This window comes from Bos grunniens, chromosome 17, assembly GCF_055505025.1.
Source record: "Bos grunniens cultivar Pamir isolate PY7600 chromosome 17, Bosgru_T2T1.0, whole genome shotgun sequence".
Lineage (NCBI taxonomy): Eukaryota > Metazoa > Chordata > Mammalia > Artiodactyla > Bovidae > Bos > Bos grunniens.
In genome coordinates this window covers 70,074,448-70,189,148 of record NC_141181.1, presented here as the reverse complement: position 1 = coordinate 70,189,148, position 114,701 = coordinate 70,074,448, and the positions used below count along the sequence as shown (strand labels likewise).

Below are 114,701 nucleotides of genomic sequence, written 5' to 3'. Positions count from 1 at the left end.
AAATGGTAACCCAATGAGTCTTTACTGATATAAATAAAGAAGTGATCAAATAAATGGGGGAAGAGGGAAAATTCTTTTTAGTAGACTGTGTGTGTGAGAGAGAGAGCGCACGCCATGTTGGACTCTTTGTGAACCCATGAACTGTAGCCCACCAGGCTCCTCTGTCCATGGAATTTTTCAAGACATAAATACTGGAGCGGGCTTGCTATTTCCTACTCCACAGGATCTTCCCGACCCCAGGGATGGAACCTATGTCTCTTGCCTCTGCTGCATTGGGAGGTGGATTCTTTACCACTGCGCCACCTGGGAAACCCTTTAGTAGAATGCTGACTAACAAATATGATGGAGTTAGAAAACCAGTTCAGTTTAGTTCAGTCGCTCAGTCGTGTCCGACTCTTTGTGACCCCATGAATCGCAGCACGCCAGGCCTCCCTGTCCATCACCAACTCCCGGAGTTCACTCAGACTCAAGTCCATTGAGTCAGTGATGCCATCCAGCCATCTCAACCTCTGTCGTCCCCTTCTCCTCCTGCCCCCAATCCCTCCCAGCATCAGAGTCTTTTCCAATGAGTCAACTCTTTGCATGAGGTGGCCAAAGTACTGGAGTTTCAGCTTTAGCATCATTCCTTCCAAAGAAATCCCAGGGCTGATCTCCTTCAGAATGGACTGGTTGGATCTCCTTGCAGTCCAAGGGACTCTCAAGAGTCTTCTCCAACACCACAGTTCAAAAGCATCAATTCTTCGGTGCTCAGCCTTCTTCACAGTCCAACTCTCACATCCATACATGACCACTGGAAAAACCATAGCCTTGACTAGATGGGCCTTTGTTGGCAAAGTAATGTCTCTGCTTTTGAATATGCTATCTAGGTTGGTCATAAGTTTCCTTCCAATGAGTAAACGTCTTTTAATTTCATGGCTGCAATCACCATCTGCAGTGATTTTGGAGCCAAAAAATAAAGTCTGCCACTGTTTCCACTGTTTCCCCATCTATTTCCCATGAAGTGATGGGACCGGATGCCATGATCTTCGTTTTCTGAATGTTGAGCTTTAAGCCAACTTTTTCACTCTCCACTTTCACTTTCATCAAAAGGCTTTTGAGTTCATCTTCACTTTCTGCCATAAGGGTGGTGTCATCTGCATATCTGAGGTTATTGATATTTGTCCCGGCAATCTTGATTCCAGCTTGTGTTTCTTCCAGTAATGGATGGTAAACCTGGAGGAACAGGATGGTTACACAGTAAAGGGTCTCCCATAAATTACTTATTGACTACAAAGGGAAAATAAGAATTTTACAGAGGTTAGCCTTGCAGGTGGAGAAGGCAATGGCAACCCACTCCAGTACTCTTGCCTGGAAAATCCCACGGGCAGAGGGGCCTCACAGGCTGCAGCCCGTGGGGTCACGAAGAGTCGGACATGGCTGAGCAACTTCACTTTCACTTTTCACTTTCATGCATCGGAGAAGGAAATGGCAACCCACTCCAGTGTTCTTGCCTGGAGAAGCCCAGGGACGGAGGAGCCTAGTAGGCTGCCGTCTCTGGGGTCGCACAGAGTCAGACATGACTGAAGCAACTTAGCAGCAGCAGCAGCCTTGCAGGACAAGTGAATCAAAATGATCAGAGTTAACATCACCAGTTATAGGTCAAGTAAAGATCATGTGTTTCCTGGAAGAGATCAAATTTGAATATGGATGTGGTTTTGCTGTTATTACAAATTGTATCAGTGTTAAAATTTCTACATTTGGTAATTGTATTGCTGTTATAAGTTAAGAGAACTCCCCTTTTCTTAGGAAATACTCACTGAATTATTAGGGATAAAAGGGCACAATGTCTCCAACTTAATTTAAAATGATTTAGGAAAAAATGTATAAAATTGAGAGAATAAGCAAATGAGGCAAAATGTAAACAAGTGGTGAATCTAGGTGAAGGGTATGTGGAAATTCCTTACATAATTTTTGCAACTTTTCTTTTAGTTTTAAATATCAACTGAAGAAAGTCTCTTGACACCTGGTTCTATGAGGATTGAGTCATTAGCCACTGTAGTCTCTGACCTCCAACACACAAAGAAAGGAGTTTGGGGGTGGAGATCAGAAAAAAGGCACTCTGCACTGGGAAAACTGGCAGAACAGGCCTTCAGATGGTTATGTATTTTCAGGAGAAAATTTTAGGAGCCCAACTTCTTGCATATTATTATAGCTAGGAAAATATTTGTCATTAACTGACTTGTATGTTTTTCTTGACTTTCAGCAAACTTCTATCAAGATGTGTACTTGATTGCATGTAAGTGTGTCCGACTCTTTGTGGACTGTAGCCCACCAGGCTTCTCTGTCCATGAGATTTCCCAGGCAAGAATACTGGAGTGAGTTGCCATTTCCTTCTCCAGGGAATCTTCCTGACCCAGGGATTGAACCTGCATCTCTCGTATCAGCAGGCAGATTCTTTACCACGGAAACCACCAGGGAAGTCCTGACTGCACACACAATTTTAGATTTATACAATTTTACAATTTATATATGTGATTTTAGATATAAAGTCACATATATAGCAACCTCCACTATCATTTGGGAGCAGTTCCTCAGAGAAGTTCCTCTAAGAAGCTATCTCCTCCTGGGCTATAGTCCTCAGTAAGTCCTCAATAAAATTGAAACTGACTGCTCCCATACTGTGTGTTTTTATTTCATTTGACAGAAATTATATAAAAATTAAAATTTACCCTCAAAATGAGGGGAGAGCCTGGGTCCTACTAGCCAATTTACTTATTTACGTATCAAACATTTGTGTGCTTGGCATGGTGAAGCAGTAGAAAAGAAGACAAGATCTTTGCTTTCATGCCTAGCAGGTAAAATATTAAACATACAATAACAAAACTAATGGGCTACTTAGCTTCAAAATATTAATAGCAAACATTTACCGAGCTTGCCTAAGCACATTGCACACAATGGTTCATTTGATCCTCACAGCAGTCTTGTGACTGGTTTTGGTCATTACTTCTGCTTTACAAATGGTAAAGAAAAGCTTTTAAAAGCTTATGCAATTTTGTCATTTAATTAACAGTTTTTAGATGACATACTGAAAGATGATAGAGCTGCAGTTTGCACCCAGACATTGCTCTCTGGAGTTTTTAACACCCATCTTCATTGTTCCATTAATTCAACAAGTATTTATTTATTAAGTGCCTACTGTTATCCCAGGGACTGTCTTAGCGGTTTGAGTCTGACTAGGAGGTGAAGGCAGTAGATGAAATAAACTCATAAATGAAATTCCTTATCTGCCATCCTTCAAGTTCCTGCGGACACAGGAGATGTTTCTAGTCACATGAACCTGGATTTGAGTTCAGGCTCTAAGAAACAGAAAAGTAGCCCCTGATATCCAGGAGCTAGGCTGACACTCACAGGGAGCCCTTGGTGTTCTCCTGTTCAGCATAAAAGCAAAGCACAGAACATCAACATCAGACAAGGCCACTCCATGACTGTGATGGATCAAGACATGAACAAGACCTTTCCATAATCATGTCTGAATCAGACAAAATGAAGAACATTGTCCAAAGCACAAAAATGACCAAGTATTTCCCTAGCATGGCTTATATAGAGATTGCTATTTCTTCATCAATTACAGCTTTAGTCCCTGTCTAGTTCCTTGTTCTAGATAAGATTTACCAAGATACCCAGTCATACACAGCATCTGATCCAAATTAAAACCCTGCTTCCTTATTTAACTATAGTGGATTTACAATATTGTGTTCGTTTAAAATGTACAGTTTTGGATTCTTTTCCATTATAGGTTATTACAAGGTGTTGAATATAGTTCCATGTGCTAAACAGTACATCCTTGTTGTTTATTTTAATTTTTAAATTTTATTTATTTTTTAGCCACACCAAGCAGCTTGTGGGATTTTAGCTCCCCCCTCCACCCCCACAGGAGTCAAGCCTGGTCCCTTGGAAGTGAGAGCACAGATCCTCTATCTATGTTATATATAGTTGTGTCTATCTGTTGATCCCATCCTCCTGATTTATCCCTCTTCCTCCCCTTTCCCCTTTGATAACCATAAGTTTGTTTTCTTCATTTCTAAGTCTGTTTCCATTTTGTTATTAAATGAATCTGTATTATTTGTTTGGATGCTACAAATAAGTGATACCATATAATATTTGTCTTTCTCTCCCTGACTTACTTCATTTAGTATCACAACCTCTAGGTCCATCCATGTTGCTGAAAAATAGCAATGTTTCATTCTTTTTAAAGTCTGAGAGTCCCTTGGACTGCAAGGAGATCCAACCAGTTGATCCTAAAGGAAATCAGTCCTGAATGTTCCTTGGAAGGACTGATGCTGAACCTGAAACTCCAAATACTTTGGCCACCTAATGCAAAGAACTGACTCATTGGAAAAGACCCTGATGCTGGGAAAGATTGAAGGCAGGAGGAGAAGGGGACGACAGAGGATGAGATGGTTGGATGGCATCACCAACTTGACGGACATGAGTTTGAGCAAGCTCCAGGAGTTGGTAATGGACAGTGAGGCCTGGTGTGCTGCAGTCCATGGAGTTGCAAAGAGTCAGACACAACTGAGCAGCTGAACTGAACTGAGCTGAAAGTCTGAATAATATTCCATTTTGTATATGTATGTATATGTATATATGTACATGTCTTTATCCATTCATCTGTTGATGGACATTTAGACTGCTTCCACGTCTTGGCTATTGTAAATAGTGCTACACTGGGGTGTATGTATCTTTTTAAATTAGACTTTATATCTTTTTCAGATACATGTCCAGGAGTGGGATTGATGGATTATGTGGTAATTCCATTTTTAGATTTTTGAGGAATCTCCAAATGGCTTTAAACAGTGGCTGCACCAACTTACATTCCCACCAACAGTGTAAGAGGGTTCCTTTTTCTTCACACCCTCTCCAACATGTATTATTTGTAGTCATTTTTATGATGGCCATTCTGAGTGATGTGATGTCATAATTTATTGCAGTTTTGATTGACATTTCTCTAATAATTAGTGATGTGAAGCAGCTTTCCATGTGTCCATTGGCCATCTGTATGTCTTCTTTGGAGAAATGTCTGTTCAGGTCTCCTATCCATTCCTTGATTGGAAGCCCTGCTTCCTAAAGCCTATCCTCGAGTTATCTCTCACAAGCCCAAATCCTAAATGACCTTCCTAAGACTGTGTTACTGAGATGCCCTAGTGTTTCTCAGAGTTCACATCCCCTGCTTTGCTGTAACAAATAATAAACCCAACTTGTTCAGCCAGGGGCGTGTTTCTGCTAATCTCTGATGGGAGAGTGTTCAAAGGTCCCATGCTTACTAGCTGTGTGACTTCAGACAGAAGTGTCACCTACAGAAGCCTCCATTTCCTCACCTTTTGAAATGGAAAGATTTAGTCCTACCTCTGGAGAAGGAAATGGCAACCCACTCCAGTGTTCTTGCCTGGAGAATCCCAGGGACGGGAGAGCCTGGTGGGCTGCCGTCTCTGGGGTCGCACAGAGTCGGACACGACTGACGCGACTTAGCAGCAGCAGCAGCAGTCCTACCTCAGAATGTTGTTGTGAGGATACGGAACAGGCTTAGAACTGAGTGACCTCTCAGTGTACTTTAAAAAAATTCCTGTTTGAGAGGCAAACTATTACATATACAATGGATAAACAAAGAAGTCCTATTGTTTTGCACAGGGAACTGTATTCAATATCCTGTTCTAAACTAAAATGGAAAAGAATATGAAAAATATATCATGTGTGTAATTGAATCGCTTTGCTGCACCGCAGAAATTAACACAACACTGTAAACCAACTACACAAGAATCAAAATAAAATGAAGTAAATTCTTGCTTGAGCTGCTACCTCCTTTGAAAAGTCACAGAACCCCATCATTATGAAAAGATACTGAAGCCAACAGCTCCATTTAAGACAAACTTGCTGATTGTATTCCCATTTGTCCTTTCCTTGGGTTCTTGAGTCAGACTGAAGGTGAGAGTTCAACTTTTCCTTTGTCAGAAATGAGGTCATTCTCACGGTCTTGTCTGGAAACATTCCCAAAACTTTAACATTGGGGAAATAGCACTGTTTATTTCTTCATGTTCTTGCTACTAGAAACGTTCCCAAGACATAACAGGATTGGAACTACCAAACTTGGAAGCACTTCAGCTTCAAAAATATATCAAGTAATAGCTTTTCTGCCTAGCACGTGGAGGTACATACAACCCCCAGAAGCCCCAGTGGTGATGTTTGCATTTATGTTGCTAGGACCTAGCATGGATTTAATAGTATTTGATGTCTACCACAAGCTGTGCTAAGTGAAAAATATTCATTTTAGTGGGGAATAATACAATAAATAAAAATGTTCTGGTTTCTTCTTCTGCTTGCTCTGAGCATCCCCAGAGTTCTTTTTTTTTTTTTTAATGTTTATTTATTTGGTTGTGTCAGGTCTTAGCCATGCAGATCTTTCATTGCAGGGCTCAATAGTTGTTGAGGTGGGGGTGGAGGCGGGGTTCAGTTGCCCCGGAAAATCTTAATTCCCTCACCAGGGTTCCAACCTTCATCCTCTTCATTGAAAAACATATTTTTTACCACTAGACCACCAGGGAAGTCCCCAGAGTTCTTATTTTAATAGCCCTAACCTTCCTCCTTGCCCCACATCTCCTCTCCTCTTGCTCCTCTAAGACAAATACTAACACTCCTATTAATAATGGGTGAAAGCCTTCCTCAGCGATCAATGCAAAGAAATAAAAGAAAACAACAGAATGGGAAAGACTAGAGATCTCTTCAAGAAAATTAGAGATTCCAAGGGGATATTTCATGCAAAGATGGGCTCTATAAAGGACAGAAATGGTATGGACATAACAGAAGCAGAAGATATTAAGAAGAGGTGGCAAGAATACACAGAAGAACTGTACATAAAAGATCTTCATGACCCAGATAATCACGATGGCGTGTTCACTCATCTAGAGCCAGACATCCTGGAATGTGAAGTCAAGTGGGCCTTAGAAAGTATCACTAGGAACAAAGCTAGTGGAGGTGATGGAATTCCGGTTGAGCTATTTCAAATCCTGAAAGATGATGCTGTGAAAGTGCTGCACTCATTATGCCAGCAAATTTGGAAAACTCAGCACTGGCCACAGGACTGGAAAAGGTCAGTTTTCATTCCAATCCCAAAGAAGGGCAATGCTCAACCTACCGCACAATTGCACTCATCTCACGCGCTAGTAAAGTAATGCTCAAAATTCTCCAAGCCAGGCTTCAGCAATACGTGAACCGTGAACTTCCTGATGTTCAAGCTGGTTTTAGAAAAGGCAGAGGAACCAGAGATCAAATTGCCAACATCCACTGGATCATGGCAAAAGCAAGAAAGTTCCAGAAAAACATCTATTTCTGCTTTATTGACTATGCCAAAGCCTTTGACTGTGTGGATCACAATAAACTGTGGAAAATTTTGAAAGAGATGGGAATACCAGACCACCTGACCTGCCTCTTGAGAAATTTGTATGCAGGTCAGGAAGCAACAGTTAGAACTGGACATGGAACAACAGACTGGTTCCAAATAGGAAAGGGAGTATGTCAAGGCTGTATATTGTCACCCTGCTTATTTAACTTACATGCAGAATACATCATGAGAAACGCTGGACTGGAAGAAATACAAGCTGGAATCAAGATTGCCGGGAGAAATATCAATAACCTCAGATATGCAGATGACACCATCCTTATGGCAGAAAGTGAAGAGGAACTAACAAGCCTCTTGATGAAGGTGAAAGAGGAGAGTGAAAAAGTTGGCTTAAAGCTCAACATTCAGAAAACGAAGATCATGGCATCTGGTCCCATGAATGAATTAATCATGGCATTCATGGGGTCGAGAAGAGTCGGACACAACTGAGCGACTGAACTGAATGTTTATTAGCCAACATCCAACTTTGCCAACATCCGCTGGATGATCGAAGAAGCAAGAGAGTTCCAGAAAAACATCTATTTCTGCTTTATTGACTATGCCAAAGCCTTTGACTATGTGAAAGTGAAGTCTTTCAGTCGTGTCCAACTCTTTGCGACCCCGTGGACTGTAGCCCACCAGGCTCCTCCGTCCATGGGATTCTCCAGGCAAGAATACTGGAGTGGGTTGCCACTTCCTTCTCCAGGGGATCTTCCCAACCCAGGGATCGAACCCAGGTCTCCCGCATTGGAGGCAGACACTTTAACCTCTGAGCCACCAAGGAAGCCCTTGGATTACAGTAAACTGTGGAAAATTCTGAAAGAGATGGGAATACCAGACCACCTGACCTGCCTCTTGAGAAATTTGTATGCAGGTCAGGAAGCAACAGTTAGAACTGGACATGGAACAACAGACTGGTTCCAAATAGGAAAAAGAGTACGTCAATGCTGTATATTGTCACCCTGCTTATTTAACTTATGTGCAGAATACATCATGAGAAACGCTGGGCTGGAAGAAGCACAAGCTGGAATCAAGATTGCCGGGAGAAATATCAATAACCTCAGATATGCAGATGACACATCACCCTTGTGGCAGAAAGTGAAGAGGAACTAACAAACCTCTTGATGAAGGTGAAAGAGGAGAGTGAAAAAGTTGGCTTAAAGCTCAACATTCAGAAAACGAAGATCATGGCATCTGGTCCCATCACTTCATGGGAAATAGATGGGGAAACAGTGGAAACAGTGGCAGACTTTATTTTTTTGGGCTCCCAAATCACTGCACGTGGTGACTGCAGCCATGAAATTAAAAGACGCTTATTCCTTGGAAGGAAAGTTATGACCAACCTAGATAGCATATTCAAAAGCAGAGACATTACTTTGCCAACAAAGGTCTGTCTAGTCAAGGCTATGGTTTTTCCTGTGGTCATGTATGGATGTGAGAGTTGGACTGTGAAGAAAGCTGAGCACCGAAGAATTGATGCCTTTGAACTGTGTTGTTGGAGAAGACTCTTGAGAGTCCCTTGGACTGCAAGGAGATCCAACCAGTCCATTCTGAAGGAGATCAGCTCTGGGATTTCTTTGGAAGGAATGATGCTAAAGCTGAAACTCCAGTATTTTGGCCACCTCATGCAAAGAGTTGACTCATTGGAAAAGACTCTGATGCTGGGAGGGATTGGGGGCAGGAGGAGAAGGGGACGACAGAGGATGAGATGGCTGGATGTCATCACTGACTCGATGGACGTGAGTCTGAGTGAACTCCGGGAGTTGGTGATGGACAGGGAGGCCTGGCGTGCTGCGATTCATGGGGTCACAAAGAGTTGGACACGATTGAGCAACTGAACTGAACTGAACTGAATGTTTATTAATGAGTCACACACCATGCTAAGGTCTTTATGAAAGTTAATCCTTCATAAAGGATTAACTTTATGAAAAAAAATCCTTCATAAACCCCCTTTTTTTTAGGCTTCACAGCTCGGCCTGTAGGATCCTAGTTTCCACCCAGGGATCGCAGCCACACCCCCCACAGTGAAAGCACTGAGCCCTAACTACTGGGCCATCAGGGGAGCCCCATCTCAGTGAGTCCTCCTAACAGTTCATAGAGGAAAGGATTATCAGCCATACATTATACAGGCTTCAGCTGTACATGAACCGTGAACTTTCAGGTGTTCAAGCTGGATTTAGAAAAGGCAGAGGAACTGGAGATCAAATTGCCACCATCCATTGGATCATCAAAGAAGCAAGAGAGTTCCAGAAAAACATCTGCTTTATTGACTACGCCAGAGCCTTTGACTATGTGGATCAGAACAAACTGTGGAAAATTCTTAAAGACATGGGAATATCAGACCACCTTCCATGCTTCTCGAAAAATCTGTATGCAGGTCAAGAAGCAACAGTTAGAACTGGACACGGAAAAACAGACTGGTTCCGAATAGGAAAAGGAGTATGTCAAGGCTGTATATTGTCACCCTGCTTATTTAACTTATATGCAGAGTACATCATGAGAAACGCTGGACTGGATGGAATCAAGATTGCTGGCAGAAATGTCAATAACCTCAGATACACAGATGCCACCTGACCCTTATGGCAGAAAACGAAGAAGAACTAAAAAGCCTCTTGATGAAAGTAAAAGAGGAGAGTGAAAAAGTTGGCTTAAAGCTCAACATTCAGAAAACGAAGATCATGGCATCTGGTCCCATCATTTCATGGCAAATAGATGGAGAAACAATGGAAACAGTGAGACACTTTATTTTCTTGGGCTCCAGAATCACTGCACATGGTGACTGCAGCCATGAAATTAAAAAACGCTTGCTCCTTGGAATAAAAGCTAGGACCAACCTAGACAGCATATTAAAAAGTAGAGATATTACTTTCCCAATAAAGGTCCATCTAGTCAAAGCTGTGGTTTTTCCAGTAGTCATGTATGGATGTGAGAGCTGGACTACAAAGAAAGCTGAGGGCCGAAGAATTGATGCTTTTGAACTGTGGTGTTGGAGAAGACTCTTGAGAGTCCCTTGGACTGCAAGGAGGTCCAACCAGTCCATCCTAAAGGAGATCAGTCCTGGGTGTTCACTGGGAGGACTGATTCTGAAGCTGAAACTCCAATACTTTGGCCACCTGACGTGAAGAACCAACTCATTGGAAAAGGCCCTGATGCTGGGAAAGACTGAGGGCAGGAGGAGAAGGGGACAACAGAGGATGAGATGGTTGGATGGCATCACCGACTCAATGGACATGAGTTTGAGTAATCTCCGGGAGTTGGTGATGGACAGGGAGGCCTGGCATGCTGCAGTCCATGGAGTTGCGAAGAGCTGGACACGACTGAGCAACTGAACTGCTATATGGCCACCAGGGGGCAGCTGAAGTTTGCACAGCTCCTGGTCGGGGGTGTGGGGTGACTGGAAACTTGCCCAGGTCCTGGGAGCAACAAACCCCTAAAGGGATCAAGATTTCAGACTATTTTCCCCTATCCTGCTCCCCATCTGTTCACCTTCAGTCTTCTCCACCCCCAGGAAATTGCCTCACCCATTTTCCACCCAGGATCAGGCCAGAAACCTGGGAATATTTTTTTTTCTCAAGACTAGAGATAATTTGTATACATAAAAAGGCCAAAGTCTTAAGTATTCGGGTCCATGGATTTTTACATCTAAATACACTGTGTAATCACCACACAGATCAAGACACAGAGCCATGCCGTACAATTCAGTAGCCTGTAGAGTCATGTTGCTACTGAGTGCTTGAAATGTGAAATCCAAATTCAGAGCCACCATGCTTTTGAACTGTGGTGTTGGAGAAGACTCTTGAGAGTCCCTTGGACTGCAAGAAGATCCAACCAGTCCATCCTGAAGAAAAGAAGTCCTGAATATTCATTGGAAGGACTGATGCTGAAGATGAAACTCCAATACTTTGGCTACCTGATGTGAAGAACTGACTCATTGGAAAAGACCCTGATGCTGGGAAAGATTGAGGGCAGGAGAAGGGGACAACAGAGGATGAGATGGTTGGATGGCATCACTGACTCAATGGACATGAGTTTGAGTAAGCTCTGGGAGTTGGTGATGAAGCCTGGGAATGCCAGGGAAGCCTGGCATGCTGCAGTCCATGGGGTCTCAAAGAGTTGAACACGACTGAGCAACTGATCTGAACTGAACTGATAAGTATGAAACGGGCTTCCCAGGTGGCTCAGTGGGTAAAGAATCCAGCTGCCAATGCAGGATATGCAGGTTCAATCTTTGGTTGGGAAGATCCCCTGGAGGAGGGCATGGCAACCCACTCCAGTATTCTTATAGGAGATTCCCATGGCCAGAGGAGACTGGTGGGGCTACTATCCACAGGGTCACAAAGAGTCAGACATGACTGAAGAGACTTCACACATGCACGTAAATATAAAATACACAAAGATTTCAAGGACTTAGTATGAAAAAAGAATGCAAAATAGTTCATTAATAATTTAAGTGTTGATTACACACTGAAATAATATTTTGCACGTGGTTTACATAAAATGTATCATTAAAATTAATCTCACCTGTTTCTCATTTTTTTCAACTGTGGCTAGGAAATTTTAAATTACATTCATGGCTTGCACTAGACTTTTATTGTTCAGCACTGGTGTGGACAGAACGGATTTATTTACTTGTACAACAGGGACTCAGAAAAGTGGCTTTACACTGACCAGCTATGACAGAGTAGGATGGGAAACAGGGTCCATTTGAACCCTGAATCTATGACACCCACAATGCCTCCCTCCTCCAGTCCCCTGTCCTAAATGAGGGTGCTGCTGCTGAGTGTTGAACCGTGTCCTGGGTGCCCCTGATGCCAGCAGCAACTGCCAGCCCCTCGGTGAGCCCATCCTGGGTTAGGGTAGTCAGGGAGGAGGAATTCCTGGAGGAGGTGATTAAACCAACACTTGAAAGATGAGCAGAAACAAGCCCAGGAAAAGCAGAGGGAAGTATTTTAGGTAAAGGGAACAGCACGTACAAAGGCCCTAACAGGGCCTAGTTATTATAGAAATGAAAGTAGTCCTGTGTGGCTGGAACAGAGAAGCGGGGAGCTGGTGAGTTCAGCCAGGCCCAGATCCTGCAAGTCATGGCAGGCTTCAGCCTGAAGGTCAGAGATGGTCAGGGGACAAACCTAGCCAGGCTTGTGTGTGATCTGATAAGATCACTAAGTGTGGTCACTAAGATCTGCTGCAGGCTCTTAGTTCCCTGACCAGGGATTGAACCCAGGGCCCTAGAAGTGAACGTGCGGAATCCCAACCACTGGACCACCAGGGAACTCCCTCCCGTGGAGGCAGCTTCCTAGAAGACACAGCCCAGGCCCCAGCTGCTCCGGGTTGCCCGACCCCTGACCCCCCAAGGATGCCTCCCACCTCCATCCCCCAACTCAAGCATCCTTGACCGCCCTCCCCTCCTCTCTCTGTGCATGGCTCTGCCCGTGCCTGACACAAAGTAGACTCTCAGTAACTATTTTAGGTTTTGAATGAATGCAGAATGCTCTGGAGCTAGGCACCGCCTGCACCACTGTCCTGGCGCAGAGAGCTGCAGAGAGCCCTCGGGTGGGGCCGGGAGGCCAGCTCCACGGGGCAGAGGGAGGAAGGCCCTCGGCAGGAAGGTTCTCAAGGAGCTGAGAGTCTCCCAGGGCCAGGGGAGGCCCTCTCCACAGCCTAGGGGACGTCTAACCTGGCTTCTCCCTTATGCACTGTGTGACTCCTGGCAAATCACCTCCATCCATCTTGACAATGGGATGAGAAACCCTGCCCTGCCTGTCTTCCCAGGGAAGGGCAGGGGTTGTGAGCATCAGATGAGGTCACGGCTGGGAAAATATGAGCAGGAAAGGGCTGGGTTAAGCTGGGCCCTGGACCTGGGTTCAGGGTGTGGAGGGGGGAGAGGGACAAAGAAAGGAGGAAAAGAATTAGAAGAGAGAGAGACACACACATACACACACGCACACACATACACGCATGCACGAAAGAAACAGAACAGAAACATTTGAGAGATGGAGAAAGAAGGAATGAAGGAGAGAGACAACAAAAAAGAAGGGCTTCGGTGAAAAAAATGTAGAGACAGAGGAGAGAAAGACGGAGAGAGAAATGGAGAGAGGAAAGAAGATGGGAAGTTAGAGGCAGAAAGATGGAGGTGGAGGGACGGAAGAGACAGAAATTACGAGAATCAGAGTCAGGGCAGGAAAGAGACAGACAGAGAGGGATGGGAGAGGGGCCAGAAGAGACAGAGGATGACGGGGATGGGGAGACAGAGACAAACGGTGGGACGGGAGGGAGGGGGACTCCTTCTCCCAAGGACCCCCGTCCGGCACTCACACCGTCACCGACTCTGCACCCTGCCACGCCCCGGACGGGCGGGGCTCCTCCTGTCTGTGGGCCCCACTGGTCCGGTCCTGTCCCGCTGGTTTGGCTCCCGGCACCCTCTGCTCCGAGGCTGCTGAGGGGCGCCCCCGGGGGAAGCACGGCCCCAGAGCCTGTCCAGCTGACGTGGCTGCCGGTTAATCTAAAGGGAAAAGCCAGTGACCCCTCCCTCAAGGCCCTGGGCAGGCCCCAGCCTACCTCCCTTTGGGAACCAGGCAGGAAGAGACCTCAAAGGTCAGTTCCACTGCACCCCGTACTGAACAGAGCAGGAAGCTGAGACCCCGAGAGAGGCAGAGACGAACCTGCAGTCACATCGCCAGGCAGGGGCCTAACCAGGACTCCCCGCCACAGATGCTGTGGCCCTGAAACCTCGTGGATGTGCCTTCTTCTGGGTAAACTGCTTCCTGCCCAGGGGTGTCCTGAGCCTTCAGTGATAGCATTTCAGATGCCAGGCACTGTGCCCAGGGTCCTGTGAAGTGTGCACTGTGAGTATGCCTGTCACATAGATGAGAAGACAGAGGCTCAGGGAAACTGAGACTTCCAAGCTTGAAGTCACACTGTGCCAGGACCCAAGCTTGGTCTGTCCCACCTTGAAAGTCTGGTTCCTGCCCAGGCACCTCCCAGACTCCCTGGGTTGTGACCAGCACGAAAAGTTTCTGTAATATAAAAAAGGAGGGCAAGGTATGTGACAGGGTCTTACACTGGGAAAGTTCCCAGACGCTGGGAACATCAGACTTCTTCCCAGAGGGACCCCCTCTGTGTTCAGTCCCTGCCTTTGGGAACCCCAGGCATCCCTATCCTTCCAGCCACCACTTGTTCTACCCTACACCCACTTTCCCAGCCTCTGGAGAGAAGGAGTTTGGATGCTGTGCTCCCCTCCCCCTCTCCCCCTCCTCCTCACTGTCCCCAGCTATGACCTTTTGAGCTACAGACCCAGGCTGGTGCTGAAGCCAGAGATGCGTTTGCATAGCCTGTAGCTTCCTTCTCCCTCCTCTGCCCCGGGGAGCTCCCCTTCCCCACCTCTGCCCCCACTGGGGCCCGTCCTCCTGGAAGAGACCCAGGTGGAGATTGAGGGGATGTTACGGGAGCAGTAGGCTGACGGGCAGAACAGAAGAGACACTGTCCCAGCTGGCTCTGACCTCCCAGCAAAGCCCCCAAGAGCTGCACTCCCAGCTTCTAACCCGTCCCGAGCTGGGCTCTGACTGTCAGCTGAGGTTTCCTCACCCTCACTGATTCTCAGTTTCTTCATCTGCATGTGGGTTGTAAGTACCCAGCTTTCCCAGTTGGTTGGAAGTTGAATAACACATCAGCTTTGAGATATAGGAACATGCACTGGGTGTAGCCCCTCCCTGATGGAGAGACCGCCCGGGTCTCTTGCAGGACACAGGATGGGCTGCCGTGTCCCCAGGTGACTGCAGTCCAAGCATGGAGGCGCTTGCAGACCCAGCCCCCGAGTCCACCTCTGCTTCTCTGGGGACGTCCATCTCTTCAAGCCCAAAGTATCAGCCCAGCCCAGAGTTGCTTTCAAAGTCTGCGGTGGCTGTGTCTACACCATCAATCAGACCAGGAGGGCTGCTACTGGGCCACGCTTGTGCTTGGAGTCCAGGAAGCAGGGAGGCCTGGGACTCTGTTCCCTGAGTGTGCTGAGTGCCTTTCCTAGAACCAGGACTGGGCAGGGGGAGCACCCCAACCGCCCCGGGGATGGATGCTCCCATTCCCAGAAGCCTCAGAGCTCCCGGATGAGGGGGGACCACAGAGCCCCAGCCCTGCCCTCGTCTTCTTTACCCAGCTTTGGCAGAGCCTCATGGCCTTCCGCCAGCTTTGCAGAGGTAGGCGTGGGAGCCATCCCTGAGGCGGGGTGATGAGGCCAAGTTCAGGAGCCTCCTCTGAGCCCCTGGACACCCCTTCAGCACCCAGGGAGACGCAGACACTCCTCCTGTCCCCCGCCCCAGGTCCCAGGGCTTTGGCTCCTACCGTCCCCATCCAGGAGGGCTGGGCCGGCGGCAGGTGACTGAAAGGCGTGGAGGAGAAAGGCCAGCTGCGTGGGGGCGTGGGCCCCGGCAAGTGCACTCCTCAGCCAATCAGCGGCCTGCCTAGCCGGTGGATTCGGTTACAAGCCCCGGATCACCCCATACTCCAGCCTCCTTCCTACTCCTCCCAAAGCTCCATTCATTGGCGCCGCAGCACCGGCTCGGCTGGGCACCGCTTCCGCTCCGCGGCCGCAGAGTTGCTGCCTCGTGGGCCCACCGGGGTAGGCTTCCCGAGGGCTTTGTCTGGCTGCGCCAGGGCAGGATGGGGGTTCTGGTGGCACTGTTGGGGGTGCTGAGCTTCCTGGGGGAGGTTCCGGGAGGCTCCCCTACCCTCCACTTGCACAGCACCTCCTGCCACTTGGCCAGGCCCACCGCCAGCATCCCTTTGGGGTCCCTGAGCTTCCTGGGCAAGGATGTCCAGGGACTAGCTCTGTTCCATGCCCGCTGGGATGGGCACGGGAGATTGCAGGTGTGCAGCCGGCAGGATGAGCCAGAGCTCACTGCAGCCTTCCGTGCACTCTGTGCTGGTGAGCTCACCCGGGGCTCCTTCATCCACACCCCTGGACCTGAGCTGCAGAGAGCCCTGGCCATCCTTCAGAGGCAGTGGGAGGCCTGCCAAGGGCCTGCTGAGAGTCCAGCAGGGACCAGGGAGAAGCGAGCAGCAGGGCAGAGTGGAGCGCCTGGCATCCGGCACCAGCGGGTGAAGAGGGGCTGGACTATGCCTGGCACGCTGTGGTGTGGAGTCGGGGACTCTGCCGGGAACTCCACGGAGCTGGGTGAGACCTCGGGGTGTGGACTGCGGGGCTGGTGGGGGAGGAAGCGCAGGCTTTAGCCCTGGCATCCACTCTCCCAGGCTGCGTGTCCTGAGGGAGCGACTTAGCTTCTCTGAATCTCAGTTTCCTTATCTGGAAAATGTGCGCGCATGCTCAATCATGTCCGACTCTTTGCAACCCCATAGACTAGCCCGCCAGGCTCCTCTGTCCCGCCAGGTTCCTCTGTCCATGGGATTCTCCTGGCAAGAATATTGGAGTGGGTTGCTGTTTCCTCCTCCAGGGGATTTTCCCGACCCAGGGATCGAACCCGTGTCTACCTCATGGCAAGCTGATTCCTTACTGCTGAGCCACCAGGGAAACCTTCTGTAAAATGGGGTGACCATAAACCTCATCGTGGGGTGCTCAAATGAGGTTATAGATGGGAAATGTCCTACTCACATCTGGGAGCCATCATCAATCACCATCTGAGGGTGGGGGTTGGCTGGGGCTGGCTGTCCAGGTTGCTGCTGCTGCTGCTGCTAAGTCGCTTTAGTCGTGTCCGACTCTGTGCAACCCCATAGATGGCAGTCCACCAGGCTCCCCCGTCCCTGGGATTCTCCAGGCAAGAACACTGGAATGAGTTGACATTTCCTTCTCCAATGCATGAAAGTGAAAAGTGAAAGTGAAGTCACTCAGTCGTGTCCGACTCTTAGCGACCCCATGGACTGCGCCCATGGGTTGGGCTGAACCAAAAAGCCATTACCCAAGAGGAGGATTTATGGTCTCAGAATGCCCAGCCAACTGCACGAGGAGACCCAAAGGCTTCGGTTCAAATCCCAGCTCAGCCCTTCCAAGCTGAATGAGTCACTTCCCCTCTCTGAACCTGGACAGTAAAAGTGACAGCTCCCTCCCAGGCCTGCTGTGTGCTGGGGTGGGAAGTGCCAGACGTTTGGAAGATGCTCAGCAAAGGGCGTTATAGCTCGGGAGGTGGAAAGCATGCATGGCTTTTTTGCACTTCTCGGTACAGCTGTCTGCGCTTACGTGCAGAGGACTTGGGGGAGGACTTGGCGCTTACACTGGAGCAGGTTGGCATCCTGACAATGCCTCACTGCGCCAGCAAGGTTGCACCCTACTGTTTGCCTTCCCATCTCACACACATTCGGAACTTTGGAGTTTCACTTGGGGTGCGAGCCTGAGAACTCTAGAGGCAGACACCTGTTCACCTGAGGAAGATTTTTCCATGGACAAGGGCTCCTGGGTGGGCTGCCTGGCACTTGGCATTGCCCAGCATAGGCTGTACCTGGGTGTTCTCTTCAAGTGTTGGAACCGTGAGTCCCACAGAGGCTGACACAGAGGTGTCTCTGCTCCCGACACCACGTGGGCAGAGCTGGCATGTGGTGCCCAGGGTCCTGGGACCGCTGAGCCAGTGCCCCCTTTGCTCCCTGCAGGGGTCTTCCAGGGCCCTGATCTCTGCTGCCAGGAACATGACCACTGCCCCCAGACGGTCTCGCCCTTCCAGTACAACTACGGCATCCGGAACTACCGATTCCACACCATCTCCCACTGCAGCTGTGATGCCAGGTTAGTTAGCGGTGGGCAGGGAGGGCTGGGAGCTCGGGGTGGGGTTACCCAGTTACTGGGTGCAGAGTCTGGGCTCCAGAGGGTCCCAAAGGATCAGCCAGCCAGACTCCCCTGTGCAGTAGGAAAGCTGAGGTTTAACAGGATGTGGGATTCTTGGACCTCACGTCGCCTGGCTGGTAGTGGTGGCTGGGTGGCCTGGGAGAGGAGCCAGGTAGCCCTCTCAGGTCCGGGGACTGAGCGCCGGCTCTGGGGCAGGTTCCAGCAGTGCCTGCAGAACCAGTGGGACTCCGTCTCCGACATCGTGGGCGTGGTCTTCTTCAACGTGCTAGCAATCCCCTGCTTTGTGCTGGAGGAGCAGGAGGCCTGTGTGGAGTGGTACTGGTGGGGCGGGTATGTTGGTTCCCCTTTTGACCCCCTTCACAGCCAGGGTTGGGGAGCTGGGGCTCCAAGGCTGGGGGGGAGGCCTGTCTGTATGTCCGTCCTCCAGGGAACCATGTCTCGTCCTGTCCTCCCTGTCCTCTCCTCGGGGAGGGGGTGGGGGCCCCAGGACACAGACATTCCCTGGTGCCCCGTACAACCCAGTGGGCTATGGGCTGAGGGAATGGGACTGGCAGAGCCCCGATCTCCATGGAGATGAGCCTGGGGCCCTCTGGGAGGGATGATTCTGGGTGACCAATGCCACCATGTGCTGCCTCCCAGGTGTAGAAGGTACGGCTCTGTGTCCCTCGCTCGTCTCCAGCCCAGGACACTCTACAATGCCTCTTGGAGCTCCCCTGCCACCCCGTCAAGTCCCAGCCCCCAGAACACAGCCCCCAGCCAGCCTCGGCTGATGCAGCATCCTCAGAAGTGGCCATCACAGCAGAAAGAGTCTAGGCACCCCAGTCAAGCCAAGGCCACAGCCCTCCAGGCGCCTGCGGCCTTCCCTGGGCCTGCCATGCTCCCCAGAGTCCAGCTGGAGGTCACCGATCCAGGTCTCCAGGGGCCTCAGGGTGGCTTAAAACCTCAGGGTGAGTGCAGAACCTAACCTAGCTTTGGGGGTGCCTGAGGTAAAGAGGAGCCTCTGTGTGGGGTTGGGGAGACCCTGTGTTATTTCCTTTCCTGCTCTGAACTTCCAGCAACTCCCAACTTCACCCATCAAATCACACTACAGCCAGAGGGATTTTCATAAGCTGCAATCTTGACCAGGGGATTCCCCACTGAGCCCCCTCCACGGTGTTCCAGCACCCAGGGGTCTTTGGGTGCTGGTCTTGCAAACCCTACTCCCCAGTCAAAATTCCACCTGCACAAACTGGATTTGTTTCCTCTGAAGCCACTTGCTCTCTCCCGCCACTGGGCCTTTGCTTATGTCACTCCTGTTCCCTGGGGCATTCTCCCTGAGTCTTCCTCCTTCAGCGTCAGCTTAGCAGCCTCTGCCTCCAGGAAACCTTTTCTGAGCACTCTTACCTTTCTGGGCTTCCCCCATGGCAGCACTGCTGTGTGTGTGTGTGTGTGTGTGTGTGTGTGTGTGTGTGTGTCTCCTCTACGTATGAAGCACTCTGAGAGCACAGAGGACAGATGAAGGGACACTGTATGTGTGGGACTGAGCCTGTGCCAGAGGGCAGCGGGCACCAGTGAGACCTCGATGTGGGGCGGGGCTCCCCTCACCACTGCCCCTGCCCCCAGGCGTCCGCCAGGCCTGCCGCAGCTTCCGCCGCCTGGACCGGTGTGAGTATCAGATCGGGCCCCAGGAGACTAAGTTCCAGCTGTTCAACAGCGCCCGGGACCCCCTCTTCCACTGCAATTGCACACGCCGGTGAGGCCTGCTCGCACCCCTAGGGGATGGGCTGCCTGTTGCCAGCCACTGGGAAGGGACTCCAGGCTGGAAAGGCCCTGCCCTAGTCTGAACCTGCCTCTGCCCTCAGGCTGGCCCGCTTCCTGAGGCTCCACAACCCACCTGTGGGCGCCATCATGCATCGGGAGCTGCTGGGCATGACCTGCTTCAAACTGGCCCCTCCGCTGGACTGTGCTGAGGTCAAAGAGTAGGTGATGGCAGGGCCAGGAGGGACGGGGGTCTTCTCCAAGGGGGTGGGTTGCCTCTCCCCTTTTTATGCACCTGGGCTGAGAGGGCGATGGAGCGGGTCAAGGGCCCACATAGGTTGCATCTCAGCTCCGTCTTCTACTTCCTGTGTGATCTTGCCAGCTGAATCCCCTGTCCATACCTCCATTTTGTTACCTGTGAAATGGAGGTAGACACCAGGGCGTGTTGTGTGTGATGTATGTAGGCAAGGCCTGCAGAACAGCTAGTGAAGCACCTCCTGAACTCTTCCTCCTAAGCCACAGTATCATTTCGATTCTGATCCTCAAAACCAACTCCTTGTTTCTTTTCCTATTTCATATGTAGGGAAACTAAGGCTCAGTGGCCCAGGTTTCTGCAGTCATCTAGGGTAGAACCCCGGCCTCTAGGTACCAGATTAGGTTTATTCTGCCCCCTGCTAAGTATAACCACTCCCCACCCCAGCCCCATCCTTGCTCCTCTCTGGGCCTTGGTTGCCCTGTGTGCAGAGCAGGGTGGGTTTCTTGCCAGCTATGACCCCCTGTCCTCCTCTTCTGTCCCCACAGCTGTTCCAGTGACCCCAGGGCCATCAGAGTGGCAGCTCAGCACCTGCGGCGACTTCAGCAGAGGCGACGCCAGCTCCAGGGGTCGGGCACACACCACAGGCAGGCAAGGCCTTCAGAGCACCCAAAGGCCCCCACATCATTCTACGACCGGTGCCTGCAGCTGACCCAGGGAGCCAGAGGACCCAAAGGGCAGCAGAAACCCTGGAACCAGTGACCTCACTTCTTGTTCTCCTGGGCACTAGATCGGACCCAGGGCTTTGCTGGGCCCTGGGAAGGGGGCAGGTCTCAGCTTTCCCTCCATTGTGAGACTGAAGCATGGACAGGCTCTTGTGGACAGACAGAGGGCCCCATGGGTAGGGTTGGGGGGGGCCAAGGCCCAAATGCTGGACCATGTCTCCTGCTGTGCTGGGTGATCTTGGGCTGGTGACACAACCTCTCTGTGCTTGGATGTGGTATTCAGGAGGCTCATTCTGCTGCCCCAGGCTTGGGCCTTCTCAGGACTTAACAACCAGATGGGAAAGAGGAGACGGTAATATTGCAGAAGCCCCAGGAGGTACCAGGAGGAGGTACACATATGTCCATGTTGTGAAATTAACACACGTCTCAAAAGAGTTGTCCAGGAAAACCCCAGAGCCTGCCTGCTGAGGTCTGGGGGCAGAGGGTGGTGAAGGAGGGATGTCACAGAAGTGCCTGTGTCTGAATACAGGATGGGGGAGCTAGAGAGGGGCTTCTTAACTCCCCTCTTCCTCAAGGGACCCCTTCTATTAACAGCTGCTATGCCCTTCCCAGCCCAACCCTGGCCCATTCTTTCTGCCCTAAACCTAAATTCAGATCTTCCTTATGCCCTTGGGCAAGAGACCTCCTTCACTCTGAGCCTTAGTTTCCTCCTCTGAGAAAGAGGGATGTAGACAGGAGCTACCTCATAGGGTTGTTGAGGATTAAGTGAACCAACTCCCAGACAGCACTCAGCACCCAGTAAATGTTCTCTCTCTCCAACACCCAGCCAAACTGCACTTAAGACAACTGATTTGCAAAGGTTCATAGCACCTCTTGAAGGCTTCAGTTTGCTCATCTGTGAAATGGGGCTAAGAACTGCACTGAACTCAGTGCCACAACTCAGGCTTATGGTGCCGATTAAAGGAGATGGCATGTGTAACGTATACAGCTGGTGCCTAGTCATTGTCAGACCTGTCATCCTCTTGCCTCTGTAGTCCTTTCCTCCGACCACCTGCTCCCCACCCCAGACTGCTAGCAAGTTAGGAAGGAGTCGGGAGTGAAGCTGGAGAATTTAATTCCTAAACAATGACCTCTGGGTTTGCTCCGCCCCCCATCCCAGATGGGGGCCAGGATAGGGCTTTGCTGATTGTCACAGTTGAGGTGCCAGGACTGAGTTTGAGGGACCACCCCTGGCCAGAACAGAGTGGCAGGTGCAGATCAAGCTGGAGCAGCAGCCGGTGGGAGGCAGGTGGGTTTGCAGAAGACTGAGGCAGAGTGGGGGACCCCTGGGCCCGCCCGCCCACCCCACCCTCAGGGCCCCAGGCCCCCCTCCTCTAGCCCCTGCCGACCCTGGGGGCTGGGAGACAGGCTGCCGGAGGAGGCCAGGGCCTCCCGATCAGGTCCCCAGCAGCCACCCCCACCGGGGTCTACAGTCTCTAGGCGCAAGGCAGGCAGCAAGCCCAGGCTTCGAGGCACAGATGGCGGGAAGGCCCAGGCCCCCGGCAGCCCAGGAGGCCCCTCCTCACTGTTGCCCAGCTGCCACCTAGTCATTGTCAGACCTGTCATCCTCTTGCCTCTGTAGTCCTTTCCTCCGACCACCTGCTCCCCACCCCAGACTGCTAGCAAGTTAGGAAGGAGTCGGGAGTGAAGCTGGAGAATTTAATTCCTAAACAATGACCTCTGGGTTTGCTCCGCCCCCCATCCCAGATGGGGGCCAGGATAGGGCTTTGCTGATTGTCACAGTTGAGGTGCCAGGACTGAGTTTGAGGGACCACCCCTGGCCAGAACAGAGTGGCAGGTGCAGATCAAGCTGGAGCAGCAGCCGGTGGGAGGCAGGTGGGTTTGCAGAAGACTGAGGCAGAGTGGGGGACCCCTGGGCCCGCCCGCCCACCCCACCCTCAGGGCCCCAGGCCCCCCTCCTCTAGCCCCTGCCGACCCTGGGGGCTGGGAGACAGGCTGCCGGAGGAGGCCAGGGCCTCCCGATCAGGTCCCCAGCAGCCACCCCCACCGGGGTCTACAGTCTCTAGGCGCAAGGCAGGCAGCAAGCCCAGGCTTCGAGGCACAGATGGCGGGAAGGCCCAGGCCCCCGGCAGCCCAGGAGGCCCCTCCTCACTGCTGCCCCGGCTGCCACCGTTGCCGGCCCCGTCGGGGGCTGCCCGGGGCAGGCGGCGGCTCTGGGGCGAGGGGCTTCGGCTGGTGCCCCGGCGCTCCCGGGACGAGGGCCGCAGGGCAAGGGTGGGGAAGCGAGCCAGGCCTGGGCTCCTGCTGCGGTGCCGCTTGGACTTGCCGGGGCTGGGGCTGCGGGACTTGGGTGCCAGCAGCTCCAGGGTGCTGTCATCCTCATCCTCCGAGCTGGCGCCTGAGCTGTCTGTGCTGCTGCTGGTCGGCTCCGAGGTAGGCAGCGAGATCTGGGGGCGGGGAGCAAGGCTGCTCACTGGGGTGCCCCTCTCCCTAACAGGCTGTGGAGGCCTCTGGGAACCCCTCCCGCCCTCCCCGTTGGCAGGCCCAGGAAGGTCAGGCTACTGAAGAGCTCACAGAGAACGCAGAGGCGCTAGAGGATCTGAACAGTCTTCTGGCGCCACCTCCCCACCCCCAGCCTCAAACCCTGCAGCCAGGACCACTCACCTGGAAGGGCTCAGTGACACCGATGAGGATGCCGTGGATGTGGCTGTAATAACCTAGAATGAAGTCTCCGTGGCCTTTGGGCAGTGACTCCTCACTGAAGGTCACCTGGTGGGTCGGGAGGTTTAGGTCCAGGTTGGGGTGAGGGAGGCAGCCTCAGGACCCCTGAAACGGAATCCTGAGCCCCCAAGGGCAATGAGGGCTTCCTCCCACTCTCCCTCCCCTTAAATACCTGGTAGGAAAAAAAAAAAAAAAAACCTGGTAGGCGCTCCCGTCCACATCCTCGTGTTTGGCCCAGACATAAGCCACGTAGTCCTTGCAGTGACGGAAACCCACCTGGGGCGAGAGCAATCAGGATCGTGACCCGTAACGGTGACCCTAGCAGCCTCCCTGGGTGACATAAAACTCTGGAGAAGCCCTGTATGGGTCCCTGGCTGCCCCTTCAGGCCCCAAGTTCCCTCCCCGATCTGCTGACCGCCCCTGCCCTTCTCACCCGGTACAAGCCAATCCAGTCCCAGGAGCTGCGGGCGAACACCGTCTCTATGCGGTACCTCACCACGGCTTGCTCCGGCCGCGCCCACTCGTCTGCCACCTCCAGCCGCACCAGAGGCACGTCGTCTCTGAAAGCAAACTGCCCAGGGGCAGGGGGCAACATCAGGGGAGACCCTCCAGCATTCTCTGCACCTAGAGCCCTTGGGCCTCAGTCGGCACAGTTAGGCTGAGATGAAGGGCCTTTGAGGCCGCTGCACCAACTGGGAAACAGGAGGAGGAGCAGGTCCAGGATAAATGCTAGGCCTCCTGCCTCCCAGCTTAGGCTCCCTGCCTCCCAGCTTAGGGCTCCTTTTGTCCTTAGCCTCCGTGAGGAGTGAATGAGAACACAATTTTGACCCTTGGTAGACTGTGGGTTTGGCCCTGGCTCTGCCACAGGCATGCAGTGTGACCTGGGGTAAATTTCTTGACCTCTCTGAATACCTGGGCTCCTGTCTGTAAACTCTGATGGATCACATTTAACTCTTGGGGTTGCTCTGCAGATTCAGAGAGATACCATGTAAAGCATCCTATAAACGTCTCAATATACAGTAGGTGCTCAATGAATGACTCACTTATACGCTAACAAGAGACAGGTAAAGTCCCATGATGCCCTGGATATCCTGGGGTAAACTGAACACCCCTGAGCCGGCAAGTAGAGCTCTGGGGAGAAGCCTGAAGACCTTCTGGGCTCTGCTACTAACCTGCTCATGACCTCAGGTAAGTCCCAAGACACCCTAAGTGAGACTCAGCTTCCCCACCTGTACTAAGGGACCATTATGAACCTTGTTTGTTACCAGTCCGTGGAGACAAATGATAACCATGAGTCTCCTCTTCCAAGGGTCACCCCGGGTTGATCGGGGGGTCACCATGGGGATGAGGCTGCTGGGGTGGTAGGCGGCCAGGGTGCTGGCTCCATCTCTGTCCCTCGGGGAAGGACTCAGGGGGTGCCAGCCTCAGGCTTTCGTTGGCTCCCCTGTTTATCTGGTCTCCACTTTCTTCCCCACCTTATCTTCTAAGCCAAGCTGCTTCAGAAGAAACCAGCACCTCCTCTCCCTGCCCCTGGGTTCCTGACAGCAGGAACCAGGCTGGGTGGCCAGGCTGGGGTCTTGGAAACACCCTCCAGGGCCTTGCGGGGTCAAAACTCTTGCTGAGCTCTGTTCTGTGCTGCTTTGGGTAAGAGACTGAAGTTCTCTGGGGCTCTGTTTCCCTCATCAGTGAAACCAGGAGGAGAATGTGGACATCCTTGGGGCTTACCAGTACATTCAAAAGGATGACACATTGACGTATCCTACACAGCTCAGGCGCAAAGCCAGAGGAGGAGGTGAGGAGGCACTCAACAGGCAATGTTTTATAAGGGAGAGTTCTAGATAAAGAATGCAGGATAGAGCACCCACAAGGAGTGGTTCTCAAGGTGAGGTCCCTAACTGGGGATTAAACCTCACATTCAAGGCTTTTACCAAAGGTCACGGGAGGCCAGACATAGGCAGATTTCCATTCCTAGCTGAGGACACTGGCTGCTGTCCAGCCGACTGATCATATGACAAAGTTAGCTGGGAAAATATTCTCTGGCTTGTTGGGCTCCATCTTATCAGATCAAGAGAATCGGAGAGCCCAGAGTTGGGTTTCAGGGCTGGAAAGTGGGCTCCACCCTACTGTGCCGCTGAGCCTGTGTGCAACTTGGGGCTCGTGCCTACCCAACTAAGGGCCTCCGTTTTCCTGAAAAAACAAAAACAAAAACAAAAAACAGAGAGTTGGATCACATGATCTCTATGATCCAGTTCTGACATTTTGGATTTTCCCTTTTTACTGTCGCAAGTAGGGGCCTCAATCCAAACACAAAGCTAAATTTTATAGTAACTATTCAGAGTCTAGCTGTGTATTGTTTTATATCTCTACTCCCTCTCCCCACCACATATGGAAAGATGGTAAATAAATAATAAGTGAATGTGAATGAACACTACATGGCATTTGAGTATATATTTTGAGTTTGCTCGTCTTACTGTATATGTGAATTTTAACACAATTGCCCTAACCATTTCTTGGAAAAGGAGAGCTAGAAATGAATGGAGAAGATACACTCTTTGAAATCAGCCTAGCCTGGGTTCAAATCCTAACTCTTCCCTTTGTTAACCATGTGATCCTAGGAAACGGATGCTGTGTCTCTGAGCTTCAGGGTTTTTTCATCTAAAAATGGAGACCATAATCCCACTCCCAGTCTGTTATAATAAGTGGATGGTGGTGAGGGCCTGGGGTTACCCATGGGCAGTGGGATGCTGAGCTGGGCTTGGGGATGTCATGAGGGGAGGCCAGGACTCACGTGCAGGACGAACTGTGCAGCCACAGGCTTGTGGTCACTGACGGTATATTCCATGTGGCTGCGGTAGCTGTGCTGGGTCACCTGGAGCCGGTGGCTCTCCCTTCCTGAGGGGCTGGGACCTCCACCTGGAGCCTTGACCTTCCACAGGATACGGTCTGTCCAGGCTGGCTTCCGCTTCTTCGCACTGCGATGGGCAGGAGTAGCCTGAGAATCAGGGGCTGCGATTCGAGCCCCCCTGTTCCCCTTTCCTCTCCTTTATCCTTATTCCTTTATCCCCTTTATCCTGTCTCAGCCCACATCCCCACCTCTCATCCTGGGGCTGAGCTCACCTGGTATCATATTTGTTAGTACCCACGTCAAACTTGAAGGTGGGTGCAAAGTTGAGGGGCCCCTCCTGGAAGCCCTTCAGGATGGGCCAGGTGTTCTTGGCCATGTTGAGCTGCGAGGGTCCAGAAGCAGAGAATTGGACAAGAGCTTGTTCAGAGCAGGTGAGGGCAAGGACCATCGTCTAGGGTACAGGTGGTCCTAGGGCGTGTTCTGTGTGCTTGGGGTTTGGGGTGCAGGTTGCAATCCCCCACCTGGTCTTTCTCCCAGAGCTGGTGGAGCTGCTCACTATCGATGGCAAACTTGACAAAGTGCAGGTCGTAGCTCTCGATGCGGAAGTTCAGGTCTCCGAACCAGAACACGAGGCTGTTCCAGGAAGGGAAGAGGGGTGCTCAGCAGGGTCCATGGGAAGAAGAGCCCAATTCCATCTTCTCTGCCCCCATCCAACCTGACAGCGCTGGCTGCTCCCAGTGATGACATAGGGGGGTGGGTGGGTGGGTTGTCAGGTTCTGACTCCCAGCAAGGTCCTGCCCCTCAGCAAATATCCATCCTGCAGGATCCATCCACTTCCCGATCAAAGTGAAGGTCACTCAGTCGTGTCCGACTCTTTGTGACCCCATGGACTATACAGTCCATGGAATTTTCCAGGCCAGAATACTGGAGTGGGTAGCCTTTCCCTCCTCCAGGGGATCTTCCCAGCCTAGGGATCGAACTCAGTTCTCCTGCATTGCAGGCGAATTCTTTACCAGCTGAGCCACAAGGGAAGCCCAAGAATATTAGAGTGGGTAGCCTATCCTTTCTCCAGAGGATCTTCCCGACCCAGGAATCAAACCGGGGTCTCCTGCATTGCAGGCGGATAAGGGACGCCCTCCCGCATTCCGGTTCCTAGACATCGTGTCTCCGCCCCCACAGGCCCCGCCTCTCCCTACAGGGCCTTTCTACCATTCCCCTTCCACTGCTGCTGCTGCTAAGTCACTTCAGTCGACTCTGTGCGACCCTATGGACAGCGGCCCAGCAGGCTCCTCTGTCCACGGGATTCTCTAGGCAAGAATACTGGAGTGGGCTGCCACTTCCTTCTCCAGCCTCTTCCCCTAGCCCCACCCAAGCTCCAAGAGGCCCATACTCGTGATCCAGGATGCCTTGAGCGCCAGGCCCCTGGAACTGCTGGAGGCTGAGGATGGTCTGGAAGTTGTCCTTGCGCTGCTCCGCTTTATCCATGTGGGCCGGCAGGTGGCAGTTCAGGAAGCACAGCATGTGCCCAAAGGCAGCCAGTCGCACACTCACTCCACCCTTGTTGCCCTGGGGAGACAGGTTGGGCGGGTCGTGGGCGGGGCTTAGGCAGGGAGGTGAGCCCTGGGGCGGGGTTTGGGGTGGGCGTGGTCAGCGGGTGTGGCTCAGGACTGGTGCAGGCTTGGAGAGGGGTGGGTTCTAAGGAAAGGAATGGAACACTAGGAAGTGGTGGGAATAGAAAGGGGCCACTCTTTGCAACCCCACGGACCGAAGCCCGCCAAGCTCCTCTGTCCATGAAAATTTCTAGGCAAGATTACTGGAGTGGGTTGATATGTCCTACTCCAGGGGATCTTCCCGACCCAGGGATTGAACCCTCATCTCCTGTGTCTCCTGCATTGGCAGGCGGATTCTTGACCACTTCGCCACCTAGGAAAGTTTTATAGAAAGGGGCGGGGTCTAGAAAAGGAGAGGTAGCAGGGGGTGGGGAGAGGCAGGTCTCAGAGTAAGGGGTGGAGTTTGGGGAGGGGATGTTGCCACTGCTTGGGGGCGGGGACTAATCTACAGACCCCTTAGGTCCCTGGTCTCTCCCATGTCCCTTCCACGCTCACCCAGTAGCCTCCCAGGCCAGTGCGCGTGCAGTCAGTCTGCACGTCCCTCAGGAAGGGCAGATGGTAGTACTTGGCAAACAGCAGCAAGATGACGCCCTGCATCCGCACGGTGCTCACCTGCCGCAGAGGCGAGAGGAGGCTGAGCGGCGGGACACGGCTCCCACCCCGCCCTCGCCTTTTCCGGTCCTTAAAGGTCTGCTCCTCCATCCTCCTATTTCAGGAACCCAGCCACAGAGGCTCAGCGGGCCCCACAGTGAGTCATGGCAGAGCTAGTACTGGGAAGCCAGGGGTCTCCACCTCCCAGGGGGGCAGCTGAGGGAGGCGTTACCAGCACAAAGTTGAAGGGCCCTAGAGCGTCCATGAAGAGCTCGCTCCACTGGTCCGTAAAGAGCGCGTCCTTGAGCCGCTTGTTGATCATGGAGTTCACTTCCTGCAACCTGGGGGGGGGGGGGGGGCGGAGTGGGGGGCGGATGGCGAGGCGGCGTTCGGATTGGGGGGTGCCCTAGGAACCCCTCCCACGGGCAAGGGACTGGGAGGCCCCAGGGGCTCAGGGGGGGGGGTCCGCTCGCCCTGCCCCCTCACCCTATGGCGATCATGTCTGCCCTGTCACTGTCATCGCTGGTGCTGCCCAGGTGGAGAAGGGACGTGACATCGTCGGGAGGCATGGCGGTGCCCACGTTCCACGTGACCACAGTGATCCTGGGGATGGGGGTACGGGAGGGGTTACTACTGGGCACCACCCCTTACCCTCAAGCTCCCTCCCACAGGGCTCTTAATGGGGAGACAAGCTGTGGGTGAATGCCCTCAGAAGGACCCACCGTGGGCCCAGGACCCCTCCCACCAGACTCTCCAGAGGAGATCAACTGAGGCAGGGGTGGGCAAGTCCCTTCCGAGGGGACTGCTGTCTTCTGAGGGTCCCAGAGTGGGTCTAACAACCCCAGGGACTCTTCCTCAGGGGGGTCAGCTGGGGCAGAGTAGGGCCCACCACCAGAGGATTGCTTGTCTCAGGGCTCAAGCCCTGGCAGCCAGCCTCTCGGGAGAAGGCCCTCACCAGAAGCCAGGGTCGCTCTTGCAGGTGGGCTGGGCTGACCAAGAGGAGGATGACGAGGTGGGTGTAGAAGAGGAGGTGGTCACCGGGACCGGAGTTTCTCTGGGCTGAAGGCTGGGACTCAGACGCTCACCAGGCCCGGCACCCTGGCTGCTAGGCCTGGGGAGGGCCATCTCAGGAGCTGGGGGGACACCTGGGGAACGGTTGGGGGAGCGGCTGGGGGAGCGGCTGGGAGACCGAGGTGGCTTGGGCAGAGGTGGGGGCCCGGTCTGGGCTAAGGCGGCACCTGGCCGAAAGGTGGGGGACAGAAGTCCCGGGGAGCGAGTGCTAGGCTCTGGAGGACCCTGGCCCACATCCAGGGGCAGGGTCTGGGGTGGCCGGGGCAAGACAGGATCCTCAGGGCTGCTGCGGGGGACCTCGGGCCGGGCTCTGAAGGACGGGGAGACCCGAGGATCTGGCGGGGCTTGGATAAAGGATGGGGAGCTCACAGCACCAGATGCCTGAGCTGGGGCCGGGAGATGCCCTTCAGATTGAGGGGGAGGTCTAGGGGCTGGAGCGTCCCTCCGTTTAGCTGGTGTCCATCCTGTGGAGGCCAGGGCTGGTGTCACGGATGCTGGAGCCAGGACCTGTTCCTGAGATGGCGACAGAACTGGACTGGGCCCTGGGGAAGGGCTGGAGGGGGGCTGTGGGGGCTGTTTCTCAGATGTCACGGCCAGGCTCAGGCCTGAAGCAGCCAGTGCTGGCTTGGGTCCCATGGAGGCAGGTGGCACCTGCTTCTGGTCCCTGGACAATGGAGCCAGCCTAGGCACTGGGGTAGCTGAGGGAGGCCTTGGCCCAGCTGAGGCAGGCATCAGGAGCTGCCCCAGGGACATCGGAGCCAGGACTGAGCCTGAGGTTGCAGGGGGAGGCTTCGGCCCAGCCGAGGCAGACATCACCAACTGGCCCACGGATGTTGGAGCTAGGCCGGAGCGGCGGTGGGCAGGAGCTGTTTTCTTCCCTCCAGGGGTGGACGCTGCCAAGATGGGTCGGGGAGACACCAGAGCCAGCCTTGGACCCTCTGAGGAAGGTGGAACTGCTGCTCGTGGCCCCACAGGCGTCAGAGCCAACCGCGGTTCCAAGGGCACTGGGGCTGACTTCTTCGCTGGGAGCTGAAAACGTGAGTCCATCTTGTACGCGTGCGTGCTAAGTCACTCAGTCGTGTCTGACTCTTTGCGACCCCATGGACTGTAGCCCACCAGGCTCCTCTGTCCATGGAATTCTCCAGGCAAGAAACTGGAATGGGTTGCCATGCCCTCCCACAGGGGACCTTCCCGACCCAGGGATCGAACCCGCGTCTCAACATCTCCTGCACTGGCAGGTGGCTTCTTTATCACTAGTACCACCTGGGAAACCCCCATCTTGTAGGAGCAGGCAGAGACTCAGGGTCAACCGACCCTAAGCAGTCCTCCACTCCATAGAGATCATAGCAGACTCTGTCTAGCTAGAAAAGGCATATATTTCTGAGGAAGTTCTTCCTAATTTCTCACCTCAGTCGATTCTGCTGTGAATCAGTTTCTCTTTTAAAGGAAACAGGACACGGAAACCTATCCCCTCCCTCACCTGTGATACCTCTTTCATAGATGCAGAGTTTAAAATCCCCGACTTACAGGAAGCAGAGTGTTAGCCTGGGCCTGTGGGCTCCCCTTAACCTCCTGGCTGGCATCTGCTCCCTCGCCACCCTGGAATGTTGGGGGGCTGGAGCCAGCTTCCCTGAGCACTGCCCCACTCTCCCTACAGTCCGTGCTGCTTGCCTGGCCAAGGGCTACTGATCTGACCCCCCAGGTCTGCCCACTCTGGACATCCTGGGTCCAGCCTGTTAAACAGCCCCCCTTCCTCCACTGTACCCAGGAACCCTCATGTTCTCCCCTGGCAAACATCCCCAACTCCTTGGTCATGGTCCCCTCTGTCCTCTTTACCTGTACCCAGATCCCCTGCAGGAGCAAGAGCCCTGCTGGGACTGGCTGATCCCAAGCCCAGCTCTGTGTGACCGTAGGCTAGCATTTCCCTGACTAGGGCCTCTGTCTCCCTGTCTGTAAAGTGAAGGAACCTCGTGAAGGGTCTGTGGCCACACTGATCCTGGGGAGCCCGGTCTCACCTCTCTGCATTTCTGAGCTCATTTGCTAGGATCGCATTTGAGCTCCAGGGAATTGTCCATCCTCCCAAGTGTGATTTCAACATCCAGAGCAAGTCCAGGGTTCTGTTGATCCCGGTGCCACACGTCTGTGCACAAGTTGTACCCTCTTACCCTCGTCACTTCTCCTGGGAGAGCAGGCCAGCATGTACCCTCTTCCTGTCTGGCAGTGGAGTTGGGGGCATTGGGCCCAGCAGGGAGGCCCTCTCCCTTTCCCATCTGTCCTGTTTCTGATGCCCCTGTCTCCAGAAGTCAGGATGAAGTGTCCTTTGCCAGGGAGGGCAGATGAAGGTTTGCACTCACCCTGGGGCGGCCCCATCCCTGCCTCCAGAGATGCAGTCCTGCCTGTATCCCGCGTCCTTTTCAGTTCAGAGAACCTGAAACTGTCTCCACTTCTGTCCCCAAACTCAGCTCTTTGAGGCTTGCATTTTGGGCATCTTCCTTGGTTTCTAGTGTCCCACTCCACACCCCCCCCCCCAAACACTACACCGCCTCCAGTACTAACAAGTTAGACATCCCAGATGTCACAGTTTCAGTCTTCAGGGACAAGCCTCCTCATTTTGCATTGGCTCAGAGAAGACAAGCAACTTGCCCAAGGTCACACAGCAAAGCTGAAGCATGGCTGGGTCCCCTGATACCCAGTTCAGGGCTCTTCCGTAGGGTCCTGGAGATGGCTAACTCCATCTCTCTCTGGGCGTCTCATCGCTACCTCCTCAGACCCTAGGGTACCCTGTTTGCCCAGTCCCTGCTTGGTGGGCAGAGGAGAATGCCAGCCCCTCAGTTGGGGGCACCAAGGTGCCTGCAATGTGTGTGGGGTATAGGACCAAGGATCAGGAATGGGGGAGACTAGCTTTAGGGGTCTTACCTTGGAAGGTGCCCCAGTTTGTGAAATCCCATGGGGCATGGGCAGGGGGCCCAAGCCAGCCCGGGTCCCTGGCCTCCTGCTGCCACCGTCGCCCCGGCCCTCCATGTCTGCAGCCCAGGCAGCCCCAGGTTCCCTCCCGGCTCCAGCTCCAGCTCCTCCGCTCCCGGGAACCAGTGATGTCATCAGTCGGTTCAACCTGCTGAGAATTTAAAGGCACAGGCACCCACTTTCCAATCTAGAGGTGGTCGGGCAAGGTGGCCTACCCCCTGGGGACTGGCTGCTGAACCTGGAATGGTCTTGGTAGGAGAGGAAAGGGTGGGGAGTGGGCCCATGGGCCTGGCACAGGTCCCAGCATAGTGGAAGCTCTCTTCTTGTTTTCACCCTCCTTCCAGTAGGCCTGGCCAGCCCTTGCTCAAGGGAGGGGCGCTGACATACCTGAGGGTAAGGTAACTCAAAGGTCAGCCCCCTCTCCAGGGCCTCGGAGACACCGGGGGTCCTGGCCCTGATCCTGTGGCCTTCCTGACTCCCTGCCAACTCAGGGCTTGCCTTGGCCCCCACCTTTGCCCCATTTTCAGGCCCTGGTGCCTGGCCCCCTTCCTGGTTCTATCTTTCCCATCCCAGAGCCAGACACTCAGGCTCCAGCAACTGGAGCCCTTTTGCCATCTCAGCCTCAACACCGGCCCCTCCTCTTCTGTAGACACTTTCCCACCTGTCCCCACAGCTCCTCTCAGCTTTCCTTCTCCAGGACTCACTGGGTGTGGCTTGGGAGAGGGACTTTCTCAAGGTCATCTGGTGAGCTGGGGAGGTCCTCTGAGTCTCAGAGAGGACAGAGAGCTGCCTCTGTGACCCACAAGAGCCAGTTGGGGTTTCTGGGGGAAGGGGACTAGGGTGGAGAACGGCCAAGCGGTGGGAAACAGATGGTGAGAGGGTCAAAAACAGGCCTGGGAACTTCTTTGGCCAGGACCCAGCACAGGGCCTTGTCTCTCCCACACCTAGGGAAGTGTTGGCTGTGTGCATGGACCAATCAATCAATGAGAAGTGTGAACGAGTGACAAGCTTCAGATCTGGGTGGATATGGCTGTGGGCTCTGCTTCTGCCTCTTCCCTACTCTCCCTCTTGTCTGCTAAGCAGTCCCTGAAATCTCAGTTCCTCCAGAACTGCTAGCTTGCTTAGAAAGGAGTGCTCTCCCTCCGTTTAGGCAGAAAATGCTCGGTTTTGCACCCAGAGCTCCTTGCTGGCCACCAGTGCCCTCTGTGTCCTCATGGGCCCTTGCGGCCCCCTGCAAAAAGGTCATGTGGACAGATGCCCCCTTCCCCTCTCCTGGATGGGCTTCCCATCTGTGCTTAACTGTCTCTGGTCTAGTCTGAGTTTGGGCCCAGTGTCTTCGTGAGGCTGGAATTTGAAGAGGCAGAGACCCAGGCTGCAGTAGGGTCCTGGGGTAGAAAGGTTGTCTTTGGATGGTGATGAGGGAGGTGACGACAGTGGTGACTGCAGGGGTGGAGAGGAAACTGCACATAATTATGATGATGGAAGGGGAGGACCGGCAGTGATGGGGTGGATAATGTGATAGAAGGGATAGTGGAGGTGATGGTCATGGCAACGGTAGAGGTAACAGCAAAGGTGGGCGATGGTGGAGGTGGCAGAAGGAAGAGATGCTGATAAGGGTGATGGTAAAAGTGGAGGAGAGACGTGGGCAGGAGAGGCGTTGGGGGTGTTATGCTGACGGAAGACGAGGCGATGGTGGAGTTGGAGGTGAAGGTGGGGTGGCAATGAGGGAAGAGGTGAGTGTGGAGATGGTGGTGGTGATGCTCAGGCCGCTAGAAATGGAAAGGAATTTGGAACCGACCCTGCCTAGCCCTCTGACTTCTATTTTACAGATGAGAAAACTTAGGCCCTCAGGAGTAGTTGGCTTCTGCTGCAACCCTGGAAGTGATAGAGGACAGATCCGGGTCCCAGGAACCAGTCCTAAGGCTCAGCCACCAGGGCTGATACAGGAACATCAATGCCTTTGAAAAGCCAGGCAAATGTCAGGCAAATAAGCATGCACAGGGGTCCTCTGCAGGGTCTCCACCATCTCTCAGATCATGCAGAGGACTCTGTTTCTGGCTCTGCCACTGACCGACCTGGAGAGTCGCTCAGATTCTGAGTATAATGCAGACTCAAAGCAGGAGCTACCTGCTAAGGTTGCTGTGAGAATTCAACCGTATAATACATATGAAGGGTTTAGCACAGAGCCTGGCACAGGTAGGGCTTGCCAGGTGGCTCAATGGTGAAGAACCCGCCTGCAGTGCAGGAGAAGCAGGCTCAGTCCCTGGGCTGGGAAGATGCCCTGGAGGAGGGAACAGCAGCCCACTCCAGTATTCTTGCTTGTAATATCCCATGGAAAGAGGACCCAGGCGGGCTACAGTTCACAGGGTAACAAAGAGTCAGAAATGACCGAGTGACAAAATAGCAGCAGCAACAGCCGGCACGAGCAAGCTCTCAGTGAAGGTAGCTGCCCTGGAGTTAGCATCGCCACCACCACCACCATCTCTTCTAACCTGCACATTTGGTGGATGACGAAACAGACCCCGCATAGTTGTCTCCCTGGGGAGGGGAAGGAAAAGAGGCTCTGAGACCCAGACATGGCCTTGCCATGGGAAGGGGGCGGGGGGCGGACCCCGGCTGAGAAAGGAACAGGGTAAAAGCTATATTTGAGCTCCTGGCGTGATGACTAAGGAGGTTGATAACAGGCTCCGGGGCTCAGGGCGGCAGGCTGGGGGCAGCTGCCAGGGAGAACCGCCCCCCTGGAGACGGCTGTCTCCCGAGGCACCTCGTGGCTCCCAGCTCCCATCCTTCACTCCTGGGGGTAGGGGGCGGTGTTCCAAGGCAGAGAGTACATCTCGTCCCGCCCCCCTGGGAATCTTAGTGTTCCCCTCTAGGCTGTTTGGGTCAGGGACAGGAAAGGAGGTGGCTGATGCATTAGCTCAGTCACTCCATAGTAACCCTGTGAGATTGGTAATCAGATCCCCATTTGACAGAGGAAGAAGTCCCCCTAGGGATTACCCAGCCAGGAGGGGACAGGGCATGCGGTTCTCAGGTAGATGGTGGACAATTCTCCCCTACACAGGTTCCCATTGAACCCTTTCATTTTTTAGAAAAAAAAAAAAAGATTCAGCCATATTAGTTGTAAAAATTTGTTTGTTATTCATTTTGGCTGTGCTGAGTGTTGCTGCACGGGCTTCTCTATAGTTGTGGTGGGCTCTAGAACACACAGGTTTCAGTAGTTGTGGCTCCCAGGCCTAGTTCGCCCCTCCCCACCACACCCATCCCCTCATCCTGGCATGTGGGATCTTCCCTGACCAGGGATCGAACTGTGTCTGCTGACCTGGCAGGCAGATCCTTTATCACTGAGCCACCAGGGAAGCCGTGAACCCATTCTTTGGAGGAGAATCTGTGTTGCCAAACTGAAAAGGGAAGAAACGCCCTGGGAAGCAGAGAGAGAAGCAGGTGCAAAGATAGAGTGTGCCAGGCTCTGGCTGGGAAAGGATGGACATGTGCCCGCATGGCCCTTTGGCTCAGAGTAAATCCCCCGGAAGCAGGGAAGGGAGGGAGAGACTTTCTTCTTCCTCTTCCTCAATCCACCTCCCAGGGAACCTGAGGATGGTAATGGTACAGAAGAGTCTGTCCACCTTTGGTTCGCTCCCTGGTCACCTGACCCAGGCCCACTGTGAGGAAGGCCACTAGCTGAGAAATTATTTGAGATGTAGAGGATGCTACAGAGTACGGTGGGAAGGTGGACAAGGTAAGCATCAGGGAGGGCTTCCTGGAGGAGGAAGCATACTGGGCTTGGAGCATTTCTCCTCCCAAGGCTTCACTCCTGAGTTACCTACTGGTACCGAGTACCACATGTTATATTACTGTCCCCTCTGGGGGGAGGTGGCATCCTCACTTCCCACCCTGGCCCTCAAAAAGGGGTTCTAGGAGGAAGAGTGACTTTCCCAAGGTCACACAGCTGGGGCCCAGCTCAAGCATCCATCCTCTCTCTCCTCAATTCCCCCTCCTCCCAGGCAGCCTGGCACTGCTGTCAGCTGCTTTGAAGTGAGCGGCTATTTTTATTCTGGTGCGAGGGGATCTCGGGCAGCAAAGCCATGTAGGTTAGAAGGCTCTAGGACAACCGGCTTCAGCAGGCAAGGAGAGGTTTAATGCAGCAGCAGAAGATTGCCCGGGGGCCCTTCTTTCCTGCAATGCTGACCTGCCCTTGGCTCCCAGGTCTCCGGAAACGTCTTTATCAGAGCTCAGAACAGAGCACAGAGCCAGACTAAATCCTAGCCCTGATCCCAGGTCCAGCTTGAGCCCAATCTGGTGTTAACTGAGCCCCGATCCCACACTAAGAATGAGCCTCTGCCCCATCTCTAGATTGAGCCCTGACTGTGTCTGGTCAAGTACTGAGCCTGATCCAAGCCTGATTAAGCCTGATTCCAACTTGAGGCCTCTATTCTGGACCCAGATCCAGCCCTGATCCTAGCTTAAGACTGAGCCACAGTCACAGACTGAGCTCTAACCTTGGTCCAGGCTAACCTTTGGTTTTAGACTGAGTCCCAAGTCCAGGTGTAGATTGAGGTCCGAGTCTGGTCATTAACTGAACCTGGTGGCAGGCTGAGTCTTGAACCCGGTCACACGCTGAACCCCGGTCTCAGACTGAGCCCTGACCCTTGGTCACACAGCTCCGGTCACACAACTTTGTACTGAACTTAGTGCACAAAGGCTGACCGCTGAACTTAGTCACTGAGACCAAATCCCCATCACTGACTGAGCCTGGACTCCAGCCCCAGCCTCAGTTCTGAATGTGGCCATAGGCTAAGAACTGACCCAGACCTTGTCTGAGCCTGGCATTGTCACAGTCTAAACCCCAGCACCGGCCCCACCTGAGGAAGCCTGCTGGCCTAGATTCCAAACTGCCACACGGGGTGTGGATTACGAGCAGAGATCTGTTCTGGGAGAACCTGGGCCTCCTGTGGCTGCCGATGCCAGAATGTTCCCGGCACTGTTGTGGCCAGCGTCTCTACCATTGGTTCCACTAGCTGGCTAGTCAACGCTCAGCGGCTCAGGCTCTGGCCCCTCCAGAGACCACAGTGTCCAGGTTAATGCAACGAGAGTGGTTTGGTGGCACCTGTCCAGTGAACAGTGTGGGCCCACGAGGCACCGAGCTTTGGCTCTGTCAGCGGAAAAGCCACAGGCTCCATGGGGCCTCTGGCTTCAGCCAGTCTGGGGCCCTTGCTGTGGTATGGTGTGGGGTAGTGGGAACCCAAGGCTGTGACCCATTAATTTTGTAAACAAAGATTACTGTTTCTGTTCAGGTGATACATACCCACTACAGAAAAAATACTGTAAAGGAGGGAAAAAGATTCGTCTATAGATTCAAGTACCGAGAGATGACCGTTCTGATTTCCTAGGCTGCTTCCTTCCAGACTTTATGTTTTGGTCTAGGCATATATATTTATATACACATATTTCATATAATTTTTTGGCTACTCTGTTGCTACCACAACATCCTTTGCAGCTCATATCCTTGACGGCTTTCAGGAATGGATCCCAAACAGTGAAGTCAGGGAGCATTCCCATTCTCCAGCTACTTGATTGGACCATGGATGGACCTAGTGAACATTGAGGAGACTTTTGCTGAGGGCTTTTGGGAAAGAAAGTTTGTTTTTTCTCCTGAGGAGTTTACAAAAAAAAAAAAAAAAGATTTCCCCTTGATTAGATAGAAGTGAAGAAGTCTGTAGTGGTGGTGATTACTGCTGGCAGTCATCTTGACACCATGCAGATAACTCTGCTAAGGACAAACTGATGTTATGGAAAGCAGAATGGAAAGAGATCAGGCCTTGGTGACTTTATCAACCAGATCAAACTTCATGTGAAGCCCTCCCTCCCTGAACTATTTTGTTATTTGAACCAACAGATTCCGTTTATTGTTTAAGCCCATTTAACTTGCGGTTTCTGTGACTTGCAACCTGGAACATCACAATTCCCAACTGATATTACTGTTTTAGAGCTTAAAAAAAAAATTAACACCATAACTGTGAACACTCTACATGTCATTCAACACCATGCCACATCATTTTAAACAACTGCTTGATTCTTCTTTGCGACCCTATGGACTATATAGTTCATGGAATTCTCCAGGCCAGAATAGTGGAGTGGGTAGCCTTTCCCTTCTCCAGGGGATTTTCCCAACCCAGGGATTGAACCCAGGTCTTCTGCATTGCAGGAGAATTCTTTACCAGCTGAGCCACCAGGGAAGCCCAAGAATACTGGAGTGGGTAGCATCTCCCTTCTCCGGGGGATCTTCCCTGCATTGAACCAGGGTCTCCTGCATTGCAGGCAGATTCTTTACCAACTGAGCTATCAGGGAATCCCAACCTAAGCAAGTACCAGCATTTACTTTTCTCATCCCCTGCTGTGACATGCTTCTGTCCAAGCTCATTTTTCACCATTGTAAACAGTGTCTTGATAAATATCTTAACCTAACCATTGATTCCCTCTCTCAAGATTACTTTGGGTCAAATTCTGAGACGTGTAATACTGGGTAGAAAAAATATTTTTAAGGTTTTGATTTAATGTGTCAAGTTGCCTTTCAGAAAGCTTGGATGAATTCCCACTTTCACAGCAGTAAACAGAGTGTTAGGCATAGCCTATCATTTCAATAATCTGGATAGAGCCAATTATATTTACTGTGTCCTCATGTATTTATAGATAATGAATATTAAATAACAGCCCTAAGCCTGTTATATCTTCACAATCAAGTCAGTGAATGGGAGGTAACGATATGAGGTTCAGTGTCTATGGCCCACCATACTTTTAGGGGCCCACAAAAATGTTTTAATTTTAATTTTTGTTTTAAGTCGGAAGAAAAAAAATGAATAAATAATAATGAACCTAGCCTGGATTATATTCATTTCTTTTAAAATCAAAGCAGTTGTAAAATTCAATTAAAAAATATTTATCTAGCTGTATCACGTGGCATCTTCCTTGCAATCACATGGGAACTCTCCTTGGGGCAGCAGGCTCTCTAGTGGTTTAGGGTTTAGTTGTCAGGATTGAACTTGTTCTGTCTTTAATTACAAAGCAGATTCTTAACCAACGGACCACCAGGGAAGTCCCTCCAATTTCTAATATAAGATATTTTAATAAAGGAAGGGGCCCAGGAAGGCAAAACTACCTAGCATCCGTGAAAGCCATAATGCAGCCTTGGCTGGATGTTGAGGAGAATTCTGAGTTCCAGTCCAGATTCGGTGGGAAAAAGCACTGCGACCAGTGTACAATGTCTGCCTTAGGCTTGAAGAGGGGAAGTCACATCCTGATCGAGTCGTCTTTGTCTTGGTGACATGAACACGGGAATGTTTTGGGTTCAAATCCACGATCTACAACTTAATCGGTTTACCTTTCTGAGCCTGTTTCCTAACTTGTAGAAAGGAGATCATTGGGCCTTTTTGAGGTGCTGTGCCGGTACTGTTCTAAAGAGCTCTCTCATGTGTTGCTGCTGCTGCTAAGTCGCTTCAGTTCAGTCCGACTCTGTGCGACCCCATAGACGGCAGCCCACCAGGCTCCCCCATCCCTGGGATTCTCCAGGCAAGAACACTGGAGTGGGTTGCCATTTCCTTCTCTAATGCATGAGAATGAAAAGTGAAAGTGAAGTCGCTAAGTCGTGTCCGACTCTTAGCGACCCCATGGACGGCAGCCCACCAGGCTCCTCCGTCCATGGGATTTTCTAGGCAAGAGTACTGGAGTGGGGTGCCATCGCCTTCTCAGCTCTCATGTGTATCAACCCCTTTATCCTCCCAGCTCCGACGTAATATTCCCATCGCCATAATGTTTGCTAAGGAAATTGAAATCCAGATCGGAATCTCATCTAGAGAAGTAAAAAACAAAACAAAACAAAACACAAAAACAACACACAAGCAAGGATTCTCCAGGCCTTAGTTTCCCCATCTTCCAGTCGGGTGCCTGACCCAGAAACTCCGGTGCCCGTGCGCATCCCGCCTGCGCCCTCTGCCGGCGTGCTGGGGCACTGTCTGGACGCATCCAGTCGGAGCATCCATCCTGTGGGTCAGCAGAGGGAGGGTGGACATTGTTGGGACCCGGAAAGTAAAGGGCTGCGGGCCAGAGAGGAGCCCAAACCCCGCCGGGAGCGCGCGGGCTGCCCCCACGCAGGTCCTGGGCGGAGACCGAGAGCAGGAGGCGTGGTCCCTAACGGGGCGGGACCTCCAGCGGAGACCCGGCCAGCTCTCCGGGCCAGACGTGGCGCAGTGGCCGGGCGGTTCACCTCCAGCTTGCGGATCATCTTCGGCCGGGTTTCAATGCACCTCCCGCTGCCTCCGCCGCCGCTGCTGCTCCTCCTCGCGGCAGTCGCGGCCGCCACCACCACCTTCCGGCCCGACTGGAACCGTCTACAAGGCCTGGCCCGAGCCCGGGTAGAGGTGAGTGCGGCGGCCCCCCAGCCTAGGGACCACCGCCCCTAAACCCCGTGACTCCTTAACTTTGCAATCACTGCCCGTTCTGGCACAGGACTTTCCCGACTCCCTCGTTCCCCTCGGAGCCGGGACTGTCCCTCCCACTTCCCAGACCCAGAACGCCCCAGCACCCACCGTGGAAGCCCCAGACACCCGATCTTGCGGCCTGGAAATCTGAACCCCTCCCTAGCGCCCCATCTGGCCGGACAATGGGCCCCCGACACATTGGCTGTGTCCCCTAACTTCTGGCTAGTGACTCTCCCAAATCTGCCTTCTGGAGCCCAACTTCCCACCCCCCCACCCCCCCATTCCTCTTTTTTCCTGGAATTCCTCCCCACCCCAGTTCCGGTTGGTCTCTCTCCCTTTCCCCGGAAGGGAGGGATGACCTTCTGGGAGCCTCCCTGCCACGCGGGGCAGGGGGCTGGGAACTGCCTCGCTGCCTTACCAACACTTGTTCCTCAGGAATCCCTCCACCCTCCCCTGCCAGGGAATGCCCCGCCAAAGTCCCTGTCTGGTGTGTGACTTGGATGGTCACAGACCCTCTCTGGGCTTTAGGTTTCTCCCTGAAAAAAAAAAGGGGGGGGCAGTGGGGGGTGGAGGGGGAGGAAAAAGAAGGACTGAGAACAAGAATGGTAGTCCTAGGGTCTGGACTCCCATTGGGAGCTAGCTCCCCTTCAGGGAGTATGGGGAGGGGCCTCTCGGGGAAGCAACCAGAAGGTCTGCAGGGCTAGGCCGCAGGTGGCAGGGAGGGCCGGCTCTGCGTGGGCTGAGGCAGGGACCAGATGGTAGGCGTCTCTAATGGGGCCTCCCAGGGAAGTTCTGAGATGTTTCCTTCTGGTCGGCCTCCACCCTGAGATTCTTGGGGCCACAGGGGAGTAGGGTGATCATTTCTCTTGTGTCAACCTGGCACTAGTGGTAAAGAATCCACCTGCCAATGCAGGAGACGCAAGAGATGAGGGTTCGATCCCTGGGTTGGGAGGATCCCCTGGAGAAGGGAATGGCAACCCACTCCAGTATTCTTGCCTGGAGAATCCTATGGACAGAGAAGCCTGGCGGGCTACAGTCCACAGGGTTGCAAAGAGCCGGGCATGACTGAAGTGACTTTAGCACAAAGGCACAACCGTCAGTAAGATGTGCAGGCAAGAGCTCCAAGGCTGGTAAGTGCCCTCAGGCCTCTGGCTTTGCTCCTCCTGTCCTCTGGTGTGGTTAGGCCTCAGCTTCCCTATCTGCACAGAGTTCCCCTTCTGCCTCCATCTCCACATCTTCCAAACCTCTGTTCCAGGGAGTAATCCACAGCCTGACCCAGCCCAGCTGGGGGATGAGGGTGAAATGGGGGTGAGGGTAGATGTGAGAGGCTCCTGACCTATCCCATTTTGTCCCCCTCCAGACATGTGGAGGATGACAGCTTAATCGCCTGAAGGAGGTGAGTTTGAAGGAAGGGGTCCTCAGCTCTGTCCTCCCTGAGTCTTCTGAGGGGTGGGCAGCATGGTCCCAGTGACTGGATGGGGGAGGGTCCCTGGGCTGGGAGTCACAAGCCTGCGCCTGACTTGCTCTGTGACCCTGGGCTTCAGTGTTGGTACCTGGAAGGGGTTGGGGCCTGATGCTCTGGTTCCTCCACAGGTGAAGGCCTTCGTCACCCAGGACATCCCACTCTAGTATCCTCCTTCTGTTCTGGGGGAGGGAGGAGAGGGAGGGGATCTTCCAGAATCTCCTTCTGCTTGACTTCACCGAGAGAGATGATGAATGGTTTTCATCTGACAAGTGGGGCTGATTGAGAGTGAGCTGCCCCGTGAATTCCGAGGTGGTCTTGGGGTTGGCAAGAGAAAATGATTAGGTATGACCGGCACAGACCCAAGAACAGAGAGGAGGCCCTCTTTTTTGAACCCTAATTTCCTCATGTGTAAATGAGGATCCTGCCCTACCTGGGCAGACCAAGTAGTGTCCACATCGACAAGGCCCCCGGGAGATCCCACCTGCCTCTGCCCATCACTATCCGCCTTAACACGGTCTGCAGCCACAACCTGGTGATGAAACACCTGCCGGGGGCCGACCCAGAGCTCGTGTTGCTGGGCCACCGCTTTGAGGAACTGGAGGTGAGGCCTGGGGAGGCGGGAGGGGGGCGGGGGAGGCGGGGCGGGGGCGGGGCCCGGAGCCCTGACCCCGCCCCTCTCCGGCTTCAGCGAATTCCACTCAGCGACATGACCCGCGAGGAGATCAACGCGCTGGTGCAGGAGCTCGGCTTCTACCGAAAGGCGTCGCCCGACGAGCCTGTGCCCCCGGAGTACCTTCGGGCGCCCGCTAGGTCCGCCGGAGACGCTCCTGACCACGCAGACCTTTAGGTCTGGGAGCGCCACTCCCCCACCTCCCGCCTGAGCCCTGGGGACAGAATGAAGCGCTCAGCGGCCCGGGAGCACCTCCCTCGTTGAGGGCCGACGCCCCGTCCCCGAGCCGGCAGGGATGGAATTGGGGGGGGTCCCTCCTAACCCCTCTCTCTTCCCTCCCCAGCTCCACTAAATTCCCTTCCGCCTTAACTGAGACTCGATTCTTTCTTTGCTGTGGCGGGGGAAGAATAAGAGCTCCCCGAATACCCTCTGGGAGACCCCGCATTCCCAGCTGCCTGAGTAGGGACGTGGGCACACCTTGCCCGGCCGCCCTCCATCCAACCCCCCAAGGGAGGCAGAGAGAAATCCGGGTCGTTGAAAACCAATAATTTATCAAAACGCTGCGTGTTTGCGTGGGAAGGTGCCGCGACAGACAGGGCAGCGGTGGGCAGGCGCAGAGGGAGGGGATGGTGCCTGGGTGGTGGGCGCTGCTTGCCGCGGGCGGCCGTGCGGGCGGCGGAGGGGAAGCTAGACATTCTTGCCGCGCAGGCGCAGCTCGTGGCGCCGCAGGTGGTTGTAGAGCGATTGCACGTAGGTGAAAACGCACTTGGGGTCGGGCTTCTTGCCCATGATCATCATGTCCTCCACCTCCACCAGGGGTACGCAGTCCACCAGCATCCTGCCGGGAGGGGGCACAGGAGTGATTGTCAGCGCCGGCCCCACCTCCTGCGGCGACCCCTCTACTCGAAGGTCTTTCCAGTGCCGCAGCCTGCGGGTCTTGCATAAACTCGACTCCAGATCGATTGACCGGGGGAAAAGCCTTCTAGGAAGGCTGAAACCCCAGGCCCTACCCACCCACGCCTGGAGGCACCCTGGTGGGGAGCAAGGCCAGGCAAATGAAGGCGAAAGAGGAGATCCCTGCCCCATCCCTTGTGTCCAGGCCCGTGGACCTACTGCAGGGTCGAGGTCTCAACCCCTAATCCTGGGGAAGTCCTGACTTCAGACCCCGTCCACTCATCTCTGGAGGGCCGCCTCCTTCTCACTCCCAAAGGTACACTCTAGCTGGCAAAGCCTTTCATTTGGACCGTTGTACCCAAGGGGCCTCAAATCCTTCTCTGCATCCAGGACCACTTCAGTGACCTGAACCCTGGATTATCTGCCAGCTCCCTGGCCTGGGACCTGCTGTAGAGCAGCTTGGGAACCCCCATCTACCTCAAGGGACATCCCTGCTGTGTGAGACGGAGGCCAGGGAGGTGTATGTATGTGTGGGAGGCAGTTCTTTAACGGGGGTGCAGATGAGCGTCCCAGTCAGTACACACTGGACCATTAGCATCACACTCGGGGCCAGGACACCCTGCTGACCATCCTCCAGGGGATCTTCCCAACCCAGGGATTGAACCCAGGTCTCCCTCACTGCAGGCGGATTCTTTACCAGCTGAACCACCAGGGAAGCCCAAGAATACTGGAGTGGGTAGCCTATCCCTTCTCCAGCGGATCTTCCTGACCCAGGAATCGAACCAGGGTCTGCTGCATTGCAGGCAGATTCTTTACCAGCTGAGCTATCAGGGAAGCTCACAGAACAGAAGAGGCATTCATTTCCAGCTCCACCACTTAGTAGGTGCAGGTCTGGGCCTGAGGCGATCCAGGCCCCCAGCCCTGGACGTTGGCACCTGCCTGGGGCCCCCTTCCTTCCATATTGCAGGAGCCCTCGCCCCACTCTGAGGGGAGTGGGCTGCGGCTACTAAATAACTGACAGCCCCAGGGCTCAGAGACAGAGCGCGCTCCCTGGCTCCATTTCCCTTCCTGGAGCCAGACCTCTCCTGCCTCCCATGCGCCACGCCTGGCATACAGTTAACACTGTCACTGTTGTTAAGTGAGTTTCCTTTGGCAGGGGGGGCATGAGGAAAGGAATTGTTCCTGTTCCCAAGACACCCAAGGGCCCAGGACTACCTGCCATCTTGCGCCTTCAAGGTCAGACCCTCAAGGTCAAACCATGTAAGGGCCAGGGCCCACTTTCCTTTCTCCAGGACTCCTTCAGGGAAGAAGCCAGGAAAGCAGGGGACCCGTTTCAGTGTAGGCTCTACTCCTGGCCAGCTGTGGAAGCTAGAGCAAACCCTGCCCTGTGACTCAGTTTCCCCATCTTTACAACAACAGCATAGTCATTCTTTGCCTCATTTGAGTCCTTGGAAGCGCCGAGAATGAGTAAGAGGTTCCTGACCCTGTTGCTGACGTGCTGTGTGCCCTGGGGGTCGTCTCTGCCCCAGACTGGGCCTGTTCCAGCTGTACTGTGGTGAAGAGGCAGCCTCTCTCTGTAGCTTCTTCCAGCTGCGGCTATCTCCCGGGGTATCCTGGCCTTTCCCATCGTGGGGCTCCCTCCCACCTCTGGTGTCTTCCCTGGAGACCTTATAAAGCCATTGTTTACACCGGGGCTCACGGCACAGGGCTCTGGCTGCCCCAGTGACAGGCCAAACACCAGGCAATCCGAACAACAGCACGGCTGAGTCACACTTTCCAGCTGGAACGGGGCGGACTGGGCCCCTCTCCCTCCAGGCTGGCCTGCTGGGCAGCAGCTCCCAAGTCCATATATGACCTGGAGACAGCGCCATGCCCATCCTCCCCTCACCTGCACGGCTTCTCTGAATCTATGTGTGCATGTGGGGGTGGCCCCTCACAATGGCTCCAGGCCCTGAGGGGCATCTGGGTGCATTGCAAGCTCTGTCCCTGATTCACATTACTTTAGGCAATCCCTTTTCTCCTTCTGGGCCTTTTGTCTTTTCTTCTCTCTATGAAATGGGTGGGAAAAGGGATGGGGCCAGGAAAAGAGCCACAAGGTGGGGAGTTTGAAGTTCCCGTTTCCAGCCCCGGCTCTGACCTACCACCCCCTGGCACACGATGAGTCCGCCACTCTCTTCTCTCCTCTGAGCTCCTGGTATGTAATGGGCAGTAAGCTCAAGATATGAATTCTCTACTGTGACCCTGATGTGAGATGACCAGACAGGAAATGCCACGGCTGGTTTGGGGATCCAGGACCTCCACCAGAAACATCTTCCTGTTAAACTGGTCTTGTTCCTGAGCCTTTCACCTTAGAGCATGGCACAGCCAACCCCCCAGTGCACCAACTGGAGGCCTGGGACCCTCCTCCCTCCCCAGTGGATCCATCAGAACTCCTATCTCTCTAGTTAAGGTTCTCTAGCTGGCTAGTCCATCCCCTCCCTCCCTGTCCTTCATCCAGGCCTCACCCAAGGATTGTTCTAAAATGCTACCTACATCCCTTCTCTGTTTGGAAAACTTTTATGACTCTTGTCTTCAGAAGGAAGTTCGGACTCCTGAATATGACCCCTTCCTCCCCCTCACACCCAGACTAAACAAACATCCTCCCCTGCCTGGGTGTGCCATGCCCTCCACGTCCCTCAGCCCCACCCCGGTGCACTTGGCTGATCCCTCTGCCCGGGATTTCCTCTCCCTCCTTTAGCCTGAACTTGGTATTCAGATGCCAGCTTAGTGTGCACTTTTTTCAGCGAGCTGTCCTAGACCCGCTGGCTGGGTCGGGTGCCTCCCCCGCAACCCCGGGATCCCATGGCCTCCTGGGCTTCCTCCAGCTCTGTCCTGCCCATCTTGGTCATCACTGCCCATTGAGAAGAATGGTCTCATCTGCAAGGTACTGAGCAGCCAGAAGATCAGGCTGTGTCTGGCTCCTTCTGGCTCTTCTCAGGGGGCCCCTCTGCTTCCCCCTCCCTGCTCCGACCTCCCCGGCTTCTCTCTGAGCCCCCATCGAGCAGATCCAGCGCAACAGGGCAGGCGAGCAAGGCGGCGTTCCTCACCGTGGGGCCCCGAGCGGGGGTTAGGACTTTTTGGTTTTTACCAGCCCCTTCTGGACCAGACAGCGGTAGAACTCCTGGATGTACGTGTACACGCACTTCCAGTCAGGCTCTCGAAGCCGGACCATGTCCTCTGTGTCCAGGAGCTGCGGGCAGTCCGCATGGGTCCTGGGGAGGGTAGGGGGCCGGGGAGGGGCGGGGTGGGCCGGGCCCGAGTGGGGCAGCGGGGTGGGGGAAAGAGGCAGAGAAGAGAGAGGGGAGGAGAACAGAGAGAGACACACACACACACACACATACAGAGACATGAGTTCAGTTACGTTCTCAGTGCCGCAGTCTGCCAGCCTCCCGCATGCCCCCTCCCCACCGTGGACGTGCCGCTCAACTACCCATCACTAATGGTGTGCGATGCAGACAGGGGTGGGGGCCAGATCAGTCACAGGTGCAGAGAACTCTCGGGGCAAGCGGGAGGGAACGAGGGGTGGGGGGCGATGGCATTGGCGCCGGGGTTGGAGAGGAGGGCTGTGCCCCAGGGAGCGGGGGTGAGGAAGGCGTGAGAGGAGGTGGAGGGGGGAGGAGGAAGAAGAAATCTGGGGGGAACCAGAAAGAGAGAAGGAGAGGAGGAGAGACAGGTGGAGGAGGGTGCTGAGAGTGAGGTGTGCAGACGGGGCAATGATTCCAAAGTGGAGGGCTTGCGGAAGTCCTATATAAGCCTCTGGCAACACCTATATAGGCTGGGCGGGCACGGTGCCCGGGCCAGGAGCCTCCTTTTGGAATCTCCAGCCGGGATCCCGTGGGAGCAGGAAGCTCTGGTGATAGTGGGAGGAAAGCAGGACAGAGAAAGGGCAGAGAGAGAGGGAGAAGGGGGCAGACGGAGGATGGAGGGGATACGGACAGGGCCACCTGGTGGGCCTTGGCCCGGGCTGGTAGGTGGGCCTCCGGCTCCTTCGTTCCGGCGGGCACCTGGCACGCTCAGCAGCAGGTGGGTGGGGTGGAAGAGGACGGGGGCTTTCTGGGGAAGGTGGGGGGTGGGTCTCAGCTGCTGAATGACAGTGGGGCTGGCCGGCTCCACGGAGCCTCGAAGCGGCTGGGCCTGGCGCAGATCGCCCAGCCCCAGACGCCCGGCCGACACCAGCAAGGAGCCGACAACCACACTTACTCGGCGGACGAGAAGGCCACCTCGAAGTTCTGACGCCGGTTCTGTGGGCTGAGCTGCCCGTAGTCGAAGGCCTCGGGGAAGAAGTTGTGCACCAGGGCACAGAAGGCCATCCCGTCACTCCAACTCGAGGAGAAGTTCTGGATGTCCACATGCTATGGGCAGTGGGAGGACTGGTCAGCGCCCCCATGCCCTCCACCCTCTGTGTTTTGGCATTCCAGATCTAGGGCAGCCGAGCTCAGAGAGGCCCTGTAGCTTGCTCAAGGTTGCACGGTAGGTGGGCAGTGCCTTCTCCCACTGTTTGTTAACTCCTGTATCTGCTACTTAATGGGCCAGAGTGACCAAGAGGCCCAGCACCACCCCGCTAAGGCCATGGTCATGCCCTCATCACTCTTTCTCTTACGTATAGATAGTCACCCAGTGCATTGAGAGAGCAATGAGGGGGAAGACTCCAAGAGTGGGGTCTGGTCCTGAACCCTGCCCACCATCCAAGGGCCCTCTCTAGGCCCTGCAACTTTATCACTTATTCAGGAATCTAGGGCATGTTATGAGGCTTCTCTGGTGGCTCAGATAAAGAATTTGCCTGCAATGCGGGAGACACGGGTTCAATCCCTGGGTCAGAAAGAGCCCCTAGAGAAGGGAATGGCAACCCCCTCCAGTGTTCTTGCCTGGGAAATCCCATGGACAGAGGAACCCGGAGGGCTATAGTCCTTGGGATTGCAAAGAGTCAGACGTGACTGAACGACTAACACACACACACACACACACACAGCCTGTTATGTGTCACAGAAGAGGAATTCCCATCGTCCCTGCCAGACACAGTGGCTATGAAGGGTACAGCTGCAGCTGGGGGACATATGGGGGTGGGGAGGCCCTCACCGGGCCTCCTGGGGCTCACCTCGTAGCCACGTGTCTTGGCTCGGCACCAGTCTAGCAACATCTGCTTGATGCTGTTGGCGTTGGGGACCCCGAAGCTGGTGGAGCGCTGCACAGCCATGCGGGGTCCGCCCGGGCTGCTGCGGGAGTCATGTAGAGAGCCGGGTTACAATGGGCACTTTCTCCACCTGCCCACCCAGTAGGCCAGATCTCCACGCCCCCGCCCACCAGAGCCCAGACCCCGCCCCGTGTGGTCATTAGGCCCCCCGCCCACCAGAGCCCAGACCCCGCCCCATGTAGTCACTAGGCCCCGCCCTGCCCACTGCAACTCACCCTGCCGCGCCTTCCTTCTCCAACTTCTCAATCATAGCCTTGCGCGCCTGGGACGCTGAGGTTTTGGGCAGGCTCTGCGCCTTCATCAGCTCTTTCTTCTTCTCTGCCTGGCGTTTTTCCAGGGCCGCTAGGCTGCCAGACCGTGGGCTGGCCTCATCTTCCCGGTCGAAGATACTGAGGGGTGGGTAAGCGACCGGTAGGGCCCCGGGAGCGGCTCCTGTGCCTCGACCCCGACTCGCCAAGGGCTAGTCACGCTCCAGACCTTACACTCTTCCCGTATCTCCACCACCGGCAATGCCGGCCAGCAACGGAGGGGCTCCCATCACACACGTTTTACAGAGTAGACTGAGGCTCAAAGGAATAGAAAGTAGGAGCCAAGCTCTTTTCAACAGACTTGCCCGTGGGGAGTTCTCTTCCAAGGCTCATTATATGCCCAGGTTACAGGTGTGTTCCCATTCCAGGCACTGTCAACTAATAATGACCACCGATGTGCTAACAGCAATGGTAACAATAATAACAGCTCGTGTCTCTTGAGCCCTTTCTATATGTCATTTTAAATTGCACAAGGATTAGGGCTGAGCTTACCACTTCCACTGGAGATGAGGAAATGGAGGCCGGTGGCCTCAGATTTCAGAGGGCACGGGGAGGGGGACCAGTGCAAGGACTTGAACACAAGTCTCTGATGCAGAGTCTCTGGACCCCTGCAGTACCCAGCCTGAATTCTTGACCCTACCTACCCCAACGTCCTCTGTAACATAGGCGTACCCCTCCACCACGGGGTTAAGATGTAAAGATGCTCTCTGTGACATGGGACGTGGTCTGCAGACACTGGAAAGTGGCAGTGCCATCAGGTAGCTCAGTGTGGTGGGGAGGCCTCGCTAAGACCCCAAGCAAATCGTTGGCCTCCCCCAACGACTTGGCATAGTTGAGAATTACATGAAATGGCAAGGCAAGCAGGAGTGTTCTGACTCCCACTCTACCTCTCTCTGGCTGTGTGCCCAACATCTCCCAACACCTTGCTCTACCCATCTGTAGAATGGGCATGCAATGAGGTCTCCTGCGGCACTGACTCCTCCGTGGTCTGGGAGAAGGTACCTGTGCTCACCTGCCCATCTTCTTGGATGATGAAGAGGAGAAGGTCTTAGTTTGCATCATGGTGCTGCCACCACCATCTGCAAGAGAGGGAAAGGGGAGCACAGTGAGGTCCCGGGCTGGGAGACGGGGCGGGAGGGCTGGCGGAGGGATGGAGGGAGCCACAGGCAGAGAAGAGAAAGTGATGGCTGGACAGAGAGACACACAGACGAAAGTTTGGAGTGACAGTTCGAGGAAGAGCCTGAGGAGGTGGGCTGGCAGGCAGGCACGCGGAGACGCCCGGTGGCCTTACTCTCTGAGCGCCTCACAAAACTCGACTCCACTGTGGTGGTGCGGGCCGTCCGTGTGCCGTCATCTGCATGGGCAGGGGTGAGAGGAAGGGTGTGAGCGGCGGGATGGAGGGGCCGTGGTCCCGTCCTGAGCCCAGCTTGGCCCCTTACTGGATTGGACGAGCCGCTCGGTCTTGGTGACCGTGCTGACGGCTGAGCCGTCAGCCGTCTGTTGGCTGTGCCTCGTGCTGGTCTTGGTTGTCGTGTTGCCGCGGCCCTCCCCTGGCCGGGCCCGGGCCTCTTGCAGCCGCCGTTCTCGTTCCTTGTCCCGCTGGTCTGGGTGGGGGATGGTCCCACGCATGCCCAGAAAGGTCACCATCGCCCACACAGCACATATGCACGGGCACACGGGGCACACAGATGGGGTGGAGGGCAACTCGTTAGCAACACTGAAGACACGGGGGCAAGGGCCCTCTCTGGGAGTAGCTGGGGGGGAGGGGGGAGCTATAACCTGGGAGGGAACGGGGGCATGTGGTGCACTCGGAAATAAGCAACAGCTGAACTTGAAGGGGGAGAGTATGTGGATCCAAGAAGGGAGTGTCTGTGCGAATGAGTAGCTGAGTCTGGGAGGGAGTATCTCCAGTTAGGGAGGGAGTAGCAGGATCCAGGGAGGAGAAGCTGAGAGAGGGCAGCAGCTGCAGGGGCCTTCAGATAGGTCTTAGCAGGGAGAAGAGCAGCTAGAAGTCCACGGACGGAGTCCTTGGAGGTAGCTGAGAAGCCATTTGATCCAGGGACGGGGTAGTTGGGAGAGAAGCTGGCAAAGGGGGTAACTGCCCCAACATCCTCTGTAACACAGGCGTACCCCTGCCTAGAGAAGCAGCAGGTGGGTGGGCATAGAGGCTGGCCAGCCATCCGTGGGCCCTGCAGGAAGCAGCTAGATCCAGAGAGGGAGTAATTGAGAGAATCTGGAGATGCAAACGGGACTAGAAGCTGGAAGAAAGAATAGCTGGGTCCGGGGGTGGGAAGTAGCCGTGCCTGGGGAAGGAGGCAGAGCCCAAGGTGGTCATCGGTGGACCTTGAGGAGAGAAAAGCAGCTGGGAGGAGGAGTATCTGGATTCAGGGAAGGAGCAGTTGACAGAACTTGGAGAAGCAACCGGATGGAAGCAGGAGTTTCTGGGGGAGAGAGTAACCGGGGTCTAGGAGGGAGAAGAGAAGTTGGTTTTGGGTCTGGGAAGCAGGAGAGAAGCATCTAGAAAATGGAAGCGCTGGATCCAGAGGAAGGAGGCCAGGCAAGAGCCTCCAGAAAAGGCAAAGCTGAGTCTAGAGAATACACTGGGGAGGGCGTTACTGAGCTGGAGTGTCCATGAATAGACCCCAGAGAAGGGGGCAGCTGGGCCTGGGGGCGGGGTGGGGGCATTGGGCTCTCTACCTCTCTTCCTTTGCCGGAGCTCACGCAGTGCAGCCCGGATGAGCTTCCGCTCCTCAAAGTCCGTAGTCTGATCCAGCTGCAGACAGAGCCCCCATCATTTCCCACCTGGTGCCTGCCCGCCCGGGCCCCCGCCCACCCCAAGTCCACCAGATGCGGCCATACCATCTTGTCCAGGACGCTCTCATCCTCGATGGCCATCAGCTCCTCGGCACTCAGCGGGCTCCGGCTCCCTGGTGCTTTGTCCACTCGGGTCTGCTCGGCACCATTGGCCACCTCCACTGCGGCAGAGGGGGGCTCTGCGGGCTCTGGCTCCATCTGCAGAGAGGGGAAAGGGCATGGGTTATAAGCAGGGCTGTAGATGAAACCAACCGTGCCTCCAAAGGACAGGAGACCAGGCCCTGGGGCTACTGGCACAGGCTTTGAGATACCACTAGCCAGCTGGACTGTCTGCCCAGGCATGGCCACGCTGGTGTGAGGCTCAGGGAAGAGGCACTGAGAGCTTTGTTGCTGGGCTTCCCATGTACCCAGAACTGTCTTGATGCAACTAAGGGTGGCGATAATGGTGATTTCCATTCAGTAGTGAGCACTGTGTGAACACTGAGTATTCCTAACAGATGGGAAAGCTGAGGCTCAGGGCAGCTGTGGGACTTGTCCCCAGTCCTTCTAGAAGTGTGACACGGCCCCGCGTCTGCGCTGAAGCCTAACCCCTGAACCCGAGTTCCTTCTGCCACTTCGTTCCCAGCCCCCTCCCAGGCAGGCTGTGCCCTGTCCTGCCCGTTCCCAAAGCCTGGGTCCTCCTGGGCCAGTGCCCAGGCAGCATGTGTCCCCCTTCCACACGGTGAGGGAGCTGGACCAAGGCCCACAGGCTCCTGACCAGGTGTCTGACCAGGGCTGCCCAGAGCCAAGTCCTCTCTGGAGCTCGCCCCTGCTCCCCACTCCCAGCACGTCACCCCCTAAGGGGCCCCTCTAGCCTCAACCTAGCCTCCTACCCATCCCAGGGCATCTCCCCAGACCCCATGCAGACAAGCCCCCAGCCCAGCTATCACAGCCCCATCCCCTCCTGGCAGGGCCCCTTGGTCTGCTGTAAGGGTAAGGAGAGACGAGGTGGCAGCTGCTTCGGGGAGGCTCGGCCTGGCTGGGGCAGGGAGTGGGGGTGGGGCTGGGGGCTGGGCCCCGGCCAGGGGCTGCCAGGGCAGCCGCCACGCGTGCCTCAGGGCCAGGGGCATGGCACCATCTCGCCTTAGCCTGGGAGCACCGGCGCCCCAGTCCCCTGTACAGACAGGAAAACTGAGGCTCAGAACGGGTGGTGGCACCCCTAAGGTCCTCCGGCAGAGGCCGAGCCTGGCTCCAAACCAGCCCCCCCAGCAGCCCACAGGGACTTACGAGACTGGCGCTGTGGGCAGGGCCGGCAGAGGAGCGGCGGCGGGTGCTGAAGGCAGGTGGGTGGGCCACGGGGGTCCCGGCATCCTCGGCCGCCTGGAACAGGGCCTCGGGGTCTGCGGCGGCCAGGAGCAGCTCACTGGGCTCCAGCTCAGGCTCAAGGTCAGGCACAAGCGGGACCCCCATCCGCAGGCTCAGCACCTCCACCTGCCTGCCCAGTGCATCCAGCCGCCGGCTCAGAGCGGCCGTCTCCACCCGCAGCTCTTCGGCTGCCCGGGCCACCGGCTCCACGGCCGAGGCTGCTGCTTCAGCGGCCTGGGTCACCGCCGCCCGGCCCGCCTCAGCCACCGCCCGCAGCTCCTCCAAGGCCCGGCCCAGTCGCTCCTCTAGGGCTGCGGCCAGCTCCGAGCCCGGCCCCGGGACCCCCGGCATGGTGCTGGTGGGGGGCTGTGCGGTGGGATGACGCCAGGGACTGTGCTGGGGACTGCTGCTCCTGGCTGGCCGACTCGGGCTTTGCAGCTGGTCCTGAGGGCGCAGGCAAGGGCAGCGGGCCTGCCCCGCCCCTGCTGGCCTCCCGGCCCGCCGCCCGCCAGCTGGGGCTGTAGCCCAAATAGAAACCTATTCTGGGCTCCCTCTGGAAGGGGGCCGTGGGGGGAGGGGCAGCCTGCCCAAGCAGGCGGACCGCCAGGCCTGGCCCTGGCCCTGCAGAGATCGCAGACCAGCAGCACAGCGAGGCTGCCCAGGTGCTGAAGCACTGCCTATTCCCCGTGGGTGGGGAGACTGAGGGAGGGGGCAAGGAACGGGCCTGTCAGGGCCCCCGTGTGCATGAGGGGAGAGGACCCAGCCTGCCAGGCTCCAGACGCCTGCATCCTCTGCTCTGCCCTCACGCCATGCTGTTTTAGAAAGCCTCGAGCAGGTTGGGGGCAGGACTTCGCGCAACCTGCTGTGGCGAGTGCCTGGTCCCTGAGATAGACGTCCTCTGCCAGCCTCTGTGCTCAGATCCAACCACAGCTTTGAGCAGGTGCATCCCAGGCACACCATCTGCCTCCCTTTGCTTCTGGAGGGGGACGCTGAGGCCAGTTGGTGATCTCAGATCCCCAGGCCCCCGGTGGTGTCTCCCATCACCCCCAGAGCCTCAGCCACCCTGTCCTTACCTCCTTGGCAGAGAGTGCTTTAAGTGCCGACCTGGGAGGGGAAGGGTGCTTCCTGCCCCCGCCCTCTCCCTGTCACCCCTAAAGCTGGCTCTATTCTCTCTCACTTCGAAGCCCCACTCAGCCCCTGGAGCAGCACTGAGGCCATTACCTGGGCAGCCGGGTGGCTCACTGGGGATTCCCTCCCCTGCAGAGCGTCCAGCCAGCTGATGCTGGGCTCCAGGATGAATAATGGAGGGCTGCAGCGGATTCAGTTCCCACGGCACCTGCCGGGCTGCTGCCCCACCTGACTGGCGCCCCCCTGCCTGTGCCCCCATCGGTGCTTCAGCCCAGTATCCCCTCCCCCGAGATGCTGACGCAGATGGCAATCGCTAATCTCCAGTCTCCCAACGGGCCAGGCTGATCTCGGATGAGCAGATGAGCGGCTCTGCACCTCAGGGCTGAGGTCCAGCGCAGGGTCGGAGCAGGGCCCCTGTGGCCACTACAGGATGGGGGGTGGGTGTGGCGGGACAAGCCCTCACCACCCTCCCTGACCTCACTTTTCCCATCCGTTCATGAGGAATGCACTGGCCAATTCTGGAGTAGGGGCCGGAAATCATCACATGGGAAGCTTAAGGCCGGTACGCAGTGAGCTTCCGACACGCCTAGTGGCTGATTGGCGAGGTCTGGCCTTAGCTCTGCCACCAACTGGTTGTGGGCTGGGGGCACCTCCCCTGTCTGGGCCTCGTTTTCCCGTGTGTGTAGTAGGAGAGGATCCTGGCGAGCCCTAACACCCTGAAGCCGTCCACGTGAGGCCGATGATGGGGAGGCTGACGGGGTGAGGAGCAAGGGCTCACCTTTATGCTGCAGCCTCCTCGGCTACCCAGGGAGGCAGGGCTGAAGCTGGTGACGTGAGTGACACTGCCCAGCCGGGCTAGGTTCCCAGGGCTGCTGATGTGGGTGATGGTGCTCTTGCCCCCACTGCTGGTGCTAATGAGGGTGGGGGGCGCCCGCAGCCCCAGCGTCAGTTCTGGAGGGGGAGAAGGACGACCGTCAGGATCAGAGGTGGGGGCATTGCCAGTCCAGGCTGATGGCGCCCCTCGTTTCCAGCACACCCTCTGGAGACACCCTGAGCCCTGGCCACGGCACGTGTCCTGTGTGCGGAGCTGGACGGCCATAGGCACGCAACCCCCAGCAGTGGGGAGGCAGAGGGGAGGCCTACCTGCCCTCTGGTTGCCCGTGGGCAGCAGCACCCGGCCTGTGGAGGCCTGGCCCCGGCCATCCTTGATCTCGATGGTGAATGTGGTCTTCATACTGGCCCCTGGCTCGGCGGCGCCCACGGCCACAGGCAGCGGGGCGCTGGGCTCCTCTGAGCCGGCCACGGGCCCCCCTGCTCTGTTTTCAAGGGACCTGACGGCCAAGCCCCACCCCCTGGGGCCCTCCTCCCGAGGGCAGCTCTGAAGCTGGGCCAGGGGCCGGGCTGTTCCCCGCGAGGAGGGGCCACTGGAGGAGGAGGAGGAGGCGGCAGGGGTGGTGCTGGTGTGGGAGGGGCCTGGGAGCCTGGCAGGGGTCGAGGGGCCGAGGGCCGCGCGGGGTGGGCCTTCCTGGAGCCCAGCAGCCATAGGAGAGTCCGATGTGAACTTGCGCACGCGGTCCCGGACGGAGCCGGCCCGCTGGAACGGGGAAGGTCCGCTGGCGAGGGGGGTGGGCTCTAGACGGGACGGGGCAGGCCGTCAATGGTTGGCTGGGACAGGCACTGCCCAGAGCCCAGGGTTGGGGAAAACAGGCAAGTACCTCGGTTCTGGGCTGGCTGGCGGGGGCTGAGCACAGACAGGGAGAGTTGGCAGGGGCGAGGGTCAGCCAGGTCTGGCAGCATGGGGAGGCGGTAGCGGCCAAGTTGAGGCGGGGCAGAGAAAGGAGAGTGGACAGTGGAGACCACCTCTTGGAGTCCTCTCTTCCACACCCCTCTAGCCTACCAGCCCATCCTGCAACTCCCACAGCTCCCGGCTTCCCCACGCAGCTGCGTCCCTCTCTCTCTCACAGGCCCCTCCTCCCGCTGACCCCAGGATGACTTGGACACTGCCAGGAGCTGGGGCTAGGCTTGGGCCGGAGGAAGGGTGCCCAGATCCTCCCTGCCGATGGGGAAGGGGGACACTCCCCTGGCCAGCACTGCCCAGGGCTGCAGCTGGGAGATGGGTGCACTCCCTTTTTGGGGAAAAGAATGTGCCTGAGGCCCGTTGCCTTTCAAGGCTGCAGGAGAGCCTCTGGCCATGGGTGGGGGGGAGTGGGCCGGGCGGGGGGCGGGGACACCTCAGGGGCAGTGGGAGGAGGCAGTGTCAGAGAGGGCCTGGACCCGAGGGTGCTGGAGCCGTCCAGGCACCACAACCCATTTTGCAGGCAGGGAAGGGGAGGCCCGCGCTGTCTCTGCTGCCGGAACCCTCACCTGCTCTCTTTGTGTCTGAGCGACCTTTGGTGGGGCCTTGGGCGGCAGGGGGCTCCGTGGGGCTGGGCGGGAACTGCAGGGGAGACACGGTGTGGGCAGGGGTCTGACTCCCAGACCCGGGAGCTCACCTGCTTGGCAACCCCGCCCCTCATCCCGACTCACCTTGTCGACCACCTGCCCGTCTGTGCTGGGGGTGGCTGGAGGCTCCTGGGGCTCAGGGCTGGTAGCCCTGGGCGGGCTTGGGGGAGGCTTGGGACTGCCCAGAGCCTCAGGGGCAGGGCACAGGGCCTCCTCGGCAGGCTCCAGCGGAGGCTCAGGAGAGGTAGTGGTGGGCGAACCGTCGGCTGAGGCAGGTGGGCTGGGTGTGTCCCCGGGAGGGGCCCGCAGCAGGAGCGTCACCGTGGTCACATCCCGGCTGGAGCTGCTGGGGGTCGGGGTTGGCTCTGGGACCTCCACCTGCTGCTTCTGTTCCTCTGGCTTCGGCACCTGCGGGAGGCCCACAGGATGCGGCCAAGGCTCCCTAGGCTGGCAGCGCCCCGGGCAGGGCATGCAAAGCAGAGGGGCTGGGCACGGCTTCCTGCAGGTGCACCTGTGCAAGCGTGGTCGCTGGCGCACCACGAGCGGTCTCTGATCCCCACTTCCCAACCTCTTGGCACTGCCTGGTCACAGGAAGTTCAGAGAGGACTAGCTCCTGATGTCAGGGGTTAGGGACAGCAGCAGACCTTCTGGGGACTCCCAGACTTAACAGATTCCTGGAGTGGAGACCCCTGACCCCTGGCCTCAGCCTGGTTAACCCGTGGGGTAGGGGGCTTCCCAGGTGGCACAGTGGTGAAGAATCTGCCTGCAATGCAGGAGATGCGGCTTTGATTTCTGGGTTGGGAAGATCCTGGAGGAGAGAATGGCTACCCACTCCGGTATTCTTGTCTGGAGAATCCCATGGACAGAGGAGCCTGGTGGGCCACAGTCCACGGGTTAGCAAAGAGTCAGATACAACTGAGCGACTAACACTCGGGGCAGCCCTGCCAGGTCCAGGGGCCCAGTGGCTCTGCCGGCCACTTAGGGAACCTGCAGGGCCCGACCTCTCACCCACACGGCCTGGAGAACAGACCCTGTGAACAGCTGGGGCCTGAAGGCGGGACCCGATGAGCCAAGGTAAGGATGTGGGCTGTCTGGAGCAGGAGGGGCGGCCACGGATGGTCTAAGCTGGGCCGGAGCCAGGGTCTGATTTGCATTTCAGGGAGATACCCGGTCTGCTGAGTGGAGGCTGGATGGCTAGTGTGGGGGTGGGAGGTAGGCCTGGGAGCAGGGAGGCCAGCAGGGTGGTAATGGGAGACAGACAGGAGCCTGGGAGCAGTGCAGATAAGCTGGCTTTGCTCAGGAGGCCTGGGTAGAGATGAACTCTGGCATGGGGACATGTCACCAGAGCTTGCCTGGGAGAGTGGGGCAGAAGCCTGAGATTAGAGCCCCAGTATTCCCCAAACACAAGCTGGGCACCCCCCCCAACAGTGAGAGACACACAGGTGCTCTGTGGTGCTGGCATTGGTCGGCCCAGGACCTCACCCACGCCCCTTACCTCACACGGTTCTAGCCGGCGTGCTGCCTGCCCCTTGCTGTCCTCTCTTGAGCCACTGTTGGGACGCCCGCTGTACAGCCTTCCAGCCAAGGTGGCAGCTGGAAGGGAAGGGAGAAGTGTCAGGTGAGAGCCAAGGGGTCGGGGGGTTGGTGGAGGGGTCGCTGAGGGCAGCGTGCAGCAGGGCCGGGGCGCGTACCCTCGATCTCCTGGGCCCGCACACGGCGGATGGCGGCTCGGATCAGCTTCCGCTCCTCGTATTCCGCGGCGCCCCGCAGCTGCGGGTGAGGGGTGGGTGTCGGGTGTTGGGCTGTGAGTCCAGGTCTTCACCGGCCCAGCCCCCTCCCTTGCCCCTGGCCCAGGCCTCACCAGTGCAGTCAGCTCCTCCACATCATTCATTGACTCCAGCCGTCCTGCCAGCCGTGCCAGAGCAGCCCGCTGCTCAGCCTCCCGCTGCTGGGAGCTGCGGGGACACCATAACTGGTCACCTCCGCGGCCAGGGCCGAGTCCTGGAGGATGTGGGCTGAGGGTGGAGGCCAGGACAGGGTACCCGGAACTTCAGCAGAGGGGCAGGTAGCTGTGCACACCCTCTGGCTACACGCTGGCACATGCACGCCCAGGGACCTGAGTGCTAATACCACACGGGCGTGGCCAGGCACGTGGTCCACGCCTGCAAACATCCTTGTATACTACCCCAAATGCGTGCCCATGCGGCCGTGTGCACACCCAGATGGGCAGCAGACACCTGGCTCAGGCCTGCCTGCACAACACGAGCTGAGCCCTGGCACATTCGGTCCCACCTGCGTGTGTCCCCACTCCCCGCCACCGACACTCACTGCAGCCAGTTCTCCTTGTTGTCCTGCCGCTCGGCACGGAAGCGCTTCGATGCCAGGGCCTCCTCCTCGCGTTCCAGCTCCTGCCGCTGCAGCTCCCGGATGGCCGAGCGGATGCGTCGCCGCTCTGCCAGATCCGCCGTGACCTCCAACTGTGGACAGGCGGAGGCGGCAGTGGGGGGTGGGGGGCAAGTCATTTTGGCTGCCAGGGGCGGAGGGCGGGCAACCAGCCGCCCACGGCTTGGCCTGGGGCACAATGAATGGTCTGTCTTGGCTCCCTCTGCCTCAAGCCCATCACGTGCCTGCCCGCCCACTCAAACCTGGTCTCAGGGGGAGACCCACATCACGGCCAGGGCTTCTGGAAGGCCCACCATGCACGGTGATCCACAGACTGGGCAGCCGGCATCCCACCCACCTGAGCCAGATGCCAAGTCAGGCATGCCTTCCTGTGACTCTACTCCTGCCTCTCAGAGCCCTTCATCGAACCCCGAGAGCCACGGAGTCATTTGTGGAGGAGGAGAGAGGCCATCCTAAGGGCTTTTAACAGCGTCCCTCGGCAGGGAAGGGTGATTCGGGCTGCTGGGGTCCAGCTGTGAGCAAGGGAGACTCCCACGGTCCCGGAGCACCACAGCCTTGCTGATGGGTGGCAGCCTCATCCATATTGGACAGATGGGGAAACTGAGGCAGGGGCAGGCCCTCAGGAGTCAGAGCTCCCTGCCTGGTCGGGGGCTCTTTTTCTCCCTACGCTGGTCCAGCTCCAGCCACCATTAAAGAGGCAAAGGGGCTGGTGCCCGTAATGTTAGGGCCAACCCCCCAGACAGATAAGGCAGCTTGCACTAGGGTCTACCCAGGGCCCTAGAGAGGGCATCCATGGGGACAGGTGCTCCCATCAGCTTCTCGGCCCGTCCTTCCCTGGCAAATTGAAGGTGACTGGTCTAACCAGGTCCGGGAAAGGGCACCTTCTCTGGGTGGTCAGCCAGCCCTACTGCCCCCACCCTCATCCTCCCCACGGAGCCTCTGTGGGAGAGGGGAGAAGGACTGGCTTAGGGCCCCCAGGACGATAATGGCAGAGATAGGCCTCCAGGGTGGGGTCTGTGTCAGGTGGGGGCAAGTGTACACACAGTGATTTCCTCCATACCGCCCACCCCCCCGCCCCCGGTCCCCAAGGGACAGCCCTGGGAACCCTCTGCTGCCATTCTGTTCCGCTTCCTCCGCCATCATTCCTTCCTGCTCCCTGGGGGGTCAGGTGGGAGCTGGGGATGTTTCAGCGGGGGGTGTGGCTGGCCCAGCTTAGCCATGAGCTCACTTGTACCAGTCTGAAGAGAGCAGAGACAAGTGACAGAGCCCCCCAGGGAACCTTCAGTCTTCACATTCCCTAGGAGCTATGGGAGGGTCCCTGGAGGCTCAAGACAGGACAACCACCCCCCCACCCCCCGCCACCAGCTGGCTCCAGCCCCAGTCAATCTCTGCTGGGTGGTCAGAATCATATCCCCAACTTCTCTGGTCTTGGCTTTCTCACTTGGTCCCCCTTCGGGGCAGTGGGTGGGGATAGAGGAGGTGACTCGGGGTCCCCCACCTTGCAGAGCTGTGTATGGTTGATTCCAGAGTCAGACAAGAGGGGAGAGAGAAAAGTGAGGGAAGCGAGGACAGGATCCCCAGAGGCATTTATAATGTTTACTGAGAATCTGTGTGCAGATCCTGTGCTGAGTCCCATAACTGTCCCAACTTCACAGAAGCCCTAGGCACTCTATTACTCCCATTTGACAGATGAGGACACTGAGGCTCAGGGAAAAGTGATCTGAGCCAGGGTTTGAACCCAGGTTTCTGTGAGGAAGTCACTTGACTTCCCTGGTGGCTCAGATGGTAAAGCGTCTGTCTACAATGCGGGAGACCTGGGTTCGATCCCTGGGTCGGGAAATTCCCTGGAGAAGGAAATGGCAACCCACTCCAGTACTCTTGCCTAGAAAATCCCATGGGGTCGCAAAGAGTCGGACATGACTGAGTGACTTCACTTTCACTTACCATGACTCTGGGGCCTTCCCTGGGCTGAGGATAGCTCTGTGACTGTTGTCTGTCTGCTATGGTGAATATCTTGATGACCCTCGTACTATACTGGGGACCCCCTGCAGCCTGGACTAGAGATGCCCCGGGGTTTAAGGGAGTCTATTATGCGGGAGCGGGTGGAGAATGAAGCTCAGCTCTCCACCCCCAGTCCTGACCTTGACTCAGGCCCCAAGCCCTCTGTGGTAAGCTAGGAGATTGTGGGCCTGGGAGGCCAGCTGATGCAGCCCCTCCTGTGCAGAGGGTAAAGAGGCTCAGAGATGCAATGAGCCCTAGCCCTTTGTCTCCTGGGTTCCCCTTCCCAAACCCCTGGAATCCTGAGATGGGGTTCTCATCCTTGAAGAAAGGCTGATGTGGGAACTTCTGCCCACCCCTGGGAGCCTCAGTGTCCCCATCTGGAAAATGGGAGCCTCTGTCTGATTCCCCCCCGTGGGTGGGGCAGGGCTGGGGAATGGACAGCCCCACCCCACTGGTGACCCTCGCGCATGACCCGTCCCTTTGGGCTTGGAGACAAAGGTCCGCCCACCGTGTCCCTGCTGTGTGTCCCGCGTTGCCAGCCCTCTCCGGCCCCACCGCCCTGAGTGGAGGGGGCTGTTGTTGGGAGGGAAGGAAGTACAAAGCGCCATTGTCCGCCGGGGGGAAAGGGAAGGAGATGGGGCGGTTTCCGAAACTGCCCGGTGAAATTCTCCTGGGAGGAAAGAGGGTGCTTCCTCCTCCCGGGGGGCTGGGCCTCCGAGTACTTTGTACTCTGGCTGCCGGGGGCGACTGAGCCCCGGCGTCTTCCTGTCCCCACCAGCACCACGGGGGAGACTTTGCGGGCATTCGCTCAGTGCCGGCTCCTCCAGGTACGGAAGAGGGACCGGCCGGCAGCGAAGCCAGGCCTCGCCAGAGGGCGCTGAAGGCACGCGGGCCGCTCGACCGCGGCTGCCCGCACCGCCCACGCCTCTCCCAAGCAGCCCGGCCCGAGGCGCCCGGCCCGGAGCCAGCCAGACAGGAAGCCCCCCGCCACCGCCTGCTTTAACATCCCCGGCTATGGAGAGGAAACACAGGTTCGCGGACTTAAGCAGCTTCCGCAGGTCACCCAGCTAGTGTCAGTGCCCGATCTCCAGCCCGGAACCGAGGCGGAGGGCGTCCCAGTGTGTGGCGGAGGCGCACGTGGTGTTCGTGGCCCCAGGCACCCCCTTCCCGCACAGCCCCTCTCCGAGTTCGCAGGCATATGCGGGAGCACATCCGGAGGGCATCTCGGGTTCCCCAAATCGGCCCGACGCTCAGGCGCGGGTCAACTTTTCCCTTATAAGGCCCGGCCCCGCGGGGAGGAGCCCGGCTCGGGACGCCCCCTGTTCCTGCCACGAGGCCGGCGCGCGCGGGGCGGGACCCTCGGCAGCGCTGGGGCGCAGTAATGGCGGGCGCCTGGCCGAGGAGGGCCTGGTCCGAGAATGGGAAGAATTTAGGGAAAGGGAAGGCGGGGTTCGGGGTCCAAGACGAAGGCCGAGGTCTTGCTAGTCCTCTCCCAGGGAGGGGGTCGGGGATGAGCGGCGTACAGCCAACGCTCCAGCTTCTCCGAAACCCTTTTTCCAGTGCCCAAGCCTGCATGAAGCAGGGGTGGCGGCTGAGAGCCGTGAGCCTGGGCGGACCCCTAGAGATGGGGATGCGCGGAGACCTGGCTTTCTCTTCACTACCCGCTTAGGATTCTGACTTCCTGCTAGGAAGTCGAGCTGACAAGGTGGGAGACTTTGGAACCCATCTTCAGGTTGCACACAGCCGCCTGTGGCGGTGGCAGACACCCAGAGTCTGAGGTGCTGTCCGAGGCCGAGTTTCTTGGGTAGACGACGGCAGTGACTGGGCTGAGCTGGCTGGCTCCAGCCCCTGCCTCCAAAGGAATGGAATGGGGGTGGGGTGGGTCATTTGCCTTCTCCCAGGGAAAGTAAATCTTTAATTTACCCCCTGGACATGGGTCAGGGGCTGAGGGGGTGGGGCTCTGGCCCCTTCTCCTGTTCCACTGCTCTCTGCCCTTGCTGGTGGGCACATACTTGCCCTGCTCGATTGCCCCACTACCTCTCTGTGCATGGTACCGATGTTGGGGGAGGGGCTTCAAGAAGAAGCTAGGGAAAGGGGATATAGGGGGCCCATCTTTTTCCACACCAAGATCTAGGCCCATGCCTCATTCCATCCTCATGCCAGCTGAAGGACCTAGATATTATGTTCACACACATTGCCCCCACCTCCCATTTTACAGATAGATTAGAAGTCACAGAGCTCCTAAGGGTCCCCAAGGCCTGTCTTGATGAGCTCTTCTGGCCTTGACTTATCCAGGTCTCTTGGTCTCCCATGATCCTCTTTGGGGGTTTGTTTGGATCCTGGCTAATCCTTTTCCTAGCTGGGCAGGTGACTTCCTTTTCCTAGTCACCCTGGGCAGGTGACTTTACCTCTCCGAGCCACAGTATTCTCCTCCTGGTTCTTGGAGCTGCTGTGACCATTCTGCGAGACGGTGTGCTTAGCCGCCCAGCCTGCTCCCTGCTATTCCCTGGCGTATTATTAATCATTGCTGCTACTGTTATCATTGGGCTGGCCTCCAGGGGTGGATACTGCCCAGGCTGTTGCTTGGGAGAGGCAAATCCAGCCTCCCCACACCTGTGGCTGCACATGGGCAAGTCCTCACCAGTTACTGTTTAAACAGGTGGTGGCACTGGGGGGCTGGGAGGAACAACCTCAGCACCTGGCATGGATGGGCACATGCCACCAGAACCTCTGCATCAGCCACGTGGAACAGCCCTAGCCCTGTTTCCCTGAGCCCTCCCTCTGGCCCCTCCCCCATCACCTCCTCTCGTCACCTGAGAGGTATCCTGGACAGACCCTGCCTCTCCGGCCTGGCTTGTCTGTCCTCATAGTAGAGATGATGGGACCACTTACCAGCTTCCGCAGGGCTCCCTCATCCAGTCCAGCCAAGGTTTCGTCTGCCATCTTGCTGGCCCTGAGCTCCGTCCGTCCCTTCCCGGTGAGTTCCCCAGTGCCTCTGGCACCTGACGCCAGCTCAGGAAATTCTGCAGTGGATAGACGTGAGTCAGGCCTGCGGAGACCTCCAGAAACCACAGGCACTTGGGCTCTTGTGCCTCAGTTTCCCCCTCTAACCCATGATCATCCATTGGTGTCCCATCCTTCTTATCTGTGATGTCACTCCTGGCTGGGAGGTGCTTTCTTCCCTCAGGTAGTGTGTGCTGGAAAACTCAACGAACCAAGAGGAGAAGCCCCTAGTTCCAGTCACCTGGACTGCTAGCTTGCTGTGTGGCCTCAGCTGGGCCCTTGCCATATCTAAGCATCAAACAGGGAGGGTAGGGATCTGGATTGTGAAGCCAGGGCCCAGCAAGGCCCACCCAAGCTGTGCTCACCACCAGGGGGTGCCGGCCACACTCCATGGCTTCCTGCCCCACCCACCCATCCCCAGGGCCAGCCCAGCCCCCAGTCATCCCAAAAGCTCAGCCTCTGGCTATGGACTAAGCCCAAACCCAAGTCCTTGCTGCTCTAGCGCCACTCGCACTTCCCCAGGTAACTTAAGCCATCGGAGGTAACATTCTGTCTTCCAATGCTTGAGGACAGCCCTCTGCACACACCCCTCTCCACTCCTCCCCTTCCCGCCCTCCCCCGATGCCAACTGCCCTGACTTCATGAAGCCAGGTGTCCGGACACCCAGCTTCTCCTGCCAATTCCCACACTTAGAATTCAGTTCCCTAGCTGGAAAAACATTCAGAAACTGATCCGCCCAGCTCCTGGACTTTGAAAAACAGGATTGGAGAGGGCCATAGGATTGTCACGGAGGAAGGAGGATCCCAAAGACCCAGAGGGCAGGGAAAGGATTTAAACTTGGCCACCTCTAGCTTCTGAAGTCCCCTTCCAAAGTGCCCTCAGGGGCTCAGGACACTCCCTCTTGCCCTATTACTGTCTCTCAAAATGGCCCCCTAAATCCTGGCCCAGCTTCCCAGCGTAACTCTTTTCTTCCTCCCGCAGCCCTAACCTTTCTGGAATCTCCAGGGCCCATGGCCTGACACACCAGAGGTGCTCAGTTACTGTACGGTGACTGAAATGGTCCCAGGATTGCCCCTGCTCCCGCTGATTCATCCCGCAGTCACCCCTTCCCCCTCCCCAGAACAGTCACCTTTTGAGTCACCTCATCCGGTGAATGGGTCTGGGGGTGTCCTAGTCCACACACCTGGGGTTCGTGGGACTCTGCCTGTTCAAGTCGCTGCTTGCTTCCCCATCCCTGTAGTCTCGGACAGGTGGCAACCTCCCAAACTCCCTCTGCTGCGGTCCTTCATGAGCAGTCACCAGACTTAGGTTCTGTGGATACTCTGAGTTCCCCCATGTCTTCTGAGGGGCAGGGATCCCTAATGCTGAATCTAGAACTCCTAGGGAAGTCTCTTTCTCTTCAGGAATTCCCGCCGCTGCTCCACGCCAGTCCCATGGCTCCCTGTCACACAGTGTGGGGTCCCCAAAGTTTGTGAGGGGCCTCAGAGGAACGGAGGAGCTTCCTCGGGGTTTCTGCCCCCATAGACTTACACCCCTGGTGGTCGTGGAGCCTCCTGGAGATCCGTGAGCGTCTTTACCCCGGGTCTCAGAACTTTTACCCCGTCGCTTAGCGCCCCCGTGGATGGGTGGGAGCTCCCAGACCTGAGGGTCCCAGAACCCTGGGAGTCCACATATCCGGGTGCCACCCTCGAACCCGTTGGGGGTCCTGCTGCCGCCCGGAGGCCCCGCACACCCACCTCTCCGTCTGGTCCGCCCGTCCCGCGCGGGCTCAGGTTAGGTCGTTCGGAATCCAACAGATGGACGACTAGGAGCGGTCAGGCGGAAGGCGTCGCGACCGGGATCCCAGGCCCGCTCAGCAACCGTCCCCGGGATTCTGCTAGCACCGCCTGTCCAGCCGCGCCAGCAGCCCCGAGGACCCCGCCCCGAGCCCCCGCGCCAGCCAATTCCGGGGAGGGTCCCGCCCACACTCCTGCCCTATTGGGGAAATTCAATTTTGACTACCACGCCCCTAGTGGAGGCCCCGCCCTTCGCGGGCCCTGGAAGTACAGGATTCCAGTCTTGGGGCCACTGCTCCTGCAACCTTGGCTGGTCGAGTGGGCGTCGCCAGGAGGACGCAACTTTGCGCCAAAGTCGGGGAGGGCGCGCGAAGCCAGGGTAAGTGGCCCGGGATAGTACTATTCGCGGAGCCTTCGGGACAGCCTCTCTCCGCCCTCCTCTTTGTTCGTGAGACCCTGTCCCCTCCCTCAGCTCCGCCCCCTCCTCGCTTCTGTGCCTGGGCTTGGCCGCTGCCCCAAGGCTGCTTTCAGGACACCTGGTCCAGGCCACCTCAGAGCAGGGACTAAGTGGCCGGCAGCACATTGACCCTACGTGGGGGCACCTCAGGGGCCGCCTCAGATGCAGTAGTCAATCACACACCTCTTCCCCAACCCACACACCTTTGCACACACATTCACCTTATCTGTCACTTCTCCCTGCCAAGCTCCTCAGGGTCGCCCTCTTTCAGCGCTGGGGTTTTAAACTGGAACACCAAGTCCAGAATCTCATTCAGTAAATGGAGGAAATCGAGGCCTTGAGAGAGCCGACATGCCCAAGACAACATAAGGAATAAATAAGGGGACCTCAGAGCTCAGACCCCCTGGGAAAAACCACTCAGTCCCTTCTACTAGAGATCAGGGTCCCTTCCGCAGGTCTCCATGGAGACCAAAGGGACTTGGAGCCTGGGAGGTGGTGTCTGGAGTCCTGTCTGTCAAATAATAACAATAATAATGTAAACTCATTTATTTTGTACTTGCCATGTACCAGGCATATAATCCCTATGATGACTGTTTGAGCCCAAGATTACCGTCTCATTTTACAGTTGAGGACACGTGATAGGTAGTGGAACTGTGATTCATACCAGCACGTTTTGAGTATAGAACCTGTGCTTTTAACCACTGTGATATGGGATTATGGGGAAGTGGCTTCAGCCTGTTGCATCAGGAGACTCAGCCCCACTGTCTAGAGCCTCTGTGACCATCCGCCACCACACCTCACCCCCATCTAGACAGAGGGGCAGTATCCACTCTGAAACTCTTTTAAAGACGTCAACTTATTTCACCCCCACATTCCTGAGAGGTGATCCCATTTTACACATGGGAAAACCTCAGCGCTGAGAGGGAAGAGACTCCTTAAGGTCACATGGGAGGAGGAGCAAACAGAGCCCAATTTGGGCACTTTAATTCGAGCAAGCCGCATCTACTCTCTTTCTAGTTAAACTAGATGTAATGTTTTAAAATAAACTTTGTTTTATTGTTACCATTATTATTATTATTATTTTGGGGGGGGTGGGGTACGTGGCTTATGGGATCTTAGTTCCCCTGCCACGAATTAAACCCGGGCACTCTGGCAGTGAGAGCTCAGAATCCCAATCACTGGACTGCCAGGGAATTCCCAACCTAGATGCCTTTTTATTCTCCAGGACGAGGGTCAGGACCCTCCAAGGCCAACTAGGTCCTAGTCAAACCTCGCGCGCCCATTGGAATAGCCCCCTGGGGCGGAGCACAGGTAGGCCACCTGAGTGGCGGCTGTCTTCTCCAATGAATGGCCTTCTTCGTCCTAGCTCCGCTCCTCACCCCGCCCCCACCCCCACCCCCAGCAGGGAGAAACGGCACGGGTGAGTCTCTGTGTGGACTTTATGTGACACTCACGCGCTCACTAGTTCCTGGTAACACTGAAGATAAGCACTGGTCCCGCCCCTCCGTCAAGCCCTCAGGGCTGGGGTCCTCCTCCAATCTTACTTGCCTTCCCTTCCCATCTGAAAGGGGCGGGGCGAGATGGTGGTGAAATAAAGATCAAAGGGCGGCCCGTGAGGTCCTGGAGAAGCTTGCAGACACAGTACAGGAAGGAGCAAAACGTCCGAAGAGGAGGACCCTGGGGTTTACTGAGCACCTGTTGCATGCCTGACATGGGATTTACCGGGTTGCAAATTGACCACGGAGCTAGATATGTATTAACCCAAATTCTACAGAGGAGGAAACTAAAGTTCACGGAAGTGAACTGAATGAACTTCCATTCAGTTCAGCTGAATGGCATTCAGCTGGTAATGCCATTCAGACCTGAGTGGAATTCTGTCCCATGCCAAAACCTCTTTCGTTTACCTTGCTGCGACTAGGATTGAGGAAATCCTGGAAGACTTCTTAGAGGAGGTGATGTTGCAAACTGATCCATGAGGAAGGGTGCAAAGAAATCCATCCCACGGAGAAGAGGGAGAAAGATGTGAAAGGGTATTAGTGGCTAGGGAACAGTGTGAATAAGGCCAGAGGTTTGTAAGTGGGAAAAGGAGGCAAGAAAGGCTGTGGATAGAGCAGGAAATGGGGATGGAAGACCTTCCATTTGTTAAGTGCCCTAAATGCCAGGTGAGTAGGGTGAAAACTGTGGCGGCCTGGGCTTCAGTTGGTCCATCTGTAAAATGAGGGTCTTGGCCCAGCTCACTTCAGGCCCTCCCAGAAAGGGTTCAGATTCCTCTAGGTCCAACTCTAGACTGGCAGAGTGGGCAGTGGCTGGAACAGCTCATGGGCCAAGGGTAATATTTTGCTCTAGTCTCTGAGTCTGAAAATAGATATTTTTACCAAGCTGGCAGTGCCAGATCCCTGCATCTCTCTGGCTTCCCCTCCCCCAATCCGGGGTCCTGCAGAGAAAGCCCAGTCCTGGGGTCAAGAGGCAAGAGGAGTGATGGGTTTTAGACCCGGCTGCAGCCCAGGCAAAGTTTTCTTTCCCTTGGAGCCTCAGTTTCCTCATTTGCACAATGGGGTATTTGTGGCCTGAGCTTTCTGAGCCCTCTCCCTATCGACTAGACAACATACAATTCCAAGACTTCCAGGGAGACCCCACCTTGGGAATGTGTGCACAAGGGGCTGTAAGTCCAGTCAAGGCCGAGACCATGAGCCTATTGGAGGTCCCGAGGCTGCTGGGCACCAGGAGGAGTGAAGGGGTTAGAGCTGGGTCAGAGTTGGGCCTGCTCTTGGGGTCTCACTGCCTCATGAGAGTAGGGGGAGAGACAGTATTTGGACTCTAAAAGTTGTCGAGGGACTTCCTTTGTGGTCCAGCAGCCTTCCAATGCAAGGGGGTGTGGGTTTTGATCCCTGGTCTGGAAGCTAGGATCCCACATGCCTCGAGGCCAGAAAAACAAAACATAAAACAGAAGCAATATTTTTAAAAAAAATAAATAAAAGTTGTAGACAAAGAACCCTCACCTGCTGTTTGGCATGTGGAAGAGGTGGTGAGAGGGTATGGCATGAGAGAACAGGAAGGCAGGTGGGACTCTGAGGATTTTGCTGGGAAAAGGTCATATAGGAGAGGCTGGAGCATGGGGGGCCCTGGAGAAGAAGAACTGGTTCTTGCTGGGGTTGGCTGGACCCAAGGGCTGTGACCCTCTTCCTCCTGGGCAGAACTGGAGGCCGCCAAGGTCATGGCCTGCAGCCCCAGGAGTGGGGCTGGGGATCTGTTTGGCAAACCAGTTTGGCAAGGCTGTCTCCTCTGTGATGTCATCCAGCCGTGGTGTTCTCTGCGCGACACGGTCAGATAAACGTCTGGGCTTGGAGGAGAAGGGGGCCCGGGCCTAGGTGCTGAGGGGTGGGGAAGGAGTGACCCTTCAGTGTAGGAAACTGGGAGGCAAGTGAGCCCTGTGAAGGCAAAGCGCACCTGAGACACCCACTGGGCTGTGATGAACCCCAGGAGAACAGCCTCACGGACAAAGGAGAGGCTTCTGGATGGGCCAGCCTGGACTTCCTGTGACTTCCGGGAGTTCCCTGATGCCTGGTGTCATCTAGGCTTATCGCTGGGGCCCTGTATAACTGCTGGCCAGTGGGTTGGAACCATGAAAATACATGAGTGGCAGTTTTATTTTTACTACGAACCTCATGGCTTGAACCCCGTGAGGTAGAACTCCATCATATACAGAAGAGGAGACAGGCTCGGCGAGGCCAAGCCACACCAGCACCTCACACAGGATTAGAACCCAGAACCCTTGATCTTAACCACAGTATCCTGCCACCTACCAATTGGGATCTCTGCCTACATAGTGCCTTATATATTTTTTAACTGCTTGTGAGCACAGCAGCTGAATCACGGCGTCATAGAATCGTAGATGCCCACCTTGTGGTCTAGGTAGGTGATCAGTCCTAGAGAGGTCAAGGAACAGGCTTCAGGTCACACAACAGTTTGGAGGTGGAACTACTCCATACCCCAGATCCCCACCCTCCCCTTGTTTCCCTCTCAAGGCCTGGCACACCCATGCACGAAATAGTAGTTGTTAGCACATATTGAGTCCCTATATGTGCCATTCAGTCATTTATCATCACCACAGCCATGAGAGGTATGTGCTAAGATTATATCCATTTTACAGATAAAGAAGCTGAGGTTCAGGGACTTCCTTGGTGGTCCAGAGGTTAAGAATCTTCCTTGCAATGCAGGGGACATGTGTTTGATCCCTGGTCAGGAAACTAAGATTCCACCTGCCATGGAGCAACTAAGCCCGTGCGCCGTAACTCTAGAGAGTCCGTGTGCTACAACGAAGGATTCCACATGACCAACGAGGACCCCGCATGCTGCAATTAAGACCTGACCTAGCCAAATAAAAGAAACGAATATTAAATAAAAGAAAGAAACTGAGGCTCAGAGAAGGGAAATCATTTGCCCAGGTTGACACAGCATGTTGGTGGTAGGGCTGGAATTTGAACCAATCCCTTGGTGGACCCAAGAAGCCTCACTGGAGGCATGAAGACCTCTGGACAGGAGGTGGGCGGCCCCTTTGCAGGCTCCCGAGGTAAGCAGTGTCCAATTTATAGTTTCCACACAGGCCTGGCCTCCCTGGGGCGGGCAGAAAAGTGCTGAGGCTGTAGAAATGCTCTGAACCTTCCCAGAGGAGGCGGCCACGGTGGGAGGGAGTGTTTGGTGTGGACCTCAGAGCCAAGTGTAGACGTGGCGGCTGGGCCCGCTGCAGGCGAGGGAGGGCAGGCGGGGTGGGGCCCCGAATCGAACCGGCCTGTTAGTAGCGTTCCAGCCATCCGCCAGCCAGGCTCGGCCCTGCCCGCCCTTCTAGCTCCTCATCTGGATTTGAGATGACAACGCTGGGCCTAATAAAAGCAGAATGGTAGCAAAGGCAGGGCCTGGAACCACAGCCAGCGGGATGCTGGGATCCCCCATCATCTCATGCTGGCCTGGAACAGGTTTCTGAATATTTAAAATAATAGCAACTGCTTATGAAGTGGACACGTACCAGGCATTGTGCTAAGGTCAGCCCACGGTAACTCATTTATTCCTCATGATCACCCCAATGAGATAAGACTCTTATTAGCTCTATTTGATGATAGAGAAACTGAGGCACAGAGAGTTAAGCAACTTGCCCCTGATGGTTATAACAGCGTCTTACTGCTAAGCACACACATGTCCGTCCTGGGCTCCATGCTAAGCACTTTCCGTGTGTTTTCCCATTTGAGGAAAAGGCATGAGGCATCCTAGGCAGATAAGCATTTATTTAGATGATGAAAAGAAATGAGATCCAGAGAGAAAAGGGACTTGCCTGAGGTCACATGGCTGCAAGGGGCCACTCAGACCCTGGATGCTAATACTAGAGAGAGTAAGACCTTGGCTTCTGGAATCAAGACAGACCTAAGTATGCTGATGACATCACGGATCCTTAGCTGTGTGGCCCCGGCAAGTCACATCACCTGCCTGAGCTTCTGTTTTCTCCTCTGTAAAATGGGGGTTGGTTGACATGATACCAATACCACCTGCTGGCTATTAAGCCCAGCTTGGGAATAGTAGATCATTTACATCATGCCTCTAGTTTGTGCATGGGCTGTGCTTAGTCGCTCAGTTGTGTCCTACTCTTTGTGACCCCCAAGGACTCTAGCTGGCCAGGCTCCTCTGTCCATGGGGATTCTCCAGGCAAGAATACTGGAGTGGGTTGCCATGCCCCACTCCAGGGGATCTTTCCAACCCAGGGATCAAACCAGGGTCTCCTGCATTGCAGGTGGATTCTTTACCAGCTGAGCTACCAGAGAAGCCACTAGTTTGTGCATCCCCTCGTTCAATCCTCACAACAGCGCCCTGTGGTTTGCAGCTTTTCATTGAAAGCGTGGTCAGCAACTTTGGCATCTCCTAGGAGCTTGTTGGAAATGCAGAATCTCAGGCCTCGCCCCAGACCTACTGAATCAGGATCTGTATTTTAACATGACTCTCAGGGGGGTTCATGTGCACACTATAGTTTGGGTTCATGACCACAGGAATCAACTGGGTGATGAGGGTGGGGAGGTGTCCCTTATACCTGAATATTCCTAGAAGAGCTGCTGCCTCCGTGATCTCCAGGAGAAAGATGTTCCCCAGGGTCCACTGAGGAGAGGTCAGTGAAATCAGCAGTCTTGGGCTGCTGTACTGATTCTTGCTTAGGTGCTGGCTGGGGAGGAGTCAGCCCACAGCAGACTGCTCCTCACGTAGCAGATGGGCCTGGGAAACCTGGCTTGTGACCTGCCAAGGAGGAAACTACTCAGGACTTTGGAGGGAATCTATTATACACTGCTGGATTCCTACTTAAGGGACTTTTTTTTTTTTTTAAATGTGGGCCACTTTTACAATCTTTATTGAATTTGTTATGATATTGCTTGTTTTATGTTTTGGTTTTTTGGCCTCAAGGCAACTGGGATCCTAGATCCCTGATCAGGGATTGAACTCGAACCCCCTGCATTGGAAGGCAAAGTCTTAACCACTGGATGACCATGGACATCCAGGGGATTCTATTTTGAAAGGCTCATCTGCTTGGCTGAAGGAAGGCAGGGGGTGGCCCGGGCGGATGTTGGAGCTGGGACCTTCACTTCGCCTGCTCCCATCCAGGCAAGCAGTTCCTAAAAAGCTGCCCTCAGAGCATGAATTGGGACCAGCCATATTGACTCGGCCCTGTAGGAGTTCCAAAGCACGTTCACCCTTTATCGTTTTTGATCTTCGTAACGATCTTATACAAAATATGTAAACAAACAAAAAGAACAAAACCACCAGTCAAGCATGGAAGTTTCCTGCCTTTAAAGAAGGGTGAAGTGCAATCCCAGGAGTGTTGCTACTTAACTTGTACCTCCTTCTTAGTTTGTTAAAATCCTGTTCTCAGATTAAAGGTGCTGTTGGATTAAGAGGTTAGGTCAGGGGTGAGTCCATTCTCATTCTTTCAATTTATGAAGTTGTTCATTTAAAGCATGCCTGTGTAGCTCTCTCAGTAAGACATAAGTATCCACGCAGGTTCATTCAGTACTCTCTGGAGCTCAAGAGTTTCCCTTTAAGGGCCAGAGCACTATCTGAGGAAGCCAAGTCCTCCTTCTCCCATTTCTGCCACTGGAGAAGGGATCTCCTGCCTGCCACCCGCAGGTCCCAGGCATTACTCAGTACCACGAGGCAGCTCCCCAAATTGCAGGCAGACTCTAGGAGGAATCTGTCAGTCTCTACAAGGCTTGCCTTGTGTCTCCAAAACTTATTAAGTGACATCATAAGGCTTGGCAAATAGGATGAGGGAGTCTGACCAGTGAGGACAGACAGAAGCCTGCAGGCATGGGTGCAAAAGGGTGTTGAAAGAGTCTGTCGCTTTGTCGTGTCCAGCTTTTTGCGACCCCATGGACTGTAGCCCACCAGGCTTCTCTGTCCCTGTAATTCTGCAGGCAAGAAATACTGGAGTCAGTATCCATTTCCTTCTCCAGGGGATCTTTCCTACCCAGGGATTGAACCCAGGTCTCTTGCATTTTGGGCAGATTCTTTATCATCTGAGTCACCAGGGAAACCTCCAAGCAGAACAGAAATGGAGACTGCCAGGAGGCAGAGGTGAGGACAGCGCTGAGTGCTTTGAAGAGAGAATGAAAAACCCCAGTTAGCTTTACAGGACACGTTCATAAGCAGGGTCCTCCTCCAGCCTCAGCAGCCTTGTGTGGCAAAATTTAATCACACCCAGTTCACAAATGAGGATCCTAAGGTCCTGCAAGGTCATTGAGCTACACTTAAGCGAGCCATGTGTCTTAGACCTGTGCTTGTACGAGTGAATAGTTGACGTTTGTTGAATAAAAGTAGAAAGTGTGCATTACATAGCACCTTTAAAAAGAACTGTAGGGATTTCCTTGGCAGTCTAGTGCCCATTGCAGGGGGCACAAAGATTCCACATGCTGTGCACTGCGGCCAAAAAATAAATAAAAAGAATTGTAAATGATGAGAACTTTACATTTTTAGATAGTCTTAAGTATCTTCCCACCAGATACTAATTACAAAGATACCTTTTACCATAGAGAAACCTCCTTAAAACAAGTGATATATATCTATATATATCAGTTATAAAAAAGAACAAAATTTTCTCATTTGCAGGAACATGGATGGACTTGGAAGTCAATACAGTAAGTGAAATAAGTCCAGCAAAGGTTAACACTGTATGATGTTACCTGTATGTGGAATGTAGAAAATATAATGGGGCTTCCCTGGTGGCTCAGACAGTAAAGAGTTTGCCTGCAGTGAGGGAGACCCGGGTTTGATCCCTGGGTTGGGAAGATTCCCTGGAGAAAGAAATGACAAAGCACTCCAGTATCCTTGCCTGGAAAATTCAACGGACTGAGGAGCCTGGTGGGCTACACAGTCCATGGGGTCACAAAGAGTCAGACATATATATGTGTGTGTGTGTATGTGTGTGTGTGTGTGTGTATATATGTGTGTGTATATATAAACAAAAAATAAAGAAGTAGACACATAGATACAGAGAACAAACTAGTGGGTACTAGTTGGGGGACAAGGTAGGGATAGGGGAGTGGGTGGTATTGGGTGTAAGACCAATATTGGGTGTAAGACCTTTTGAGGATGTATTGTACCAGACATGGAGAATATAGCTAAAGTTTTGTAATAATTATAAATGTAACATTTACAATTGCATAAAATTTTTTAAAAATTAGATAAGCTAAAAATCTTGACAAAGTGACACATTAATATATAGCTCCTTTGGATGACACCTTCTCTACCACTGCTCATTTTTCTCTTCTAATTTGAGAGAATATTTCAAGTCTCTGTATATTCCAGATTATTCTCACCTCAAAAGCCACCTCTCCCAAGAAGCTCTACATAATCTCTACCGCTACAAGTTGCGTCTTCCTCCCTTGAAATCCCACGACCCTTACTGGCACCTCTCTTAGGGCATTTATCACCTCGTGGTGGACATCTATGACATCGTCCACCCAGCCCCACTGTCCAGCTCTTTTTCCTCTCTCCCTGACTCCAACCATGATGTTCTTACTAGGAGCTGCCATGTTGTTACAGATCACACTCCAAGCGACAGTTGATTGGTCTAGGGGGTAGACTTCTGACTCTGCTGGGCCAATCGGACACTTAGTTCCAGAGGGGGACGGGAACTGAGTCCCTCCCCCACTGGAACTGAGAAGTTCATTGGTCTGTTCCTGGTTCCTGGAGCCTTGAGATAGGAAATATGGAAGCCATTAGCCATTGTGTCCTCTGACACATGGAGGAACTCTGTCTGCAACTAGAGAGAGAAGATGGCTAACACAGCAAAAGAAGGAGGGAGAGAGAGCTGGTTCCATCTGGCTTTTTTGCTTGGATTTGTGGTTTTTTGTTTGTTTGCTTGTTTAAGTAGCAGATTAATTTTTCACAATTTTGGAAGTCTGAGATCAGGCTGCCAGCATGGCTGTTTTGGTGAAGGCCTATTTCTTGGATTGAGACAGCAGCTTTCTAATTGTATTCTTACTTGGTAAGAGCAAAGAGAGGACTCTGATTCTATCTGCTCTTGAAGTTTTCCATCGTTTCCAGGAATAGTTGATTGGTTGGTTGGCCCTGCTGTCTACTAGGTACCTCTCAGAATCCAAGCTTCTGATAAAATCTCCTTCCAATAAATCTTTATTAAGGTAGCCAGCATAGTTTTCTGTGGCTTTCAGTCGAAAGATACTCAGAGTATAACTACTCTGCGTTATTTACATCAATGTTTTACCTCTCCCTCTCATCTGGGGATCGCCAAATGTCCACCTTCGATACAGTTCTGCCTGGCCTGCAGCTGGTGAGAAAACTGGGACAGTTACTTACAAAGATAATTTTCAAAAATTACTAAATTCTGAGATTAGTCCTTTTTAAATTTTATGGTGACAGAAAGTAATGCTCTATTTCACCTTTTCTTTAATGTTCTTTGACAAATAACAATGTGTTGGCAACTGTATGCCTCTTTCAGGGATGTGAAATCCCAGAGTCTGGGGAACGCTGTCCAGGTATTGATTCCTTTGGCAGGGCCCTCGCCTGGCTCCTCCCGAAGCTCCTGGCATAGCGCAGGGTAGGAGATGCCTCCAAAAGTGAGTGAGATGAGCTAATGGGTTTAGAGAGCAGTTCTGGTCTCCTGCCTGTGACGAGATGATCTGATTTAAAACTATTACAGCTTGTTCATTCATTCTTATATGATTTTTCAAAGGAAGCTTCATTTTTTAAAATTTACGTATTTATTTTATTTTTGGCTGCGCTGAGTCTTCATTGCTGTGCAGGCTTTTCTCTAGTTGCAGCGCACGGGCTTCTCATTGCAGTGGTTTCTTTGGAGCTTGGGCTCCAGGTGCATGGGCTTCGGTAGTTGCAGCACATGGGCTCAGTAGTTGTGGCTTAGTTACTCCAAGGCATGAGGCATCTTCTCAGACCAGGGATCGAACCTGTGTCTTCTGCATTGTCAGGTAGATTCTTTACCACTGAGCCACCAGGGAAGCCCCCCTCCCTGCCCCAATTTCTTTATATATTTGCATAATATCTCACTAGACTTGCCTGACTTTTCCTTTTAAGTGGACATCAGATAATTTTCCCCTTTATCCTAATTGTCAAGGAATGGCGTGGCTAGGAGGAAAGCTCAGAACGAGCTCACTGTGGTGGGATAGAACACTGGAATGGAATTCAGACAGCACTGTAGTCCAGCTCTGGCTTCCCCTCCAGCTGGCTCCAAGGTCTTAGGCTGCTGCTGCTGCTGCTAAGTCGCTTCAGTCATGTCCGACTCTGTGCGACCCCATAGACGGCAGCCCACCAGGCTCCCCCGTCCCTGGGATTCTCCAGGCAAGAACACTGGAGTGGGTTGCCATTTCCTTCTCCAATGCATGAAAGTGAAAAGTGAAAGTGAAGTCGCTCAGTCGTGTCCAACTCTTAGCGACCCCATGGACTGCAGCCTACCAAGCTCCTCCGTCCATGGGATTTTCTAGGCAAGAGTACTGGAGTGGGGTGCCATTGCCTTCTCCGAAGATCTTAGGCAACCTGCTTCATTTCTGTGAGCCTTGGTATCCCCATCTGTGAAAAGGGAATGATATCTAGTCTTCCTTCTGTATAGGACTGATAGGGGCTGAGTAAGGCTTTGGCAGCAATTTGGGAATTGGACATGGAGGAAACAGGTACCGAGCGTTGTTTTACAGGAGCTGTTGGGGGCATTGGATAGGGAAATGATTAAGAAATAGAAATGGAATTCAGGGAAGTGCAGGGGAGTGGCAAAGGGCTTCTAGCTAGTCCTGGTTCTGTCTGTTACTTGCATGTGACCTCACCTCTCTGTGCCTCAGTTTCTTTATCTGGAAACCCAGGTCCCACTGTCAGGAAGTAACTCTTCCTGATCCTTCACACAGGGTATCAAAGTATGTGGACAGCTAGTTGGAGAGAGAGGAGCACTCTGGGGGGCGGAGTCTGCATGAGGAAGGCTTGCAGTTAGGAATTACTGGATAAGAAATACTGGTCTCACGTGTTTCGTTTCATGGGGACAATCATAAGATTGGTTTGGCCAAAAAGCTTGGTTATGGAAAACTCTAACGAACTTCTTTGACCAGCCTGAAACTTCTCTATCGTGATGAGAATTAAACAAGATAATGTAGAGCACTTAGCACAGGCTGGCACATCGCAGACTCAGTAATGATGCTTGTCCTTGCTGCTCTTGTTTTATTTTACAGATAAGGAAAATGGAGCCTCCGAGAAGGTGTTGCGGCCAGCCCAGGCACACAGCCATCAGTGGTCGAGCAGGATTTGAATCCACGTCTTCCTGACTCTGAGGCCAGGCTCTGAACCACTGTGTTACAGTCACCCCATTGTGGGGCCTCTTTGCCAGACCCCAGCTGCCGGCCTGACTCAGCATCTGTGGGTGGCCTCGCTCCAGTGCATGGGCAGCAGAGCCAGTGAGAAGCCTCCCAGTTCCTTGAAAACCAAATATGGCCAGACCAGGCCCTCGGAGGTCTGACCCCCAGGCTGGGCCTGCTCCTGCCTGCTCCTCTGTGCTGTGGGGCCCTGCTCACTGTGCAGCCTCCTGGCTCTGCCCCAGAGGACTCTGGGAGAGCCCCCATCCAGATCCCCCTCTTCATAGGATCTTGTTGAGCAAGTTACTGAAGGAGAACACGCAAGACCAGTGTCTCTTCTGTGCTGTGGTGATTCCCAGCTCCAAGCCTTGCTCACACAGTCCTCTCCGCCCGGACTTCCTCTCCCTCTCTAACCAGCTCTTATGCATTCTTTGGTGCCCAGTGTGAGTTGTCAGGACATGTGTGACCCTGAGTAAATCTCTCATCCTCTCCATCCATCCGTCCATCCATTCACCCATCCTTCCATCCAGTGAGCACTTGCAAGGTGCCAAGCATTTTGACATATAGTCACTCCTTCCAGACTAGAAGCTCCTTGAGAATTGCAGACCAGAGGTAGAAGATAATTGTTCAACTCATATCCATGGGCCAAGTCTTGTCCATACCATAGTCCTGGTGAGGCTCTTATCATGATCACCCCCTTTTCACAGTTGGAAAGACTGTACTCAGATAGTTCAGTTCAGTCGCTCAGTCGTGTCTCACTCTTTGCTACCCCATGGACCTCAGCACGCCAGGCTTCCCTGTCCATCACCTGGAGCCTACTCAAACTCATGTCCATTGAGTCAGTGATGCCATCCAACCATCTCATCCTCTGTTGTCCCTTTCTCCTCTTGCCTTCAATCTTTCCCAGAATCAGAGTCTTTTCCAATGAGTCAGTTCTTCCCATAAGGTGGCCAAAGTATCAGAGCTCCAGCTTCAGCATCAGTCCTTTGAATGACTATTCAGAACTGATTCCTTTAAGAATGACTGGACTCCTTGCAGTCCAAGGGACTCTCAAGAGTCTTCTCTGACACTGTACTCAGACAGTGGATGTCCAAAGGACTCAGCAGAGGGGACTTCCCTGGTGGTCCAGTGGTTAAGAATCTGCCTTGCAATGCAGGGGACAAGGGTTCAATCCCTGGTTGGGGAACTAAGATCCCACATTCTGAGGAGGCAGCAGCCCGTAGGCTACAGCTAGAGAGTCTGTGCGCTGCCATGAAAGATCCCATATGCCAAAACTAAGACTCAACACAGCCACATAAATAAATATTTAAAACAAATACACCCCCCACCCCGGACTCAACAGAGATGAGTAGAGGTGAGGCTTGAACCCTGACCTGTTGGACTCTGGAGGCCAGATTCCTGGCCACTAGGCAGTACTGCCCGCTCCCGTGGAGGGCTGGATGGCGGTGAGACCTGGGTTCTGGGGAAGGGCTGGGCCCACTTCTCCGTCTGCTCCTGGCTCTCGAGTAGTCTCCTTAATCCAGCGCCTTTCCAGTCTGGAGGCAGCTGTTCCTCACTTGTCTTCCCTACTCAGCCCCTCTGTGACCAGAGGTAGTCTGACGCTTGCCAGGGTGGCTGGGGGAGGATTAATTTTTTTTCCCTTGCCTCCCCCTGACTGAGACGTTGAGAATGCCTATCCCATCTCAGCTTTCCAGTTGGTGCTAGTGGTAAAGAACCTGCCTGCCAATGCAGGAGACATAAGATGCTGGTTTGATCCCTGGGTTGGGAAGGTCCCCTGGAGGAGGGCATGGCAACCCACTCCAGTATTCTTGCCTGGAGAATCCCATGGACAGAGGAGTCTGGCGGGCTACAGTCCATAGGGTCATAAAGAGTTGGACAAGACTGAAGTGACTTAGCATGCACAGCATGCACGTCCCATCTCAGAGCCTACAAAGTCCTTTTCAAGATCTCCAATGTTTCACCTCCGCCCTGCAGGGGAGGCAGGGCAGGGAGGCCCTTCCTCATAGTTCCGCTGGGAGAACTATGGCCCCAGCACATCAGGAGGTGGCCCGGCCGCGCCTGAAATCTTTTGCTTCAAGGAATGGAGTGTGGAATTGTCTGCTAGATCTTTCCTGAAGCCATGGTCTGAGGTACTTAAGAGTCTGACAGAGATTCCAGCTCTGCTACCCACTAGCTGTGCAGCCTTGTGGGAGTCACTTCACCTCTCTGAGCTTCAGTCTCCTCCTCTGAAACACGGGGGCAGTGCGACTTAGCATGCACGCATGCTCGTACCCATCTGAGAGAGGCTGGGAGGCTGAAATGAACTAATGCTCGCGAAGCACGTAGCCTGGAACATAGTGGGTGCTCAGACAATGAGGTTATTATTGTTCCAAGTGCATAACATGGAATATCAGATCAGGAGGCTCATCCAGGCCAAGGGTAATAGTCCCTAACATTCCTTTATCATTGCTGTGTACCAGACTCGTTCATCAGAACAACATCCCTGTAATTCAGTGCTTCAAGGAACGGAGTGTGAATTATCTGCTGGATCTTTCCTGAGGCCATGATATGAAATACTTAAGAGTCTGACAGATCCCAGCTCTGCTACCCAACCAGCTCTGCAGCCTTGTGGGAGTTACTTCACTATCTGAACCTCAGTCTCCTCCTCGGAAATATGGGGGCAATGCTAGCAGCCATCTGAAAGAGGTTGGGAAGATGAAATGAACTAATGAACTGATTTTACAGATGGGGTAACTGAGGCTCAGAGAGGGAAAATGACTCGCCCTAACTCCCTGCCCAGTGAGAGGAAGAGCCTGGGCATGGACTCAAGTCTGTGTCTACAACATCAGCTTGGAGCCACTGTGCTGGATTCTCCCTCACGCTAAGGCCCAGAAAGGGAAAGAGAGTTACTTGGGGCCCCACAGCAGTTGAGGGTGGGTCAAACCACATTGCAGAGGCCTTTTCCATTCTGGCAGCTCCACATGGGTCTGGATAATTCTCCAGCCCTAGGGCTAAAACTAATACATTCACAGTCCTCAGAACTCAGGTCTGGGGGTCTCATCCACAATCTCAGGTTGCCCCCCAGATCCCATCTTCCCCAGACATCCCATGGTCATCCCTTCCCCACCGCAAGCTTTCCACATGGACCCCCCCTTTGAAAAAAAAATCAGCTGAAACTTTGGCCAAAGAAAACTCATTGATGCCCACAAACCAGCCAGCCAGGGAGGAGGCTGCCCTGGAATGTTGGAGGGGGGTCATCAAGCTGTTTGTGAGCTGGCCAGCCGAGAAATAAGAGCAGCTACCATTTTTGGTGAAAGCCATAACTCCCTCTATGGGAAAGGATCCAGGGCAGGCCAGTTTAGAGGCTCCAGCCTCAGTTTCCCCTTCATCACCACCATGGAATTTATGGGGTTTGAATAACTTCAGCTATTAATTCAACAAATATCGGTTGGGTGCCTGCTGTGTGCCAGGCACTGAGCTGGCTGCTTGGGGGCACAGTGGGGTGAGAGCTGAGCCCTGTCCTCCAGGACTCACTTTCCAGCAGAAGGCAATCTCTCGGTAAGTCTCTCAAAGAACCAGAGCCTGGTGGTCCAGGCCCACAATGCTAGATCAATACTCTTGGGTCTGGATGGGTTTCAGAATTCAGAAATTTGGGGAATCTTAAATGGTGATGGGGTGGGGTCTGGGCCCACTCATTCCAATCAAACAACAGATATTGCTGTAGTGAGAAGTGTGAGCATTGGTAAATAAAAGTTCTACACAGCTTCAGTCCATTTGGGTCAGATTTTGCCTCCAAATGAGTTTTCCTGGAGGCTACAGAAAAGCTCTTGGTTGTCTAGGTGTTCTGGACTATGGTGTGGAAGGTAGGTGTTAAGGACCTGATTCCTCTCCCCAATATACAGATGAGAAAACTGAGACACAGGGCAGAGGAATCACATGCCCAAGTTCCTGGAGCAAGCAAATGGTAGGTGGGAATGCCGGCCTCAGTGACTCTAAATTTAGGGCTTGCCACCGCCAGGGACCCTGCCTGGGAGAGAAGCAGGGGCGGAGGAGAGAAGGTTCCTTGGCTCAGCCTCCATGCCCCAGCAGCCAGTTCTGCCAGGAAGGAGTTAAGCCCCACCTGGGCCTCAGCCAGGCCTCTGCACCGCGTCTCCTTGCAGGGCCTGCCTGTCTGGGGCCTGTTTACCAGGCCGTGCTTGCATCACCGGCTTCGACGTGCAGTGCAAACACACTCACATTCTTGGGTCATGAGAAATGCACAGTTGCGGTGACATCATGCCCAGAGAGGAGGTTTTTGCCAGCCTCCTGCTGCCCACAGTCAGAGCTGTTTAATTAGCACTCTTAACTGGAACTCTTGTCTTCCTATAAAAACCAACTGGAGGAACTCTCATGGGTGGAGATGCTGGGGGTTGGAGTGTGTGTGTGTTTTAAGGGATAAAAATAGCCCATCTGGGACTCCTTTTGGGGTATTTGTAAGTATTAACGCATCACTGTTTATATTAAATCTATGTCACTCGGACATTTTCGTCTGAATCTGGCTTGGAGATGGGACCAGAGAAACCACCCGTGTCCTTTTGTTCCCTCTAGTTTTTCCTTTTGGGAGGGAGACACGTAGGCCAAGTGAAAGGGCCCTTGGAGACCATTCAGACCAACCCTTCATTATGCAACCAAGGAAAGGGAGGCCCAGAGAGGCAGGGCCTTCCCTGAGGCCACACAGCAAGTCTCCATGTTCCCACAGCCCGTGCACGCATTTTGCAGCGCTGCCCTCACCCCCAACTTTGGTTTTGTGAGTTGGCTTTTCAGGGTGTTGAGAAGAGAGGTGCTTCCGGCTAGAAACTTCCTAGGTATGTTTGAGATTAGAGTGGAGATGATGGTGGTGGTGGTGGGAACAGAGAAGACCGATTGGGACACAGGAAACCTCAACCTCACCCACTTTGCCTCCCCAATAAAACCTCATCCAGGCTTTGAAATGTCTGTTCCTCTCCCTAGACAGTCCCAGTCTCCTTTTGCCCAAGAAATACTCCCACTGGCCTCCTTTTCGTGACTATTGAAGACTTATTTCCCACAGAGTGGGTGCTAGAGTATTCGCAAATGAAAATAGAAGACACTCAGTTAAGTCTGACTTTCAGACATACAAAAAGTAGTATTTTCATACAAATATGTCCCATGCGATTTTTTTTTTTTTTGCTATACTGCATGACTTGCGGAAACTTAGTTCCCCAACTAGGGATTGAACTTTCACCCTTGGCAGCGACAGGAGGAGGTCCTATGCCAGGGAATTCCCTGTCTCGTGCATACTGAGACAGAGAGCTATCTGGCAGCCCTATTCTCTTTCATCCTTGTCATCATGACTGTGGCTGACACACTCGACCATCTTCCCATCAGCCTTCCTTCTCCTTCTTCATTAACTGAGCCCTGATTTTGTCTGGAGCCGCATTGTGTCCCAGGCGATGAATCATGTATGTATAAGCTAGTCCTGACAACTCTGGTCTCCTTTGCTTTCCCAAATTCCCCTGCAGTCAAGGATGATCTGGTGACTGCAAGTTTCTTGACACCTTCCTTTTCAAAAAGAAGAAGCTCACTCCCTCTCCTTGAATATAGGCTGGACTTCCTGACTCATTTCAAAGAGTGACTTCCAAGGCTAGGTCACAAAAACCATTGTTGCCCCGCTCTCTTTGATGACTCACTCTGGGGGAAGTTAGCTGCCATGTTGTGAGAACACTCAACAGCCCTGTGGAGAGGCCCATGTGGGAAGAACTAAGTCCTCCCACCAACAGCCAGCACCAACATGCCAGGCTCATGGGTGAGTGGCTCCAGCCCCAGTCAAGCCTTCACATGATTACAGTATGGGCCAATATTTTGACTGCATCATGACCCAGGGAGATACTCGTATTAATCATAGTTTTAATTTTCTATGTTTTATGATGTTTTAATATCTTTGGGGACTTTGGTGTCTGGGAAGAGACTGCCCCTCCCAAGCCCAGCTCATTCCTAGACATAGTAAACAGCTTGTCCGTGAGCCTACTCTTCATGTACAAACCAACCAACTCTGAGTCCATACCCCCAACTACCTCCTTATCTAACTGTCACATATCAAACCAATATTTCCTGCGCTGTAAGTCAACCCAGGGAGGGGCAGACACTGGACAGCAAGGGGGCAGTCCCTACGCCCCCAAAGCCCACTGGGATTTTTCAAGCTAGCCAGTCCTAAGCTGTTTACTCTGCCCTGGTTTGCCCTTTCCACAGAAGCCCCAGGAAAGGCTGTGCTCTTGAGCTTCTCTACCCTCTCTGGCTCCTGACTCACACTGCTGCTTTCACCTGTAGCCCTGCGTGGCTCACTATACCTTCTGCTTCTAGGGGCACTGTAAGTAACATTAAACTTTTCTTTCAATGATATTGACTTCCCCATGTTGGCACACAGTTACCTTTATAAACTGAGTCAGGCACAGATCACTCCTGAGAGATCCTTATCTAGAACCACCCCACTAAGCCATTCCTGGATACTTGACTCACAGAAACTTCTAGAGATAGTAGATGTTTACTGCAGCAGCTAGGTTTTGGGTAATTTGTTTTACAGCAGTGGATTACTAATGCAGATGGTCATGTGACCTAGTTCCGGCTAATGAGACGTAAGAGAAAACATGCTGAGATGCTTCTAGGGAGCTTCCCTGATAAAAGAATCAGAAGGAAGAGGAGAACTCAGGGGAAGGGTTACAAGGATGATGGTTACAGAAGTGATAGCCATCCTGGGACCATGAGGTTCTCAAATATAACGATGAATGAGTGAAAAAGTAGGAAGAATCCCTGTCTTTTATGACATCATTAAGCTGCTGGAACAACTCTGTGGTCTCCTGCATCCAGATTTGTAGACAAGCAAACAGTAAATATTGGGGTAGGAAATGGCACCCACTCCAGTGTTCTTGCCTGGAGCAAACTATGGGCAGAGGAGCCTGGTGGGCTACAGTCCATGGAGTCCCAGAGTCGGATATGACTTAGCGACTGAGCACAAATAATAAATATTTTTGTAGTTTGAGCCACTGTGTCCTACAACTTGCAGCTTAATGCATCTTTAACTGATAGAATGTGCACGCCCAGTAGCATCTCACTTAATGGGAGTAACTTTATTCAGTGACTTTATTATATAGAATCTGAAATGGAGAGAAAAGGACATCTGAGCACCAAAACCAGCATCACAGTGTCTACACCAAGCCCTTACTCTTAGGTAAGCTTTCTGAGCCTTCACTCATAGCCTTTTTACTTTTACTTTTCATACAGTAATAACCAGCTTTTTTTCCCCTTATTTTTTGGCTGCATCACATGCATATGGGATATTTTCTTAGTTCTCTGACCAGAGATCAAACCCATGCCCTCTGTGGTGGAAGGATAGACTCTTAACCATCGGACCACCAGGGAAATCCCCCAACAAGATTTTCCAGGGTATCTTCCCAGGCCATAGCTTGGAAATCAATCAATCCCATAATTAATCATCTGCTACATGCAAAGCACTGCAGGAGTCACCATGCTGGAGTCGCACAGATGAGTTTCAAGCTGGAAAGCAACATGGTTCAAACTTGAACTGCAATGTCAAGATTGCAGCAAGCCTGGAAAAAAGAGAATGTTTTCTAGTGGAGTGTCAATTTATTAAGGAAGCATATATTTAAAATTATTTCCCATGGAAAATTCCATCTACAGGGCAAATCACTCTAACTCTTCTTATGTGTTGCTAATACTGGTTTCCAAAATACTTGTCTGTTTTGACTTTCTGAACCCCGTAAAAATTTTTAGAAATGAAATAATGTGCCAGGCCTGAGTTCTGAGGAGATGCAGCAGTTCTAAGCTATGCCAAAGCACAATTATTCTGCCTCTAGATCACATAGAATCTGAGGCCCGGGGGAGGAAAAGGAACAGCTCAGTAAACGAGGGGCAGAGTGAGGACTAGAACCCAGGACTGTGTACTTTCCCTTTCTCCGGGCAGCGAGGAAGGCAGTGCTGATTCGCTCAAACCACTCAAACATTTCCTTGCAGGAGGAGCAGAGCCTTGACCCAGTGCTGCGAGCTCCCCCGGGGTCAGGAAGCTCGGCCTCCCCAGGATTTCCTGTGTGTGGGAAAGAAACAGGATGAGTAGATAAATCCTCTGAGGCTTATTTGCAAGTGTGTGAAGACTTCTCCTTGGTGAATCTGCAGCAGCCCTGGCCAAGTGGAGCGACCCGCTGATGTGTTTTGTGCGTTTCTAAAAGTAATAAAAAAAGAATGACCTGCACCCATGAAGCACAAGGCTGGACATGGTAGGGAGAAGAGCGTGGGTCATTGTCCCTGCCCTTGAGAACAGCCTTGGTGTGCGTTCTCCCTGAAATGGACTTTAAGACAAGCATTTAAGAGCAAGTAACCTATCTTGGAGGTAATTCCAGGGCATCCTTGTAGGGGAAGGAAGGGAGGGTAGCCAATAAAGGGAACATTATCCAGGCAGTTGCTGTGATGGGAAACCAGAGCTCAGGAACTCTCAGAGACAGGGTAGAGGAGCCTCACTTAGTCCAACACAGGGGCGAGGGAGCTGGGATACCCATCCTTTGCTGATTGAGTTCTGAGGTGTGGGGGTGGAGGGTGGGGTGAGTGAGAGGGGTAGGAGCCAACTCTCAGGTCACTTCCGGCTTGCCTGCGTGCAGACCTCCAAAACGCTCCTGGGTCCAGAACAATGCCCTTCCCCAAAAGCAGCCTTTGTTGAATCCTGCAGCTGTCAGGGGGATATGGGTGGTGTCTGCTCCGGGGTCTGAACAGTAATTGGTTTTACACTCGCAGGAAAAGACAGACACAGGCCCAGGAGACCTGCCTCCCCTCCCTGTGTGAGGATGTGGAGGCTGTGTACAGTGCAGTAGTCGGGGCGTTTGCCTGTCCAGGTCCCCGTCACCGCTTTCTTCTCATGCTGGGGAACCACGTTGCCCACTGCCACACAGGCACCTGTCTGCCTGAACATCTGCGTCTTCCTCTTCTACACTCAGTGAGACCACATCTCCCAGCCTCCCTTGCGGTTAGGAGGGGTCATGTGACTAATTACCGCCAATGAAATGTGAGCAGAAGGGACGAGCATCTCTCACAGACTTAGGCCACTGAAAGCTTATAGGTTCCCTTCTGTTTCTCTTTCCCTCTCAAGGCGGCCTGGGAGGCCACGTGACGTGGGTGGTGGGCTGTCTTCTGTGGTCCTGGGAGGAAGATGGCATCACACAAATCACTATCGCCAGTTAGCTCTAAGGAGAGAGTTTAGGTGCCTTGGGCACTCTGGTGATCCAGGCCGAGGACACTGCAGGGGCAAAGGCCCTGAAGCAGGAAGAAGGAAGCCAAAGCGAGCCTGTGTGACTAGAGGTAATGAGCAAGGGAGAGTGGCTTCAGAGGAAGATGGCTTAAGATACAAGAGTGGCTTGTATCTTGATCCTTAGACAAGATTCACGGGTTTTGGGGAACAATTTAATGGGCATGGCCCAGACACCTCCTTGGCAGCCTCCTCACTCTTCCTGGGCGCAGAGCACCAGTTTAAGGAACCAGATTGTCAGACACTTCCCTGGTGGCCCAGTGGCTGAGACTCTGTGCTCCCAGCGCAGAGTGCTGGGATTCCATCCCTCCTCGGGGAACTAGATCCCACAAACCACAAGTAAGAGTTCGCATATCACAACCAAAGATCCCACATGCCGCATTTTCAATGAAGACTGAAGGTCTCGGATGTGGCAACTAAGACCCAGTGTAGCCAAAAACCCAAAATAATTAAAAATATGTTTTTAAAAAAGGAAACCAGATTATCCAAGAGGGGTCGAACCTAGAAACTCAGAATGTAGGTGTATGTGCGGTTTGGATGGTCATGGGGTTCACAGAGCCCCGTGTCTGGAGTCCCTTGTCCCAGAGTCAGCACCCCCTGCTTGGTCTGTGGTGGGGGAGGGGCTTTCCTGTGACCCACTTCAGAAGATTGTGGGTCACAAGGCCCGAATTTGGTGAGTCTTGAAATCAGCCGGCCCAGGCCCTCTGGTGACCCGGGTCTCTCTTATCATATCTAGAGAGATGACTCCAATATCAACGATTTAGGCTTTCCTTATGGGTTAGCCTGGGAACCACACCACATTGTTTGGTTAAACCTCGAGTACGGACGGACTTAATAATGAACTGTTGGGCCAGTGCTACTTGCTTGACCTCCAGGGCTGTCTTTTGCTGCCGCTCCCTCTCCCCCAGAGCAGTGTCCTCTCGGGAAATGCAGCTGACCAGGCTGCATCCGTGGGAAGGCCTGGCCCTGCTGAGGCTGCAGGAAATGACCCTCTTAGCAGCCACGAGCTGTGATCCAGAGGACAATGACAGGGGGACGGAAGCCTGTTTGTCCCAGCAAGCTTGTCCCTTTGGGTGTGTGCCAGCTGCTGGGAACACAGCCCTGATGAAGATTCAGTGGAAAAAAAAAAACAAAAACATTTTTAAGAGAATTAACAGACCCTCCTATGGGCTTTAGCCAACTTCAGAGGCGCTGAGGGGTTTTGTTTTCTTTATTGGTGTGTGTATGGGCATGTGCTTTAAAAACATAAATGAGACATAATCAAGAATCTAAGGTTTGGAAGGTCAGCTGTCCCACCCAAGCAGGAGGCCCCCGGTGGCATCTGTCTTCATGTGGCTGAGCCCCCCCTCTCCACACCGCTGTTAATCTCGTCACTTGGCTCTGGCCACTGTCTCCACCCCATCTCCACTTACGACCTAGAATCCAGAGAGTTCTTCTCAGACCCAAATCAGGTCAACACCTCTTGGGCTCTGCAGGCTGGCCCTGTCTCTCCACTTATCACCTGTAATGCCACCTCCTCCAAGGGGCTTCCTGGCCACTGTCTATGAAATGGCATCTCTCAACGGTGCTCTCTCATAGCACCTATCACACTGAACCCCATTCAGAATGCTCTGGCTTTTTACACATGCCAGGCACACAGTAGGCACTCAATTAATGTGTGCTAATCGACTGAATGTTTTTCAGTGGTTGTTGCATTCACATCAGAGTTGGCTGAGAGAAGCCAGATTTTACTGTATTTCAACTAACATTATTGAGTACAAATTGTGTTCCAGGACTGCGAGGCAACTCAATCAGGAATTCTGCTCATTCATTCACTTGTTCAGGAGCTTCCCCGGTGGTTCAGCGGTAAAAGAATCTGCCCGCTAAGCAGGAGGCATCCGTTCCATCTCCAGGTTGGGAAGATCCCCTGGAGAAGGAAGTACCTATTCCAGTATTCTTGCCTGGGAAATCCCATGGACAGAGGAGCCTGGTGGGCTACAATCCATGGGGTCGCAAAGAGTTGGACGTGACTGAGTGGCTGAACGATAACAACAAATGCATTTGTCCACTTGGAGGGGAGAGCCCTGAGTGAACAGTGACTCGGTCGAGGGGTGCAGAAAACTTCACAGGAGAGGGCATGTGAGGTGGGCTTTCCGTCAAAAGGAAAGCCAGGTGGGGTGGAGGAGGTTCTCTACCTGGAAGGAAGTGCAGAGGTTTGGAAGCTGATAGTGAGTGTGTTTGGAAAAGGAGAGAACTGTGGAGTGTGGAATTTAATTTATTCCGTCTTTGGATGCCCAGGAAAGGCTGGGACCTGGCAGCAGGGGAGGACACTCCACCTTGTTTAAACAATGAGATGGATGTGCGTGGCTGAGCTGAGAGACAAAGCTGTTCTGTGGAGGTCTTGAATGCCATGCTAAGTAGTCTGACTTTTCATCCATAGGCAACAGAATCTAATAAAAATAATCTGTTTTTTTCTCGGTGCATGGCTCTTGAGATCTTAGTTCCCTGACCAGGGATTGAATCGGAACCCTCAGCCATGAGAGTGTGGAGTCCTAACCGCTGTACCACCAGCGAATACCTCTAAAAATAATCACTTTGGGAAGTCTGTTTTAAGAGCCTAGATGTCATCAGCTCCTGCACTGCAGTTCTCTATCAATGCAGACAACCTCAGGATACTTCTAGAAAATATAGTGGCCCCATCCTGGAAGAGTCTGACTCTCTGTAAGTCAGGATTGGGGCCTGGTCCCTCTGATTTTTCACTTTTTCTCTGTGTTCTCATCATTCACGGGGTGTGGTGACTAGTGAGGCTCAGAGAGGTAAAGGCATTTGCCTAAGGTCATCCAGCCAGGCAGGGGCAAAAGGGGCATTTTGAACCAGGTCCTCCACTTTGTATCGGCAGCCTCCTCCGGACAAGCTCCTTTCTCCAGTTTTATTTTTCCCTGAATGCAAGAATCTGGGCCATGGCTGGGTCCGCCCGCCCCTGCGCTCCCTGTGTCTCCCGGCTCCCAGCCTCAAAGGTCAGGTATCTCCCAGCTTCCCGCGGGCATGTCCATTTATGGCTCTGTTGTTCCAAAATGTGGCCAAATTTATAAACTCCCCTTTCCCGGAGCCATGAAGCAATTTGTACGCAGAGTGCAGTGCGGGGGCAGAGCTGGGAGCTCCGTCCGAAGCCTGGACTTCAGCCCGGGGCCCGGGCCTAGTGAGCTCTGGCGTTGGAAGGGACCCAGACCCTCCCTGGGCCTCAGTTTCTCCACCGACAGAGCAAAGCAACTGGACTAGACCACTCCATAAACCCTGAGTCTAGACACTTCCAACTTACGGCTTACAGATGCCAATTCCTAAATCCCTGGGCCTGATAATTGTAAAAGGAGGTGTTGGAGGATGGAGTGCATGCAGCTTCTGGCCTCTTCCTTTGCATTGCTTTCTTTTTCCTGCTTGATTTTTTTTTTTTTTCTTTCTTCTTTTTTCCTTTTTTTGGGCCACACGTGGGATCTTTAGTTCTCCCACCAGGGATCAAACCCGAGACCCTGCGTTGGAAGCACAGAGTCCTGACCGCTGGACCACCAGGGAAGTCCCTATAACACATTGCTTTTTGCATCTGACTTTTTTTCTTAGCGTAACTGTTTGGACATTCATCCATCCTGGAGAGTATATTGTCTTTCTTTTTTTTTGGCTTCTCTTCCATTGTATAGATATTTTGCTTTCTAAAGACATTGTACAGACATTTTGCTTATCCATTTACCAGCTGATGGACAGTGGGAATGTTTCCAATTTGGGGCTATTGGGAATAACATTGCTATAAATGTTGGCACCCAAGTCTTTGTGTGGGCGTGTACTCTCAGGTCTCTTGGGTGGACACGATATTCCCAGCCTTTTAAAGCGCTGTGGTGTCCTCCACTGGCGGGACACATTCTGATGTTATCACCAGTCCCCTATCAGTGGACGCTTAGGATGTTTCCAAACTCACAAACCTTGCTGCTCTGAGCTGCTTCTTGCACCCATCTTTGGGCACGTGTGCAAGGAGAGAGCTGAGTCAGAGAGTATGTACAGTTTACATTTTTACAAATCGCTACCCCCCACCCCGGGGATAATCTTGCCTTCTTTTCAAATGAACAGGAAATGATGAAAGAGAGAGAGAATCTACTGTAAAGATATCACCCTCCCCACCCCACCCACTGAGCTTGAGGGACTGGACAAGGAGAGAAAAGGCTGCTTCAGGGGAAAAGTCCCCAGGACAGGGCAGTCCCAGGATGGCCGAGGCCAGGAAGGAGGAGGCAGAGGCTTGTATAGGGACTAGAATCCTTCCCCCTAAACTTCTCCTTTGCAGGGCAGGTAGGTAAAGAGCTCTCAGTTGCTGAGGGTATGCAGAGACTGGCCAGCCATGTGGCAGGGGCTATAAAGAAATTTTCAAAATCTGATGGGGGTGGGGTAGGGTGGGTACTTCCCTGGTGGCTCAGTGGTTAAGAGTCCACTTTCCAATGCAGGGGACATGGTTCAGTCCCTGGTTGGGGAACTAAGACCCCACATACCGTGGGACAACTAAGCCCATTCGCTTCACCCAGATAAGCCAGTGAGCTATGGCGACTGAGCCCACGTTCTCTAGCGCTCGTGCTACACAAGGAAAGCTCACTCACCACAGCGAGAAGCCCTAGTGTTACACTTAGAGAAAGCCCACATGCCGCAAGAAAGACCCAGTGCAGCCAAAAACAAAAAACAAAAAATTGATAAGGAACTGGGCTGCATGGCTTCTAAGACAGCCGTGTGGCTGTGGGACAAAGAATGTGGTAGATTTTTGCTAGTAAGGACCCTTGATTTAAACCCCAGCTCTGCTGTTTCCTAGCTCTGTGAGTGCGCTGAGTGCCTCCAGCCTAAATTCAGTGCCTCCAGCCTCAGTTCTCTTAGCTGTAAAATGGGGATATGATTCCATCTCCCATAGTCAGTGGGGAGATGTCAGTGATGTCATGTGGGTGGGGCTCAATTTTGGGACCTTTGATTTTGACTGTCTTGATCTTGTGATCATGGGCTAATCTGCCTCAGGAACGGGGCACTGGAGGGCAGTGACATGTGCCCAGTAGCCTCCAGAGAAGGAATGCCCTCAGCAGCCCTCACAGCCTGTATTTACATCTAGGTGCTCCCTATTCCAGCCATGTGACCTTGGGCAAGGATGTAATCTGTAGCTCAATGTCCTCATCTGTACAACAGTAACAACACCAACCTCATAGGGCTGTTGGGCATGGAGAATAGGTTAAAATTTCATGTGACAGAAAATCCCAAAATAACAGTGGCTTACCCAGGAATTGTTTCTGTCACCTCTAGAGATAAGCAGGCGAGAAATCCAGGGCTGGTGTGACAGCTCCGTGGAGAAGTTAGGGATCTAGTTACCAGCTCTTCCAACCTTAGTATATGGCTCTAATCCTCTCAATCCAACAGAGCAGCCAGGGATCCAGCTGTCACATCTATATTCAAAAAGGAACACGGAGGAATAGGGGGCAAAAGGGCAAAGAATACGAACCAGTCCTTGAAGGTTTCCGCCACTGTGTCCAGACCGTTCCACTTACGTCTTATGGACCAGAACTTTGTCAGGTAGCTACACCCATGGTAAGGGAGAGGGGAACAGATACAGGATAGACAGGGAACAGCGTTGTTTCCTCCAGTACCCAGGGAGCCATTATTCCAACTCCTGTCACCATAGATTTATCTTGCCTGGTCTAGAACTTTATACAAATGTCATCACACTGAACATTCTCTTGTATCTGGATTATTTCATTCCACATTATGTTATGAACTCCTGAAATTTTTTTTTTAAATCTCCCTCCATCCAGAAGGAGACATTCATCAACATTTGGTCTTTCATTAATTTCTTCCATCACTGAGTCACTCATTCAACAGATATTTCTTGACCCCTTACTATGTGGGGAGGGCTGGCCAAACACAATCATTCACAGCAAAGACTGATGAGCTCTGAGTCTCCCAGGATGTTCTCTGATCCCAAACTCTTTTGGCTCCAAATTATGATGGAGACAGCCCTCCTCTGAACTTCTCCAGTATTGAGGAGAATCTTCAGTAGGCAGAGGCCCCGTAGGCTATGTGGCTAGGAGTTGGAACTCTGGCACCCTGAGATGGGCACTTAGTAGGTGCTTAATAAACAGCAGCTGGAACTGTTTTCTTGGCACTAGCACAGGAGCCTTGTAAGAAGCAGAGCCCTCCTCTTTTCTAATTCTTCACTGGCCTTGTAAGGTAGGTACCGTTTTACCAATGAGAAAATGCTCAGAGAGGTGAAGAAACTCCCCTGAGGTGGCACAGCTGGCGAGTGGCTGGGTCGGGATTCAAACCCAGGTCTGTTGAGTGTGGAGGCCTGAGCTTCTCTGCTCTGGGCAGCCAGCTCATGGCTCCCTGTGCTTCCTTCGAACTTTGCCTCCCTCGAGGGAGAGCCCAGCGCTGTCATGGACAAAGGCTGCACGCATTTTGCTTTGCCATTCTTGTTGTCTTTCTCCCACTTGGGAGTCAACCCAGGGTGCTCTTTTGGCTCCAAAGCCAGGCGTGTCTGTTTCTGCTTAAAATCATGTTGGAGGGAGTAGGGAGGGCATAACTTGCCAGCGGTTCCTGCCGGTGTCCAACAGCTCATCCTGGGTGCTAGCCTAGATGGTTTCACAGCCATTTTCCCCACCCTCCACCTTGCTTCCTGGCGACTGTCACCTCGAGGCTGTACAGAGCTCTGCTTCTAAGCTTCTGCGGAGTGGCCCCAAATGGCTGCATTTTCCTAAGCGACATTTTCTAAGTGATGTGCACGAGATTACACATCTTGGTCGGTTGTTCCCAGTGTCCTAACTCACCCAGCCCACTCCTGTGAGTGAATGAGCCTTTCATTCGAACGGCTGGCTTTTAAAGGGCCCTTGCATCTGTTTTTCCGACCACAGAAAACCTATTAGAGAGGGAGAAAAAATGTCAAACAGTTAAGTTTTGTCCATGGAAGCAAATTTTCCAGGGAAGAAAATATGTCAATCTTGTGATATAATTGAGTGGCTCTCAAAAAATAAGTTTTCAGCATGAACCGTTTTGCAGAGGCTGGTTAAGCTGAAGTTCAATGTCCAAATGGTAGAGGTGGAGCTGCTGGGATAGGAGGAGTGGGGTGACAGCGGAATGGCTTCCTTCTAACTCCCTAGACACCCACATCTCTCTAAACTTGCTTCCGGGTGTGGAACCCAGTTTGAGAACCTCTGAGACTCAGAAGTTTGGGAACCTTGGGCCCGAGCCCTGGGGTCCTCACATGTGATTCGTGTGAGGGAGTGGGCTTCCCTGGACTCAGTTTTCCCATCTGGGAAATGGCACAGTTGTACTAAATATTTCCTAACCCTTCCAGTTCTAAAATTCTGTGTGACTGGGGAGAATTTAGTCTGAAGTACTGAACTGCTGGAATGTAGACTTTTTGAAAAAAGAAACAGAGTTCTCTTGTTTGAGGAGCTCAAGCAACAAACCAACTGCTATAAAAGCGTTTTCCAAGTAGAGGTGCTGTGGGCCTCCTTTCAAGAACTGATAGAAAAATGACCATTTACGTCATTATTTGAAAGTAGGAGGACTTCCCTGGTGGTCCAGTGGCTAAGACTCCCTGCTCCAAATGCAAGAGGTTCGATCCCTGGTCAGGGAACTAGAACCCAGTGCCTCAACTAAAAAATCCCACATGCAGCAACAAAGATGGAAGGCCCTTCAGGCTGCAGCTAAGACCCGGCACAGCCAAAAAAGTAAAATAAATAAATACATATATGGATACATTTAAAAAGACCATCTGAAAGAGAGGCTATTATATTTTTTAAAAAAGAAAGTAAAGTTGAATCATTATGCACCTTAAAATTATATAGTGCTGAATGTCAGCCTATCTCAATAAAACTAAGGGGAAAATGGGAATAATATTAAAATGCAAAAAAAAAAAATACTACTCAAGAAATATCACTCCCATAAATCAATCCAAAAAAAAAAGTCCCTAATGTATTATCTTATCCAGCATGTGGAACACTCTAAGGAAAAAAAAAAGTAGGCTAAAGATGCCCCCTGCTCTCCCATCTGTGTAATTAATTTGTCAGTAAGCCTTCCCTCATGCTCGGTATATGTAACGGACTAAGTAGGAAAGTATTTAGCAATGAAAAGTCAAAGTGAGCGTTAATGTAGAGAGTTACTAAGCATTAACGCTAGTGGTAAAGAACTTGCCTGCCAGTGCAGGAGACATAAGGGATGCAGGTTCAATCCCTGGCTTGGGAAGATGCCCTGGAGGAGGGCATGGCAGCCCACTCCAGTATTCTCACCTGGAGAATCCCATGGACTGAGGAGCCTGGTGGGCTAGAGTCCATGGGCTCACAAAGAGTCAGACACAGCTGCAGAGACTTAGCGTGCACAAACATTAATGCAGACAACTAAAAAATCAAGCATACACATACAACTGAAAGAAATAACTATTCTGCTTTGCTCTGACTGAGGGGTTTCTTGGAATACAGGACTTTGAGTGGCTAAAACCAAGAACATCCCAGGTAAACCAAGATGAGTTGGTCACCAACCTTACACAGCAGTTACTATGTGCCAGACACTGTTCTAAACATTTTTCACATTTTAACTCTTATAATTTGCATTACAACCCTATAAAGTACATACTATTAATACCTCCATTTTTACAGATCCTCAGGGAAAACTCAAGCTCAGAGAGGTTAAGTGGCTTTTCCAAGGTCACACAGCTGACTGGAGCCAGAGCCAAGATGAAAACCCACCCAATATGACTCTAGTGTTCCTAATTGTTACATCATATCATCTTTGCTCCTGAATCATATCTTTGGCACATGACAGAGCTGTGGCCAGCCTGTGACCAAGGCCAGTTGGGCATCAGGAGACTCAAGATTGGCTCTCTGTGGAATAATATTGAGCAGCCCCCAGCTTCTCTGAGTCCTGGCTTGCAGCTCGGTGAAATGAAGAGGCTGGTTTGGAATAGTGGTTTTCCTTTTTTTTTTTCTTAAGCAGGAGAGCTTGTCAGGCAATTGGGACCCCAATATATAAAACAGACCATAGTCAGGAAATTTATGTCTTCAGGGTTGAGCTGAAAATTCTTTAGAGTATATAGAATTCCTGAAATTCTGCCCCATAGCCTGAGGCTTCCAGAAGCTGAGTGTGAAAACTCGTGATTTAATTGCTCTCTAAGGACCTTTTAGGCTTTAAAATTAAATCCAACATTTAATTTAAACATTTTATTCGTTCACACTGCAAAAATGTTTGAGCAGGATAAGATTTGCCAGGTGCTGGTCCAGGCGCTGGGGCTTCAGAGATGAGGTAGAAAGGGTTTCTCTGCTGTCTTTCGGGGCCGCATAGTTCTTTGTTCTGTCCTGCGCATTGTCGAATGCTCAGCAGCATTCCCGACACCGGCTCGCAAGGCGCGGGGAGCACCTGCCCAGTTGTGACAGCCCAAGGTGCCTTCAGCCGATGCCAAATATCCCCTGGGGATAAAAATCGGCCCTGGTTATGAAGTACTGAGCTTAACTAATGAAGACCTCTTATCTCATGAGCTTGTATTCCTTCCCTGGGAAAGAGAAAGACAACAAACATATTTTTTGGAAAAAAGAAATGAATGGGAATTCGCTGGCAGTCTAGTGATTAAGACTGAGCTTTCACTGCAAGAGCACAAGGTTCAGTCCCTGGTCAGGGAACTAAAAATCCCACCATCCACATGGCACGGCTGAGAAAAAAAAAAAAAAGAAATTATCATAGAATGATCAATGTATGATGAAACTAAAATGAGAAGATAGGTGTTATTGAAGCACTTCTTCAGGGTGGGTTGGGTGGGCCAAGAAGATGTCTCTGAGAAGGTGATATTTGATCTGAGTGTTGAGCAGGAAGGAGCCAGTCACGCAAAGATCTGAAGGAAGAATGTTTTGGTCAGAGGAAGAGTGAGAGCAAAGGATAAGAGGATGGAGGGAACTTGGCTTGTTTAAAGAACAGAACAAAGGCAAATGTGGCAGGAGCATTGAGGATAAGGGGCAGGAGGGGAGAGGTGGGCTGAGCTGGGTGTGGAAGGCAGGTAGAGGTGGGGAGGATCAGATCATCAAGGGCCTCTTAGGCCAGGGGAGGGAGGTTTGATTTTATTTAAAATATAAGCATCCTCTATGTGCTCCTGGGCTGGTGCTGGGGGACACAAAGGTGAGTAAGATAGTTTATGTGTGAGCCCACAGAGGATGAGGCAATTAATTTTATCTGGTGTGAGTCTAGGAAGGCTTCGTGGTGGAGGTAACATCAGCGCTCACTTGAAGGATGAATAAGAACCTGTTATGCGTAGATAAAGGATGGTGGAAGTTGTTTAGTGCACCTTATGCAAGTGATTCTTTCTACACAAGTTGTTAAATAAATTGCTAACTCCTGGATCCTGTCCCTAGAGGTGCCAGGGCCCAGGAATCTGTATTGAGCCAGTACTGTAATGATTCTGATGCAGGTGGGGGGGAACTCCACTTTGATAACGGTGCTCCGTGGCTTTTGTGCCACTCATGTAGGGCTCAGTGGAGTATGAATGATGTCTTCTTCCAAGTGGAAAACATTCACTGTTCCGTCCTGTACCAGGATCAGGGATAGAAGACAAATGGAGAAGTACCCAGTTTCTGCCTTTCTAACACCCTCAGTTACTCACTTCTCTTGTATAAGGAAACAGAGATGTAGAGAGGAGGGGACTTCCCCAGTGGTCTAGTGGTTAAGACTTTGCCTTTCAATGCAGGGGTTGCAGGTTCAATCCCTGGTAAAGGAGCTAAGATCCTACATGCTTCATGGCCAACAAACCAAAACATAAAAGAGAAGCAATACTGTAACAAATTCAATAAAGACTTTAAAAAATGGTCCACATTAAAAAAAAAGTGTGTATATATATATATATATATCTTTATATATATATATGTGGAAGAAAGAAACTTAGAGAGGGTAAGTGTATATCCCCAGGGTCTCATGGGTGTTCCCAGGTGGTACTAGTGGTAAAGAATCTCCCTGCCAATTCTGGAGATGCAAGAGACTCAGGTTCAGTCCCTGGGTTGGGAAGATCCCCTGACGAAAGAAATGGCAACCCACTCCAGTATTCTTGCCGGATGAATCCCATGGTCATAGGAGCCTGGTGGGTTATATGGTCCATGGGGTTGCAAAGAATGGGACATGACTGAGCGGCTGAGCACAGGGCCACGCAGCTCAGAAGAGACCCATCTGGACACTGAATTCAGGCCTGTGGACTCCTAGTCCAGGGCTCTTCCCCTTCCACCAGCCACACTCAGGCCGCTCTTCCCTGGAGGAGATACCTTACAGGCCACCTGTGAAGCCAGCGTCCGCTGGTTGCAAGTCAGCCCTGACTCACCCAGACTGCCCTGTGTTAAGCCCCCAGGCCAGGAACAAAGGAGCCGAGGAGGAGCGTGTACACAGGGCACTACGTGCGAGGCTGGGAACGCGCAAGTGCCCTGAGTGTGGCTTGCTTTCCTTCCATCTCGACAAGCACTTAAATGTTCAGACCAGAGGAAATGTGTTGGCAGCTGTGAGATGTGTAGACAGGGGCTCTTGCAAGAACTGGCTGGTAGGAGGCAGGAGCCAGGGATGAGAGCGGGCCTGGCTGCTGGGAACGTGACTAAGAGCCTTCCTTCCCTGCAATCCAACTCTCTTTCCTTGTTAACGGGGTGTCTTTGCAGCTGGGGCTCCAATGGGTCTGGGTCTGGACATATGTAAGTGGGTCATAACGTGTAATTGGGTCAGAGTGTGTAATTGTGTGGGATTCCCTGGTGGCTCAGAGGTTAAAGCATCTGTCTGCAATGCGGGAGACCTGGGTTCTATCCCTGGGTCAGGAAGATCCCCTGGAGAAGGAAATGGCAACCCACTCCAGTATTCTTGCCTGGAGAATGTGTAAGTGGCTACACAGGTAAGAGGGAGAGTAAGCAGATGAGCAGGTGAGTATGTGACTGTGTTAGTACCTGAGAGGGTAAGCATGTAAAAGACACGAGCGCAAGAAGGTATGCATGCGGCATATAAGGAGGTAAACAGACAGGCTGGGAAGACTATAAGCATGTAATTGAGTAACTAGGTCAGGGAGTAAGTGTGTAGCTGTAGAGAGTCAGCAAACAAAAAAGTGATTGTGCAGGCTGGTCAGTGTGTAAGTGGGTACGTGCACAAACATGGGAGCGTTTGTGTGTGCCTGCCGAGAGACACGCAGCTTCCAGACACGGGACTGGTATGTACCAAGGTTGCTTTCAGAACTTCAGTCTGATTGTGGTTTCGGCCTGTCATCGGGTGAAGCGACAACATCTAAGACCCAGTCTGGAGTATTGTGAGCACAAAATAGCCTCAGGCTGTTTGGGAGATTAATGCTACTCACCGCCCTCGGCGGGCACACCGAGCCTCAGTGAGTCAGCGTGCTGCAGGGGTGATGCCCCAGAGTGGCCTCCCGTGTCCACGAAATGATTTCAGGTGCAACGAGGATAAACACTTTCCCCTATCATTTCATGTGCTTTAGAGGAAAAATTTAAAACTGGACATCCAAACTCGTGATTTCATTATGGCTCTTGGTTTTGGGAAGTGTTTATTACTTTTTTTAAAGATTTATTTTTAAAAATGTATGTATTGATTTCAGCTATGCCGGGTCTTAGTTGCAGCACATGGGACCTTTGCTCTTCGTTGAGGCATGTGGGATCTTTAGTTGTAGCATGCAAACTCTTAATTGTGGCAGGTGGGATCTAGTTCCCTGACCAGAAATGGAATCCAGGTCCCTGCATTGGGAGCTTGGAGTCTTAGCCACCGGACCATGAGGGAAGTCCCAAGTTCATTATTATTATCAATTTTTTTTTTTTTTGGTCATTACCATGCAGCTTATGGGATCTTGGGCTTCCCTAGTGGCTCAGATGGTAAAGAATCAGCCTGCAATGCAGGAGACATGGGTTCGATCCCTGGGTTGGGAAGATCCCCTGGAGGAGGGAATGGTGACCTACTCCAGTATCCTTGCATGGAGGAGTCCATGGACAGAGGAGCCTGATGGGCTGCAGTCCACAGGGCCACAAAGACTAAGGGATCATAGTTCCCCAACCAGGGACTGAACCCGTGGCAGTGAAAGTGAAAGTCCTCACCCCTCGACCGCTAGGGAATTCCCAGGGTGAGTTTAAATTGCTACTAGATATGTTTGAGTTTTGAAAAAGTGAGGTAAACTCAGTCCACAACTGGGGTCTATGCAGAGCCTGATCTGCCAGCAGCAGTAGCAGCAGCAAAGCAAGAGGCTACCGTAGCTCTCATTCCACAACCAGGCACTACTGGGTGGTCCCATCCATCACAGTGTCAGCAGCAGCACACGTGGAATCCGCTCAGTCGTGTCCAACTCTTTGAGACCCATAGACCATAGCCCGCCAGGCTCCTCCGTCCACGGAATTCTCTGGGCAAGAATACTGGAGTGGGTTGCCATTCCCTTCTGCAGGGGATCTTCAGCAGCAGCAAAATCGTGTTTCCCTGCTCTCTACCCGGTGGCATACGAATACCTACAGGGCTCAGCAGCTTCTGCCCACCCTGACCTCTGCCACAAGGTCCTCAATGACAGTAGATGACCCAGAATAGCACATCTTCTACCTATGGCACCAAAAGGAATTGAGCAGAAGCCCCAGCATCACGAGAAGAATGAAACAGGTAACAATAACATTACAAGGACTCGGAAAAATTAAGCTGTCATTGGAACTGAAGACCACAGAAATAGTCCAGAACCTATGCTGAAAAAGGGTGATTTCTAAAATACAAGATTTGAATAGGCTCAAGAATCTCCTAACAAAATAACCAAAATGTCCAGGATGCAATAAAAAATCATAGTTTATACCAAGAACTAGAAAAATCACAATTTGAATAAGAAAAGATCAACAGATGCTGATATCAAGATGGAGTAGATGTTGAAACTATTTGATAAGGATTTTGAAGCAGTTATCATAAACAGGCTTCGATAATAATAACAAATTCTCTGGAGACGATATTTTTTTTAAATGTATTTATTTAGGCTCTGCTGGGTCTTTGTTGCTACACGGGCTTTTCTCTAGTTGTGATGCTAGAGGACAGGGCATGTGGGATCTTCCCGGATCAGGATCAAACCCATGTGTCCTGCATTGGCAGCAGACTCCTCACCCCTGAGCCACCAGGGTAGTCCCAGAGGACAAATTAAAAAATTGAAAATCTTATGTTTCTCTGTTGGTGCAGTAGTAAGGAATCGCCTGCCAATGAGGCACACTGGTTTGGTCCCTGGTCCAGGAAGATCCCACACACCTTGGAGCGGTTAAGCCTGGGCACCTCTATTACTGACCCTGTGCTCCAGCGCCTGGGGGCCACAACTCCTGAGCCTGTGCACCATCGAGCCTGTGCTCCACAAGAGAAGCCACCCCAGTGAGAAGCCCGTGCGCCGCAACTAGAGAAAATCCTGTGCAGCAACAAAGACGCAGCCCAGCTGAAAATAAATACAAACAAGTCAAATGCTAATCTCGTAAAAAACAGAAAATCTCAACAAGGAAACAGAAATTATAAAAACAACCAAATAGCATTTCTAGAACTGAGAGATACAGTAACTAAAATAAAAACCTTGCTCGATGGGCTCAGTGGGGATGACAAAGAATAGAATTAGTGAACTGAAGATGTGTCAATAAAATTCAATCTGCACAACAGAGAGAATAAAGACTGAAAATATACGAAAAAATATATCTGATAAATGACTCTTACCCAATATATACAAAGAACATTTAAAACTCAACAATAAGAAAACAACCTGACTGGGAATTCCCTGGTGGTCTAGTGGTTAGGACTCCTGTGCTTCCACTGCAGAGGGCCAGGGTTCAATCCCTGGTCAGGGAACTAAGATTCCAAAAGCTGTGCAACCAAAAACAACCCCAAACCCAAAAACAAACAGACAAAATACCAACCAAACACAATCTGATTAAAAAATAGGCCAAAGATTTTAATAGACATCTCACCAAAGAAGACATAAAGATGGCAAAGAAGCATATGAAAAGATGCTCTACAACATATGTCCACATATAAAGCATGTTAAAGCAATAGTTAGATACCGTTCCACACTTAGAATGTTCAAAATCCAGAACATGGACAACATCAAATGCTGGATGTGAAGCCAAGGGAACTCTTGTTCATTGCTGGTGGGGATGCAGGATGGTACAGCGACTTTGGAAGACGGCATGGCAGTTTCTTACGAAACTAAACATGTTCTTACTATACAACCCAGCAATCACACTCCTAGGTACTTACCTAAAGGAGCTGAAAAGTTATGTCCACACAAAAACCTATACAAAGACTTTCTCAGAAGATTTACTCATAATGGCCAAAACTTGGAAACAACCAAGATGTCCTTGTGTAGAGAATGGATAAATAAATATGGTACACCCAGACAATGGAATACTATGCACTATTAAAGAGAAATGAGCTGTCAAGCCAGGAAAAGATATAGAGGGAACTTAAGTGCATAATATTAAGTGAAAGAGGCTAGTCTGAAAAGCCTATATACTGTATGATCTCCACTCGTGACATTCTGGAAAAGGCAAAACTATGGAGACAATAAAAATATCAGTGGTCATGAGGACTTGGGGGATGGGGGATGAATAGCCAGAGCACAGAAGGTTTTTAGAGCAGTGAAAATGATGCTATAATTTGGACACATGTCATCATGCACTTGTCCAAACTCATAGAACGCATGAAACACAAAGGTGACTGTGTAATTCGGGTGATTATGATGTGTCATCGTGGACTCACCAGTTGTAACAAACGTACCATTTTGTGGGGAATGTTGATAATAGGGGAGGCTGTGCACGTGTAGGGGCATGGAGTATGTGGGAAATCCCTGTTCCTTCATCTTGATTTTGCTTTGAAGCTAAAACAGTTCTTTAAAAAAAAAAGGATTAAAAAAACTGAATAGAATCTTGCAGATCTGTGGGACAATAACAGTGGACTTCACCTTTGTATTCTTGGAGTTTCAGAAGAGGAGAAAGGAGCTTCCCTGGTGGTCCAGTGTCTAAGGCTCTGTGCTCCCAGTGCAGGGGGCCCGGGTTTGATTCCAGGTCAGGGAACTAGATCCCTCATGCCACAACTAAGACCTGGTACAGCTAAATAAATAAAATATTTCTTAAAAGAAGTAGAGGAGAAAGTGTAGGATAAAAATGTTCAAGGAAATCATATTTGGTCATGTTCCAAATTTGGTGAAAGACATAAAAATATAGATACAAGGAGTCAAGTGAATCCCAAACAGGATAAATTCAAAGGGAGCCACAGCAAGACACCTCATATTTAAACATTAAAAAAAAAAAAAAAACAAAGACAAAGAAAAAAGGTTAAAAAGCAGCAGAGAGAAATGATGCATACTTATATAGGAATACCACCTTGGATCACAGCAGATTTCTCGCCTGAAGCCATGGAAGCAGGAGGGAAATGGCACAACATTTTTCCAGCACTGAAGAAAATGAGCTGGATCCAGTGAAACTATCTTGCAGGAGTGAAGGGGGAAATAAAGACATTGTCATATGAATGGAAACTAAGAGAACTTCTTGCTAGCAGACTTGCCACGGACGAATGGTTAAAGAATGTTCTCTCATCAAAAAGAAAATCATCACAGAAGAAGTCTGAAGCCTTTAGAAATGAAAGAACAATGGAATGGGCAAAAATAGAAGAAACCTATTCTTCACCTCACGATTTTAAACCATATTTTGTGGTTGAAGCAAAATTTATAATGCCATCTGATGTGGTGGTATTGGGAGGCAGAGATATTGAATAATATCCTCCACACTGAGAAGGAACGTTGAGGCTGAAAAATGAAGTAGGCAACTCCGTAAAGTCCAATTATGAAGTTTATTGTGAGTAACTTGCATACAGGTAGGAAGGATTGGGCGGATGCATGATCAGAGGCACTCACGGCTATATTTCAGGCCGCTGAGGGGTACTGGAAATTTGAATTTTACTACAGGTACAAATGAAATATGACCACTAGCGAGAAGCACAGTCACACCAGTGGGAACCAGGGGGTTTTTCCGACCCCTAGGAGGCTCGTGCCCATTAACCATCTGTGTTAGTGAGAGGCACTCTTCCGGGTTTCAGGTCAGATGAAAGCTGATGGGGAACTCCTCTGCTCTGGGCACGTTCCTTGGTGAGTTAGGCTACAGCTCATTCACGTGGAAGGCTGAGCTGACAAAACGTGAGTCTAAGAAGGAACTGACAAAGGGGAGTCCCAGTGGTTCTGCTGCAATGTACGTAGAAGAAATGCTTAAGACAGTTACATTTAAAAAGTGAGAGGGTGAAGGGATCTAAACCAAAGTATGGTTTCCAGGGACCTGCCTGGTGGTCCGGTGCCTAAGACTCTGGGCTCCCAGGGCAGGGGGCCTGGGTCTGATCCCTGCTTAGGGAACCAGATCCCACATGCGACGGCTGAGGGACCCCTCAGGCTGCAGGTAAAGACCCTGCGTGCCACAGTGAAGACTGAAGATCCTGAGCGCCGCAGCTAAGACCCAGAGCAGCCAGGCAAATAAATAGTAAAAAAAAAAAAAAAAAAAGTATGGTTTCTACATTTCACACAGCGTGGTAAGCATCGACACCAGTGTGCTGTGATGGATTACACAGTGATACCGAGAACCAGTATTAGAAAAAAACCCTATGTATACATTTATACATACTGCTGCTGCTGCTGCTAAGTCGCTTCAGTCATGTCCAACTCTGTGCGACCCCGTAGACAGCAGCCCACCAGGCTCCCCTGTCCCTGGGATTCTCAAGGCAAGAACACTGGAGTGGGTTGCCATTTCCTTCTCCAATGCATGAAAGTGAAGAGTGGAAGTGAAGTCGATCAGTCGAGTCCAACTCTTAGCGACCCCATGGACTGCAGCCTACCAGGCTCCTCCATCCATGGGATTTTCCAGGCCAAAGTACTGGAGTAGGGTGCCATTGCCTTCCCCAATTTATACATACATGTGTATATAAATGTATATTCATACATACATTTATTATACAAAGCAATATACTAAAAATATTATAACTATGTCACATTTGGAACTCTAAAAATAATACCTAAATGCTTAGGTAACCCACATGAAGGCAGTAGGAAGCAACAGAGGATGAGAAATAGAAGGAAAAGATAGAAATACGTATAAAATGGCACATTTAGGCCATAACACATCAATAGATACTTTAAATTTTTTTAAAAATTTAAAACTTTTATGTATTTATTTTGGTTGCGCTGGGTCTTTGGAGCTGCGGGAGGAGTTGTGAGCGTTGCAGCGCTCGGGCTTCTCATTGCGGTGGCTCCTCCTGTTGAGGAGCACAGGCTGTGGGGCACACAGGCCTCAGTAGCTGTCGCTCATGGGCTTAACTGCTCCACAGCCATGTGGAATCTTCCTGGACCAGGGATCAAACCCATGTCCCCTGCATTGGCAGGCAGATTCTTATCCACTGCACCACTAGGGAAGTCCATCAATAGTTACTTTAAATGTAAATGGTGTAGATATACCAAATAAAAGAGACTGGCAGAATGTATAAAAAATTATGATCCAACTTAGGGAATCTAAGGAATTCCCCTGACTGTACACCATTTAGGATCAATAAGCCATTTTGATACATTACTATTAACTAAAGCCCTTCCTTGGTAGCTTGGATAATAAAGTGCCTGCAATGCGGGAGACCTGGGTTCAATTCCTGGGTTGGGAAGATCCCTGAGTTGGGAAGACCCTCTGGAGAAGGAACTGGCAACCCACTCCAGTATTCTTGCCTGGAAAATCTCTTGGACAGTGGAGCCTGGTGGGCTACGGTCAATGGGGTCGCAAAGAGTTGGACACGACTGAGCGACTAACACTTTCACTTTTCAAAGCCCATAGTTTATTTAGATTTTCTTAGTCCTTCTTCTGTTCCAGGATCCCATCCCGGAGACCACTTTCCATTTAATTGTCATTTCTCCTCAGGCTCCTTTAGGCTGTAAGTTTCTCATAATTTCCTTGTTGATGACTTTGACAGTTTTTTTTTTTTTTGGCTGAGCCGCATGGCTTGTGGGATCTTAGTTTCCTGACCACGGATTGAACCTGGACTCTCAGCAGTGAGAGCTCGGGGTCCTAACTGCTGGACCGCCAAGGAATTTGCAACCTAGACAGTTTTCTTAAAACTTTTTGGCCTTGCCATGCAGCATGTGGAATCTTAGTTCCCTGACCAGGGATCGAAACTGTACATTCTGCATTGAAAGTACAGTCTTAACCACTGGCCCACCAGGGAAGCCCCAACTTTGGCAGTTTTGAGAAGAACCGGTCAAGTATTTTGGAGTCTGCTCCAAAATGGATACTGGATTTGTCCAGTGTTTTTCTCATAAAACCAGGTTATCGGCGGGGGCTTGGGTGGGAGGGGTGGGGAGAAACCTCAGAGCTCTCCATTTTTCCATGACATCATATCAAGCACACGGGCTATCAATGTGATTGATGACTGTTGATGTTGGCCTCGATCACCTGGCTGACGTAATGTTTTTTAGGTTTCTCCATCGTCAAATTATACTTTGTTCCTCTCTCCATATTGTACAATTTGGAAAGAAGTCCCAGTGCACAGGCTGGGCCTATTAAGGGGAGAGTTATGCTCCCCTGCCTTGAGGGTAGAGTAGCTACATGAATTCTTTGGAATTCTTTTGTGTATTAGTTTCCTCAAGCTGCCATAACGAATTACCACACGCTAGATGGCTTAAAATCAGATACGTATCCTCTCAGAGCTCTGGAGGCTAGAAGTCTGAGGTCGAGGTGTCTACGGGGCCATATTCCTCTGAAGGGACCGGGAAGGAAATGTTCCTTGCCTTTTCCAGCTTTCTGGTGGCCTCAGGCATCACTTGGTTTGTGGCAGCAGGACTCCAGTCTACCGCCACCTGGTCATCTTCTCTGTGTATCTCTATGTCCTTGTTATAAGGACACCAGTCGGGACTTGCCTGGTGGTCCAGTGGCTAAGACTTGTTGCTCCCAGTGCAGGGGGCCCTGGTTCAATTCCTGGTCAGGGAACTAGATCCCACATGCCGCAACTAAGAGTTCTCATGCTGCAACGAAGACCCGTTGCAGCCAAAATTTTTTTTTTTTTAAAGGACAGCAATCATTGGATTAGGGGCTCACCTTGAATCCAGTATATCTTGAGATCCTTAACTAATCACACTTGCAAAGACCCTATTTTTGAATAAAATCACATTCTAAGTTTCCAGGAGACCTGAGTTTTGGGGACACACCCTTCAGCCCACTCCATCCAATGTGGGATATCTCGTCTCTGGCCCTCATTAATTTATTCAATCATTTATATCATTATGAATTAATGGCTGGACTGGAAGAAACACAAACTGGAACCAAGATTGCCGGGAGAAATATCAATAACCTCAGATATGCAGAGGACACCACCCTTATGGCAGAAAGTGAGGAGGAACTCAAAAGCCTCTTGATGAAAGTGAAAGTGGAGAGTGAAAAAGTTGGCTTAAAGCTCAACATTCAGAAAACGAAGATCATGGCATCCGGTCCCACCACTTCATGGGAAATAGATGGGGAAACAGTGGAAACAGTGTCAGACTTTATTTTTCTGGGCTCCAAAATCACTACAGATGGTGACTGCAGCCATGAAATTAAAAGACGCTTACTCCTTGGAAGGAAAGTTATGACCAACCTAGATAGCATATTCAAAAGCAAACATATTACTTTGCCAACAAAGGTTTGTCTAGTCAAGGCTATGGTTTTTCCAGTGGTCATGTATGGATGTGAGAGTTGGACTGTGAAGAAGGCTGAGCGCCAAAGAATTGATGCTTTTGAACTGTGGTGTTGGAGAAGACTCTTGAGAGTCCCTTGGACTGCAAAGAGATCCAACCAGTCCATTCTGAAGGAGATCAGCCCTGGGATTTCTTTGGAAGGAATGATGCTGAAGCTGAAACTCCAGTACTTTGGCCACCTCATGAGAAGAGTTGACTCATTGGAAAAGACTCTGATGCTGGGAGGGATTGGGGGCAGGAGGAGAAGGGGACGACAGAGGATGAGATGGCTGGATGGCATCACTGACTTGATGGACGTGAGTCTGAGTGAACTCCGCGAGTTGGTGATGGACAGGGAGGCCGGGCGTGCTGCGATTCATGGGGTCGCAAAGAGTCGGACACGACTGACTGACTGATCTGATCTGATCTGATTTTTTTTACTCTGAGTCATAATCCAATGCTACTTTAACTTTTTGCTCAAATTGTTTCAGCTTTGGTCATTAAAAGCTCCTTCAGTTGGTTCCTGTGATAGTATTATTATTAGGAGCACTTCCTTGCTCTCTAGCAGTACAAGATACTCCAGACTCATCTTGTATATTTCCTACTCCAGTCTTAGAATCAGCCATTTCTCTAAGGAGCCCTGGTTCCTTTTATTGGGGAATGGCATTAGAATCCAAAATCTGGGCATTAGGCCAGATTCTTAAGGTTTCTGGAGTGTCATTTCTTTTAGGCCCTCTCAGCTGACAGAGCGAAAAATGTTTTCCATATATATAACACATACACATATTAAACACATTTATTACATAACAAATACTATTGTTATATAATAACACTAAAATAAGTTGCTTCTGTAGTGTCTGACTGTGCAACCCTATGGATTGTAGCTTGCCATGGGATTCTCCAGGTAAGAATACTGGAGTGCGTTGCTATGCTCCCCCCTCCAGGGGATCTTCCTGACCCAGGGATCGAACCCATGTCTCTTACATCTCCTGCACTGGCAGGCAGGTTCTTTACCACTAGTGCCTCCTGGGAAGCCCATTATATAACAGGAGTGAATGATAATCGCGCAGTTGTGTCCAACTCTTTGCGACCCCATGGACTGTAACCTGCCAGGCTCCTCTGTCCATGGACTTCTTCAGGCCAGAATACTGGAGTGGGTTGCCATTTCCTTTTCCAGGATTACATAACATATGTATATATATATATATATATATATATTAAAATTTGAAGAAGGCTGAACACCAAAAAATTGATGCTTTTGAACTGTGGTGCCAGAGAAGACTCTTGAGAGTCCCTTGGACTGCAAGGAGATCAAACTAGTCAATCCTAAAGGAAATCAACCCCCAGTATTCATTGGAAGGACTGATGCTGAAGCTGAAGCTCCAATACTTTGGCCACCTGATGCGAAATGAGGCTGGGAAAGATTGAGGGCAAAAGGAGAAGGGAGCGGCAGAAGATAAGATGGTTAAGTAGCATCAGTGAATCAAGGACATGAATTTGAGCAAACCTTGGAAGACAGTGGAAGACAGAGGAGCCTGGCATGCTATAATCCATGGGGTTGCAAGGAGTTGGACACGACTTAGCGACTGAACAGCAACAAAGTGGTGGTTCTGAGATTCAAAGAGGGACCGTTCTTTTGGCTTGGAAAATCCTTCTCCACTCCCAGACCACGGCTTTGACCACTTGACCATTCCTGCCCTGGTCTTTACCCAGAGGGCTTCACTAGTGTCTCACTGCTTCCTACTCCTCCACCTCCAACTCCTTGAACCTCAAACTGAACTCATTACTTTCTTCCTCAAACCTGCACTGAATTCTTTATTTACTCTTTCGAAAGGGGCAACCTTTCTCCTATCATGCGTGCCCACCTCTGCTTCCTCCATATCTGGTCAGTTATCCAGCCTGTGAATTAACCCTGATGTCTCTTCCTCCTCCTCTCCATTACCATGGCTGCTCCTAAGGGCAGAGTCTTTCTAATCTGCCCGGGACACTCTGGACTTGGTGCTTCAGACAAACCATGCTCTTTCATGCCTTTGCACCTTTGCATTAACTGTTCTCTCTGCCGGGTTGTACCCGTCCCCTCATTAACTGCCTGGAAAATTCATAATTATCTTTTAAAATTCTGCTGGGGCATCTGGAAAGCTTTGCTTATCTTCTGTTTATACTCTTGCTACTCAAAATGTGGTCTGCAAATGACCACACTTTGGAACATCACTGGGGAACTGGTGAGTGAGTGAAAGTGAAAGTTGCTCAGTCATGTCCGACTCTTTGTGACCCCATAGACTATACAGTCCATGGAATTCTCCAGGCCAGAATATTGGAGCGGGTAGCCTTTCCCTTCTCCAGGGGGATCTTCCCAACCCAGGGATCGAACCCAGATCTCCTGCATTGCAGGAGGATTCTTTACCAGCTGAGCCTCAAGGGAAGCCCAAACTGGTAGGAATGTAGAATCTCAATTTCTGTCTCAGACCTTCTGAATCTACATCCGCTTTTCAAAAGATGCACAGGGGATCTGTGTGCAGGCTGGACTTTGAGAAGTGTCATATACCACTTCTGACCCTGCCCTTCCATTGTGACCTGAGGTGCATTTTTGGTAATTACTTGTGTCCATTTTCCCCTCAGGACTGTGAATTCCCTGAGGTCAGGGTCAGGGTTCATGCCCCATTCAGGGGTCAGTCCAAGCCTTGGCAATTAATTGGTTGAACCCTCAGGGTTCTTTAGATCTGGTCTGAGCCCAGTGGCAAAAAAGAATTAAGGACGTAATGTTCTTTTCGAACATTATTTTACTTTATTCTCACAAAAATATTATCAAACAATGCATGTGTGTGCATGCTGAGTTGCTCAGTCATATCCAACTCTTTGCAACCCCCTGGACTGTAGCCTGCCAGGCTCCTCTGTCCTAGGAATTTCCCAGACAAGAATACTGGAGTGGGCTGCCAATACCTTCTTCAGGGGATCTTCCTGATCCAGGGCTCGAACTGGAGTCCCCTGCATCTCCTGAATTGGCAGGCAGATTCTTTACCACTGAGCCATCTGAAAACTGCCAAACAATGCATATGGCCCCACTTCTCCTACACCCCCCAACTTAGGATGAATTCACAGAAGAATCAAATGGAAAAATGAACAAGGGTTAATGTTTAAGACTGTTTATACTTATAAAAAATTAGAAAGGATTTAATTGTCCTATTTTATGCAGCCATTAAAAATGGTGTTAGGACTTCCCTGGTGGTGCCATGGATAAGAATCTGTCTGCCAGTGCAGGAGACATGTGTTCAATCCCTGGTCCGGGAAGATTCCACGTGCCACGGAGCAATGAAGCCCGGGTGCCACAACTACTGAGCCTGCGCTCCAGCACATGCAAGCCACAACTACCGAAAGCCGCGCATCTGGAGCCTGTGCTCCACAACAAGAGAGGCCGCTGCAACGAAAAGCCCAGGGGCCACAAGGAAGAGGAGCTCGCACTCATCGCAACGAGAGAAAGCCCATGCAAAGCGACGAAGACCCAGCACAACCAGGAAATAAATAACATTTTAAAAAGGAAAACATAGTGTTATGTGGGAGCTCTCTGGTTGTCCAGTGGTTAGGACTCAGTGCTTTCACTGCAAAGCCTGGGGTTCTGTCCCTAGTCCGGGAAGTATGATCCTGAAAGCCATATGGTGTGGTGACAAACAAGTGTTATGTGACTATATACAGAAAAGTAATATTCATAATATAAAGACAACTTTCTAATTTAAAAATTATGTATAAATTTGACAAATTCATACATATATATACATAAAAATATATTCCTTTTCAGATTCTTTTCCTTTATAGGTTATTGCATAATGTTGAATACAGTTTCTTGTGCTGAATAGTAGGTCCTTGTTGGTTGTTAAAAATTATAGTTTATGTCTCCATTTTTTAATCATTATAAGAAACTGAACACACAATATGATGTTGTGCCATGTTCTTTTAGGTCATTTCAGTCATTTGAAGTTAGTATTCAGTTCAATTTAATGAAATTCAAATGAACAATTTGAAGTTAGTATTTAATAGCTGTATGTTGTGTATGGCTTGTGCATGCAGATATTCTAATTGTTGAGCTCCATGTATTAATTTTTTTAGTTTCTCGTTTATTTGTTTCTGGCTTATTTTTTTTTTACTATTTTATGCACTATTGCTCTGCATTTAAATCTAAAATTAAATCAAGAAAACACAGCTACCACTATAAAATCACTGGCAAAATTATGTAATGCTTGTATTGTTTTATAATGACATGAGAAAATTCTTTGTGTATGAGAAGTGTGTCTATCCATTATTAGTCACATGTGGATAACATTCGTGTATTTGAAAAATACATAGAACTCACAAAAAAAATTTTTTTAACAAATTCAAGCACCATAGACTTATGTTGGTAAGCATTAAAAGTAACAGTCTGTTCCCCAGCATCTGTTAACTGATGGGCTTTTCTCACTGATTCTTCTGAGTCATTCCCAACAAGGGTACTTGTCCTCGGAGGCCTGATGTCTTCGGAGCCAAAAAGAGATCGAATTCCATTCAGAAGCAAAGGAAAGCTTTATAGTTCCATCAGAGAATTGAGAGCTAGGAGTGTTGGACTCTACGTAGCTCCCGCTCCTTCTCAGGCTGCGAGGGGGATGCTTTCTAGAGTTCTTATCTGTAGGGAAGCGGGGAGCTCAGGGCTCAGCGTGTCGAGTGCACTGTCTCTGCACACGGCCCGCCGCCGCCATCTTGAATTGCCTGTGGCGCGCAGCCCTTCTGCTGAGCTGAGATGTTGAAGCAGCCATTTCGCATCAGAGCTCTTGTCTGAAGTGCTGTGTGGGTGCGGGCTGCTGCATGCCGCCCTGCTATGAGCAAGTAAAACTAGACCAAGTACAAAGGAAAAAGAAAAGGTTAGACTTTATTACCCAGATTCTATTTTATTTCCTAGGAACTGTTAATGGGCTTTGCTGGTGACACTTTCTTCCTCTTAGAACTTCTGGTACACAACATTGTGAAGCAACTACACTCCAAAAAAAAAAAAATTAACGCCCCCCCCCCCACAAAAATGAGAACTTGTTTTTCTGCCATTTGCTTTCTTTAATATTTTTCCAAGTCCTTTCACATGTCTACCTTGATTTTTTCAAATGGCAACATCATTTAAAGGAGTATAAATAATTTATTCCATTCCCTTGTTGACAGACATTTTAGTTGTTTCATCTGTCATTGTTTCTTATTATATGAACAATATCATAAATAACCTTTTACATATATATTTGGCTTTCTTTTATACAATGTTTTTCTGATTTAAAAATAATGCATATGCATGGTTAAGTTTTTAAAGAAATGTATAAGAAAGCATAATGCCTAAAGGTGAAAATTTAAAAATCATCCTTAATTCATCAGCATGAGATACTGAATCTCAGTTTCTTAAAATATTTTAATTACTTTTCCTAGAATTAATAGAATAAAAAGAATGGAAGTAAAACCAAAATCTTCCTTCACCCCCCTCCCAACTGCTCTATATTTATAAAGTGATTGCGAAATAGTAAGAGATGGGAACATTCTGTATTTGGTTGAACTTTTTCTTAGTTGGTATAACTTTAAATTTCCATGTAATAAAATTTTATCACTTGTGGAATAAAAATCAGAAAACAAGTATGATGGCTAAATAGACAATAAACACACTATACATTTAAAAAATTTATTGAAAGGAACAGAGTTTAAAACCTGAATCCTCAGCACTTCCTTGGTGGGCCTGTGGCTAAGACTCCATGCTCCCAATGCA

The 114,701-nt window shown here is 52.4% G+C and overlaps 4 protein-coding genes and 3 long non-coding RNA genes across 20 annotated transcripts; 5 read left to right on the top strand and 2 right to left on the bottom strand.

Annotated features, from left to right (window-relative positions):
* The first annotated feature begins 15,921 nt into the window (after nt 1-15,921).
* On the top strand, nt 15,922-21,889 carry PLA2G3 (phospholipase A2 group III). Its single transcript, XM_086348826.1, has 7 exons — nt 15,922-16,574; nt 17,999-18,131; nt 18,387-18,521; nt 18,831-19,138; nt 19,794-19,923; nt 20,033-20,149; nt 20,730-21,889. Exons 1-7 carry the CDS (start codon nt 16,061-16,063, stop codon nt 20,941-20,943), a joined length of 1,551 nt encoding a protein of 516 aa, XP_086204952.1. The 5' UTR covers nt 15,922-16,060; the 3' UTR covers nt 20,944-21,889.
* Nucleotides 21,890-22,590: 701 nt separating this feature from the next.
* INPP5J (inositol polyphosphate-5-phosphatase J) lies at nt 22,591-32,914 on the bottom strand. Of its 3 annotated transcripts, none has more exons than XM_086348811.1 (13): nt 32,661-32,914; nt 29,629-30,773; nt 29,160-29,276; nt 28,906-29,014; nt 28,578-28,694; nt 27,863-28,038; nt 26,994-27,105; nt 26,745-26,854; nt 26,416-26,599; nt 24,061-24,198; nt 23,826-23,903; nt 23,571-23,675; nt 22,591-23,353 (listed from the first exon to the last, which is right to left on the bottom strand). In XM_086348811.1, the coding sequence occupies exons 1-13, from the start codon at nt 32,841-32,843 to the stop codon at nt 22,844-22,846; spliced, it is 3,084 nt and encodes a 1,027-aa protein (XP_086204937.1). In that variant the 5' UTR covers nt 32,844-32,914; the 3' UTR covers nt 22,591-22,843. The 3 variants fall into 3 exon arrangements, with proteins under 3 accessions (XP_086204937.1, XP_086204938.1, XP_086204939.1); XM_086348812.1 differs by having other exon boundaries at nt 29,629-30,257; XM_086348813.1 differs by having other exon boundaries at nt 29,629-29,818; nt 32,661-32,793.
* Nucleotides 32,915-40,908: 7,994 nt separating this feature from the next.
* SELENOM (selenoprotein M) lies at nt 40,909-43,683 on the top strand. The gene is made up of 5 exons (XM_086348827.1): nt 40,909-41,119; nt 42,540-42,575; nt 42,773-42,807; nt 43,167-43,245; nt 43,333-43,683. The coding sequence occupies exons 1-5, from the start codon at nt 41,000-41,002 to the stop codon at nt 43,489-43,491; spliced, it is 429 nt and encodes a 142-aa protein (XP_086204953.1). The 5' UTR covers nt 40,909-40,999; the 3' UTR covers nt 43,492-43,683.
* A 162-nt stretch (nt 43,684-43,845) lies between these two features.
* On the bottom strand, nt 43,846-66,756 carry SMTN (smoothelin). Of its 12 annotated transcripts, none has more exons than XM_086348815.1 (21): nt 66,618-66,756; nt 64,771-64,901; nt 59,803-59,951; nt 59,336-59,489; nt 59,166-59,244; nt 58,970-59,067; nt 57,559-57,882; nt 57,397-57,469; nt 56,748-56,819; nt 56,176-56,664; nt 55,811-55,983; nt 52,606-52,758; nt 52,444-52,519; nt 51,186-51,350; nt 51,038-51,100; nt 50,759-50,825; nt 49,654-49,827; nt 49,343-49,460; nt 48,448-48,599; nt 47,295-47,459; nt 43,846-44,152 (listed from the first exon to the last, which is right to left on the bottom strand). In XM_086348815.1, exons 2-20 carry the CDS (start codon nt 64,819-64,821, stop codon nt 47,315-47,317), a joined length of 2,775 nt encoding a protein of 924 aa, XP_086204941.1. In that variant the 5' UTR covers nt 64,822-64,901; nt 66,618-66,756; the 3' UTR covers nt 43,846-44,152; nt 47,295-47,314. The 12 variants fall into 12 exon arrangements, with proteins under 12 accessions (XP_086204941.1, XP_086204943.1, XP_086204940.1 ...); XM_086348817.1 differs by having other exon boundaries at nt 59,336-59,429; XM_086348814.1 differs by lacking the exon at nt 47,295-47,459.
* Nucleotides 66,757-66,882: 126 nt separating this feature from the next.
* On the top strand, nt 66,883-79,440 carry LOC147355774 (uncharacterized). Its single transcript, XR_015144775.1, has 2 exons — nt 66,883-67,035; nt 78,828-79,440. It is a non-coding gene; the product is annotated as an uncharacterized LOC147355774 (long non-coding RNA).
* Nucleotides 79,441-85,144: 5,704 nt separating this feature from the next.
* Nucleotides 85,145-86,149, top strand: LOC147355773 (uncharacterized). The gene is made up of 2 exons (XR_015144774.1): nt 85,145-85,290; nt 86,072-86,149. It is a non-coding gene; the product is annotated as an uncharacterized LOC147355773 (long non-coding RNA).
* Nucleotides 86,150-88,100: 1,951 nt separating this feature from the next.
* LOC147355772 (uncharacterized) lies at nt 88,101-113,159 on the top strand. Its single transcript, XR_015144769.1, has 2 exons — nt 88,101-88,283; nt 112,134-113,159. It is a non-coding gene; the product is annotated as an uncharacterized LOC147355772 (long non-coding RNA).
* The last annotated feature ends 1,542 nt before the right edge of the window (nt 113,160-114,701 follow it).

What these genes read in the sequence shown, in the direction of transcription:
- PLA2G3 (XM_086348826.1), top strand. Translation starts at nt 16,061, where the DNA reads ATGGGGGTTCTGGTGGCACTGTTGGGGGTGCTGAGCTTCCTGGGGGAG. An exon ending in CGGGAACTCCACGGAGCTGG is followed by an intron (nt 16,575 to 17,998) that starts GTGAGACCTCGG and finishes TGCTCCCTGCAG; the next exon opens with GGGTCTTCCAGGGCCCTGAT. An exon ending in CACTGCAATTGCACACGCCG is followed by an intron (nt 19,924 to 20,032) that starts GTGAGGCCTGCT and finishes CTCTGCCCTCAG; the next exon opens with GCTGGCCCGCTTCCTGAGGC.
- INPP5J (XM_086348811.1), bottom strand. Translation starts at nt 32,843, where the DNA reads ATGACATCACTGGTTCCCGGGAGCGGAGGAGCTGGAGCTGGAGCCGGG. An exon ending in AAGAGCGACCCTGGCTTCTG is followed by an intron (nt 29,277 to 29,628) that starts GTGAGGGCCTTC and finishes CCCCATCCCCAG; the next exon opens with GATCACTGTGGTCACGTGGA. An exon ending in CTGCACAGTTCGTCCTGCAC is followed by an intron (nt 24,199 to 26,415) that starts GTGAGTCCTGGC and finishes GCCCCTGGGCAG; the next exon opens with TTTGCTTTCAGAGACGACGT.
- SMTN (XM_086348825.1), bottom strand. Translation starts at nt 64,821, where the DNA reads ATGGCAGACGAAACCTTGGCTGGACTGGATGAGGGAGCCCTGCGGAAG. An exon ending in GCGGGCCCAGGAGATCGAGG is followed by an intron (nt 59,068 to 59,165) that starts GTACGCGCCCCG and finishes CTTCCCTTCCAG; the next exon opens with CTGCCACCTTGGCTGGAAGG. An exon ending in CGAGCGGCTCGTCCAATCCA is followed by an intron (nt 51,101 to 51,185) that starts GTAAGGGGCCAA and finishes CTGCCCATGCAG; the next exon opens with ATGACGGCACACGGACGGCC.